This window comes from Oryzias latipes, chromosome 14 (assembly GCF_002234675.1).
Source record: "Oryzias latipes chromosome 14, ASM223467v1".
In the NCBI taxonomy this organism is placed as follows: Eukaryota; Metazoa; Chordata; class Actinopteri; order Beloniformes; family Adrianichthyidae; genus Oryzias; species Oryzias latipes.
In genome coordinates this window covers 15,831,185-15,963,181 of record NC_019872.2, presented here as the reverse complement: position 1 = coordinate 15,963,181, position 131,997 = coordinate 15,831,185, and the positions used below count along the sequence as shown (strand labels likewise).

The window sequence follows — 131,997 nt, the reverse complement described above, 5'->3', positions numbered from 1 at the left end:
CAAATGGACAACAAAACAAATAGTTAAATTCAATTAAAGTTTTACTTATGTTTTAAGCTGATGCTTTTTCACTTGAACTTTATTTTTAACCCTTGTGCTATCCTAGGCACTTTAACATTGGGAGTTGGGTCATCTAGACCCACTAGACAGTGCGCTGAACCTTTTTCTTCAATGATTTGTGATCTTCACTGATGTCCATGATTACATGAAATCTTTCCACCTTTATCCACCTTTGTCATGGTAGGGAGAACACGTCAATGTAAGGGTGGGGTCATAGGATAGCCCAAGGGTCAAGAGGCTTTCTGTAGTTGTGTTTGGTGAACAGCAGGGGGCAGTATACTTCAAAACGCCTCACACAAACCAACGGGGATTGGACAAACTCCTCTGACTTTACAAACATAGCAGCACTAATTTTAAAAAATACAGAAGATTTCAGACTGACAAGTTAAGATTGTACGGGTAATTTTGCTAAAAACAAAAACACATTAAACCAAGTCACTTTCCAGAAAAAACGGAAGCATCCAAGAAAGAAAACAAGTAGCAACATCTAATCTTTTTGTTAATGCACGCCTCAAAAATCAAGCTGAAAGGAAATGCAGCAACTAGGAAAATATAGGAAGCAATAAAAAGTTGCCTCATCGAACCTACACCCCTTGCTTCCTTTTATGCCCTGTGCAGTTATTTGGTTTCCTTTAAATACTGACTGCACTTCCTGTTACTGGCATTCTACAGGCCTTCTTGCATTCTGCTGCATTTCATCAAAATGTTATACTTCCTGGTTTATTGCAGGCTTAGAATCTATTTTAATGTGTTGCAGTAGTTTGCTCACATGCATTTACATCACAGATCACAATGCTCTGCATCTCTACGTGTCATTTATGTTTTTATTTGGTGCTCTACTCTGTTTTGTTACTCTAGCCTCCTGTTAACCAGCCCATTGTTTCGTGCCATCAGCAGTTGTGTCATTTCACTCATTTTAAGTACTCTACTGTTTTCCCCAAAGTGCTTAAAAGAAAACACCCTTTGTTGTTTTTTGGGAAAACAACAGGATGAGACCACAACTAAACAAATATGCCAAGAAAAAAGATATACTTTAAAATATTGTAGTATTGCAAATATTTATAAGGAATCGTTTTTTTTTTAACTAAGGAAGTCATTTAAGTTTAGTTAAACAGTATAACAGGAAATATGAAGGTTAATTTTTGAATGTCATCTGTAATGGACATATTCGAGCTACAGTAGATGACATGAAAGGGGTTAAATGAAAAATAGCCGGTTTTCCCTGTCTTTGCATGAATTTCCACTTTAAAAGTAAGAAGCACAGTGTATATTTTTCAAGTAAAAATGACTTGAGAAAATGAGAAATTGTATGTCAAATCATGTCTTCAAACGCAAAAACAGGGATCTTAAACTGCTTACTAGATTATTACAGTGTAGATTTGGAAAATCCAAATTGTTCTAATGTGTGGTAAATATTCAAATACTTAAGATAACCCTTGTGCTATCTTAAATGACCCCACCCTTACTTTGACGTGTTCTCCCTACCATGACAAAGGTGGATAAAGGTGGAAAGATTTCATGTAATCCATGGACACCAGTGAAGATCACAAATCATTGAAGAAAAAAGGTTCAGAGCACTGTCTAGTGGGTCTAGATGACCCAACTCCCAATGGTAAAGTGCCTAGGATAGCACAAAGGTTAAAACGTCCAGTTCAGTGATGAAAGTCTTTGCAGCTAAGGCATTTAGTATTTTATTTTTCTACAATCTACATGCAGTATTATGTTGACTGTTCCTTTTTTTGTTTTAAATGTTATCTTATTTTTTTGTATTAAGATCGTTCTGTTGTCCACTTTCGTGAACAAGCTGTACAATCAAAAGAAACATTTTTTCCAAGTTTAGAAACGGCAATTTATTGTTTTGACCTAAAAAAAAAAACAGGAAATCAGAAAAAAGGTAAATTTCACATATTTTCGTTGGTTCTCTGGCGGCTAGACAAGACAACACAGAGTCCACCCACCATCAGACTAATTTAATTGATGAGGTACTTAAGTTAATATGACAAGTTTAATGCAGTGTATGTTCTTTTGCAAGTTAAAGCACACTAAAATGATTTGACAGTCTATCATCATGTCTTTCCTCGCTGAACAGGTGGAGCACGTGTGCTCCATGCTGCAGTGGTTGGTCTCTCTGGAGATGCAAAGACTCGTCCATGAACGGGCAAGTACCCCTTTGCAGGATGAGGAATCCTGCAGGGGCTCAGAGACTGAGACCTCTGCAGCCCCTTCACTGCTGCCACTCGAACTGACCCAGCCCTGGAGGACTGCTTTAGGTTGTGAAAGTTTGCAGATGCTGGAGATAGGGATCGAAAACCACAGGCTGTTCTGGTGGATGACACATCTGGGAATGAGATTTTTATTGAAACTTTTGATCCATAAATGAAAGTTATTTTCTCTGTGAGGACGTAGGAACAGACCTGGCTGGGCGTTGGACCTTTGACCAGCGGTTTGATAGTCGTCCGTCTCCAGACTTCTGCTGTTCCTCACAGCCTGAAGGGAGCGGAGGCTTGTTCGCAGGGGTGACCTCGCTAAGCCAGTGGATGCTGCTGTAACCAGACGATAAAATATGATTTCTGAAGAGTTTTTGTAAATAAACTAATAAATTTAAAGAAATGAGGGAAAAACATTGTAATAATAATGTGTCCTTCTTTCTAGGTGTTTCCCCTCTTTTAGTCATGCAGATCAAAAAGCAGAAGTTAAATTGTAAAGTAATATTTGAAATCCTTATTGTGGTTGTGATCTGGATCAAATATAATATATAGAGAATAGAATAGAATAGAATCTTTATTTCTATAGCACTTTTCTCAGAGCAAGTCACAAAGTGCTTTACAAAGAGCATAAAAGCATATCAACACACAAAAAAGTAATAAAATACAATAATAATAATAGTAAAATAAAACACAGTAAAACGTGGTAAAACTAGGACTAAATCAACTAAAAGCTCTCCTAAATAAAAACGTCTTGACCTGAGATTTAAAACACTCAACGGAATCGATCTGACGCAACGACAATGGGAGGGAGTTCCAAAGACAAGGAGCAACAGCTTGAAATGACAGATCTCCTCTAGTCTTATAGCGGGTTTTTGGAACGCTTAAAAGATTCTGGTTGGAAGACCTCAATGATCGGGCCGAAGAGTATGGGGTTAAAAGGTCAGATAAGTATGTCGGAGCTTGACCATGCAAGGCTCTAAAAACTAAAAGTAGAATTTTAAAATCAATTTGAAATTTGACAGGTAACCAATGTAAAGCAGACAAGAGAGGAGTGATGTGTGTCCGTTTACTTGTTCCTGTTAAAAGCCTCGCTGCAGAGTTTTGGACAAGCTGAAGACGGTTTAGGGAACGTTTGTTAAAACAGGTAAAAAGAGAGTTGCAGTAATCTAAACGAGAGGAAATAAAAGCGTGGATAATTGTTTCCAGGTCTGATCGAGACAAAATACTTTTTAATTTTGCCACGTTCCTCAGATGATAAAAACAGTTTTTCACTATCTGTTTTGAGTGACTTTCCAGAGACATAGACCTGTCAAACAACACCCCAAGATTTATGAGGCTTGACTGGGCAGAAGAGCTCAGACACCCAAGGCGTTGACTGATGGACGGGATTTTATGTTCAGGGGCAAAAATAAGTGTCTCGGTTTTCTGAGTATTTAGGACTAAATAATTACTATACTTACGATATTTCATAGGACAATTACATGATGCTGTTCCTGCTGTGTCTACCTTGATTTTGAGCACGTTTAAGCAGCTTGAACTGGGTGACTTGTTCATGAAGCCGGCTCAGTTTGGGACTCTGACACATCTGCTTGGTTGCTGGTGCTGGTGACAGACAGCGAGAGGAGCCCACAGATGGCAGAGAAGACGGAAAGCAAGCTCTGACTTTATTTTCATGGACAGGTTCATCAGTGTTTTCTGTTGCAGTGTTGAAGCAGGAAGTGGGCTTTTGCTGGTTTCTACTGTATGCAGATGGCATGGAAACATAGTCGTGTCTTAAACCTGAATAACACAGAAAAAAGCCAGTACAGTCCTATTTTTATTAGTTTGCAATTATCCAAACTTTAACCAGAAATTCTCTCAATTGATTAAAGGTACTTCTCAACTTACTTGCTTCTTGTATTCGAGCCATAATGTGAACATCTGTGATGTCCTGCAGTTTGTAGCTTGCAGGACTAGAATCAAGGGGAAAATTCTCTTCACTGCAATCTGTGCAAATTAAGAAACAGAAAAAGACCCAAACAGGTATTTGATTTTGGGTATAAACATAAATGTCTCCAAGAACACTGCTAAATTTTTTTTATGGGCCCCAAGCAAAACATATTGAAGGGGGTTAGTTTAATAAGTGGCATTTTTAGATAAATAGTTTAGGATGCGTTTATAAAAATTGCTTACTTAATTTAAAATTGACCTGAGCATATTTTCAAAAATGAGTTAAAGTCTAAAACTTGCTTTTCAAAAACAGTTTTCTTGAGAATGATCAGCAGAACTTTGAAAAACCTCAAAACACACGATCTTCCAAAAGTATCTCTACTTTTAAACCTGAGACAGAGGTAAAAGGGTTAAATATTTACTAAACAATTACCAAATTTAAAGTACTCCGTAGGAATTGAAGGATGGTCAGCCTCTAAGGAAACCACATCCATAGCACACCAGTTATCTTCACTCTCTTGCTCAGGGAGTTTGAATCTAATTATCCTCCTCACCTCACTTCCAGGTCACCTCTTTAACCCCAAAGCTTAAGCAAGTCGGATTCTGCTGTGATTTAGTTTAAATGTAAACTAAAAGTGACAGTGACTAACTGATGAAGACTTCCATGGAAAAATTCATCGCTGTTATGTTTCAACTAGAGGAAGATCAAAAATAATGCTCTAATGTGGTTCTTCAGTGTTATAAACTTCTGGACATTTCATCAAGAATGTCAAAGCTATAACAACTTTACCTAAACTGTTGGAGTCACTGAATGATGACATGACAGAGCTTTTGTCCACAGAAGATCCATTCACACCATGATGGAAAGCTGAGGAACACCCAAAGACCTGATGCCTCGATCCTGAACACAGGGAACACAAAGTAACCCCACAGTCACGGTTAAACGAACCTTTTTGGAAGTGAGAATATTTGAAAAGACATTTTTGTCTTTACTTTGGTCCAGCTTGTTCATAAGCAGACGACATGCAATCTCCATCTCAGGGCTGCGGTTATCGAGCACCTGTCGACACCACCTGAGTGCAGAGCCCTTCTCAACAAGTGGCTGCTTCTTCTGAGGTTCATACAACCTGTGAGGAAAATAGCAAAACATCCCACTTACATGTCAAACCAAAAAACTCAACCTTTTACAATATTCCACTGTCAGAAAACATTTAGACATATCTGATGAAGACTACCAGCTCTGTTCATCCTGCTCATCATCCTCTATATTAAGGATCTCCACCAAGTCCAAAGCTGACTCTGTAGTCTCTTCACAATCAGAGAAGTCCTCTTCAGAGTTGGAGCTGTTCAGCGTGCTGTCCGTGACGCAGCAGGATGACAGATCGCAGCCTGACTTCAAAACTTCAAGTCTTAATCTAGCATCCTTGGCGAAGGATCGATCTGTACATCTTTGCACTTGTCCAGATTCGGTATCAGCCCAGATGTTGCCTTGTTGATTTTCATCCTGCAGCTCACAGCTGAAAGGATCGTGACTCGCTCTCGGCTCAAACTCCGCCTGGCTGCAGAAGTACTGGTACCAGCTGCTTTCAGAGTGGTCTTGGACATCCGTCTTCTGAGAAAGATCCTCAATCATGGCTGCAGGATTTTGTCCGGTTGTTCTAAAGAAATGTAAAACAGGGGTTGTGTTTGCCCAGCAGCTGCTGCTCCAGTCTACCTTCTAATGACCCAGATTTGTTGAGAAGGACTGTTAAGAACAGACTCACAACAGATTGGATGGATTTAAAGAAGCATCAAGAGCTTATGTGGATTAAAGAGTGCACAGGTTTCCACACACAGAGCCTCTCAACATCACACTGTCATCATGGCTCATGTTAAAAAAGTTGTTGATTATTAAACTTTTAGAAATTATGTTCATTTTACTGGTCAGTCTCTTCTCTGATTTCATTGATAGCACTTTCTTTCCGTCCCTCAAAAAACTGTGCTGCTTATCTTGAGATCAACAGCTATTGTTGTTGCCTGCTTGTGGTTGATCTTGTTCATCTCTAATGAGGAAGTTGTGCTGTGAAGTGTGGGTGTGTGCAGCATCTCTCTTGTCTCTCCTGCAGCCTGCAATCTAACAATTCTTTAATTCACACTGCATTGTCTTTTCTTGTGTTTGGATTCCAGCTTTCGGCTATGTTTGCTGTTTAAAATGTTGAGCATTTCATATAAAAATCAAAATTGTGTAAGGATTGTGCTGTTTGTTCTGATGCTTTAGTTGTTTACTTGGTTCTTGTCGTGTTCTGTATTCAGGCTTATTTTCCCCCATGTCACATTTAACCTGCTTTTATTTATTAAAATCTTGCCTAATTTAAATAATCATCCTCAGTGTGTAGAAGTGTCTGGTTTTTCAGTTTATTTTGTCTTGTCATTTGCTCTGTAATCGTTTGTTTGGTCATGGTAAGGGTTGTTTATACGTCTTTTAAGTTCCTGTCTCAAACCTGATCTCCTGCAGGTTTGGGTCCTACCCCAATTCTTCGTCACAGAAGGGCTCATGATGGTATTCAATGACAACACCACATAGACAAAAACAAATCATGGGAATCATTACTGCTCTGGAAATGACATGATTCATCAAAATAAACTTAAAGAAATAAAAAGATGACTTCTTTGACTGTAATCTTTATATCAGTAAAACTTCAAGTTACATTAAACTAACTATCTTCTCAAACATATCATTTGTGAAATATTTGTTCCTTAATGGCTTTTTGGATAAGTAGAGAACAAGTACTCCAGATTAGTTGTATGACAGTAAACTAGAAATGTAGACTGTTTTTTACTTTGACACAACTTTAACGTCTGTTTTTGACCAGGAGATTGTTTATTGTGTCAAAATTATAGACTTTTACAAAAATAAACTGTTGTATTTCCCCAAATGTGACAATGAAGTGCATTACTGTTCTTTATACTGTAGAACCTGACATACTGTAACACATTTTAAACAGTCGAGTGCCTATTTGGTACATTCTGTAATCTTTCAAAGTGAATTTTCAAAGTTTTTTTTTGCACGTTCTAAAGTAAACTTAATAAGGTAAAAATGATGATTTTTCATGTATGTTTTCATGCTTTTAAAAATATACCTAATTGGTCAGTATAAATTTATATTTAGGATCCTAATGATCTGAGCTGGTTTGCATGACCACCCAGTTCAGAAAGATAGTTCTCATATTCCTTCTCTAGAAATGTCATCAGTCCAAAAGGTTCTAAAATCAAAATCTTTGTAAAAACATTCCGAATCCTTGTTTGGGGCGGCCGTGGTGCAGCGGTAGGGCGGTCAACCCATGATCATAAGATTGCAGGTTCAATTCCCACCTTGCACGCCCATGTGTCGAAGTGACCTTGGGCAAGACACTGAACCCCACCTTGCCTCTGGTGGGAGGTTGGCGCCAGTGTTCGGCAGCGGAGCCGCCATCAGTGTGTGAATGTGTGTGTGCATGGGTAAATGGGACTGTGACTGTAAAGCGCTTTGGGCCTTCATAAGAAGGTAGGAAGCGCTATATAAGTATACGCCATTTACCATTTGTTTAAAAAAAAGTAAAAGCAAGCCTGTTTACTTGTACTTTGACGACCCCCGAACAGCTGAATCGAGACAAAGTGCAATGTGCCAAATTTAGCCAAAAACTAGGCAAAAAAACCCGAAGCTAACCTTGTTTTAATTTAAAAAAACAAGAATCAATCAGAATCAGCAGATGTTCACAAAGCTGATTGCTGTTAAACTGTCTTAACTTGGTTTTATAATAATAATAATGGATTGGATTTATCTGCGCTTTTCAAGACACCCAAAGCGCTTACATTGTGTCCATTATTCATTCACTCCTTATTCATACTTGGTGACGGTAAGCTATGGTTGTAGCCACAGCTGCCCTGCGCATTCACACACCAGTGGAGCCACACTGGAGGCAAGGAGGGTGAAGTGTCTTGCCCAAGGACACAATGACATTTTGGCTGGTGGAAGCGGGGATCGAACCGCCAACCCTTCGATCATTGGACAACTCGCTCAACCACCTGAGCCACTGTGCTGCGTTTTTGTCTTGGCTGTCCCTTAATGTGATTTTGCCAAGGAAAGGTGTTGCTCTCACAGCAGCAGAAAAATGTTAGCCTGATCACTCGAAGCACAGATGTGAGTTTTGGACCTTTTTACTTTAATCTTATCAAAACAGATTGAAGAGAACAATTTCTTTCTTTGTCTGTGAAAGATAGACTTCTCCCAGTGAAACATGGTAGTAGAAGCTTTAAAATGTGGGGCTGATTTGATGCTTTAGAGTCAGAGAATCTTAGTTAAATTGAATGACAATAAAAAAAAATCCCATATATCTTAGTGTCTTGAGACACCGAGAATCTGGCACTGGTTATCTTTTTCTGAGTCCAATTCTTCCTCATGATCAGTGAAGAAGCTCATGATCATCGTTCACTTTCAGACATAAAGGTTAAATGCATTTTAATTTCAAAAATGTTTAAATACATGTGGTTATGGAACTTATAGTATCAGCAAAATGTTGATTTGATAAAATGTACACAAAAATTCACTTGAGAAAAGAGGCAATAAAGAAAATGAAGACAAAAAAGTTTCCAGAAATGTAAACTTGGTTGGATACATTAGCTGCGACAAATTTCCCATCTGAACCCTTTCTTGTGTATGATCTGCTGAAGAAAAGAATGCTGCTCTGACATAAGGGCATCAAAACATGATGCCTTCATTGGGCCTTCGACTGCAGCTGGGTGTGGTTGGGGGTGAAAAGAACACGTCACCTCTGAAAACACGCCAAAAAAAAGTTTCTAAAAATACCTACAGTTGTGCTGCTCATTCTACATTTAAAGTTTTTCCCCAGGTTTAATGTTGCTAAAGTCAACAAATGTTGAGAAAAATGTTCATATGTGTGCACTGAGAAATTCTGGCCTCAGGCAGGGCTGGCTCAGCATGTTCCTTATGACGATTGTGATGACTGAGTAACACAATCCCAAACCCAAACTAAAGCTGTGACCCTTTAAACCCAAATGCCTACAACCATTCATACTAAACACAAATACATCCACAAGTTAACAATAACACAAGAATTATAACAATTGAATTAGGCCCAAATTAGCTAATGTGAAGAAACAAACTTCAGACCAAGACTTAACAACTTCCACTATATCAGTGGTTCCCAAACTATTTCTGCAGGGCCCCCCTTTCTGAAGATTAGAATGTTTTCGAGCCCCCCCCACTCTGACACAAAGATACAAATCCTTTGTTTCTAAACTCCACCGCGCCCCCCCTGCAATACCTTTTTTGCCCCCCTAGGGGGCGCCCCCCAGTTTGGGAACCACTGCATTAATGTCAAGAATGTGATTACCTATAACAGTGTCACCTGCATGACTCTACGTCTTTCCTTTTTACAACTATTTATCTGTTAACACTTAAAAAGCAGCCCATTTCCTAAACTTTATATTTAATTGTTTTTGACAACATGAAAAGAGTCAGTCAATCAGTGAACAGCCTTTTACAGGGACAAACAACAGCACTGTTGGCTCAGATTTGAATATAGAGCCTCATAAATTCCATTGACATTTGCAACCTCATTTGAAGATTGAGATAAAACTTAACTCGATTTAGATGAGACATGATTTGTTTGATTCTAAAGTTTATCCACATTTATTTTTAAACTAAGCTAAAAAACAATATCAATGTACTCCTTTCTTTGTGCTTAAAAGATCCAATAACGAAAATAGTGTTTTTGGTGTTTTCACATGTGGCATCTTTCTGATGATGGACGAAATATATAATGAAATTTAGGCCTAAAATTGCATATTTGATTATTTTTTATTCAAATAGTTGTGAATCAGGAGCAGACAAAAAAATGCTACTTCAAAAAGAGCGTAATTGTGACATAGAAAATACAGAGGACGGGCCACAGACCCCCTGCTCCATTCCAATGCGTCCACTCGCAGACAGATAGATCCGTGTACGTCTTCATTTGCCTCGTCTGAGCTGGAATCTGGCTCAAAACTTTACGGCTGGATAACTCCAACAGTGCTCAACATTTTGCTGCACCACTCATGTTTTGTTTTAGCAGGAACTTTATTAATCACAACGATTCAATACAATAGAGTGCAATACAATAACCAGAAAAGAACATGGCACAAAGTCTTTGAAACTGACACACAAATCGAGTGTTTTAATCGCTTTCTTATTGTTTGATTTTTAATTGTATTCTTTGACCTCATAAACAAAGATAGAAATATTAGGGTAAATTTGGATTTATGAATGTGACATTTGCATAGAAAATTATATGAGATTAATTATGTATAACTGTCCTTTTTATGATATGGACAGTGGCTGAGACCAAATGTTCTATCTAAGCAAAGGAGATGTAAGGGGCTGTGCGTTTTGAGAGAGTATAAAATAAAGGGATGATGGGATATCCGCGGGGGCTTACTTCCCGTCCTTGCTGAAACAAAACAAAAAACAAAAACAGTCCTTGCTGAAATAAGATCCCATGGTCATCTTGAAAAAGTGCAACATTTAGTACTTTCGGCTTGTATTCAAATTGGAAACATAAGGTGGGGGTTTGGGCATGCATAACGGAGTCATAACTGAAGGTATCATTTTCATGCATCAACCACAGTCATGTCAAAGATTGCTTGTGTCTCCTGTACAGATTCAGGCTGTCTCACGGCGCGGGGAGGAGTTTACCTCCTGCACCTGCACCTCCTCCGCCAGCCCGTTTCCGTGTCGTCACCTCTGGTGTTTGGCTGCCCCCTCCCTCCATCCGCCTGGCCGCTTCTTCATGAAGTGCTTTGTTAAACCAAACTCTCAGCATCTTCCACAAACACCGCCTCGAGTAAAATGCAGAGGAACGCGCGGCTGATGAAGGACTGAGGCGCCACTGGAGATGCGGAAGGAAGGAGGCAAGGCGACAGCCGGCAGCCCAGCAGGAGGAGACCGCGCAGCCGCGGCGCAGGTAAGAGCGGCGCGCGCCGCCGCTGGCTTCACATAACAACCTCCGCTCTGTTGTGGTTTTCCAACCGTGTGGGGTCGTGATTGTATCTAGGAAGAGATTTGAAACTTAACCTCGATAAAAGGAAGGAGCATGTAGGGTATTGTCCTGAACTGTGGCAGCAGTCAAACCTGTTCGGCCACTTTGCGCTCACAGGTAGGATCAGCGCAAATATATGGTCAGATTATGGAGACTCAGCTGGTTCAACAGATGTGTTTACACCAACTTTTCCCAGAACATTTTAGATCAGACTAAGATTAAAGATTAAAAATGAACTTTGATGGAATCCTCTGCTTTTATTTTGAAAAATACGATTTTTGTTGCATGTTTTTTTATTTAATCCATGAACTCAGTTTCAACTTCACAAAATAAAATAGTATCTAAAGTTTTGTGTGGCAGTGGAAGTTGTTTAAAAGGTGGATGTATTAAGTTCCCATTTTTTCCTCCATCTCATCATTTCTCAACTTCCACCTCCACAATATATTTTTTTACTTTTTAAAATTCCAGTAATCAGTCTTGTTAGTAAAGTATGTTACATATTCTAAAAGTTGTCTCTGACATATCATCTTTTAAGCATGAAGTTTTATGTCCCTAAACCTACTAGTAAAAATACAGAGCTGTATGTCACCTTTATGATATACATAATGTTGACAGTCATGTCAGATAAAGCAGAAGCAGTCAGAGTTCTTCCTGCGATTTGCCAAACGATGAATTGTTCCCCTCTTGTAAATACGTCAGCTTTAAACTTTTAGAATTCACATAATATATATATATATATATAATTTACACAAAGCCTGTTCATATCACAACAGTGAACTACAAAGGCTTTAATATAGAGCCTCTCATAAAACTAATATGCAGCCCCTAGCACTTTCTAAAAACTGAGTGTAGGACTTCTTATTTGTGATTGGTTAAATTATGCCATTGTAAACCGGTGGCAACACTGTTGCTGGACCTTTCTGTGATACTTTCTAGCTCATATCTAATATGTCACATGTAAACGAAATGAATACATTTGATTCTTTGATCAAAACCACAGTGTTGTGTACTTCTGAATAAGAAAACAATTTGTTTTATTTTCCTATTCACGTGATTTATATTTAACAATTTACAGTGAGCATTTGATAGTTTTTTTTTATAGTGAACGTATCCCATTGCAAAAAAGGTCATTAAATTGTTCATTTGGATTTAACCTATAAGGGGTGAATGGTTGGCCCTTACAAATTTTCATTTCACCAAAAGTGGCCCCCTTGAAAAAAGTTTAAATACCCCTGTAATAGATGATTTAATGTATATGAAATTTTTCATTTGTACTAGTTTAGTGTAATATGTCTTTGGACAAGACTGAACCTGTTTTTTATTTGTCATTTTAAAAAAAAGCCACTTTAATCCAAAAATTATCCTTATTTGTAATCCCTTTTGAGGTTTTTGGTTGCACAAGCTGCTGGACTAATGAAATTTGGGAAATGCAGGTTATTAATGGCTTCCACCTAAATACCCATTATAAATGATGTTAATGTCGTGGTTGACTCTTCAGTGGATTGGCGGAGGTCCGCTTCTGGTCAAGGTGAAATCACAGTGGGGGCAGGCTCCATCATGAATTTTAGATAGTCATAATTGAGGAAACTTAACTTCAGGGGTTCAGCAGCCTGTTTAGTTAGGATGTGTTCTGGATTAGTTGTTTTTACTTTATAATAAGAAAAAAAACAGAGTTTTATTATGAATTTTGTCAGGTAGGGAGGGCTGGTGAGCGTGAAGGACCCAAAATGCAGAGACGGAGGCACACGGTTCCAGGGGGATGGGGTTTATTTAACAAAAGGTGCTGCAGAGCAGGGTAACAAAACAAAACTCACTGTGGGCAAAACTTGAAAACATGGCAGAAGACAAACATGGACATGACAGCCAGGGAAGAGACGTTAATGGATCAGCACAAGAGGAAGGCAGAGACAAGACTTAAATACCAACAGCACTGACAAGACACAGGTGAACAAGATCAGGAGAGATTGGGACTAGGGAAGTGAAAGTCAAAAGCATGACAAAACAGGAAACCTTTCAAAATAAAACAGGAAACAGAACTCAAACATGACAGAAACAAGATGGAAAGCAAAAACCAATAGAAAGAAACCCAAACAATGACAGAATTTACTTTTATCTGATTCTGCTAACATATTTAACTTTTCCTTGTACAAAGGTCATTGACGTAAAATCTTTCTAAGTTAAAAGTCTTAAGAGCATCTGCGGGTTTTACCTGACTGCATCCGATTGAACCAGTTTTTTTTAAGAGGAAGCTGATCAGTTCTTTATTTTTACTGCATTTCCTCTATGATTTCTGTAAACTGTTGTTTTGTGTATTTCAGAAAGAACACGCTATCACCCAGAATGGCCACAACCCAGCGCATACGGCGTCCCACGATCAAGGGTTTGATTCCCCTGGACCGGGTCCCATTGTAGCTAACACTACCCCAAGGGAGCAGTGGGGCGGGAAGTATGAGTTCCTGCTGTCCTGTATTGGATACTGCGTGGGCCTGGGCAACGTTTGGAGGTTCCCTTACCTTTGCTACCGCAATGGAGGAGGTGAGCCGTCTGCTTGCAGGTTCACTTACTTCCAGGGTTTAAAAATCCCTAAATGTCTGGGTGTGTTTCTGTATTGGTTTTTTATAATCACCTGGTTAGGAGAGTGACTAACTGTTGGGTGTGTGCTGTCCTCTTGATCACAAAGACTGAATTTTGGTTTTATTTCATCATGTTTTGTGTTTATCCTTGTGTTTGATTGATTGCACACTCCACCTGTCTCCTGCAGTGTCATCCCAGCCTTATGGTTTATACGTTTTTCATTAAATCCAACAAGTTGGAGCTTGACTAAAATTCAGTGTGTATAATACCTGTCTGTGAGACTAATGTTTAAACATTGAAGTGTTATTTAACCTGTCTGTACATGTGAAGCATGAGCACAGAATATCTCAAATCTTTGTAGTACCACCCTTCCTCAACTTTTTTTTTTACAGGTGTGTTTCTCATCCCCTACTTCATCATGCTCTTTGTCGCGGGTGTTCCACTCTTCCTTATGGAGCTGAGTTTAGGCCAGTATGGTGCTGCTGGTCCAATCACTGTGTGGAAATGCTGCCCTCTGCTCAAAGGTAATCTCACCTGCAATTATGGCCTTTAGAGAGAAATAAGAATATGATGTACAGAAGTATATACGTAGAACTACAGACAGCTTGGAACCTGGAGACAAATACCAATAAGATTTCCCTGCTAACTGTACGAAGTATGAGTCGTTACCAACAATGCCACAGCAGTTTTTATTCTGGTTAAACAGGTAAAAGTGGTCTAAGGAGAAATCCCGATGCCTGTACTGAGTCTCATTGTTACTTACTGTTACGCTGTAGACACGCATGTGACGGACGTTCAAGAACTCTCATGTAGCCCATGGTGTTCACACTGAACTGTCGCTACCCGATACTAGCACCATTGAAAGAGGCTTGGTGCAAAATGTCGAGGCGGTGCAAATCTTGCAACTCTCGCTCCAGGCTTTTTCTTTCTCAGCTCTATTCTGATATATGAAAGACTTGGTGTCCTATAATATTAAGAACAATAATAATATAAACAGAAAATATGAATTTTTCCTCCATGATCTATTTGTGAATGGTTGGCATTTTCGTGAAATAAAATGAGCACCTGATTGGTCAAAGTTGACCTGGTTTAACTTGTAGGTAGTGCCAGAAAACAGTGGTAAACACTTGAGTAGCTATGGGTAGACAGGACAGTTTTGAACACGGAAGCCCGAAACGTAAATATATGTTCTGCATAGACTTTTCATCTGAAGTGGCCGCTTGAACGCGTGTTGCAGAGGCCGGTGTGAACATAGCATCAAAGTTCCATGGGTGAGAATAAATGACATTTCTTGCTCGTAAACCATATTTCAACCCACAAACAGCTTATTAAAAATACACCAGAAAATCTGCTGTGTTTTATTTCCTGTTTTAGGAGCTGGTCCAGTGTTCTTTGACTAGAATAGAAACTTTTTCCTCAGTCTAAAGTTTCATCATTAGATTTTATTCTTCCTTTAGTAAACCCCCACCTTCACATGCAAAACACAACTTTTACATATGTGTGCTTTCATTCAAATGTCTGAATCTATTTGATTCCTGTCTAAACATGCCATGTGAACAGATTTAAATTTTGACATTTCATACAAACTCCATTTCATCAAAAAGGAAACTAGTATAAACTATCCAACCTAAAACTCTGTCTTAAGTCTTAAAAACAGATTCACCTTGCCTAATCTTGGTCAGAATGCTGTGGCACCAGTTATTCTAGACCTGCATCACCTCACGAGGAAACAAGCTAATTGCTGATTCACCCAACAAAAAACCCGTCCCACTATTGAGCTCCATACTTGTGTTAAACAACATTCATTCATTCATTCATTCATTCATTCATTCATTCATTCATTCATTCATTCATTCATTCATTCATTCATTCATTCATTCATTTTATTTCTTTTGGGGAAATGAGACTGCTTTAGCCTATCCTGACCACTTGTAGGCGAAGGCAGGGACATCCTGGACAGGTCACCAGTCTGTCGCAGGGCCACAATCCCCCATACACACTCACATTCACACCTATGGACAATTTAGAGTAACCAATGAACCTATGAAGCATGATTTTGGATGGTGGGAGGAAGCCAGAGTCCCGGAGAGAACCCACGCATGCACGGGGAGAACATGCCAACTCCACGCAGAAAGGTCCCCCACTGATGTTCTGTTTCAGGTCCCCCAGCCGGGACTTGAGCCAGGGGCCTTCTTGGTGTGAGGCAAGAGCGCTAATTGTGCTGCCCCGTGTAAACAACAATTAATTAAAGTGTTAAACAACAATAAAATAGAAATTGATACCCTACCTTTTTAAATGTATAACTGACTTTAGACATCTGTGTGATTATTATTTATCTGAAATCATTAAAGCCTCTCTGTATTGCTGTAGGTATTGGAATTGGGATGCTGTGTGTGTCCACGCTGGTTTGTCTCTACTACAATGTCATCATAGCCTGGACGTTTTACTATCTGGGCAGCTCCTTCCAGAGCCCTCTGCCTTGGTCATGTGACGCCATCGCCAATGCAGCTGTCTGCAGCAACAACACTGCAGGCAACAGCTCCTCTGGTCGAGCTCGCACCCCCACAGAAATTTTCTGGAAGTAAGTAACCAGTGTGTTTGTGACGTAAAAGGATTTGTTCTGTTATGTTACTGAGGTAAACAAAAAGTTTATGGCAAGTGTTCCTGTGGCATAATGAGTTCAAATATTTAAGAAAGGACAAGTATGCAGGGACAAACCTTGTTCAAATATCTCTTAATCACCACAACTTAGAAATGAATAGTTGAACTTTTTTATTTAGTATGACTCATGGCTAAGATAAAGACACATAATATGAAAATAGAACTTATGTCTTTTGTTTAACCGCATCAGAAAAAAGTTTTAGAACAAAAAGAGTGACCTTAATACTTTAGATTATATTTATGTAAAACAAGTCATCAAAGTGAGAAAGTAATGTAAAATCAGAGTGTAATATTTTATGTGTTTTAAACCTATCACTCTGTAATAACAATCCTAGAAAATGTATGGCTTTTTTGAAAGAATCACCTTACAGATTGATGTAAAAGTTTCATTTTTAACATTGTGTATTGTTTGTTTTGCTTCTTCTACGGTCCTGCTGGGAATTTGTGGTTATAGTTGAATGTTTTTGTGTCACCATAGTGAAAATGTGCTGGGCTTGGTAAACAGTGAGGGCCTTCATGATCCGGGCCCCGTGCGTTGGCCCCTTGCCCTGTGCCTCCTAGCAGCGTGGATCATCATCTTCCTTTGTATGCTGAAGGGCATCCGCAGCTCTGGCAAGGTGAAATGAAAGACGGTTGTTTTAGTGAAATTAAAAAGTGTACAATTGCCTGCCAGGTCTTATAATATTTGGGCCGTCTGTGTTTTCAGGTGGTTTATGTTACAGCGACCTTCCCATACTTTGTCCTCATCGTGTTGATCATCAGAGGAGCCACACTGGAGGGCTCTCTACAGGGCATTGCTTTCTACCTCACTCCAGACTGGGCCCGTTTAGCTTCTGCACAGGTAGATGGGAGGCAGGATGTCAGCACTGTTCGTTTACCACAAATAGGTTCAAAAACCTGACAAACGGGATTGATTTTTCTTTCTGAACAGATTTATTTTATTTTTATTTTAAATCGTCATATTTTTGTGAAAATTTCCTATGAGTGTTTGGACAGCCGTAGTTAGTTTTAGAAAATGGGGTTACAGATTTCTACAATTACAGAATATCTGTTCACAGACAGATCTTAAATAATTTGATGAAAAATAAACTTAAAGAATTATGCTAGTTGGGAATTTTTCCTTTGAGACATTTTTAAATATTTTCTATGCATTTGGAATATTGAATACAAATAGTTTTTAGAGCCATCCATATTCCAAATTGGCTCAATCCCTTTTGATGTCACTGGGTTGCTGGAGCCTATCCCACTTACTTTTAGGCCAGGGGTGGGCAAACTACGGGCTGGATCCGGCCCGCCTCCATATTTGGTCTGGTCAACTGAACAGTATCAGAGACCTGTGTTTTTTATTTTTATCTGGCCACACGATTAAGACCTGCATAGAACGTGACATTTTCTTCCAACTTTCTGCAGTCTGTGCTCCAACCTGAAACCCTGTAAAATCCCTGTCAAATAGAACAGAAGACAGTTTTCCCTTTCTACGTCGCAGTTCATCTTTCCCGGTTTAGCTCATTCTTTTAGAGCGATTATGCTGCTTTTTTTAAACAGTGTTCTGTGTCCTGATTGGCTGGAGACCCTGTCAATCAATCTCCTCCGTGCAGTGTCTCCTGTACAGAAACGCGGAGCTCATCAGATCTACAGAAATCTTTGATCGATTAAATCTTTGTTTTTCATTCTAAGATCCTGGACCTACTTTCTATGAAGGTTTGGGAATTTAAACAAGAGAAAACGGTGAAAATGTTCATGTCTGTCTGAGAAAAGTGTAGAAAGTGGGCAGTGAGGAGTTTTACTGCCATAAACGTCTGTAATCATTCATTCTCCGTGGATTTCACCGATCACGGGTTATTTTTAGAACGTAACTCCTGCAATAAACGAGGGAACACTGTACTGGTGAAAAGGTAACGCAGATACACGTAGCTGCAGCAGAACACATAGAAATTTGCTTTTTTTCATTGTTACTGGATAAGAAACAGACGTGCAGGACACAGCTGCTCAGTTTGAGCGCAAACTGTGAGACGTGTGATGAGCTGCAGCCCTCAAAGTCTCAGCGGGATAAAGACAGGAGAAGATCCAGTATTTATTGTTTTTTCTTTTTAATATATTAGTATATTTTTTCCTGACTTTTGTCTTTGAAAATCACAGTTATTTAGTAATTTTTTCATTTCATAAATAGCGTTATTTATTTTATTAAAAGGATCATGAATTAACAAAATTTATTATATGGCTTTACAATAAAAGAAAGATAAAAGAATTTTAAAGTGGCCCTCACCAGAAAAAGTTTGGGGACTCCGCTCTAGCATCCATGTGGCTTTGGAAGATTAGTTGTTTTTCATTCTTCCTGTCATTCAAACACCACATGAATGCAGGATTTCTCTATGTTTTCACGAGGTCCATCAAGCCGTTGGTGCAATTGGCTCTTAAATGAGAACAAACGTTTTAACCTAAAAACTCTAAAATGATCTGTTTTAAAATATAATTTTCAATCCAAATGTTTTCATCCAGATTCCATGTAATTTATTTCTCACTCCACGCATCTCCTCCTGGTCTGGCCTTTCTATCCAATTTTAGAACCCTATGTGGCCCGCAAGTCAAAACAATTGCCCACCCCTGTGTTAGGCAAAGGCGGAGTACACCCTGGACCGTCGCCAATCCGTCGCTGGGCCTTTATATACACTAAAATTTTAACTGCTTATATTACAGTTTTTGCAATTTTAAAATAAGAATATTGCAAGTAAGACTAACATTTTTAACATTTGTAAATCGATTTTTAATACGACGAACAACGTTTTGACCAGGAGAAAGACTCTTTTGGAGGCTGTGATTTCATAAGCTTTTGCCCATTTGAGTGGCTGAATGCCATGTTTTCTGACCGATGTGAACTTAAACAAAAAGAATGTTGATCCATTAAAAACTTGAATTGTAAATGAATTGTAGACAAGCACATATATGCTTTCAAACACTATTTTTTATACTGCAGATGGATGAATTGTGTCAAACGTTCCTCTCTCCAACTCTGCAGGTGTGGAGCGATGCAGCGTCTCAGATCTTTTACTCGTTGGGTATAGGAGTTGGAGGGCTGCTGTCTATGGCCTCCTACAACAAATTTGACAATAATGTCATTAGGTGAGTCAGCTGCACCCCTATGTCCATGCTTAGGTTTTTGTAATAACAGGCACTTGTTCTGATTTTAGGGACACAATAATTATCACCACAGGAAACTGCTGCACCAGCTTCTTTGCAGGATTCGCTATATTCTCTATTCTGGGTCACATGGCCTGGAGGAAGGGAGTATCTGTCGGAGAGGTGGCTGATACAGGTAGCTGCTGTACTTAGTTTTGTCAACATATTTTTCGTTTTTCCTCACATGATTTATAAAAAAAAAACATTTGTCTCGCTTTCAGGTCCTGGCTTAGCTTTTGTTGCTTACCCAGAAGCCCTTGCACTGCTGCCAGGCTCTGTATTTTGGTCCATTATGTTCTTCCTCATGCTATTTATGTTGGGGGTCGACACACTGGTAGGGTCATATATAATTCAAGGCAAAGTTAAACTTCTCAAAGTTCCTGTCTAAATGCATAACAACCTGTGCTCTGCTGCATCACAGTTTGGCAACATGGAGGGCATCACCACTGCCGTGCTTGACGAGTTTCCACAGCTCAGACAGAACAACTTGCACAAGTCCCTGTTCTTGGGCACTTTGTGTTTTGGCTTTTATCTCATGGGCCTCCTGCTTGTGACTGAAGTGAGTGTGATTATATAAAATTGAAGCATGTCGCCTGCATTTGTTTGCTCACATTCAGGTTTCTTGTGTGGATCTCTTTGTAGGGAGGGATTTACTGGTTCACTCTCATTGACTCCTTCAGCACCAGTTTTGGCCTCATCATCATCACCCTATTCATGTGCATCGGCATCTCTTTCTTCTATGGTATCTCATATCGCTCCTTTAAGTCTCGCATTTCACTTTTCTTATCATGTCATTCCACCGTATGAGTTTTAGTTCATGAAACACCATAGCACCAGCATTCCTTAGCTTCTTGTTTTGACTAACTTGCCTCTTTAAATGTATTTTTTTGTTAGGAGTTAACCAGTTTTGTCAAGACATCCTCGATATGATCCGTCACTGCCCTCCTTGGTGCAGTAAAGTACTCATTTACTTTAAAGCCTGCTGGTGTTTCTTCACTCCGTTTTTACTTATGGTGAGTTTACATTCTAGTGTGAAAACTCCTCTGTGTTTGATGCAGCTTAGGTTGAATATTAATTGAGTCATTGGAAGTTTAGCTGGCACTCAACACATTTTCTTCATGTATTGTTGAAACAACTAATCTCAGTTTAGTTGTAACCAGCTGTAAAAAATGACTTAAATTTATTATTTAATGTTTACATTTTTTCCTACTCAGTGGCAAATACAAAAGAATCCCAAGCCAAAGGCTTGTAGCTCCATCTTTAGTAGCAATACCCTGACATGGAGTTGATGTTGTTTGCCTTCTTCAGTCGCAGTGAAATAACTTTTTGCCTTCTTGCACAATTGCTTTATTCTTGGACATTGGCGAGCTTTTTTTTTGCGTAGCTCTTTGTTGGAGATTCACAGTTGTGTTACTTTTATAGAACTACTTGAAGGACTGACTGTCTCAGTTTTAGGCAACCTTAAGCCTTAGTCACAACTGTTCCATAGGCATGCTGTGGGCGACAGGTCATAGCAAACACTTATACAACACACAAAGGTAAATTAATGGTGGAATAGATGAGATGCATGCATTATGTATGAATTTTTCATCTTTTTCCCTCCCCAAATGCTGTGCTGTGTTAGTGCTGTTCACGTGATAATTTTGCCCTTCTTGTTTTGTGTCAATGTTAGTATTATTGATAAAGATTAAGAAATCATCTATACAAGCTTTTTAAAGCATTACAAAAATTACAGTAATATATTTTATAGCACGTACCTCAACTAAAAGAACAGCTGTTTCAATATTGACAGCAATAGCAATAATAAAACAGTTTGATTTTTTTATTTTGTATCTTTTCCTTTGTAAAGGCATTCCACAGTGCTCTTCTCATTCTCTTGCAAAGTCTTCTGTCCCCCCCCATATAAAATGTTCCAGCTCCACCACTGCGTAGGGGTCAACCCCTTCGTACGCGTGCGTGATGTGACTAAGGCTTTAAGGTTGTGTCTTCATATAATTCTGAGACTTGTGTGAATGCTTGTTTTATATGTTCAAACAGAATATTCATGCAGGTGGAATACTGGAATTCACTGGAGTTCCCTCTGTACCATTGTTGTTGTTGTTTTTTTTTTGGTTCCTCGTTTTCTTTTCGCCATTGGTATCATTAACCTTCTCCTTGTTTTTCTCCTTGCAGTTCATCTTGGCCTTTATATTTCTTGAGATGTACAGCACATCCCTCAAATATGGCTCCTACGTGTTTCCACTATGGGGTAAAGCTTTAGGCGTGTGCATGGGCGCCACCTGCTGTCTGCAGATCCTCATCTGGGCCATTGTAGCCATCTGCAAGGAAACTGGAACCCTGAAACATGTTAGTATTACAACTGCATCCCTGTGAGGTCCAGTTACACCTGTGCTGCAGGCAGGAACTGCAACTGCCAGAACTTTAGTTTCTCATCATAAACCGACTCACTTTCTTCTTTTGCAGCGTTTCCAAAAAGCAATCCGACCCCTGAATTCCTGGAGGGTAAATAACCTGAACAGCACCATTACACCTGCAGAGTACATGGATTCTGAGAGAGTGGAAGGCCCTTTTACCGTCACCCTTACAGACTTGGATTTTCACGCTATGACTTGGGACACAGGAAGCCAAGCATAAGGAAACAGGGATGAACTTTCAACAATGGGGAGAAAGAATCAAAGGAACCTTTTGTTACTCGCCCCACCAAGGCTCTGGTGGCTGCATCCTTTTAGCTGTGGAGGAACCACTTAATTTATATATATTAAATTGTGTAAAGAGAATCATGTATTAAAAATGTTTTTCAATATGAATTATTAATTTACTGTTTAGTACCTTGATCATTTTCTGTCATAACTAGAGTGATAAAATACAATTAGACAGACATAATTAAAGACCCCCCCAACACAGCGATGATCATGCTGGAGTAATGACTGATGTTACTGATGTCACATGTAACCATGTAAAAATTTATATATATTTTTTTTTAAATGAAGACTCAAAATAGGACTTGTATTTTAAAAACTGAACTTATTCATTTCTTATTGGTTGACCCAGAGCTCACCATCAACAATGCTATGATTCTCTTAACAAATTCCAAATGAGACAAAGTTCAACTTTAACTGAACAAAAAAGAAGTGGCTATGCTGCAGTTTTTATTTTTTTATTTTCTTATCGTTAACTCAAAACTGTAAGTTAAAATGTTGCATTTCTACTTCAGTAAAAATAAAAACTATTTCAGAATAGTTTGGTGTTTAATTTCATTTTTTTACTTTTTCTTTATTTCTTTTCATTTCCACAACAAAGACATAAGATATTGCACAAGGTTTTTTCGAAGACAAATGAAGGAGGGGGCAGAAAGACGAAACCTTATTTTTCTGCCACTTTTACATTTTGACTCCTTGAAATACAGTACAGCACTTGTTTTCTTGTTTTGGTTCTGAATTTGCGCAAAGATAAAATCTCACATCCTTTTAAACGTACTCAGTCTTCTTTAAATCTTCTTTGTATATTTTCTGGAAGACAATTTTGTGCTTCATGCATGAATTTATAAATACTTTGAGCAATTAAATCCTAAAATTTCAGTTTATTTAATTTGCTGACTAATAGATTGGATGGATCTATGTAATTACTGCCAGAGATAATTCTTGCTGCCTTTTTTTGTAGAATAAAATTAAATTTAAGTATTTTTTTAGGTAAATATTTTGAGGGGCCCCGCTAGTAATAGCTTGTGCTTTCATACTTCAACGTTACTGTAGCCCACTCTTTCACCAATAGCCTACTTTAATAGTCAATTACAACTATTATTATACAATAATACACATATTAATATACTCTGACCATTATAATCATGTAATAACATCATTATAGTGTCTCATGAACACTAGTAAACCCATGTACAAATACAACTATAGTCTTACAAAAAGATTATTATAGCCAAGACAGTTCCTGTTGTTTTATATTTAACTTCTTATGTATAAGTGAACCTGTGAAAAAATATGGTAGTGTCTGTGTTAGAGTGTGGCACATAGTGGTCCTGTAAATGACTGTGGACCGCGCCTCTGGCTCGTCTCGCGCCCCCAGCCGTCCCCCAACTCCATCTGGATGAAGCCCATCTGCTGGACTACTTAAACATGTAGTTGTAGCGTTAGAAGCTTATATGTCACACAAAGATAAGGTCCCATGTGAATAAAAAAATACTTCATTATTCATTCATTCATTTTCTAAACTCTTCTAAACAAGAAAAACTTGCAAAGATTGACAACTTTTACAGAGGCAGGATCCTGCACATACAGTGTTTCACTGGACAAGATGAAAAGCTGCATGTAGTTGCAGGAGGTGATCAGCAGGTGTCGCCCTCTGATGGAAGTTTAAGATGTCTCCACCAAGGAAGACAGTTCTGACATTTTTCAGAAACAATAAATGCAAATAAAGAACAGTATTGTAAATAGGAAGTAAAAATAAATAAATAGCAAAGTACTTTTTTTCACATTGTCAACGAACAAGTTACACTCTCTGGTGGACAAGATTTTCCCAAACTTTATGTGCACATATGTGTAACCTAATGCAAAAATGCCTTTGGATTAAACATTCTAAACATTAAATATTGAAGAAATGAACTGAACATTTATTTCAAGCTTTTAACTATATAAAAAAGTGCAGAGGAGCATTAAGAAAGACTAACTCAGGTGGATATTAATGTTGAGTCACTTTAATTATTTCAGAGACTTACATTGTCCAGAAGTATTTAAGAAATTCAAATAAAATACAACAGCAGAAGTAAAAGCAATGAAGCCAATCCAACAAAGTTGAAAATAGACCTTAAATGTTTCATTAGATTGCTTCATATAAAATAAATTAATATTATTTATCATATTCTGTTCTCTTTGGAAGATATTAATTTCACCAACTTCAGTCACTGAAAAAAATGTACATTAAAGTATTTCGCAGCACTAAGAGTTAAAAACAAAAATACAGTACTTTTTATGACTGAATAATGTGCAAGAGAGGAGGTCAACTCAGCTTCTGTTTGCTTGGAATATGTGTGCAGCTCATGAAGCCAGTGCAGAGAACATGCATAGTAAGCCACATGGGGTCCATAAAGCCAAACCAAAAAGATAAAGATATTCTCTGCATGGTTATGTGGATGTGTGTGGATGTGAACTGCACAGGGGGATGAGCTGAGCTGCCAAACAAAATCATATGTATTGGTCCCAAAGATGCTGAATGGCTTCACCATTGCTTCAAGTCCCTAAAACAGACATGTCAGTGATAATAAAAGTGGGATTCTTCTAAACAGCAACTGCATCTTGTCACTGTGGTTAATGCGTAAACAATCTAAACAAACCATAGATCTGTTTGATTATCAGTAAAATTTGCATAAAGCTTCAAAAAGGCCAGAGGGTATATGTATATATTAAACACATCTCATATTTGATTTCCTTTATTAGATATACATTAATTCTGGCCTTAGCACACACAAAGTGTGTACTCAAGACCACATTTTAATCGCAACAAAGATTAGAATGAAACTCAAAAGGTACAAAAAGCCCTGAAAACCAAGGAAAACGACCCAACAGACACAGGAGATTCAACCAAAAGGATCCCCCACCACCACGGCTTGAAAAAAAACCCCATAGAGTTGGAGTATTAATAATAATAATAGTTTCATTAATAGTATTGTGTAGCAATCATAGTAGTAATCAAAGTCAAAACATTAATACATTTTTATTACTACTACTATTAGTCAGGACCTCAGTTGGGTCCTCTCCCTCTAGATGCAGCTCTAGATGGGGACCTGCATCCCCACTTAGCTGTGGTGGAGCGGTCCCCGCCTGTGATGCTGCATTTTGGCTGGCTATGCAGCTATTCAGAGAGAGGGAGGTTCAAACGATTCAAACATCTTGTTTTCGTGCTCAGCCTATTTCTCATTATTGTCTTTCCCCATCAGTTTAGGGGGTGGGAGGTGTGAAAGGAGTGGGGGGCTGTGTGTAGGTACAGGAAGGGGGCCCTATTTTTTAATTTTTGTGTTTATTTATTTTAATTTTCATGCTTGTTTTTGTACTATTTATTTTGTTTTAATTTAAAGAACTGTATGTTATTCTTTTAAAATTAAAAAGTGGTTTATAAATAAAGTTTGATTTGATTTAATTAATCTTGTTTTTTATTATGACCCGAGCTCAAACTAAGTGAACCACAGATTAGATTGTAGGTACGCTAACCACCAGGAATGGAAAAAAGGTTCAAACGTAAATTATTATTATTTTCGATGTAAGGAAAATATGTTTTTGTTATACAATCAACGTCATTGCCATTGACAGACGTGCTAACTTTGTTTCGATTGTGGTGCATGCGCAAACAAGCGGAAATTGCGTCTGTATTTTCCCGCGCTTTTGTACTGTCAGTTTGTTTTATTTAACTCAAGTGCTGTCATGTGATCTGTGTGAACTAAAAAAATGGTGTCTGATATGATTTAGAGTACAGTTTAATAGTAAAATTAGCTTTGACTTCTTTAGAAATAATATTCTTAAATCTAAATTCAAAATAGGGTATTTTATTCAGATATATTATCACAGTGTAAAGAACGTTTGCAAACGCTACGACATAACCTCCCTGCGGGGCAATTCCTTTGAATAAAACGAGCATACACTGAAGCACGGCTCCAGGAAGTATGTCAGATTTTGTTGTATTGTTGCCATTGAATTTACTGAGTGGGCTTTAAACTCTAAATACATTAGCTGCCGATTTAAACAAAAGTACAAAAAGGTGTACACATTTTTCTGAAAAGTAACCACTCCAATATGCCGCCTAAAAAACGCAACTCGGGAGCGGCACAGAGCAAGGAGCCGAAGCCGAGTTCTGACAAAAGCTTTGCAGACAAGAAGGGGAGTCCAGAGTTTTCTTTGAACAAGTAAGATAAGTTAACAGTCGCCATTCGGAAGGGGACAACAGATTCCCAGTATACACATTAAAACGCTCTTTACTCACTGACACAAAAAACGGGCTTTGAAGGAGTATTTTCATGAGTAGCTTGTGTACGAACCGTTAGAGTTAGCCACCGCGAGGCTAACAACATTGTACCCCTACAGTAGTACTGACAATGAATGTCGCAATCCACACAACCAGCAGCATAGTTTTACAGTGATGAAAGTCTTCCGGGAATTCCCGGAAATCCGGGTTTTTGAGCAAACCGAACGTACTTTCCGGGAAATAAAGACCTGATCTCTACGGACAAATCGCTTTCCGGATTAAAAAATGGTCTGAAATCAGCTAATTTTAGCTTTATTTTCTATATTTCTCCGCAGATCGCTTCCTCTATGGTCGTGGCCATCTCTCGTCTTCCCGGCCTAATTGACCAATGACGGGCCGTTTTAGTTGCTTTCGGATGCGTCGACGGGTCTGATTGGCTCTGTCTGCACCACGTGGTCAGCGTGACTCGCTTCCCTAGAGACCAAAACTGGCGGACCCACGCTAAACTTTCACAAACACATCTGAAGAGTTTGCGATAAAATTTGTGTTAAAATAATGGCAGGCATCGTCATTATTGAGCGTGGTCACGACCTCAGTTGTGAGAAGACGATAAAAAACAAATTGAAGTGGTCTTGGCTGGAAAAAAAAGATTTTTAAGGTAGTGTAGGTCAAATACTTTTTTGTGTAAAATAATCTCAAAACCACATTTTGAAATAATTTCAATTTTAGTTTTGAGTTTCAGTTTTTATTTTGAATACATTTCTTTATCTAATTTATTTGTATTTCCTAATTACCATGATTTAGTTCAGTATAGTTGACATTAATTACAAGTATTTGATGGTTTGGACCCGCACTCCCTTAAAAAATAATGTTTACAATGTTTAGCTTAGTTTGTATGTTTGTTTTGATATTTCCCAGATTACTTAGTATTGGTGTTAAAGAATTGATGTATTATGTTATAGAATTATAGTTAAAGCAGATCCCATATTTTGATGTAATTATAGTTTGAGAAAACAGTGCAAGTGGATGTTGTACATCAGTCATTTCTAAAGCAGAAATAATGTATAAATAACTGAGGTATTTTCATAGAATATCATAGTTACTGGTGTTCTTTTTGCCATTTGGGGCTTTGATGTTACTATATTTTAGCAATTGTATGTTTTGCAGCTTTAAGGAAAAGCGTAGATTGTAGGATTGTGTTACTTTGAGCAATTTTCCAAATTCTTTTTTGGGACCAGCAAGTCCTTAATGGAGAGTCAAACTAGGGGTTTGAATGACAAATCATGATGCTCCAATTAGTCTTAGTTTCTTGATAAAGAAGTGAATAACTAGTTGCCAGAATGCACCAGAATGCATCTAAGACCACGTATTTTTCCAAAATTTTGCTCTGTGCCCGCCATATCGCTCAAAGAAAAGTTCAGGGATTTTTTCCTTACCTGACTTTCATCACTGGTTTTAACAAGTTTCATCTACAAATAACAGGAAATCATGTGGTTTAGAAAATAGTCTAGAAGGTTTCACTGCTATATAATCTGATTTTCTGACGTTTGTTTTCCTTTCTGAAGACACACAGAGAAGGATGTGGAGTTTGTGACCCTGTGTAAGAGCCTCCACGCCACGGATTCCGTGTGTGAGCGCGCGTGGACTTTGTGGAAAACTGTACAGGATGTGATGGAAGATGTTGATGTATGTATAACCAACTGTCCGAGTTGTCACTTTGTAATGTTGGGGCCCTGATGGTAAAAGCAAAGATACATTTATAGATCAAAATAAAAGGGATGGCAGGTTGATGCAGTCTGAAACCAAATGCCAACCAAGCAATTATACTTATTTTTTCCTCTTTACGTGACAACAAAGTGCCCCAGCTAAATGTACTTGCTTTTATATTTCATTTAAACTTAGATGCATTTTAATCAACCATCTGAAGGATTTAAATGAGTCTGATGACAGCGCAAACACATAACTTTCTTTAATAAAGAAGTTCCTAAACCAGTGAAATAAAGAGATGACAGAAAAATAATGAAGACTGACAATTAAACAAGCAAACACTGAAATCTCTGCTATGGGAAAGAAAATTATCGGCAAGTTTTTTCTTAAGATATTTGCACAAACAAGGAGATTGTAACACCATGACTCCAGGGTGTCATGGAATCACCCAGGTAGAATTTATTAGTAGCTTTGACAAAAATAACATATAAAATCTGCCAAAACAAGACCTTATTGTGGAAAGTCTAATAACAATCAGTAATTATGCAGTCTGACATCAAAAAGCAGAACATTTCTTTCTGGATTAAAGAAATAATGATTCATAAAATTAAATATTTTGTTTTTGTACCAGTTGTCATCTGAGCTTGATTTGACGCAAACTGGATCAGAATTGGGATTTTCAGAAACCTTTTGAATATAATAAAGACTTGTTTACTTTAACACTGTGCATTTTTTTTTACTATTATGGCTCAATTTTACCTAAGCACAAAAGAACTAGAGTTTATTTAAGTGTTGCTCGATGCCAAAGTTATGTCATCCAGAGTATTACATTTTTTGGCAGTAAATTCCTGAGGCACTTGGATTCCAAAAACATCCACCACAGTCTTATATGAAAATAGGCAGTGTTAAGTCATCCAAGACATTTTCAATTTCTTAGTCTTACTAGGCATTATAAAAAAGGTAACAAACTGATAGCAGCAAAAAGTGGATATTTATTCAGCTCTCCCTCACTGAGTAAATATAGATACATGAAAGTAAAGACAATTATAATAAATGTTTAGAAACCCTCTAATCACTGATCTAAAAGCAGACAGCAGTTGTTGAAACATTGAATTAAGTAATTTACCTTCTTTTAATTTTTTTAGGCCAATCAGAAAAGACTGTGGGGTTCTTGTCTATTTGTGACTGCAACAGACATGGATGCCGCCTGTTTTACCCTGACTGAAGTTCTAAAAGCTGTCAATATCAAGTAAGTAGCAGGAGTAGTATTTTATAAAATAAAGTAAAAAAAAAAATCATGTTTCAGACCTTGTTTGAGCTTTAAATGGCTTAAGCTACAAATTCACTGTTAAGCTTTGAAGACACAGAGTAAAGCAAGGCCTCTCACCCAGACATTTTTTGTGTTATAGTGTGAAACAGTTTGTCGGCCTGGTGAGAAAGTTGGATGTAAACTTGGATACGATAAGCACTAAAGTGAATTCAGCACTGATGCGAGTGGAGAAGAAGTACGATGTGATGCTGGCTCTTTACCAGAGGTTTGAGAAGTAAGTGAAAACACCCGCAGAAGAAATTCTGGCAACAATTGCAACCAAACATACACTTGATTTATTTCAGAACGTGCAAGAAAATCTTTGCTTCGACCCCTGATAAAAAGTAAGTTAGTTCAACTTGGATGTTTGTCCATTTATTTTATTTTTTAACCCTTTTGTAATTTGTTGATGTAATATCCATTTTATTTCAAGGGAGAGGGCAACCATGCGTACTTGCTGGACAATGTTTCTTTTGGCAAAAGGTCAGTGGGGCCTTTTAACATGTTAACAAGTAAAATAAGCAGGCGTGAGCAGTTATCCTTGTTTTTCCATGTCACACTTCCTTTCTCTTCAGTGCTGATCAGATTTGGTAGAACATGTTTATTATGGTTGCTATTCTGTTATTTGGAGTCTGAAGCCTTATTGGTGCTTCTCGTGTGTGGCGCATGTGATTTCTGCAGGAAGAGCCTTGCAGATGGAGGATGACCTGGTCATATCGTTCCAGTTGTTGCTTTGCACGCTGGAATTGTTCATCAAGCGCAGCTCTCCAGAGCTTTTGCTGCCTCTGTACAGTAAGTGTGTTAATTATGATTAAGCAGTTTTTAGCCAACATCCAAAAAGCTGTCATTTTTTTAAGACAGAGTTTTTGCGGAGCGCCAGTTGTTCATCAGAAATTCGCCTCTGAATTGTGAGCGGGACAGTTGGTGCGGAAGTAACCTCTGCTGATATCCCATCATGCCTTTGTTTACACTCTCCAGCTAGCTTACAGCCCCTCACAACCCCAAGCCAACATTAGTGGGGCAACGAAAAATGGTGAGCAATATCAGAGCTATCCAGCTGAACAGTTTTGAGCCAGATGGCAGCTCAGGCGAGGAAAACAAAGACGAACATGGATCTATTTGTCAACAAGTGGATGCATAGGAATGGAGCGGAGCAGGGAGACTTTGGCCCGCCCATTTCAGTTGCTGCATCACAATTTTGAGCTTTTTCAAGCAGCAGGTTTTCCTCTGCTCCTGGTCAATCCCGATTGGAATAAAGAAATACTCAGAAATGCCATTTTTTTTATAAATTCTTTATATATGTCCTCCATCATAAAAGAAATACTGCAAGAACATGTTAAAAACACCAAAAACTGGATTTTCATTGGAGTGGGTCTTAAAGGCATGGAGAGGCATGTATAACAGCAACACTTTAAGTTGGACTAACTTTTTTCTTACTTTTTAAAACTTTTTTACAACAGCAATTATATTCATCGAGGTTTTGTAGTATTAATTTTCTCCATAAGTGTATTTCAGTGGAATTGTGGTCTGGTCTTTTCTTAGAGGCTTTTACTTTTCTTTTCAGGATAATATTTTGTTCACATTGAAACAAGAACTTTGTTTTATTTGTAGGAGTCCTTTCTAGCCAAGAAGCTGGTCTGGTCTATGTTTTATCTTCATCTTGATAAATAAATAACGGCACATCTAAAACAATCAATTCTGTTGAATATTTAAGATTTATTAACCTGCTGCTACTACTAAATTGCTTTTTTAAAAATTGTTCTTTCATAAGATAAATGAACGTTGAGGAGAGCGGTCAGACCTATTGACACATTTTTTGTTGTTGCTTGGTGTTATTAATATTCATCAACCAATATTTCTTGCATTCTCCCTCAGAGTCAGTCGTCAGCAAAGCTCAGAGTCCGCTAACAAGAACATCTCGCCGCAACCAGAGCAAAGCCAAATCCCGCGTTGTGGAATCTGAGGTTAATGTGGAGCTTCTGGAAACTTTGTGCAAAGACAACGAATGCAACGCTGAGGAGGTCTGTCACTTTTTTCTTCTCTGTAGACACCACTTTTATTCACCTTGAGAGTGTGGCCATTTTCCTTTGTGTGATCTGCATTTGCAGGTGAAGAACGTTTACCAGACCAGCTTCTCAGCTTTTCTCGACCTGATGGATCTTTCCAGATTCCCAGATTTTCCTTTGGTAAGGGCCCATTCTGTTCTTAGGTCTCCTCGGCAGGTACCGTGTTTGTTAATTATCTGTTTCTCTGTGCGTGTCTTCTGTTGTCAAGCATTTGAGTGCCTGACAGATGTTGGCTTTTTCTTTGTTTGTTCACACAAAGACAATGTCGGAAAATTGTGTACGTAAGCAGGGGATCCCTCCTGTATGTCCCAGCGGCATATTGCAGAGACAGATATGAAAGCAGATGCTACTGTTTGCTTAAATGGACATATTTCTTGAAACAAGGATACTGGCCATAATTAGTCTATGGGTGCATTGTCCTAGTCATTCTTTTTTATGTGTAAATATTTAGATTTGCCAACAAAGGCCTTACTGAAAACCCCCTCTTTTATTTTGAACCGAGTCATACTGCAGAGCACCATCTTTTCTCTGAGGCTTTAAGCAAATGTTATCCAGACTGCACTCATTCTATATGATCTGCAGGTGTATAAGAACTACAGTTAATTTACTTTAATAATGATGATAATAAAATGATGGTACCTCCAAAAAAGACTGAGAACTAATAGCCCAGGGGGTCACAATGAACACAGGTATGTCCTTTAATTGACATCACAGTTGTTTTCAAACCCATAATCAGTCAGTCTGGCTATTTAAAGGGAGACAAATAGTCATGTTGCTGTTTGGTGAAAAGGTCTGTACCACAATGAACATGGACAACAGAATGCGAAGGGGAGAATTGTCCCAGGACATTAGAAACAAAATTATAGACAAACATGGTAAAGGTAAAGGCTATAAAACCATCTCTAAGCAGCTGGAAGTTCCTGTGACGAAAGTGGCACATATTATTCAGAAGTTTAAGACCCATCAACCTTTTGCATCAAAAGGTTGTGCAAAAAAATATTAAGTTATGGGTACCATCAATTTTTTTCCAGCCCCATTTCATTAGTTTGTTTTTTTAAATAATTCCGTTAATCAACAACTCAAAAGTAATGGCTGATTTTGCTTATTTAATTTTTAATACATTTTAATTTATTGTTACTTTTAAACATTTCAAGTCATTTCAGTGAGCATTGTGGACTTTATTTAACTGAGGGGAACCAACAATATTGTCCACCACTGTAAGACGTCTTCGATTTCACGAAGTTAAAATCGAATTAATATGAGCGTTTTGTGACGAATATGTACTAGTCCACTGTCTTCTGAAGATAAATACGTTGATGGTTTATTAGAAAATACATTTAAATACATATTTTTGTAAAAATTGTTACGATGCAATGTATTGTGGTCTATAATCGCCGATCTAGTGAGCAGCGAAGCACACTGGTTTTTCGCAGAGACTTCTGTGAAATTTCTAGGGCACTTAGTTTTGGAATTTTAGATTCGGACAGCACTTCAAAATGGCAAAACACTATATGGTGAGTAGGGAAGGAATTAGGTCACAACATCCGAACATTCCCTTTGTCCGCACATTTTCTAATTTGGACGTTTTCTACACCAAAATCTATGCATTTTTATAAACTAAGCCCCAGGTCCAATTAAAGTCAAAGTTATTTCTGTGTTTATATTTGTTAAATGGCACAATACTGTGCTGTAAACCCCATATACTGTAATCTTCTCCTCAGGTGACTGATGTCAGCGAGCAGTATCAAGAGCACTACCTGAAGAGTGGAGACATTGATGGTCGACTGTTTTTCGATGGAGATGAAACCGTCCTTGCACCAAAAGTTGACATGTAATTTCTTTTTTCCCTCTCATCTTGGTTTCTGAGCTTTGTTGAAGAGTCTTGTTTGAGAGTCTGGTTCTGCCTTCAGTTCCCAGGTAGAGAGAACTCCCAAGAAGACCTCACCGGATGATGACGGGCCATTAATCCCTCCACAGACACCAATTAGGTTGACCAAACACATACACACACACACACACACACACACACCATCAAGTGGTAATTTATATATATCTATAAATGTTTTTCTTTTTCTTTACTAAAACTGACAATTTGTCTACTTAAGGGGAAGGGAAATGTCCAAAACCTAAATATTAATACAAAAATGTGTGAATAATTTTATATTATGAAAATATTTATAACATTTTTACATTTTTTAAATTTGGCCTGTAAAATTATTGACATACCAGATGCCATAAACTGGCTGTTTGAAAAGAAGGTATTCAAATTTACAAAACAAATACACATGTGAAAATAGGTGGAAACTTAACATTCGTTTTTATATCTGTAAGGGAAAATGTTTACATTGACATTACGAGACCTTTGTGGGTAATTATGGTACTTAACCTGGTATTAAATGTTTTTTTTAAGTCTCTGCATTTGTCCTTATTTTGAAACTTTCCTTCGCAGAGCTGCAATGAATTCTATCAAGATGCTGAGGGGTGACCTTCCCTCCAGTGGAGACCAGCCATCCTCTAATCTTGCGATATATTTTAAAGTGGGTCTGTTCAAAACACTGAAATGATGCTTTCTGTCAAATTGCAGATTTATACTTGCTTTTTTTGCTACTAATCTTTAGAACTGCACTGTGGACCCAACCCAGGGTATACAGAAGCGTTTGGAGATGCTTGGACAGGTGTTTAGCCAGAAGTTTGGTGAGGCCGTTGGACCGCATTGCATTGTGTATGGCAGAGAGGTATGAAATACCGCTATTATGTTCACTTTTATTAGATTTTCAGTTGCTAGATTTATTTCTCCAAATTTAAAAAAAATTAAGCAAGACTTAAAATGACAAAACATTGGATCAGAAAACAATCAAATCTATTTGTATGAATGAAAAGATTCTTCAGAATGGATCCAATTTATCAAGTTTGAGCACCAAAACTAGCTTCTTTCTATTTTCTTTTAACCACATCTTCCACTTTGCAGAAGATTTGACCTTTCAGAACATTTTGAGAGAGACAAAACACAAACCAGGGATCAGTTTAATGTGAAACCTACACCAGTGTTACTTACCTGTTGCTGCTCTTAACCTAATATTTCTCAATGTTGGCAAAACCCTTTAAAACGTATCATAATTTTAAATAATATTACCTATTTTCTTTTACTTTTCAGAGATTTACTCTTGGAGTTAGGCTGTATTACAAGGTCATGGAGGCAATGCTAGAATCGGTAAAGTTTTTTATTGTTGTTTTGTTTCAACAGATGTATTTAACTAAATGTATCTTTTTTGTCAAATAAACTTTAGAGTGCATACAGTGCTTGCCTTTAGAAAACCGTAGCAGACATATTTGAACAGTTTTATTGCTTTTATTTCAAAGGAGGAGAAGCGACTGTCTGTGCAAAATTTCAGGTAAATTTTGCATCTTTGTCGTGTTTGTGTGTAGTCAGGGACTCTTTACGCATTTAATTTTTTATTTTCTTTTGACACTGATCCTGCAGTTTTCTTTGCCTCACAAATCACTTGCTATAATTTTCAGCAAACTTCTCAATGACTCCACGTTTCACATGTCCCTTTTGGCTTGTGCTTTGGAAGTCGTCATGGCAACATACGAAGGTACATTCACCCATTAGCTTATGAAAAATAAATAAAGTTAAAGCTAGTTTATTAAAAAAAAGGTTATTTAATTTAATTTTTCTATAGGATTTCTGTTGGCATGGCTTTTCTGTTAAACATTTGCAAAAATGTTTGTGCTTCATGAATAGAGAGCAGTTTCAAAAACAGAGGATGCAGTCATGGAGAAGGCGACCAAGCAGTGAGAGACCTGTGTTTCCCGTGGATACTCGATGTGTTCGATCTCTCCGCCTTTGACTTCTACAAAGTCATCGAAAGCTTCATCAAGGCTGAACCAACTCTGAGCAAAGATATTATCAAACATCTGGAGACGTGTGAGAACCTCATCATGGAGAAGATCGCATGGAGGACGGTCAGTTACACTACTCACCTTTCTTTAAACCAGTGCATCCTGCAAGCATGCAGAGTATTAAAGACATCATTGACTCAAATATGAAATAAATTATTTTAATTACAGAAAAGGAAACACGTTTTAGCAAATAGGTACAGGCTGTAACACAGTGGCAGGTTTTCATCAGGGTTCAGAACAGAAAGGAGATGCTTTACATAAGGCTGTGCCACTTCCCTGCTTTTGCACGACTCACTACTTTGGTCAACACACAAAAACACTTCAGATAATTGTAGAAAAAAAACACTTTACTTTGCTAAAACCACAAACTCTAAATCAGCATTTTGAGCTAAAGCAAAAAAAATAAAAAGGTATTTGACACAAAAAAAATTCAGACTGAAGACACAGCATGAAAGACTTGTTGCGTTGTTTTTAGAGCCTCTGTGCATTCAGTTATTTAGAGATAGATTAAAATGTTTTTCTTTAGCAGCTTTGGTTACACTTTTTGCAGTCATGCTTGTGCTAATTTTGTTTCTGAATATTACCACAGTGAATTTTAAACAAAACAACTCAGATGCCATTGAAGTGCAGACTTTCAGCTTTTATTCCATGGGTTGAACAAAAAGATTGCACAAAAATTTGAAAAACTACAGCATTTTTTAAACACAATCCCTTCATTTCATGGGCTCATAAGTAATTGGACAATTGACTTCCATGCTATTGCATGGGCAGGTGTGGGCAATTCCCTTGTTATGTCATTATGAGTGAAGCAGATAAGAGGCCTGGAGTTGATTAGAGGACTCCTGCTTGTATTTTGAAGATTTTGCTGTGAACAGACAACATGCGGTCAAAGGAGCTCTCCATGCAGTTGAAAGGAGCCATCATTAAGCTGAGAAAACGGAAAAAAAACATGCCAGAAATTGCTACAATATTAGGAGTTGCAAAATCAACAGTGTGGTACATCCTGAGAAAGAAAGAAAGCACTGGTGAACCCAGCAACGCAAAAAGACCTGGAAGTCCACGGAAGACAACAGTGGTGGATGATGGCAGAATCATTTCCATGGTGAAGAGGAACCCGTTAACAACAACCAACCAAGTGAACAACACTCTCCAGGAGGTGGGCGTATCAATATCCAAGTCTACCATCAAAAGAAGACTGCATGAAAGTAGATACAGAGGGTACACTGCAAGATGCAAGCCACTCATAAGCCTCAAGAATAGGAAGGTTAGTTTGGACTTTGCTAAAAAGCATCTAAAAAAGTTCTGGAAAAACATTCTTTGGACAGATGAAACCAAAATCAACCTCTACCAGAATGATGGGAAGAGAAAAGTATGGAGAAGGCGTGGAGAAGCTCATAATCCAAAGCACACTACATCATCAGTGAAACACAGTGGAGGCAGTGTGATGGTCTGGGCGTGCATGGCTGCTAGTGGCACTGGGACACTAGTGTTTATTGATGACGTGACACAAGACAGAAGCAGCCCAATGAATTCTGAGGTCTTCAGAGACATACTGTCTGCGCAGATCCAGGTGAATGCAGCCAAACTGATTGGGCAGCGTTTCATAATACAGATGGACAACGACCCAAAACATACAGCCAAAGCAACTCAGGAGTTTATTCAAGCAAAGAAGTGGAATATTCTTGAATGGCCAAGTCAGTCACCTGATCTTAAACCAGTTGAGCATTTCACTTGTTGAAGACTAAACTTCAGACAGAAAAGCCCACAAACAAACAGCATCTGAAAGCCGCTGCAGTAAAGGCCTGGCAGAGCATTCAGAAGGAGAAAAACCAGCATCTGCTGATGTCCATGAGTTCAAGACTTCAGGCTGTCATTGCCAATAAAGGGTTTTCGACCAAATATTAGTAATGACCATTTTGTTTTCAGGTATGTCATTTGTCCAATTACTTACGAGCCCATGAAATGAAGGGATTGGGTTTAAAATATGCTTTAGTTTTTCACATTTTTATGCAATCTTTTTGTTCAACCCATGGAATAAAAGCTGAAAATCTGCACTTCAATGGCATCTGAGTTGTTTTATTTAAAATTCCCTGTGGTAATGTACAGAAACTAAATTAGAAAAAATGTGTCTCCAAATATTTATGGTCCTGACTGTAGCTATGTGTTTTTGGTGCAAGTCTAAAGAGCATATTTCCAATTAACAAATTCAATTTGGTCCAATTTTCCATGTCGTGAGGCTACAAGTTCTGCAGTGTCATCCCCATAAGCATCAGACACTAAACTAAACTAAACTACATGTTGCACTAATTAGGGAGTTTTTGAGAAGTTGCTTGAAAGGATCTACGACAATGGCTGCCACTTCCCCATCCACGGGGCCCCTCCCTGTTCACCAAGCTACTGGAGAAGTAATAGATGAGTGGGTTTAGGCAGCAGTTCGCACTGGCGAGGGTGAGCACCACTGGATGCACAGCCTCAGTCACCTTAGCGAGGCCACAGTGGGGCAGCAGCTTTACCTGTGTGAGGGTAAATCCCAGCAGGTTGATGTGATATGGCAGGAAACACATTAGGTAGACTCCTAACACCCAGTAGATTATTCTGAGGGTGTGGCGACGATTGTGGCGTTGACTGCGGCAGCGATGTCTTGGGTGGCGGAGCACCATCAGCACCCTGCAGTAACTGTAGAGGAGGATCAGAGTAGGCAGCAGAAACGACCCCAGCACTATGCCAAAGACTACCAGAATGAGGGTCTTGTGGCGGAGGGAGGACGGATCGAACAGACAGGGCCGGTCGTGATGAGACGCTGCCGATCGCAGTAAAGGCAAACTTATGCTGAGCCCCAACACCAGGCACCAGATCCCCCCACTCACCACACGTGCAGTACGTAACCGGCGGACTGAAGACATCAAAGGGTGCACCACAGCCCAGTATCGATCCACAGCAATACACACCAGGAAGAAGATGCCTCCGTACAAGCTGATGTACGTGAGGACAAAGGTGATCTGGCAGTACGTTATCCCATGAGTCCAGCTGGTGGAGTTCTCGGTCTTAGAGAATAAGCTCTGAGCCTTTTGGTGGTAATAGTAAATCCTCATGGGTAAAGAGATGACAAAGAATAAATCTGCAGTAGACAGACTGACCAAATAGATGGCTGTGGAGTTTATGGTGCAGGTTGATGAGCACAGCCTACGCAAAGCCAGGCTGTTGCTGACCAGCCCCAGCAGAAAGATGATGCTGTAGGACACTTGGTAGAAAACAAAGCGGTAACTTGTATCCACTGTACAGTTAGACAAGGCTGAAAACGGCTCCAAACTCTGATGCGTCAGATTCAGCTCCATAGCTCAAAGGATTAAGGCCTCCACCACTCGAAGTGACGGCATTGAGCTCATGTCTGGAGGAGACAGGGTTGGTTTAAAATGAGTACATGATAGATGAAAACTTGTATACTTTTGTTGAAGCAATTAGACCTGCGGAAGGTAAAGATTTTAAATGTGTGACGCTTTATGGAAGGTAAATTTGCAAAGGTGACTACTGTGCCTGATATAATCAGGTGGATTCTACTAATAAAGCTTTTAGAGCGCTCTCATAAAGTAAGCAAACAGGATTTCATTACATTCAGAGTGTGAGAAAAATCCATGAATCATTTTTATATTCTTTACAGATCACAAACATGTTTAATGAAATTCATAAAGTGGTATTCAAGAGAGCAGGAGCTTTAGTTTGAGTTTAACTTGCGAAAGCAGAACAGTTGGATCCTGTCAGTATTGGAAAAGGTGTCTTGATTTTTGGAAGGTGAAGTAAACTGCAAATATAATTAAAAAATTTTGGCTCAGTAGTTTAAGACACTACAAAAATGATGGCTTGGCCAATGATCGGTTAAAGAATTCTATGTGAAATGTTATCTTGTACTTTCAACAGTAAAAACTTTCTTAATTAAAAAAATAATTCCAATAAAACCTTTTTAATTAAGTGGTGAAATAAAAGTGTAAATGGCCTAAATTTTCATCTTGTTTATGTGCAAGTTTGTGTTTAAGAATGATTCAACAAACTAAAGAGATCAGAAATCTTGATCAAATTCAAATGTACAGAACAGAGTAGTAGAGTAGAGAGTAGAGATTTATTGTCATAAACACAGCTTACACATACAGAAAGTGGTACAGAAAACCCACCCGAAACAAATGAAAATGCCACTCACCAGTAACTGGATTGTTCCATTTGCAGTTCATCTATTGTAAATGCAGTAGATTTTCAGCACCTGATGCTGCAGAGTGGACATGTTACTGATTGCAGCAGAAGCTCACAGCAGCCCAGTCTCTCACACCACTCCCTCCACTCAATCCTAGTTTAGTGCTTCCTGGAGTTAAAGGAATCTGGCAATTCACTTGCTTGGTTCTTCATACACTGAGTAGTTTTCCAGAAGATGAACTACGCATTTTGAGGTCATTTTATAATATTCATTAGACACGTTGATTTTTATAAATCCTAGTTTAGAATAAAACAAATGATTATTCTAAATGATAGAAGGTCCCTGTTTTATTTTGTCTTCATATTTCGATTTGTGATGCAAGAGAAACTGTAAAAATTCTTATTATCATTTTTAATAAAGGCGAAACTTAATTTTAGGACACCTTAATTACGTCTAAGTTAGCTTTAGCTCTTTGAAGCACAATTAGATGATTTAACTGCTAATAAATGATCAGATATTATTGTTTACTCGTCTGTAATTTAGGACTTAGTTAAACAAATATAGCCGTAAGTACATTGCTATTTAATCAGCTGCACTTTTGGATCATTTATAGACATCCAAATCTTTTTGGTTAAAAAAAAAAAACTTCTACTTAGGATCAGCAGTCTACTGGCTGGTTAGCTTCAAAGTCACACAAGAACAGCTCAGAGAGTTGAGCAGACGTAGGAGAGTATCAGCTGATGGTCTTCATGTGCGGACAAGCTCTGGTTTGAACTATAGCATGGGATCGTAGCTGACTGTTATTCTCAAAGGCCACAAAATCCCTCTTTCTTCTTCTGTTTTTGCGTGCATTGTAGCTGGCAATAATTTCATGACATTTTTTTAACTAGTAATCCCCTTTTTTCATTTTTTCATTGCTGATTCTTTTGACACAAGATACCCACATCAGCTCGGAAACTTCCATTGAAGTTTCGTGCCGTTTCTTGTCTGGTTTTGTTTTCTAATCACTTGTAGTGTTTTGTCGCTCCGCGGAAGAGCCAAGCCTGCAGGCTAAACTCTGAACAGGAATGCAGTGGTGCTTGTGGTGCATGGCTTGTCTTTTAAAGTTTAAGAAAGATGTCACATCTGTTCAGAGACCACCACAATTGGCGTTTCATGTGGTCTATCTGAATCGTATGTGGTTGAAGCTTTGCAGCAGTGTTTAGTATGTTAATTTGGTAGATTGTGAACACTCTGGAAGGGAATGGTGGTCTATTAGCTTCTTTCAACAGAGCCCCCGTCAGAGAGGGGGGCACAGAGAAGCCAGTTCCTGGCAAACTTTAATGTTGTAGAGTTTTTGTTTGGTTTTGGCTTATGCACGCACACAGCAACCATCTGTTAGAATGCAGTTTCAAACAGAAAAATTACTTATTGAAAGGAAATTACTTCACTAATATGTGTGTTTCAAAATAAAGTACCCAAGACTTTGGTTAGTACATTGTCCGTTTTAAAACCAGCCTTACTGCAAAAGTGCATCTACCTATTATATTGCCGAGTCATTTTGGTAGCCGTCTGTTTTGTGGGTGCTTGCGTGCTCTGTAGCCGTTGTTTGCAGAACACACCTGAACTGTACACTTTTGACCAACCACATGTGTGTGGATGGACCTTGGTTCAAGCAATGGCAAAGGCTCAAGAACAGGAGTTTCTTACATCATCAAATGAAATTACACAAGGAATGCATGAAGTTCCAAAGCTTTAAAAAGCTAAAAATTTATTCAGTATTTATATAAAAAAAGATTGTATAAAACATGCTTCATTAGAAAAGTATATACAGAACTTACCAAAACACTGCATGGTTTTGTTTCATTAAAAGAAATATTCTGCTGTCTATAAATAGTCTAAAGAAGGCCTGCTGTGGTGAATAATGCACGTGCAAAGCTGGAGCCAAAGCTAAGATATATACAGCATCAAGTTTCCTCTTTGCTTGTGCAGACAGTTTTTTTTCAGTATAGAGTTTATTACCCATGTTGTAAATTGTTCACCTGGTGAAAATTTGCATGTTGCAACAGTTGGGTAAGACTTATTTCCCTGCCAGAGCGCAGTTAGAAGTCCAAAGTCTCTGTGGGGAATGGAAACATCTCCTTGTCTGGGATTCAAATTCGCTCAGATGTTGTCATTTAATTCCAAGCAGGATGCTACAACACAGGATGGAGTTAATTATTGTCAGGTGCTTTAAATTGGAGACTATTCCCTGTAAGGCTCTTTGGTGTCAAGTTAGGGCTGCTCTGAGAGCTCTCCGTCTGCAGCCTATTAAATGCTCCACTGTATGATACTGTCGCTTTTTGTTTGATGGAGGTCTGAATTGCATCTGAGGTAAAGTAATAAATAACTGGGTCAAAGCAGCAGTTGGTCACTGCCAGGCAAAGAGCGATGGGATAAATAGTCCTGACCACGTCTTCTGCCGTGCATCCCTTGAGGACCTTGGAGCGGACCAGGGCATAGAAGATGAGGTTCACATTGTACGGGATGAAACAGAAGCAGAAGACTAACAGATGCACGATGATCATCCGCAAGATTTTGGCCTTTTTGATGCTTCCTCCTCGGCTGATGGTTTGGGGTCTGTTCAGGGTCCATAGCACCATGGTGGAACAAAAAACATTGATCATCAGTGGGAGAACGAAGCCCATTGTCTCTATAAACACCACCACTTTAAACAGTTCGCTTTTCCACTGATCTTTGGAGTAGTTCTCAAAGCAAAAGTTTGTCTCGGATTTGCTGTTATTTACAGAGGTGGTGTCCAGGTTGATGCCTGTGGGTATGCTTGCAGAGAGAATCATCACCCACACCAGAATGCAGGTCAATTTTGCATTCCTCTTGGTCCGAATTGCCCGGGACCGGAACGGGTGCACAATGGCCAGAAAGCGGTCAACACTGATGCAAGTGAGGAAGAGGATGCTGCCGTACATGTTTGTGTAGAAGAGAGCTGTAGAGATCTTGCAAAACACAGGTCCAAATATCCAGTTACGTTTAGTAAAGTACACGACCCGAAAAGGCAACGTGAAAACGAAGAGGGAGTCTGAGACCGCCAGGTTGATCATGTAGGTCGTGGTCTCGTTCCTCAGCTTCAATCTACATCCGAAGATGTACATCGCTGTCATGTTGAAGAGAAATCCCAGCAAAAAGACGACGCTGAAATAGACGCTGTACATCGGATACTTGAACTCATCGTTTCTTTCACAGCTCCTGGTGCTGTTGTTCATACTCATCTTCAAATTAGCTTCTAAAAGGCAAAAATACGGAAAAGTTGTTGTCCTTTAATTTTTTCGATTAAACAATAGATGGAAAATGTTGACTAATAAAATTCTTAGAGGGAAAAGTATGTAGGTAGTTTTGCAAAATACCTTTTTAGGTCCTTTTGTTGGATTGTTCTTGCATTAAAGTTGCCCAGCACATCCAGTGGTCAAGATTAAGTGTCTTTACAGTTTCCTCCCACAGCAGAATAAAAATCCACATAGATTTTGTTTTCTCTTGACTCCAAACAGAAAAATAGCTGATCTTGTTGTTTGCGTATCAGTTCAACAGCTCTGTGGATACGTCGCAGGTGTCGGTCTGTTCCTGTTATAGAGTATTAGCTGCCTCGCAGCTGCATGGAAGTCAAAGGTAGAGACACAAAGGGCTCAGTGGACTGTTGAAATATGGGGAGGAGTCTGCCTGTGGACTTAAGTTCTCCCCCTACTGTTCACTTTTACTTTCACATGAGATAAAAGTTATACATCTCTATCCAAATCAAAATAATTAATAAAAATGTCAATATCTGTCAGTTTTAACCTTTAGATTTAAACGTAAAGTTGTCTTACTATGACTTTCAATTCTATACGCGAATGTTTCATGAGACATTCAAGATTTGTATCTCATTTGACTGTCAAACAATAAAGGAACTGCTGCAGGACATTGATAGATATTATATCTTTACAGTGCAAGTAATGTCCTAAGTTGTTGCCAAACATTTGAAAAAGTAAATTTGTAACTTTTGAAATGTTTCTGGCGTCAGCAGGGTGTAGCTTGTCATTAGGAATGCACTGTACTCATACTGCTTGTACTCAATCGTGTCTGTACCTGCAGCTGCTGAGGTCATAATATGTAATAAAACACCAGCCCTACCCCCATCTGTGAGCTCAGGCTTTTGTCAGTTTACAGATTTCATAACTAAGTTAATACAAACTTTTTAAATCAATTGCTTGATTTTTTTTGTCATAAAAAACAGCAAACAACAGTTGTAAACAAACCACATTTTGGGAGTGTCCAACATGTGGTTTTATCTACTGTACTTTGTGTTTTATCTGGCCTGTTTTGCTAGTGAAATGAGATGTTCACATGTTGTACTTTCTGTGTGTCACTGTTTGTTCTTCTTTTTGAGGTACAACAAAGAACACCATTCAAGATTTACCTCAAAATCAGAATTTCTTTAATTCAAAGTTAAAGTCTCTTCTTATTTTTTGCAGCACAGCGATTTCTTTGTGCAAATATACATTTTTTAGAGAAAATTTGAATGCAATTATTTTACTAGGGCACATTTATTTTTATTTTTGTTATTAGCATTTAATATCGTTTCAGAAACCAAAATAAACTTTGAGTTTGAAACAGACTGGTAGTTATTACAGGTGTGTATCTCTGATCGCATTTTTCTTGTTTGTCAGTTTGTAGTTATTTCATAACTCCCCTGCCTGATGCCGATCCTTTAAATCTTGATACGTGTTTATGAAAGGAGACTTTACTTCATCTGTTTTGGGTTCTCAGCAAATAAAAAAAAATGTTATACTTCTTTTAAGAGTGCGTTTCATACTATTTTAAAAAATAACTTGTTCTAAAGTTTATATACATCTGCACATCAATCTATCAGTATAAAACACAAATCAAATCAGATAACAAGAATGATCAAAAGAACATTTACAAAATAGAGCCAGAAAGAACCTGATAATCTATTTCAGTAAAGATCACTTTTATCATAGAACTATGTATTTTTGAATCTATTCTTACAGCCTTGAATATTACTGATAGCCATAAGTTATGTGAGTGACCATGACTTGAACATGAATGATGACCAAAAAAACTATAATTCCTTTTTTAGCTGATTAAATGTATCGTTTTAACCTGTATTTTAATGTCTTTGTGTGCATTTCATAACACTGTGCGGTATTTTCATTCTGGTTGAGGTGAAGTTTATGATAAAGACTTAAATGATTCTGTTTTTGTAGGGCTCCCCTTTGTTTGAGCTGCTGAAGCGGGAAAATGAAGCTGGAGCCACAGAACAGGCCGAGCCCCCGGCGAGTTTCAGCTTACCTCTGCAACACAACCACACGGCAGCTGACCTGTGAGCCAATCTTTCCCTCAGCTCACACGGAACTGTTCTAAACCTGAAATATATGTTACTGTTATGAATGAGGACAAATCGTCAGTTCATTTGTCTTGGTTTAAATGCATGACTCAACACGGGGCCTCCTTACTTGTGGTGGAAATGACGCATGCTTCTTTGGCTTCTTCTCCATCTACAGATATCTATCCCCAATTCGCCCAGGTCTCCGTGTCTTGCCTCCTGAATCACCAGCCACGCCCAGCTCTCAGGCTTCCTCTCAGCCGACACCTCAGGCAGCAGGCCAAGCTCCACGGCAACCAAAGTCTAACTCTCTGAGCCTCTTCTATAAAAAATGTAAGATGTTTCTGTGATTATTTCCTTGATGTCAGTTTAACAAGAGCTATTGGTGCTGGTGGATATTGGTGACAACAAGTGAGACTTGGCTTGGCTGTAGTAAGGCTTCATCGTCCATCAGAAGAACAGCTCATGTGAGATGTTTTAAAAAAATAAAAGGTTTTGGACACATTGAGAGTAGGGACAGTGGTTATGCTGGTAAAAGGCTGCTTAACACCAACAAAGAGACCTAGAGGAAGACCAAATAGGAGTTTCATGGTTTTAATAAGGAAGTTTATGTGAACGAGGAAGAAACAAAGAAGAGGGTTAGATGGAGGTGAATGATTCACTGTGTAACTCCTAAAGGGAACAGCTAAAAAAAACAAAGAACGTGTCTGTAAGGAGTCATTGAATGAATGAGTTAAGCTTTATTTATATATCTCTTCACAACGCCTTCAGGGTATGAAAGTGTTTTACAATAAGAGACCACAGAACATTTGAAATTAACTTAACTCTTAGTACAACAGATTTATTGTCCAATCAGAGACAGACATCCATCTACATAATCTAAGAAGATGTTAAAGTTCCACTTTGATCGTATTTTTATCTAATGTAAAAACCTATCCTGTGTGTCCAGCCGTAGTTCTGAGCCACATACCAGCTCAGACAAGGAAAAGGAAGATGTTTTTGGATCTCTTTGTCTATAAGTGGATGAATCAGAATAGAACAGAGCAGGGAGCTTGTGTCCGCCCAGTGTATTTTCTATGTAACAAATACGATCTTTTTCAAACAGCATTTTTTTCATCTGCTCCTGATTCACAACAGCTTGAATAGAGATATACTCAGAAAATGAATTTTAAGCTAAATTTTCTTCACATGTCCTCCATCATCAGAATTATGTCACAAGATCATGTTAAAAACACCCAAAACACCATTTTCATCAGTGTGGGTTCTTGTTGAGTCCCTAACATCCTTTAAGCTACAGTTCTATATTACCTATTTTGTTTTAGCTTACTCACTTTTTGTAGTTCAAGGCTTTTATTAGTTTACCTGGAATTGGATGAATCATACATCTAACTTCCTGTTAGAATTTTGTTTTTTGTTTCATTTACAAATAACTTTTTATTTTCCTTATTTTTAAACTAGTTTGAATTGGGTCGTCCACTGGTAAAACGGAAAGTTCCTCTTTTTCTATTTCTATAGTGTATCGACTGGCATATACGAGGCTGAAGACTCTTTGTTCCTGCCTGCTTTCCAACCACCCGGACCTGGAGCACGTTATATGGACTCTGTTCCAGCACACGCTGCAATATGAGTATGATCTAATGAGGGACCGTCACCTTGACCAGGTGTGCTCGCCTTATCGTGCTCTAATGATTGTTTTTTTCTAGTTATGTAAAGCTAGAATTTCTTTATGTTTCTATTTTCCTACCAATTTCTTTCCTTTTTATTATCATGCTTTTTAAGAGATTATTAAGAATCTGTGACGTTAAAGGTATCCCTTATAACAATGGCGCCTTCTCTCAACATTTGTCACGATGAATAATCACAGCGAGGGAAAAGTAGAACTCGGTGTACGAGCTTTACCAGTCCAGGACAACAGAGAACAAGAAGAAGGAAGTTCTACATTTCTCTGTCAGACAAAAAGACCATCCATATAAATAAAATGCATGAACTTGAAACACTCTGGACTGACAGAATACAGATCACACAAACACAAAAAATAAACTCTCCATCAAAGAAAAATAAAAAAAGCACCTCCCACCCTTCTCTGCTGCTCCATCTTCACTCAAAATAAACTACAAATGTGTATTATTTTAGAATATTAAACTACAGTGATACAAATAATCCTCAAGGGATCCATAAATGTTACATCTAGTTTAATGATATAGTCTTTACTAGTGATGTGTAGATGAGGCCACGTGAAGCGTTTCAACACATTGCCCAAACTGTAATGATACTGTGTCGATACTGTGTCACTTAATACTGACTGGACCAAAAACGTTATTGCAGGGAACCAAGTTAAGAAACTCAGCTGATATACTTTTTAAATTGAAGCTAAACACAATATTTGTCATAGTAGTTCCTTATTCCCATGTCTCGCTCTATAATGCCCCAGCATTAGGAAAGTGCTTTTAAGTTTGACGGTTCTGCAGAACAAATGCCACATTTAACCTCTGAAACATAAAATGACTGATTAGAGTTCGTTGGAAATAGAATTATATTCTGCTAGATCAAGCGGAAACCGAGAGGAAGAGGAGAAACAAAAAGCCAGAAACACTATTAAAACTATTAAATAATTCCGCGAACCTCATTAAAACACCACATTTAACACCTTAAGTAAAGATTCAGTAAAATAAAACCTCAAACACAGGTGGGCGGGGAAAACGGCGGCACACGAGCGCGAGAATCATTCAACAGCTGGAAGCAGGGCGCGCATCTGAGGCATCAAAAACTGTTCTTCAGTCCAACTCACCGCTGGACTTATTTAGCACCCAAGTGACAGTAATGTAACCAAGAAGATCTGGTAATTTTTCAAAATATAATAACTTTCAAAATAAAAGACTGCTTAGAGACTCATTATAAAACTAACTAAAACCTGCAAAGTTGACGCGAAAACCACACAAATCAAATTTTCTCAGCAAAATCAAACCCACCCAATTGGGTGGAAAACCGCATGATCTGGCAACACTGCTGGTAGACGCGCTTCCTTGTTTGGCTCACAGTGGCTGTATCGGTCACGTGACTTCTCCTAAAGGGATACGCGCAGCGACACAGGGTTTCACTCTATGAGCTTTACACGTGAGCCGATGCGTCTGTGTTGCCAGACCCATCAATAGTCTTCACACTTTATATATTTACCATCATTTGACTCTAACTCAAGTACCGGTAGTTGATGGAGTCCACCCTTCTTCCATAATGAGAAACTGGAATTCCCTATTCCTAGGATCACATATGGAAATGTGATTATCTATTTATTGTGAAATATCTCCAATAAAAAGAGCAGTGAAGGAGGATGGAGGCTCCTCAGGGAATTCCTGTTTTAATGTCTTCTTAACACCGATCACCAGGTTAAAGATTTATCACAGATTCACCTAGGCTGGCAGCTGCGCTTCTGAGCTTGGTTGTCCATTTTGGTCACCATAGCAGTGGCAGCTGTGGTGCAGAGGAAGAGCGGTCGACCTCTGATTGGAAGATCGCAGGTCCGGTTCCCGCTGCGCTGAATGTGTTGAACCTCACATTTCTCCTCATGGTTATAGAATGACCCCAGTGTTTGGCAGTGGAGCCGTCATCAGTGTGTGAATGTGTGTGCATGAGTGAATGTTAGAAGTTTTTATGAACTTTTCTGGCAGTAGTGAAGAAGAATCTGACTAAAGTTCAATCATCTCTGCAGTTGATGATGTCTGCCATGTATGCAATTTGCAAAGTAAAAAGCGTCGACCTGCGCTTCAAGTTAATCGTCTCTGCCTACAAGAACATGCCCAACACCAGCCAAGAGGTGATGCAACTTTCAAAAAACTCTAATATAAACTCTTCTTTTTGAACAGTGACTTATGAGAATGTTGTTTTTTCAGACCTTTAAGCACGTGTTGATCACAGAAGGCCAGTACGACTCCATCATCGTCTTCTACAATCAAGTGTTTATGCAGAAGTTAAAAACCAACATCCTGCAGTATGCATCCACCCGGGTGAGAGACTTCAGACCTGTTTAACAGTGTGCTTTTATTGCAAATGTACTCGTCTCAGTGCATCTGCTGTCCTTTCTCTCCAGCCACCTACTCTTTCTCCGATCCCTCAAATCCCATGCAGTCCCTACAAGTTCCCAAACTCCCCTCTGCGTGTGCCGGGAAGCAACAATGTGTACATTTCTCCTCTAAAAAACTCACGCCTGTCTCCGGGTATGATGACTCCTCGCTCCAGGTCAGTCCCAAGAGCTTAGAATATGTCAATACTTTAGAAATATTTCCTTACAATATATTAATTTTTTTCCTTTGTGCAGAATGCTGGTTTCCATTGGTGAATCTTTTGGGGTTTGTGATTTTTTAAAATAAAAATTATTATTTTACTCATGGCTGGAGAAGCTGCTACATTTTCTTTTCTTTCCTTTTTTTGGTCTACAGTTTGCCAACCGCTTCCAGAAAATCAACCAGATGGTGAACAGCGGTGACCGCGCTCACAAGAGGACTCTGGATGGTGGCTCTGCTCTAAAGCCTCTGAAGAGGCTACGCTTTGATGTGGACGGGCAGGATGAAGCTGATGGCAGGTTTGTGACAATTCGACTTCAAAATTCAAGCTTGAGAGTACCGCCACAAATCAGGCTTATTTGACTTAACATCTGGATCATTTTTTCATTTCAATTTACAGCAAATCTGGAGGAGAGTCTGCACTGATACAGAAGCTTGCAGAGATGAGTAAGAAAAACACCTGTGCCTTTGCATGTCCCGCTGAACTCCTGCGGTTGTTTTCTCACACATCTTCATGCTGCTTTTCTTGCAGGCTCCACTCGCAGTCGAATGCAAGAGCAGAAGATGAAGGAGGATGCAGAATCCAGGAAAAAAACAACCTAAGATCTGCTGGACTGACCTGCACTGTTTGAACACTACTGTTTGTCCGCACACAAAGTGAAACCCAAGTTGCTTTTGGATTTTTTTGTGCACCTTTAGCTGCTTTTAGTTTATAGTTTGATTGAAAGAGTAGTTTGATGACATCGATTCTCTCCCCTTTTTTTGTCTTTGTCATGCTTTGAGTTTTTTAACTAAATAATGACTTTTATAGAATTGTGGTTGTTCCTGATGTGGGTTTGGTTTATTATAGTTGCTCCTTTTAAGGAGGAATCATTTGTTTCAAACGTCATTGGTTTTACTTCTGTCTTGGAAAACTGTCTATTCTTACATGTTTGGATCATGATGATCCAGCATTTTAAATGTTGATTCGTGGTTACTGTCAACACAAAGGAATCTGTCTCAGATGCAGATTGCTGTCTGGAAGTTTAGGGTCATGTCCTTAAGGGAGAAAATCGCATGTTCGACCAAAAAGGTCAACATATTGAAGGATCTGGTGACTAGTGTTGGTTTTTCTTGGACTAAACCTAAAAATGTTTATATTTTAGGTTTGTTTTAACTTTTGGTGAAAAAGGAAAATGGAAAAAAAAAAATTTCATAGTGTTTAAGTACTGAAAGAATATTTTTACGTATTCACTTCTGTGGTGAACTGAAGGTTGTTTTTGTGAGGACAAGGCAAATTCTAAAATAGGGAAACTAATTTAATTTACTGAATAATAAAGTACACGTGTAGCCTATATGTGGGGTTCATTCTAGAAAAATCCCCAGTGTAAAATATTGTTATTTCAGTGAACAGAGTTTAAGATGAATGCTTTAATAATGTGATATGCTCAACAAGTTCCTGGAAATAAAGATAATGAAACACAGTTAAATAGTTTCTTGTCTTTCATCTTTACACTGTTTCTCTTTTGTTTTTGTTCTAAACTTATAAAAAAGCTATGAGCTCATCTTTTAGAGGAAGATTTTCCACCGCCTGCTTTGCTACCTGACATTTACGAGAGGCTACAGCCAGCCGGGCTTCAAATCTAAGTAAAACTGATTAAAGAAAGTGAACATTCCACATAAAATGCAATTAACTGACCTTTTGTTGTAATGTCAATTTAGCTGCTAACATTGACCATTCATCAGATATGCACAGGATAGGACACTTGCTGTGGAGACTACCGAACAGAAATTTGCAGCAAAGCAGGTAAGTTGAAAAAGAAATTAAACTGAAATCTTAATACTTCATTATTTTGAAGTTATGTGGCTTTTGCAATAACACAATTTAAAGAAAGTTGTTTAAAAAAAGGGGGGGGGGAAACTTAAGTATGTTACTTGCAGCTGCTTGTTTTTCCTGTTCCCCTTCTGTGAGCGTCCTCCATATCCTCTGGGAGGAAAGATGACAGCAGTTGGGTGCCCCTTAACAACTAGCTTAATTGTGCTGAGGCACTGGGTACAGAGCGGAGACCAGAGATAATTCCTGTTTGAATGCAGAAACTGTTTACTTTAAGCCCAGCTGAGCATGAAACACTTTGAACAGGTTACATTTTAATTGGCCATTCCCCTTGGGGAACTTTGGTGTGTTACAGAGTTTATTGGAAGCTGATGAATCCATCCAGTCAGGCGGCAGCACATGATCAGCAATGTTATCACTTTTCTTCTTCTTGAAGCTGAATGTACAATCTTCTGCTTTAATCTCCAAGTCTCCAAAAATAGTTGGCAAAAACTCGACTTTGTGTCTCCAGAGCCTGTGATTGTATTCTTACGTTGGGAAATCCACATAGAGGACTTTAGTTTTGTCTCCAGGAATGGAAAATCTCACGGTAAGAAGAGTTTTATTTGCATTACAGGATATGAAAAAGTGTTACGATATACATTTAAAAAAATTACGTATTTTTTTAAATCAAAATGTAAATTTTAGTTGGCTTCTGTTTTGACATTCTGTTTTTCTATACTCCTCACCTTATTTCTATCAAATGTTAGTCTTAATCACATTCTATTGTCTTCCTTTTTTAAATGCATATTAATTAATTAAAAAAAGGTGTTTATGCATAGATGCACTGTACTTGTGTAAGGGTTGAGGTTAACGCTATTGATGTGTTCCTCAGCCGGAACAATGGCGCGAGATCATGAACAAAAAGATGCGTTTCCCTCCCGGGCTCATCAACGCCATCCAAGAAGGGAAAATAGGGCTGCTGAGTGGGTTGCTTAAGACGGGGGATGGCATCATCCGTCAGCTGGACGAGTCTGAAGATCGCCAGTGGAGAGAGGCTCTAAACCTCTCCATCCGCTTGGGGAATGAGGACGCTATGGATGCGCTCCTTCATGGGGTCAAGTTTGACTTCCGGCAGATTCATGAAGCTCTGCTGGTTGCTGTTGACACCAACCAGCCCCTGGTGGTGAAGCGCTTGCTGGACCGTCTGGACCAGGAGAAGGGCAACAAGATGGATGTGCGATCCTTCTCTCAAGCCATTTTCGACCGCTCTATTGACAACTCACAGTTTGCTCCTGGTGTAACTCCTTTGACGTTGGCCTGTCAGAAAGACCTGTATGACATCGTTACCATGCTCACCCAAAAAGGCCACGTCATTCCATATCCTCACAAGATGTCCTGCGCTTGTTTGGAGTGCCGCAATGGCCGACAGTATGACCTGTTGAAGTTCTCCTTGTCTCGTATCAACACCTATCGTGGCATCGCCAGCCGTGCATACCTGTCCATAACCTCTGAGGATGCGATGCTCAGTGCATTTAGTCTCAGCAAAGAGCTCCGGAAACTGTCCCAGAAAGAGCCTGAATTTAAGGTGTGAAGGAAGCCCCCCCACTTTGCATGCCTACTCATTCTGTATCTTTCTATTTACTCCTTGACCCAGTTGTGGCTCATTTCTCCTGCAGCCACAGTACCTCAGCCTGGAGCAACTGTGTCAAGAGTTTGCGTTTGAATTGCTTGGCATGTGTCGTAATCAGAGTGAGGTCACCACCATCTTGAACAGTTGTGGAGACGAGACCCAGGAAGCTTTACATGAGCAGGCCTTTGAGGAGGGAATACCAAACCTGTCCCGCCTGCGGCTTGCTGTCAATTATAACCAGAAGCAGGTAGTTGAATCCCAACACTTCACACTGCTCTAGAATGCAGGAAAGGCATAACCTGGACAAAACAAGTCTTTCTTTGCACTGTTGCAGTTTGTGGCACACCCAATCTGCCAGCAGGTTCTGTCATCTATCTGGTGCGGAAACCTGGCTGGATGGAGAGGCAGCAGGACAGCTTGGAAGCTCCTAGTCTCCGTGGGAATTTTTTTCACCATGCCTCTTCTTTGTCTTGTTTACTGGATAGCACCAAAGTCCAAGGTCTGAGGAAATTTGTCCTATTGTCTACAAGCTGATAACTAACCAATGCCTTGAGGTGTCAGACTCAGGAAACATTCAGATTAGCAACAAGACAGTATCATAAGTCCCATGTGGTTTGGCCCCAACAGATCTTTGGTTTGTTTGCAGGTAGGAAAGATCCTAAAGATCCCAGTGATCAAATTCCTTCTTCATGCTGCATCATATCTGTGGTTCCTCATCACATTACTTGGAGAGTCAATAACCATGGAGATGTATCGAGATAAATTTGCCTCTAGACACCAGGACATTCTGCACAGCTCATTCCACATGGTGTGGGTGGTCGGTAAGATCATTTTTCTCTGCTTTTAAAATAGCTTCCATGATTCCAGTAAGTTCTCATTGCTGCTTGTGTCTCCGCAAGGATTCTTCTGGTATGAGTGTAAAGAAGTGTGGATTGAAGGGTTGCGGAGCTATTTTCTTGACTGGTGGAACTGCCTGGACATGGTGGTGCTCAGCATGTACCTGGCATCCTTTACGCTGCGTGTGGTCATCATGCTCAAAGGCTACTTCCTCTGCCACGATGACAGCAACAGCGAGCAGTGCATCTACTTCACTCAGACAGGTGAGGACAGGATGGCGTCACAGAGAGTGCTAATTCTTTTTTAAGTTCACAAATCTTAATTGCCCTCCTGTGTCAAAGTACGAGACGACTGGCATCAGGAAGACCCCCAGCTGATTTCAGAGGTGCTGTTCGCCGTGACGAGCATGCTGAGCTTTACCCGTTTGGCGTACATCCTGCCAGCCCATGAGTCCCTGGGAACGCTTCAGATCTCCATTGGAAAGATGATTGATGACATGATGAGGTAACAGCATCACCTCATGTCATCATTGTCATAAGTGGAGTTTGAAAATAAGTAAAGATATTCTGCTTTTGTCTCATAGATTCATGTTTATACTCATGATTATTGGAACAGCATTCCTCTGTGGCATCAACAACGTCTATGTTCCTTATGTCATCTCTCCCCATCTCGGCAGGTAACATCAGAGGAGACAGCTCAGTTCAGCTGGCACTTACTCTTTGGTTAACTATTTATTGATCGAATAATAGTTATCTGGTATTACTGCATAAATTAAGTCCTGTAAAACAAGTTTAAATGTGAGATTGACCTATCAACCCACAAATAGAAAAAGTCTAGGCTTCTTTCATCTCCAAGCTGCCTCAGTAACTTATTTTCTACTTTTCCAGGTTTAATGAAACTTTCAACTTCTTATTCTGGACCATGTTTGGTGTTGCCAACCAGGACTTTGTGGACATGCCACAGTTTGTGTTGGCAGAGTTTGTGGGGAGGATTTTGTACGGTATCTTCACTCTTGTCATCGTCATTGTCCTCCTCAACATGCTCATTGCTATGATTACAAACTCATTTCAGAAAATTGAGGTAAAGACTGGGTTGACTGGTGCTGCAGGTCCAGTAACATCTGATGAAGATAAGTCTTTGTGATAGCTGTTGACATCTTTTTGTTTCAGGATGATGCGGACGTCGAGTGGAAGTTTGCCAGATCAAAGCTGTACCTCAGTTACTTCAGAGAGGGCCTGACCATGCCTGTGCCCTTCAACATCATTCCTTCACCTAAAGCTGTGTTTTACATACTGAGGTAACTAAAAGTGTCCAAATGTGGACACCAAGAAGAGTAGTTTCCAAAAAAGGACCCACTAACTTAAGGTTGTCTGGTCTCAGACAAAAGGCTCAAACAATGTCTCCACCTGTTCAGAATTAACTGAAGTAACTCTTTGTGATTTTATGATGGGTTCTTTAAATGTTACATGATGTTATATAGCTTTTAAGTAGCCAGGAGTTTTTCAAATCAAACTTTATTTGTATAGCACGTTTCCCAGTACATGATGTGGCTCAAAAGAATCCATGGACTTCATATTTGGCCTTCGTAGAACATAAACTCAAAGTTTGGAAACTTCCTAAACTCAAGTTTCCCTGCATGTCACTGTGATGACAAAGATGTTTGTTTTGTTTGATTTGCTGGAATAACTTTTGATCAAGTTGATGATGTAAACATGTAAATCAAATTCTATTTAAGGCTTTTCTTGAATTTAAAATGGGTTGTTCTTCAATTCTGAACATGCTCTTATTTTTTTTCTACATCTCAGATATGACATGTGTTTTTTTTTAAACAAAGAAACTCTGAGGAGGTCAAAACAGTAATCTAAAATATTGTTTTAGGCTGTTCTCCTTATTCATTAACTAAATTCTCATACTGAAGTGCTTTGATTTTTCATTTCCTTCTAGCTTAGGTGGAGTTGAGATAAGCAGTTTAGTTTTTTTCCTTTGTCTAGCTTGGTACCACATTTGGGCTTTTTAAAAAAAAATTTAACAGTTAAAGAATCAAACTTGTTTTCTTTTCCTCGTGGGATCTAATCAGAAAAAATAAAAATGAAAAAAGTTCTTCTAAATATGTTTTTCTCCTATCTTTTTGCCTTATCCTCAGCTTAGTGAACAGAATCTGTGACATTTGGGTTATTTCATGGTGTGAATTGACATTTAGAAGTTCTGACTAGAAATGATAAAAAAGTAAAAGCAACTTGTTTAACTGTACATTTAATTTATTTTTTGCACAATATTGTTTAGCTGTAATATTTTGTGTTTTACGTTCTGCTTCAGGGGTATCTTCAGACGAATCTGCTGCTGCTGCACTTATTCTTCAGAGCAAAAATATCCTCCTATAGACTCCATGGTAAACACATATTTGAGGAAAATATATAAATGGTTCATGTCATTTGCAAATTATTTTTTCCCACTCTGAATGAAACAACATTAACATGGTTTCTGTGCTTTTGTGGTGTAAAAAGCCCAGTGACAGGATGTCTGAGGAGAGCCAGATACCGTACCGCCAGCAGGTGATTAGGGCATTGGTGCAGCGCTACATTGAGTCTGCTCGCAGAGAGTTTGAGGAGACCAAGAGGAAAGGTAAACAGGATTTTGTCAACCTCACACAGATGTGTACTTAAAAGATTTATGGCATTATAAGATCTTTAGTGGTCTATTATTTGCTTATTTAATATTCTGTCACATGAAAGTCCTGGCCGTCCACTTCATCACACCGTTATACAAAGAACTCAAATGAAGGTAGACTCAACAAACGCAGTCGGAGTACAGTTTCTAAGAAGCCGGTATTTTCTTCAGCTCTGCAGGATTACCGTATTCATTGTTAAAGGAAACTCAAAATATAGAAGTGTGGGAAAGTTGCTGCAACATATTTTAATTTATTCTGTGCTGTGTGTTCAGTAATTGATGCAGTGAAAAAAGAATATTTTGAATGCAGGACTCCATCAAAAAATTGTCATTTTTTGAGCCAGTCAGACAGTCACAACACTTTGAAACCTCAACTTTTTGTGCATAAACACAATTGAAAGTTTCATTGTTTTTTAATTCACTTCAAAAATCTTTTTCAAAAAACCGAAAACATTTAGTTTATTTCCACTAGTTTCCTTTGCCCATCTTCTGTTATCTTAAATTGTACTCATATCAAGATTAAATTAAAATTCTCATTTAACTAACTGCAATATTATTTGTCCCAAGAATACCAGGTTGCTGTGGTGTAATGAGAGTAATTTTCTTTCTCAGATATCGGTAATCGGATTACTGAACTCAGCAAAGCTGTGACCAGGATGCACAGTGATATGAAAGTTTTTCAGCAGCTCCTGATGGCTGATCGTCCTGCTGCCATTGATGCCCTGACTAACGATGGATCCTCCGTGCTCGGAAAATACATAACTGGTGCCAAGAATAATTTTAGAGGTTTTAACAGCAGACAAGACGACAAAAATACATCACTTAAATTGGCAGTGAATCATGGAGAGGAAGGGGAAGGTCAAGAAAAAGCTGATTTAGAGACTCAGGAGTCCGATTCACAGCAGGTGGATGAATGTAGAGAAGTGGGAGCTATGCAGGAGAAAGACTGTGAGGTGGTGAAAATGGAGGAAGGACGAGCTAAAGAGGAGAGCAGTTTGACAGGGGAGCAGGCAGAAACGGGCAAGAATGAAAATGGCAAAGACATAGAAGAGATTGCAGAAAGGGTAAGTTTTGCCACCCTTGAAGAAGAGGTTAACAGTGGAGCAAAGGTGCCAGGAAAACCCTCAGAGATTATCCCAGAGCACACCGAGAGCACCACAGTCAGCTGTGAAACAAATGACACCAAAGAGATACTGAGGAAGTTCAAAGACCTGGAGCTGAGAGATAAACAAGCTAAAGCAGAATTAATTAAAGGTAAAAAAGTTGAGAATGGAGTAGCAGAAAAGCTGCATGGTAGGGGCAGTGGAGAAAAACCTGGAGATATCAAAATAACACCATCTCCAACAGGAAGCAGCAGCTCACAGGACACGGGCTTTGGTTCACGGGAGGCTGTAGGGTCGATTGATGGCTTAACTGTGAAAACTTAGATCATCTGATTCTTTTAGGCTGTCACAATCAGATGAGTTTCCTCTTAATCTGATTTGAATAAACGTTTTCAAGTGCAAAGAAAAGTCAAAATGAAACCAGCAAATTAAATGCAAAGGTAAATCTGAAAGACACTCCAAATTACTGTCTGTCAAGTTAATACATTCTGCCTTCCCCCAAAGGTGACTGGAACTGCTGCCCTTCAGGTTTAAGACAGACAACAAATATTTTGGCTCCATATCTCAGTGATCATTGGATTCAAATCAGAAAAAATGCTAAATTTAATAAAAGTAGCAGTAAAATGTAGTTACAGTTTGCACAATGTCACTTTTAAGTTTTATATTTAACATTTTCGGTAGGCCATTCTAGTTTTGAAATAACTGAAGTAGGAGAAAACAAACGGGCTGTTTTGTACTTACTGTTTTTACTCTATAAAGCCATTAAATGGTTTGGAATCACATTTGCTTCTGTCTCAGTTGTGAATTCGCCTGATTTTATGCATTTAAAAAAGGAATTTGGTCAGTCATTTGCAATGCTGCAGTGCAACAGCGCAGGTCTCAGCTTGTTTAACACATTCTGCTCTCCTGAGAGTTTATAAACCAGCACAGTCATTAATTCTTAACCTGAAGCATTAAGTGTCCCATGGCACACTACTATGTATTAGTGGCCTGGACAAACACTGGCATGTTGTCCTGTCAGGATTGCTGCCAGTTCTGACTGCTGAGATGTAACTATTTCAGTTCACTTGCATTTTCCCCCCATAAAATGGAGAAGTAGCTGTCAGAACATGTATATATATATTAAAGCAAGTTTTAATATAATTTAGGTGTGTATATATGCACACACACACATTATATATATATATATGTCTGTGTGTGTCTGTATTTATTAATTTTCTTTTTGAAATACAAAATAAAGACTTTTTTTTAAACTTTATTCCTCTAAATAATAGTTGAGAGCAAGACAATTGAAGAAAAACTTTTATTTTCCACACATTTTAAAACACTAAGTATGAAATTCATCATTAGCATGTGACAGAACTGTGGCTAAAGACAGTTCATTCATTTTTAAAAATGCTATACAAAACATTATTGCAACAAAAGAAATCCATTAATCCATTAAAATTAAATAACATGGCAAAAATCTATAAGTTGAGGTAAGTGGGCATTTTCATCGTCATCCACCTTCAGTGGTTGAGTCGCTAGGGTGTTGTGGAGTAAAAAGCCTCAGGAGCCGCACATCAGGCATTCGTCTTTGTTTGCTAGGGAGCAGACCATTGCTGCGTTGTTAAGCTCTCGGAGCTCCTCCTCTGCACTTCTGGTTGTCTGGGCCTCCTTTAATTTCTCCTTGTTCAGCGTGAACTGGATGGGGTTGGCAGCTGGTTTTGTGCGCAGGTAGTACATACCAGTTTTAAGGCCCTGCGGCACACAAAAAAAGCTAAATAAAAAAAATACATTCTGAATTTAAAGCATAGTCGAACGCAGCTTGAGTGCCTTACCAGCTTCCATCCGTAGAAGTGCATGCTGGTGAGTTTACCATAGTTTGGCTCAGCAATATGAATGTTAAGAGACTGGCTCTGGTCGATGTAAGCACCACGATCTGCTGCCATCTTCAGGACAGTCTTTTGAGAGATCTCCCAGACAGTTTTATAAAGCTGCTTCAGATCTGCAGGGATTCCTTCAATTTCCTGAGGACATATTGGGCGCGTGTTCACCAAAGCAGCATTGGGAACAGATACACCTGGGTTGACAGCTTAACATTTACCTGGATGGAGCCGTTTTGAGCAATCAGCTGGTTCTTCATGTCTTCGTTCCACAATCCTCTTTCTGTGAGATCCTTCAGCAGGTGAGGGTTCACGATCTGCAAAACAGGAAAAGTGAACCGCTGCAAAACTTCAGGCAGACACCAAATGTGACCTGCACTGACCTGAAACTCTCCTGAGAGCACCCTGCGTGTGTAGATGTTGCTTGTATACGCTTCAATGGACTCATTGTTGCCCAGGATCTGGGCGGTGGACGCTGTGGGCATGGGGGCCAAAAGCAGGCTGTTCCTTACACCGTGTCTGAAGATGATCAGAAGGAGTTAAAAAATCAATATGTCTGGATATAAACGAAATATTAACAGGATAACTTACAGAGCAATTTTGGCTTTAAGTGCTTCCCAGTCCCAGAGATCTGTTGGGGTTTTGCCCCACATGTCGTACTGCAGGATCTGGAGAGAAAAAATGTTTTTTTTAGTCCATCAAGCTGCTAGTCCTTGAGCCGAGACAGCTTTAAATATTTCTGATATCGACTCACTCCCTTGCTGACAGGAGAACCGGCGTAGGTTTCGTAAGTGCCGTAATGTGCTGCTAGCTCACAGCTGGCCTCCAGGGCGGCGTAGTAGATGGTTTCAAAGATCTGAATGTTGAGCAGCTGGGCCTCTGGACTTTCAAATGCGTAGCGCATGAGGATAAATGCATCAGCCAGACCCTGCACGCCAATTCCAATTGGCCTGTGACGCCTGTTTGATCTTTCAGCCTGTAGGGGGGAAAGGAGGAAATACTGAAGGCTTGTTGGACTAAACTGAGGGGTTTGTTGGGAAACAACACTTGATGTGAAACATTACCTCAGCTACTGGGTAGTAGTTGATGTCGATGATCTTATTCAGGTTTTTGACAATGACTTTAGTCACGGATGCCAGCTTTTTGAAGTCAAAGGTCTTTTCTGGGGTGACATACATGTTTAGGGCAATAGATGCCAGGTTACAAACTGCAACCTGTGGACAGCAGAATGAAGCTGAATGAGAACATGCGTACACAAAAGTGCCGTTTTAGTACAGTTGTGCACTCCTCACCTCGTCTTTGCTTGTGTACTCTACAATCTCTGTGCACAGATTACTGGATTTAATGGTGCCTAGATTTTGCTGGTTGCTCTTGCCATTGCAGGCGTCCTTGTAGAGCATATATGGCGTCCCGGTTTCCGTCTGCGACTCGATGATGGCGTACCACACCTGCTGAGCCTTCACCACACGTTTAGCCCTGCCCTCCTTCTCATACCTTAAACGTTGCAGGAACAACAGAAATTTAAGTCAGTAAGCCAACTCAAAATATATATAAAAAAAAAAAAAATAAACAGTGACTATGTGAGCTTATCTTACCGAATGTAGAGCTGCTCAAACTCCTCCCCCCAGCACTCCTCCAAACCTGGACATTCGCTGGGGCACATGAGCGACCAGTCCTACAAGAACACCAAAAGATTAATAAAAATCGTTTTATTTCAATTTAAGATCTTTTTTTAACAGTTACAAAAGAGTGTTGTTTTTTTTAAGTTTACCTGATTGTTTTCCACTCGTTTCATGAAAAGGTCCGGGATCCACAAGGCGAAGAACAGGTCTCTGGCTCTCTGTTCTTCTTTACCAGTGTTCTTTTTTAGGTCCAAAAACTCAAACACATCTGCATGCCACGGCTCCAGGTACACAGCAAAGGCTCCGGGTCTCTAAACGGACAGGACATTCATTCATGTAGAAAAATGTGCAATGATAAAGAAAGTGACAGGAATGGTCATAAATATATCTCTCACCTTGTTGCCACCCTGGTCCACGTAACGGGCTGTATTGTTGTACACTCGCAGCATAGGAACAAGCCCGTTGGAGGTGCCGTTAGTCTGAATCAGATTGAAAAAATACACAAAAGAAGGAAACAAATTTGGTTAAAACATTCTTATCCTAGCTGGACTTTCTATATTATGAGCTGAGCTCACCCCTGCAATATAGCTGCCAGTTGCTCTGATGCAGCTCACTGCCAGTCCAATGCCTCCAGCCGATTTGGAGACGAGGGCACACTGCTTCAGCGTGTCGTAGATGCCATCGATGCTATCATCCTTCATGGCAAGCAGGAAACAACTGAAGATAGAAATATTTACATTAGAAGACCAGATTGAAGTGAAAGTTTGCCCTGGGGTTTGCCTTTGTTTTACCTGGACAGCTGTGGTCTGTTGGTGCCTGCGTTGAATAGAGTTGGGGAGGCATGGGTGAACCACTTCTCTGACAGCAAATTGTATGTCTCAATGGCCTCATCAATGTCGGTCTTGTGAATGCCGACAGCCACCCTCATTAGCATGTGCTGGGGTCTCTCAGCAGCTGCAGGGGAGATGTTAATCAGAGGTTTAGCAATTTAGATCATGACTTGACCATTTGCATCCTCATGTGTATCAAATTACAGGAAACGCACCTTTTCCATTGATCTTCAGCAGATATGACCGCTCTAATGTCTGAGAAAAATAAAACAATATATATCTGTCAATTAATATATATTATTTTATTCATATGTAAAACATTTAAATACAAAGTCTGATTTAAATTTCAACCGTGTAAATATCACAAAATAAAAAGAGATAAATATAAAGAAGATCAATCTTATTTTTTTCTGGGATATATAGAAAAAAGGGAATGTGTTTATTTATATTTTATAGACTTAATGTTATTTCTAATATTTTAATCATTTTTACCTCAGCAACATCCTAATAATTCCACCATAACATTGAATCTGTTTCTGTTCCATGCTTTCTTAGGATTATGGCTTTTTTGAAGACAATATTTTAGGACAATCATTTTTTTGCCATTTTGATAAAAACTGACTCTTTTATTTAAACAATTTATTTACTTCCCTTCTGAATTAAGTGTTTCGAAAGGTTGTTCCATTAAAATATCAGCAATCCTAATTTTTGTTTCACTCTGAAATGCTGACCTTTGCTTGTACTTTAGTTGAATAGTTCTATAGTTTACAAAGTCATGTAAGTAAATAACCAAATTATGGATTTTTAAGTTTTTTCATCTCAAAAGTTATGTTTCTCAGGATTTTTTTGCAAGAAAGAAAGTTTTTATGTAGACATAATGAACTTAAATACTTAACAAAACAAAAATAAAATCATAGTTGACAAATATGACAAATTCCTAATTTATGGACTATTAAAAAAAAACAATTAATTTCCACAAAATCTTGAGCAGCAAATAAAAGTTTACCTTAAAGCCAAAGAAGTTGTAGGAGAAGTCTCTGTCATAAATGATGGCTGAGTTCAGGCGCTGTAAAAAAAGAAAAAGTAGAATATTTGCATCAACACAAAATTGTTTACTAAACTTTCAAAACTATGAGAAAAGTGACTTACATCCTTGTTTTCAAGGACAATTTCGAGTGTCTCCTTGGAGATCATGGGGGAATGACGTTTATTTAAGGGGTTGACATAATTGTACAAATCCTCCATCACATCTGCATTCAAAATATATATTTATTGCAGAAGCTTAAACCCATTGGTTTTGTTTTGATTCAGTTGTTACCTACCGCTAAATACTTTTTTAGTTTCTTTGTGCAGGTTAGACACAGCAATTCTAGCAGCCAGGATTGCATAGTCGGGGTGTTTAGTAGTGAGGGTTGCAGCGGTCTCTGCAGCCAAAGTGTCCAGCTCCACAGTGGTGACTCCACTGTAAAGACCCTGGATCACCTTCATGGTAATCTGAGCCTGCAGAGACAGAACACACAAAATCAGACCACACGTGGAAAATGATGCGTTTTTTTCTCCTTTTTGTTTGGAACTTACAGGATCCACAAAGTCACTGTTCAGCCCATAACAAAGCTTCTGGATGCGGGAGGTAATTTTGTCAAAACTAACTGCTTCACGGCGCCCATCTGAAAAAGAAAGACAAGGGAATAGCTTTGGTTTTATTTTAATGGAGCATTTTCCAGTCTTGTCCCAGTTACTTTTATTTGTAATGCAAAGAAAAGCCGCAATAAACACACCAGTGAGTCACTTATCCCAACAAAGGAGCGCGCCAAAACATCACTATAAACCAAACCCATCTGAAATCCTACAGACATATACATGTTATGTGCAAAAAATGTGTGTAATCCACAAGGTAACTTTATTAAAATACAACATAGAAACGGAAAAAATTAGAGAACAAAAAGTTTGCCGATCCGTTTAACGACTCGACTTCTAATAAATAAATAAATTAAAAATCGTTCCAAAGCAAAACTTATTGATCTAAATATAATATAAATAATACAATAAACATTATACAATAATACATTCTAAAATAGTACACAGTCTAATTAAGACATAGTTACTAAGTCTTTTCTGTTCACGAATCCTCCTATTGTCATATTTGTCCATTGCTGAAGGAAACTCCACACAACAAAAGCCGGAAACACGCATTAAAAGTTTAACTATTATTAGTTATTGCATAGTTATTGCATATCATTCCAAATAATAACAACGTTTTAAGCACTATACATACTAGCAGCCAAGAAGAACATACACATTACCCGATATCATAGCAAAAACAGAAAATCAAGCAGAAATACCTCGTTTAATGACATGCATGTTGACTGTAAAGACGCTGGCAATTTCACAAAGCAAATACTGAAGTCTTCCTTTTAACGGAGTCCAAATACAAATCAAACAATTACGTTATAAAGGAGTTATCTCAGGAATAACCCGGCACCTCGAATCTACTATAATCTTGAATCTTAAACTGAGAGCGCCAACAGAACACTGGCCAGTTAGGTGCAGTTGTGTCAGTTTTCCAACCAATCAGAGAAGACCTGGGCGGGCATCTTAACCAATCACAGTCAGGATGGGGGTCCTTCTACAACTTCCGGTTTGCTTTTGTGAGGTAAATTCTGGCGGGATTGTAAACAATAAACACAGCAATTACTAGACCTAAATATGACAATACCACTTCAAAAGCCGCATTAGAATGTCACTTATCACTTAAAAAGCATTGTTACGATAAAAAATGAACCAGTGAGTATGCAGGAATTACACATTCATGCTATTTAAAAGAATAACAATAGTTTAAAGTAAAGTATTTGTTTATTATTTAAAAAATTAATCAAACTAGTATAGATAATTTGAAAAAATGTTAAACTCAAACAAACAAGAACATTTTTGCAAAATAAATAAATGAATAAAAATTCCGGAGTGATATCCCTAATTCCTTCGTCATTAACCTAGCAATAGTGAAACAACCCAGACATTTAAAGTGTATTCTTTCCATTTGACACCTGCCTGTAGGAGTGACAGCGCACTGAACAAGAAACCGTGCTAAACAGTATTTCCCTCGTTTACATTACTTTGGCGATTTATTTTGAAACCGGAAGTGAACCTCTCCAACTTTTCCACTTATGCCCATGGCCCCGGAAAGATAAGTGAGCACTCCGAAGATGGCCGGGGTGTTTGAGGTGGAGGTTGACGGTGTAGAGCACGACCATGGACTGGAGCACCACAACGACGCAAATCAGGTTATTTTTATGAACAACGTTGAGTGTGACGGATAGAAAAAGGAAGGCGTGATTTAGCTGTCAACCGAGGTGCTGCTAGCACGATTTAGCCATTTAAAGTAGCTAGCCACCGGTTAACTTAGCATACGTGTGTCCAGATAAAGTATATTTTAGCTAAATGAAAACGGCTAACTTGGCGTTTCAAGGAAAAAGCAGAATTTATTTTGTTAGATGATCTAATTATTCCAGTAGCAGTCATTTCTCATTTAATTGTGATTTTAAAATGAGAAAGCAATAAAAAAAATCTTGTGTTGTTTCTGCGCCTGTGCTGTGGGTTGGTTGCCACGTTGATAAATGGGTAATGTTTTCCTGTCAGTTTAAGACGATGTGGCTGAGGAGCTCAAAGGTTCAGCAAGAGGGAAGTCAGACTGAAGAAACGAAAACAGTCTCCAGTTGAATTTGAAAGTCTTATTCTCTTTAGTTTACCCGAGATCTTCAGCGTAACAGATCATGCTGCATTGGAGTTGTACATTAATTATGTCTGTGGAGTGTAATGTTTGCACGCTGAACGTGCAAACCTGTTCAGCAGCCTGTTTAGATTCCCTATGATGAGCTTCAGAAAGTTCAACTGTTTGTGTAGATGCTCTGGATTACCTTTAATCTGTTTGTCACTCATATTGCTGTGTCAAAATAAAATATGGAAAAGGTCACCTTCCAAACAGACTACAACATAACAATCTAAAAAGAGTCCCTTTAATTAGGAGTTTAAGTATTAATTTGAACAATAATTCGATTTATAGCATAATTTGTGGTTGCTGATAGGATTTATAGTCAATATTGGTGCTTTTTAACGATCCGATTAACTAAATCGATTCAGGACAACTTTAGCCAAATATTCAGCTAGTGTGACTCAGAGATAAACACCTGGGTACTGAACAGTGCAGGTGACGTTTTCCAGATTCCTTGTATTTCTTTCAAAATAATCAAATGTAAATTAAATATGTGTACAAACAAACAAAGTAAACAAAAATTAATGTCAAATCCATTCACGTTTTAGTTTCATATAGTTCAGCCCACTGTTGTTTTTCCACATCAAAATATTCCTAACAGAACATTATTAGAACATTCCGTGTGGTATGACCATACCATACAGTGTGGTATGACCATACCTTATAGGGTGGTATGGTATTCCACACGCTTTAGCTAAGCGTGTGGAAACGCTTTGCTAAATTCAGTGTTTCTGCACATTGGACTCTAATGAAGCTTGATCATGTTTTGCTGACATCACATGTGTGTTGTCCGCTGTGATGCATTTGGCTGTTTTTACGTTACAGTAAAATAAACCGGCCATGCCTCAATGCAAATCCAATATTGATTGGATCTGTATATTTCATTATGAAACAATTTTATAATGGTCTAGTTCGTTTTGATTAACAAATTGCCTCAGACAAACGGATCTGGTTGGTTCGTAGGACTATAAAACGATCCATCGATTAATCGTTAAAGCCCTACCTTTAAGACATTTAAATAAGAAGTGTATCATTTTGAGTATGTCTTAAGGGATCACAGATGGGTAGATTACTCATTACTGTAGTGCAGGGGTCGGGAACCTTTTTGGCCAAGAGAGCCATAAATGCCACATATTTTGAAATGTAATTTCGAAAGAGCCATACAATAATGTAGTGTCCCTTCCCCACACTGAGGCACGGAGACTTAACCTCTTTTAAAGTTCTTTATTCTGGTTACTGCAGACCGCAACAAACGCCGTTCAATTAATTCAGCAACTCCTGAATCTCTCCCGCCGACACGAGAGCGCTTCTCCCAACTTTATATTCCCCTGCTCCCGCTGCAGCCCTCCCATTTCCTTATTCGGCCTATAGCTGAACCCCATTGGTCCAAACTACCTAACAACAGGCTGAGCGACAGAACTGAGAGCCAATCAGATCTCTGCTTGACGCGTTCAATGAACTCCAGAACTTTTAACGCGACCCAACAGCCATCCAACTCAGTCCGCGACAATTTGTTTAAAACTAAATACACAAATGAATGTGTGCATTTGATTTAATTTCAACATTTTTAAAGTACAATAAGTCTGTGGATTCTTTTTAATAACATTGTTATTCTGTTGCTAATAAATGATGAGTATTTCTCGTGGTAGTTTTGCTGATGGTCTAGTCTGGTTGATACGTGGTGAGTTTCTGCTTCGTTCAGGCGTTGAGACTTTAAACGTGATCGTAGGTCTGAATGTTCTGTAGATGTGAGACATTCTTATCACATGCAGACGCGGAGCCAAACACACACTCACACGCTGCAGTGAGTGACGGGAAGCGGGTTTTACGTTTTTACAATCCCTGCGCGATTCACCTGCTGCCTGTCCCCACAACACCTCAGCCCCCCCCTCTGCTTTCTTCCTCACACATCCCGTCCCCGCATCTGCGCGCTCTTTCTCAGAGACGGGAGCGCGTAGTTTTAGGCACGTCAATTCACAGGTTTCCAGCTGGTACAAACTCTGTGAAATAATAGATAATAGTAACTGATAGCGCTGGCGCAGATTTCTCTCTCCAAGCACCGCTACTACTGCGCGCCTCTTGCATCGCATCGCGCCCGAGAAGGACTGGTCTAATGAAAAAAAAAAAAAACTATAATTAAAGATTTGTCTGCGAGCCACATGTGACCATCAAAAGAGCCATATATGGCTCGCGAGCCATAGGTTCCCGACCCCTGCTGTAGTGGTTCAAGCAGTAAACACAAGCTTTTTGAAGTTCACTATTGAGCTTACACTTCAATGTATTATCATTAACAAAAAGAAAAACTGTTTATTTCTGATGAAGTTGTTTTTGGAATTGCAACCATGATTTAGTAGTTGATCAAATTAAATGGTGAGGTTGAGCATAATATTTTACTGTCAAAAAATTGCTAAACTGATAAATGTTCACATGAAAAGAAGTTTGTGCTGGCAATAAATAAAATTTTTATGTTTTCAGAAGTTCAGCAGTATATTGAGTAGTTGTCCTCTTTGTTTTTAAAGTTCCTATTTTTGTATATATAGGTTCATATAGTTTTCCTGATGTGCAACTGTTCATTAAAGCAGGAAGAGTTGAACAAACTTATCGAGTATAAGGCTGCAAAACACTGTATAAACAATGGAATTGATTTTATTTTTTTAATTACTAATTTGATTTTACTGAGTACAAAAACTATTTGTATATACTTGTTTTTTCCTCCAATTTTTTATTTAATTAATACTTTATTAAGCAAGTATAATTGCCGGAGAATAATCCTCATAACTTTCTTTTAATTCCCTTTAGTTCGATGTGTCCAAGCTTTCACCAGAGGAGAAATGGAGGTAAGTGTTTGTGCCACTGTAGAGTACATTGGTGATAGAATTTTTTAAAATTCTTCAATAAAGTGTCATTTTATCTTAAAACATAGCTAATACATGTTTAGTCTTTGAAATGATGATTTAGCAAAAGATAATGCAACAACATCTACATTTTAATTTTCCTCACGTGTTTTGCTCTGTAGAAGGGAAAATCAAGAGTAGTAAAGCTGATCATAAAAACAGTATGTCTGTGTGAGAAAAGTGACCTCTCTCCAAATGCTTTAGTTCCTGGAAAAGATTCTTTTGATCAAAACACAGCAGTAGTGTTTAAAACTTGATCCTGGAAATTCAAGGACAGTCCTTTGCTGCTTTGGGATAAATAGACATAAAAGGCTCTAACCTTAATCAAATCTGAACATGTCTTTCCACAGGATGGAGCATGCAAAAATGCATGCTAAACACAAAGGCCATGAGGCCATGCATGCAGAGATGGTGCTGATCCTCATCGTCACCCTGGTTGTTGCACAGCTCGTCCTCGTTCAGTGGAAACAGAGACATCCAAAGTCATACAACGTGAGCCGCACAAAACATTGCTTCCTTGATAATCCAGAATTAATGCTGCAGCCCTTTTAAAAAAAAATGCTTGAACTGTTATTATTAAAAACTTGCTTTCGTTGTGAGAATTTTGTTTTCTGGAACTCTTGACATTCATGTGTTTTCTGACCTGCACGCTCTGCTGTCTTCTAGCTGGTGACTCTGTTCCAGATGTGGGTAGTCCCTCTCTACTTTACTACCAAACTTCACTGGTGGAGGTTCCTGACCACCTGGTTTGTCTTCTCTGTCATCACAGCATACATATCCTTCCGGGCCACTCGCAAGCCCCTGGCCTGCACTACACCCAGGTGAGGCCACGCCTCTCTACACCTGTCTGACACACATTTCTCATAACTTTAATGCCTACTGATACGGTCCTTTGTGCAACTAATCAGTCCTTGACAACTTTATTTCAGCTGGATTTTTCCATTACTGTATGAATAACAAGTGTATTGTTCAGCTTTAGATCAAATAATCAAACCATTTCTGTGTCTTTTAGGTTGGTGTACAAGTGGTTCCTCCTTCTGTACAAGATCAGCTATGCCATCGGCATTGCTGGCTATAGCATCGTCATGTTTACACTTTTTGGTATTAACCTTATATTCAGGTATGTACAACATTTCTTCTGTCATTTTGTTACATGATCTGCCTCAGTAATTGTTTGTTGATTCTCCAGACAAATGTTGTGATGCCAGGGAAAAATCTGTGAGATTATAGGACTGTAGAAGGCAAACTTTTTTACTTTTGTTCCACAAAGGGTTGTACAATTTGACAAAAGTGCCAGACCATTTTGAAGTACTCAGAAAAAAAAGCAAATGATAGAAATGCTGCGTTTATGTGATGTTGGAATGATTGGAAAAATGACTGTCCAAGTCAGAAAACACAAAAACGTCTGAAAAACAGCAAATATTCCCTCAGCACACACCTGCAGATGAACTTTCTGCTCCTAAACAAAGGTCACTTTCTTTTGTAGTGGACCAGACACCAGAATTACAGAGAAAAGAAAACATTAATAAGAGTGATCAACATAATTTATTCCAGTTTGGCACGCTAGAATAAATAGTTTAACTGGATGCATATGGCCCCCCCGAACCGTAATTTGACGACCCCTGATATAGAATTTGCGTTATTTGCTGCCTCTATTGTGTCTGTTGCCTTTAATATTTGATGACTAATGCATTTCTGTGACTGTGCTGTCCTGTTCTTGATGGAAGCTTGATGTGAGCTCCACCAACACATCATAGTATCATAGTAGTGCACATGTGTGAACTTGGGTTCAATTCAATAGACTTTAACTGTACTGCATCCCGAGTTCAAAAAGAGCAAAGCAAGAAAAAATAGAGTAGAGAACATATTTAAATGATCATTATATTAAAATTACATAAATAGTTTTAAATGCTATTTTGTGAAGAGACTTAAAATTGTTAAAAATATTTAGCTATGTTCTTATTGTTAAAATGCAAGTGAATATGACCCCATTGCTAAAATGGGTGATCTCTAAATAGAACCGTATAAATAACATGCTACCTGTTTTCCATCACGTTTGTTGCACCTGGCTGCCTGCAGATGTTGCTGTGGCGGCTTTTTACAGTTAAACTCAGTAACCACACACCCGTCACACAAACATCACTTTCTTTTGCCGTCTCCCTTTCGATTCCCATCTCTGATTTGCTGCTCCTATTACCTGTTAAAAGAATGGGACCAATTGGAACTTTGCTAACCAGCTAGAATTCCTCCTTGTTAGCACATTAGCTCTGCGGCTCCGCTTCGTCATTCTCAGGCTACACTCACACAAACAGGTATACTTTGAACTGGGCGAGGTTCAGCTGCCTGTTTGAGTTCGGGTTGTGCTGCATTTTTTTCTGAGTATTTTGTGGTGGAGGTTGAGAATTCGTGTATTTTACAAAGCAGCAGTGGAGTTATTATTAGGTGTCTGACCTTGTGACCGACTTTTGCTGCTTTTTGAAATATTAGATTGATCTTCTCATCATGTCTATGTCTGTCAACCTGACAATTCACAGCATTTACTGAAGCTCATTCATCCACAAAAATGAACCGGTTTGCTCTCCGTGCAAAAGACAGACACTTATTTGTACTTTTAAAGGAGAAAAAATGTTTTTTACATTTTTACTTTTATTTTGCCACCCAATACAGGCAATTAACATCTTAAGAGCTCAAACGTTCCCCAAACTCATTTATTTCAAAATGAATTCCAGCCAAATAACAATAAAATTAGAATAAAGTTCAGATTTAAATAAAACTTTATTGATCCTTTGCAGGAAAATATAACTCTCCAACAGCTTACAACAGTAAGAACTAAATAAAATAGTTAATAAAAATGTACAATTAAAACAGAAATTTTTTCTTTACTCAAATGTGGCTTTTTATTTATCCTTCCTCGTCAAAAGAAAAAAGAGAAACAATTTTTTTGGGTTTAAAAGTGGGAAATTCACGACAACAGAGCTTCTCATCAGTTTCACATCCTCTGTTTTCTCACGGCAGGTTTTTCTGATATTAGTGACATGCCATTATTACAATACAATTTGTTGTGTCTACTGTATGTAAATGGTGCAGTCATGCTGCTAGCCATTTATCCCCTTTCTAATATTGTGCTTCTAAAAGACAAAAGAAACCAACATGATTTTTAACATAAAGAGAGGTTGATTTAGTAGCTTTTAGACTAAACCCAGGGTCTGCAACCTGAAGCTCTTCAGCCACACCATGTACTATCTCTGGCTGAAGAGACATAAAATACCAGTAATCTTTTAAAGTACAGCTTACTTAATTAGCAATGATTTAATTTATATTAGTTAGCTGATCTTTTGAGATTGCTCAGTTCATTTAAAGCACTTTTTGTCCAATGCTGCACAACAATGCTGTCCAGAGGGGGGTGCTAAATATATATATATATATATTTGCATGTTCTTTATATACCTTTTCTACTGAATCGTAAACCAATGAATACATGTTTATGTTCAGGTTTCTTGGTGGTGCATTAGCTGCGCTGGGATGATCCTGCGTGGCACAGGAAGTCTTTTATTTTGAAGCTTTGTAAAAGGAAAAAAATTTGTTTTGACAAAATGCTAGTTTTGATTTATATTCCTTTTTTATTTGTGCCAAAAAATAAATACAATTCATAGTTATTATGAAAGTAACAATGCAATGAATGCAAAGTAGTATCAAACTTTCCTAAAGAGTAAAATAAGATTCATCAGCTCCTACTAGGTTTTGATCAGCAAGAAACAGGCCCATATGACTCCTTTACTGTTAAAGGAGTCCATTTTTTGTTTGTCAGAAATAACAGACACCCATCAGAGCTTAGAATGAGACCACACCCTCTGATGTTTCCTTTAGGATAAAACCAGAGGATGCAATGGACTTTGGGGTTTCGTTACTGTTCTACGGGCTGTACTATGGTGTTCTTGGAAGGGACTTTGCAGAGATGTGTGCAGACTTCATGGCTTCAACTGTTGGGGTAGGACAAACCACCTTTACATATGAATTCGTTGATCTTTATTTTCTATAACATTGAAACCTTTACATTGACTCAAATTTCTTTTGTCTCAGTATTACAGTGCATCGGGGATGCCAACCAAGCACCTCTCTGACAACATCTGCGCTGTGTGTGGTCAGCCGATACTGGTGGATGTCAGTGAGGAAGGGATTATTGAGAACACGTACAGATTATCCTGCAACCATGTGTATCCTTCCTGACACCAAGACAAAAGCAAAAATACCATGTGAGGTTACATTTCTGTAAAAGATAATTGTAATTAGGAACTGACAAACATTAATTAACTCAAAGAGGAATTGGTAGTTGACCTGACCTTTCTGTTTATAATCTAAAACCACACAACTTCCCCTCCATGATGATGGTTTACTTTTTATAGCTCAGTGGATGTCACCATCACTAATTTTTGTTTTCCAATCCTGAATTTTTTTTAATGTTATACTTTTGTGTTTTCTTTAATTTTTGGTTACATTTTTTTTATTTTACAGCAAAGCCATTACTCAATCTTCTGGAAAATAGTCTGGGAAAATATTAAAAATGAACAAAAAATATTTTCATTTTCTCCCTTCAGTGAATATATTAAGACTATTCCGGTTCCAATCTTCATTGTCATTACAAATGATCTGCTTGGTGCTTTATTAAATTAAACTGCTATTGTTGCATTAAGCTGCTTATTTTTCACTGTACTTTTAGTCTGATGTCACTCAGAGCCTTAACTCCATGCCCAGTTTCCATGAGTTCTGCATACGAGGGTGGTGCATCGTGGGAAAGAAGCAGATGTGTCCGTACTGCAAAGAGAAGGTGGACCTTAAGCGGATGTTTAGTAACCCGTATCCTTGGATGCTTTGTTATTTTTTAACTTTTCTTTGTTTTTTAAACGCGATTATCCTGATTAAAAAATTACCGGTAATCGTACTTTACTGAAGACTTGGCCTATTATGACTTGATGTTAAAAATAATTACAATCCCCTTTTAATTACAAGTTTTACAGTCAGATTAATATAGTTTCAGATCAGTGTTGCTAAGCACAGCAGCAAACCTGCACTTTATGTGGACATGCGGCTGCTGAACTGAATTATTTGTGCGTGGTCAGTAAGGAGCCAGTGCACGTACCTGACTAATGACTGGAGTGCTGTGTACGACAGCATCCCTCATATGTCATAAGTGTCACAATACACTTACCACACACACACACGACAATGGTATGTTCCATGTTCACGACGTCAAAGACACATCTGTGCTCCCTTTAAGGGAAAGTTCCTCCTACGGCCTTCCCAAAACCCACAGCACTCATACGGGTGCCTGTGACTGAGGCACAACTTGTATGTTTAGGCAACACTAGATAAGTAAACCTCTGTAATTAAAAGGGCTTGTTTTTTTCCCAAAACTTATAGAAACACAGCTGACAAAGATGGACTGAAATCCAGCCAGAAAATGTGTTTGCTTGAGAATCATTGATTGTTTAAGAGAACTGGACCAAGTGAGTGAGACATCGCCCACAGAAAATAACTTTTTTTCCAGCTCCAACCCAATGAAGAAAATTCAGTCGCTGTTTTTCCATTGTCCGACTCATTTTAAGGCAATGTTTCTATGGCAACCACTCTTGCCAATCAGGAGCAAGTTTGATGGGAATTCTACACTCTTACCACCTGAAAGCAGGGAATCTGCCAAACCTCTAGAATATGGGACATGGGGACCATTGGGTACCACATACTTCTATTGAGGCATCTAAATGGCCAGTTTATAGCTTGAATAACTTGCAATAAAGAAAAAATATCATGGAAAAAGATCAGGATTATCAAGAATGTGTTGAAGAAAATGTAGTAGATCAAGAATGGCTACTGTGACAAACCTGACTGAATAATAAGTGTTTTTCTATAGAAGTCGATGAGATTTTGGCTTCTTGGAACCAGTGGGTACTTCCTGTTTGGAATGTAAGGGGTGGGGCCACTCAGTCCAGTTCTCAAATACAGTAATTGCTATAGGATTTTTTTTTTTTTTACAGTAAAGTAATTTGACATTTTGGGGATTTTACATACGTAAACAACTTTATAAGTTCCTGTTCCTTTTTGTGGTTTAGAAAAATTTGTTGACACAACTTTTAGTAAACACCTTTTAATTGTATGTAAATTGCATCTATTTACGAAAGCGGTGGAGGAATTTGTTAGCAAAACTTTAATTTAGGTTGTTGTTGTAATAATTTAAAACTTCCTTAACTAGTTTCTTTAGCTGGGAAAGGCCACATGTGATGTATGGACAGCTTTTAGACTGGCTTCGATACTTGGTGGCCTGGCAACCTGTGATCATTGGGTTTGTCCAGGGAATCAACTACGTGCTGGGTCTGGAGTGACCGGTGATGGACCGGCACAGACCGACGCCTCACTGAGAAGATATGCACTGGCTCAAAAGACTGTGGGCCTACATGGAACTGAAAACCACCAATGAAAGTGTCTATACTGTTTTGTAAATATTTATAGGCACATCTGTATCTACAGTTATTTGAATTTTATTCATAACTCGTCAAGTCCGTCTTAATTTTTCCGGGGTTTGCATCAGTGTCACATCCCAGTGATTGGTTTGGAGTAAAGCAGTTTTGAAAACTATTAGAAAGGTGCTGTTTTTTTTCTAATGTATGAGTTTTCCTCATATCGGATACATCCCACGATTGGGTTCCAGAGTAAAAGTGTTGCCTCTGTATCCACAAATATCATCTGGAATCAGTTTGTACTTTCTTCCTTTTTATGTAATTACTCACTTTTGAGCTTTGGTGAGATATTTGGGGTCTGAGTGACTTGTTTTGTCATCACACAAATGCCATTGTCTCTCCGGAAAAGACCAAATTCTTCCGCCCAGAGTACAAATCCTTGTGGACTCTACTTTTGGTCAAATATTTCATGTTACTGGATTCTTTACTGAAAAATCTGATAAAACCTAATCTAGTGTTTCCTTTACTGTAGTGGAATTCCAGCACAACTTTAAAAACAATAAAATATAAGGAATAATTAAGATGTGCAGTTAAAAAAAATATTAAACTGTCATAAAAGGTATAAGTACATTAAATCTACCAGGTCTTCCTCTCATTCACTTTTGTTGACGCTCAATTTCTAAAGTTGCTTTGGAGTAAAAGTGTAAGCTGTAGTTCATGTGGTTTTTTTTGTTTTTTAATCCATTCAAACCCATCTGGAACATGTGATGATTTTGTTCTGTTGTGGTCGGTTAATAAACGTCACATGGTTTTGATCATAAGGAAGTGTTCCAGTCATTTCGAGCTGAACTCCAGGAATACTGCTGACTCAAGGGAATTCAAGAAATAATTTAGAATCCATTATAAAACAGTTTTGGTGACCTACAAGGAACATCCCTAGAGGAAATCTCCATGAAGGGGAAGTAAACAGACTATATAAGTGGTAGTAATCCACAAAAAGCTACACTGTCTTCTGCAAGTGGAATCAAAATGAAGCTGTCATTTACCACCAAAGGTAATCAAATACAATGATGGTAGTGTACTGGTTGATGTTATACTTTTGGTGATCGTCTTGTTTCTGCAGCTGCTGCAGGTTGCCTGTGTCTGCTGCTTGCAAATGGATTTCTAGGTAAATATATTTTGTTGGAAATCTATTAATCTTTGATCAAACTACTTTGTTTTTTTTTGCTGTGTGGCTTACATAAATTCTCCAGTTTCAGAGGATGAATCTCTGATCATCATTGGGCCTGAGCATGGCCAAATAGAAGCGTATCCAGGTAACGGACAGATTTCTTTACCTGCATTAACAGCAAAACCCATTAAGAAGAAAGAACCTGTAAATATGAAACTTTTTTCCCCTTCCCTTTTCAGACGAGCCTCTGGTTCTCCATTGTGATGTTTTTACAAAAACCAACATGGATGAGACTCTTATCTACTGGCTTGTCAATGGCTCTTTCCCTGAGGACACACTCAGCCATGACAGGATCGTTGAATCTAATGAGTAAGTGTTGCAGCTTCACTGATCTGAATCACTTTTACTTTTTACTTGCTCAACTATCTGCCAAAAAAAAAAACTCCCATGATGATGATTTTGCTTTAGGTCAAGTTCAGAGAATGGCTTCATCTTACACAAGAGTTTGCTGTTGAAGAACGTCACACCTGAAGATCTCAAGTCCACTTTTAGCTGTGTTGTAACCAGTGCAGAGGAGATGGTGCAAAAGTCCATGACGATCAAATCTCATAGATGTAGTGGGAATGAGAGAAAAAGAAACTAAATATTAAAAGCGGCTTTTAATGCGTGTAGAAGCAAAATAGTGATGTAAAAATAAAAACTGAGTTATAGGAGAGTTAATGTAAGATAAGTGCGCTACAAAATGTGTTTTTATACTTGCATGCTTTTCATTGTTTATAAAAAAATAAATTACAAACTACTTTTTAAAATCATTTATAATTTAGCTATTAAATAAAATTGTGTAAAAATACAGAAAACTTTCTCATGACTATCAAGACTTTTATACATTAATTTACCTTATTTAAAAGCAGCTTTGATATGAAGGCTTAACTCTTTTTGATGTCAAGCTTTATGGACGGTAGAAAACAATATTTCAAAATTAAACTTGTCTTTTTAAAGTGACATGTTTGTGTTCTGATTGACCCTATCACAATAAAACATGCATTTGTTTCACATTCATGAGATGCTGATTTTGCACGATTCAATCCAAAATCATATTTTTTCTAAAACAAGGAACATTTTCTAATCTGGGTGTGTGAATAATCTGAAATAGTGGTATACTGGTGAGAAAGAAAGCATTATTTTCATGGTGCTTCAATGTTTTTCATTTACATGACTTCTTTTCACTAAAAATGACTTTATACACACTTAGTTTGATTTCAATGAATGAAAGAAACAATTCTTAGTCAAATATGTTTATAAAATTCATCTTTTTCAAACTGAGATTTATTCACCTTCACGCTTTAGTGTACATATACACATGATGTAACTGCATAAAGTAAGAAAGCAAAAAATAGCAAACATTGAAATTGAGGTTCAGGTTTACAGGTTCGTTCCTTACATCCCATTTCTTGCTTTAAACTAATTAAGCATGCAAGTCATCTGGAAGAAAACAAAACTTTAGTATCTGCTCTGGCATTTTCTGTTGTAGTCAATATTTCCAGTAAACCTGTAACGTTAGTATTCTAGCAATAACATCTTCCACCCCAGGACACCTGTGCTTTAAAATGAGCATGCGTCTGTTTTTACCAAACTGGCAGCCCTTTGACTCTCTGGACGATGCATTCATCATCAATTCTAAGATCCCAGGTTCAGTAAAGTGACTGGATTTTATTTTTGAGGGCTTAGTGCTGTTAACATTTTGTTTGTGTGCATGTGAAGACTGCAAAATCTGAAGGACTACATTAAGTAATTGCACATGTAAACGTTGTTGCCACATAGCAGCTAAAAAGTCCTTATGCTGAGCTCTTAAAGAGCCCGTAGACGGAGAAGATGCAAACAAACTGAACATTACTTTAGTCTGATTTCTGTGGACTTAGTTTTGATTGGAGTCAATTTAAGTGAACTGATTTTTATGGTCAAGTTATATTAAGGTAAAAGTTTCCTGCATTCTATTCTTCGTTTAAAGAAAATAAATCTCAAGCACACAGTAAATAAAATAAAAATTCCATAAAGACAACCTACAGTACCTTAAAAGTATATTGCTGAAATCTCGTCGTAAACCAGGTTTTGATGGGGACACTTTCATTTTTGCATCAGCCCTAAACATCTTCAGTAAGGATTTGTTTTAAGTTCAGTCTTTACTTCTCAATGTCAGGGGAGTTGTTTTGGTTTTCCAAATCAGATTTATCGATACTAAATTGACACACCCATTTCCTCCAAGCATTGTTTGAAGTTGTTGATTCTGTTAGGATGCCGATTCTCTTTGATCTTTTTCCTGATGAAATCCGCTGTACTTTGGATGTGGTTTTCAGACCTGCAGAAGCTTTGGAGAAGATCTTGGTTTGCTTTAAGCTCCATTCCACACAGGAAACGCAGAAACATGTCAAACCTGCCGTCCTCAAACTCCAGGCTTTTCTCCACGGCCCACACGAACAGATCCGCCTTTTGCTGCTTAAGGAAGCCCTTAATCTTTCCGTGAAAAGATTTAGACTCAAAAATGTCTTTATCGTGTTGATGAGACAGATATGCATAAAGAGCTGCGAGGTACTCCTGCACGGTTGGGTGGAGAAAGCTGAAGGCTTGCTCATTTAACAACACAGCTGGCGTCACCGTGTATTCTATGACCAGGCCACTGTAGGTCACCGATTCGATATTAAAGATCTTCTCACTTGAAAAGTAAGGTTTGACTCTCTTAAAGGAAAATTCCTCTAACATGTTCCATGCCACCTTTCCATGTGTCATGAGAAACTCCCTCTCCTGTTCCGGACTGCGGTCCGGTGCTCTAGATTTCCGGCGCTCGCGGATGAGACTTAGGAGCAGTTTTGTGTACATGTAGGTGATGCTTCTGCGCAGCTCTGCCTGGGTTCCCCTCTCCCTGAATACGTGCTGGCACTCATCGGCCACTAAAGAACAAAACAAGGGCAGGTGACACATGGCGTACAGGGTTTTGGAAGACTTGACATACTCGATAACACGCTCAGCCCGAGTGGCGTCTTTAAACCTCTTCCTGAAGAACTCGTCCCTGTGGTCGCCAGTGAACCCCAGCATTTCTATCTTGTGATGATGGCAATCCCAAGGTGTGGTAGAAGTCATCATTGGCCTCGTCGTCACCAAAGCAACGCCGCCTTCTAACACCTTACCTCGGAGAACGTTGACCACAATGCCGTGCAAACTGACCTTGTGGGTGCTGCTAAACACGAGCTCGGTGCTGTTGAAGTTGAATGCCTTACACCCCTCATGCTCATCTAAGCCATCGAAGAGGAAAAGCGTTTTGCAGTCCGTGCAACCCAAGTCCTTCTCAGTGATCCTTTGTGTTGGAGGGTAGAGAGTGTGCAGTACTTCCAGGAAAGACATTCTAGAGCCCTCAAACTGCTTCAGTTCTGTGAAAGCTATGGGAATCAGAAGGTTCAAACTAGTGTCTGACTGGTCTTCAACCCAATCATGGATTAGCTTCTTGATGGCCATGGATTTTCCAGAACCTGCCGCTCCATGGAGCATAATTACATTTGATCTGATTTCATACAGCTTGCCAGGGTTCAACAGGTCTTTAAGAGAAATGGGAGTGCCTGGTTCATCATTGGTGTTCAGCTTCGGAATGGTAAGAACCTCGTGTTCGATGTTCGGACCGTTGTGGCTGTTGGATGATATGTAAAGATCTGTGAAGACATCGCTAAAAGATGGCTTCTCGCCATCATCGGATGTCCCGTCTTTAAAGAGATCAGAGTATTTTTCCTTCAGAAACTTCTTTAACTCGTAGCGGACTTCATCTGAAAGATTAAGAAAAAAAATTTTTATGAATGATGTCGATTTGCTGCTCTTCGTTAAAAGTCAGGAAATACAGCAGGGCAGCTCTACTCACTTCTTGTACATCTAGCCTGGAGATACTGGACCAACTTGTTCCTCTCAATTTTTATAAGAATGGCTTTAACAATCCGCAGAGACTTTTCAAGGCTGAAGGACTCAAGCAGCTTGTCCACAACGCTCACCACATCCATGTCCATGTTGAACTTTTGTGGGAAGTGAAGCCACAGTTCCCTCTTGAAAAAATATTCCAAGTCTGACAGCTTCCTAAGGGTGTCAGATATAGCCTGAATCCAAAAAGAAAACAAACAAGATGGGTTTAATTTCACCGTCTAGTGTTTGTAATCCTACAGGATGATCAGTCCTGGATTATAGGTGATGGGTCAGGCGAGGATCACCTCTTTATAAAGTCTGAGTTTTGGGCTCAGGAATACCAATTACCCCAAAGGTAAAAGAATTTCTAAATGGTTTATGAATTCATCAACCATGAAAAAAGGATTTAGAACAGCTTTCTCTTTCCAGAAGTGAATGTTTCTGTGGGTGCAATACTCTAAGGATAAAAAAGAAGCAGAAAACTCCACGTCATGCTACAGGCCTCACTGACGACAATGATACAAACCACAGGTACTGCAAGGCAAAAGTAAAGAACAGTTCTGATTTAGATTTTTGGGTGAACACTGAGGTAACATCTTCTTTTCAAAGATTCCACCATAATGGAATAAATCAACTCTGCATATTCTAATTCCCAACATTCAGAGAACCTGTTAAGGCCCACTCAGACTCACATTTTTTTTTGCTTCTGTTATTATAAATAAACTACAATTCAAAAGCATAGAGTGTAAAAAAACAGTGTCAGGATGCAGTGGTGAGGGATTTGGCCTCATTTGGCGCGAGCCGGAGGTAAGGCATTTTCAATGGGTGACATCACACCTCGATTTGTCCATCGTTTTTACAGTCTATGTTCAAAGGCCAAAGTCAAGAATCAACAGACTTTTGACCCGCCCGATCTGGCCCCCCGGTGAGGAAGCTTTCCTGTTTAATGAGAACTATTTAAAGCTGACAAAGCTCATCGGCTAAAAGCCAAAAAAAAAAGTTTTAATTACAAATTGCAAAAGGAACATCTACTAAATACTAAAGTAACTAGTCCCATTGTTCGATTATGTTTGTGGTAAATAATTTGTAAATTAAAGGTATTAATTCACTTGATGCATGTCTGCGTATACTCCCAACTGTAAAGGCACGGCAGGGGAAGTGTAATAATTTGGGTTTGGTTTGGATTTACTAAGGATCTGTTTATGCAGCAAGATTTTTCTCACTGTAGCAAATAAATATACATTTGATAATGAAGAAAATAAACAAAAAAGAAATTGATACAGTCAGTACCATAAATAGTTGGACAGAGACACATTCTTTCTAATTTTGTTTCTGTACATTCCCACAGTGACTTTTAAATAAAACAACTCAGATGCCATTGAAGTGCAGACTTTCAGCTTTTATTCCATGGATTGAACAAAAAGATTGCATAAAAATGTAAAACCTGGTAAAAGGTTGATTTTGGTTTCATCTGTCCAAAGAATGTTTTTCCAGAACTTTTTTAGATGCTTTTTAGCCAAGTCCAATCTAGCCTTCCTATTCTTGAGGCTTATGAGTGACTTGCATCTTGCAGTGTACCCTCTGTATCTACTTTCATGCAGTCTTCTTTTGATGGTAGACTTGGATATTGATACGCCCACCTCTTGGAGAGTGTTGTTCACTTGGTTGGCTGTTGTGAACGGGTTCCTCTTCACCATGGAAATGATTCTGCCATCATCCACCACTGTTGTCTTCCGTGGACGTCTAGGTCTTTTTGCGTTGCTGAGTTCACCAGTGCTTTCTTTCTTTCTCAGGATGTACCACACTGTTGATTTTGCAACTCCTAATATTGTAGCAATTTCTGGCATGGTTTTTTTTCTGTTTTCTCAGCTTAATGATGGCTCCTTTCAACTGCATGGAGAGCTCCTTTGACCACATGTTGTCTGTTCACAGCAAAATCTTCAAAATACAAGCAGGAGTCCTCTAATCAACTCCAGGCCTTTTATCTGCTTCACTCATAATGACATAACAAGGGCATTGCCCACACAATAGCATGGAAGTCAATTGTCCAATTACTTATGAGCCCATGAAATGAAGGGATTGTGTTTAAAAAATGCTATTTGTAAAAGCTGAAAGTCTGCACTTCAATGGCATCTGAGTTTATTTAAAATTCACTGTGGTAATGTACAGAAACAAAATCAGAAAAAAAGGGGTCTCTGTCCAAATATTTATGGTCCCGACTGTAGGTACTTTGTGAAGGAGGAAGGGGTTCAAAACAGCTCTGCTTCATGTTGTTGCTGCAAAAGCTTGATCTCCAAGTCACTGGATTACAGAGGTATTTAAAAACATACTTCTCTACTTTACCCCAAAACACAGGCCCATAAAAGGACCCACATTTTGGCCAAAACAGTCAATAAAATGTCCAAACATTGAGCTTACACTCACCGTGAAAGTGAAAGCCACTGTTAAAGACGGATGCTTGAACTCGTTCTCGTCCAGGGTTAACTCATTTGTTTTAGGGCTCTCTGAGGAGTCATCTGAACTTCTAGACCTGGTGAGACCACGATGAAGACTTTATAAAACAGCAGCTCAAGACTCAAGAAAAAGATTACCGCTAAAGATCTAAGGTCAGAGTGCATGAGTATAATTCTTACTTGCTTGTTTTCTTCTCACAGTCATCGCTGTCATAAGAGTAGCAGCTGGAGAACGAACCGGTTCTGTCCAGCTTCACCCTAAAACAAGAGATGAGGAACTGTCAACACCAGTATAACCAATAAAGAAACTTCCAATTTTACATTTTATGCACAAACATCAATAACATTCTTGAATGCTGCTCTTGGTTTTACCCTGTAATGGATTCACTGTCTCCATCCACATCAGATTCCCCTTGACTAGACATCGATGTGTAGCTCTGAGCTGGAGCCAACGCCTGGTCCACATGATACCTGGACAGAAAGAGATGGAATTACTTTTAGTGTCCATGCTCTTTTCATAGAACAAGACAGACAAAAGGTTCACTTTCAGCTCACTCAGATCAGATTTGTTTCAAATCTCTTTTAGCAACCTAATCTCAGAATTTTCTAATACATTTCTGCAACTATTTATAATTATTTGGTGGCTTAAGTATTTTCTAGTAAACATGGAATAAATGAACTGTTCGATTAGACTGAAGCTTCAATAAAACCACATTTTTAAACCTGTTTGTTGGGGTTTCTGGGTTTGAAGGAGGCTTCACAGTATCTGAGCAGGTGACCCAGGTAAGAGTCTTGTTCTTAAACGGTGAGGTCACCGAGCCACCACAAGTGTCTAGTTGCTCCAACAGTGGTAATACATTTCACAAAAGCTTAAATTAGATCATTTGCGAGAGCTTTGTCCACTTTTCCTGTTGACGATTTTTGATCTCTCTCTTTTTTTTTTATTCTAAACAATTCTTAAATTATAGCAGTCTTCTAAGCCATTTATGGAAATAAACTTGACAAAGGTCCTGGCTGAAATTCCACCCATATTGGTCTCCTTTTTAAGCTTACATCTTTTCATTTTTTTCAAAAAAACAGAAAAAAAAACGATTATACTGCATTTCATAAAAAATGTCTAGCTAGAAACATTTTTTGTGCTATAAAGTGAAACTTGACTCCGTACCAAACCAGGGTGTCCATAGGGGTCTCTCCCAGATCGGGAGATGGTCGATGAGAGTCGTGAATTTCTTCATCCTCGTCGAACTCCCCCGGGTCTCTGGAAGACACTGCGTCCCCAGGGGAGGAATCTGTAGCAGTTTCTTCATCCATTTGGACGGAAAGAGCTTCTTGAGGGATAAGTATCAGAGGTGAAGAAGTTCTTGTTGCCTCAAGGTGGCAGAAAGGTCACCTCTCTGAACCTGCAATGTAACAAAAGAAAAGAGTTTACACAGCAGCTGAGATTTGGCTAGAAACATGTCTACTTCTGAGAAACAAATGTAAAAGAAATAGTTACATTCTGTTATTCACTAATGGTCAAATGTTTTTGACCAAATATCCAGGTTCTTAGTTCTACTTAAAATTGAAAAAATTTACAAAAATCACTTGTTAAAGAACAGAAGTACTGAAAAAAGGTAGATTTACTTAAAACTCTGTTTTCTGTGAAAGCATGAAAATGATACTTTAACACATTGTGGTGCCATACCCTGAAAAGCTTTATTCCAATACTATATAATACAAATAAAAGTGATGTGCCATTTCAAAAATGACAAGAAAATTATCAATGGAAGTGAAGCATGCCATCATAAAATTGAAAATTAAGTCTTTGCTACAGGAAAATAGCAAAAAAGTCAAGGTGCAGGTTTTATTTTTGAGTAAAACAATGATCAGAAAATGTGGTGAAACTGACAGGAAGAGAGAGTTCTGACAGACCCAAAGTTACAGCTAAATCAGATAAGAAGACTGTACCAGAGAGTTAACATCTGATGACAGACCGCTTTCAGGACAAGAGTTCAACCCTGCAGCTTGAAGTCTTTGCAGTCTGCAAAGCAGACAGAACAAGATGTAGCAAATATGATAGAATGAGACAAAAAGACTGACCTGGGTCAGGACCCATGCGTACTAGACTAAAGACTGAATGAGGTGTTATGGATCCAATTTTTAAATCTTTAGCTCATCATCCAGAAAAACCCTGTACACCACTAAAAACGTAAAAGGATTGGCTCCATAGTGCGTGACACTAAATGACAAACATGGAGGAGGAAGAATGATGGTATGGGGCTGTTTAGCCTTATTCAGGGTTAGTGATTTTAACACGGTGAAGGAAACCTTGAAGAAACAGAGCTACTGTGACATTCTGCAGTTCCTCTCTGGTGTGGCTCGAGTTGGTCAGAGGTTCATCTCACAACAAGATAATGATCTAAACAATAATTAAAGCTCAGCTAAAACTACATAAAATTAAAAGAACAGAAAGTCAGCCCAAAAACACGAAGGGCGGCAGTGGCGAAGTCGTAGGGCGGTGTGCCGCTGATTTGATTCCTGCCTTTCACGCCCATGTGTTGAAGTGTCCTTGGGCAAGACACTGAACCCCACCTTGCCTCTGGTGGAAGGTTGGCGCCAGTGTTTGGCAGCGGAGCCGCCACCAGTGTGTGAATGTGTGAACGGGACTGTAAAGCTTTGGGCCTTCGAGCAAGCCAGAGGGGGCGCTATACAAGTATACGCCTTTTACCATTAATTGTTCAGCAAATGAAATGGACAGTGGAAAGGCAAACTACAAATAACACATTTATGGGAACTTCTGGAGGAGAACTTTCTAAAAGACAAATGTCAACTGCATTTAGCTCCTGTTTCTGTAGAGTCCATTTGGACGCATTAAAGGCATAGAGTAAATTTTGGTCTAAAAACCAATTCCAAGAGTTCTTTTCGTAACTCCGCCCACTCATTTCAGAAGGCATCAAAACATTAAATATTGAATACTTTTCAATAAAAAAAGGACATTTTGGATTGTATTTAAAAAAAACGTTTGACAAGTTCAAAACGAGTGTTTCCCTTACCAACATAATAACTGTAAACATAATATTTAAACAAGTTCCACTTAATCAACATTTAGCCATGATTGTTTATCAGAAACAAGTAAAAACAAAAAGTTAAGTTTGCATGATATAATCTACCCTATTTTATTAAAAATACCATTATTTCACACGATATACTCTTTAAAAAAATAAAATTGCTTAATTAATTTCACATAACAGCCACATTTCTATTTAAATAAATAACAACCTAAACTTTTAAAAGGCTTTGATGCTTTTCAATAAAATAAAATAAAAATGGTTTTCTATGGGGGATTTCTAAACTTGAGCAATTTTTTGAAGAACAAGTCAAAATTGTGAAATAATGCCAACTATCAACTGAGACAAAAAAGAAAAAAGAATAGTTGCTCGGCCACTAGGAAGTGGGATTGCAGTCAGTCTTCCGGGTTAAAAAGGCCTGCGTTCCACCTGGAGGACACGTTTCCCACACAGTGCGGGAATACAGGAATATACCACTTTCTCTGATCCACAACTACGACTGCTATAACACGTCTGCTTTGTTTGTATTAAGGCACAAAAACGATTAAACTTTGTACGTTTGAACTTTAAAAAAAATTGGGGCAAATCCTCTTGGAGGATCGTTACGTAGTAAACATAACTGGAGATAAAGTTAAACAGCATAAACTTTAGCTAGAATCCAACAACAAAACAAGACAAAAAAACCCGTTTTATAATATTTCCAAAGAAAGATTTCTAATAAAATAAAACTATCCTGAATATCTAACCAAGACAATGAAATACAAAGAATTGTTTCGTTTGCTCCTATTTATGCTGCAATCCAGCAAGAAAACCACCGGAATTTTCTTCACCTTTTGAATAAATCAGTCTAGGTCAGGCGGTACACCTGGACTGGGCGGTACTTAACTAGCTTTGTAGCGCTTTCATGCGAAACCACTCACACTTTAAAGTTCAAATACGTTTTTCCTGAACGAATATTGGTTTGTTACATGTTAAAGTATAAACTATCTGAAACTGTGTTATGTTATTTTTAATAAAAGGGAAAGAAAAGAGGATTCTCACCGCTGCCATCACGGGTATTCTAAAGTGAAAATGTTTCTTCTTCGTCGTTGAGGTCTATGCCGGCTGTGAAACTTGACCGCCCCCTGCAGGCTCAAGGTGGAACTTTCCCCCAAAGTGCGTGTGTAGAAATACTTGCCAAATTATTATTTTTAAAACAGCAATTGTAAAAATTTGCAACTTCAAGCTATATAAGCAAAGGAAAACATACTCAGGACTAGAGCTGTGGTAAAAAAAAAATATATACATAAAAGCAGAAAGGATTTAGTGTTTGTCTGCAGTCGGCCAAGGGTCATTCCTGAATTGGAGGACATGTGAGCTTCAAAATTCATGAAAATTAAACCTGCACTTTTCTGATTTCCTGCTACATGTTCATCAATAATTTGTAATAAACTACCAAAGGCTTTATTATTTGAGATTGCAGATCACATGTGAAGATTTTATTACATTGATGTTTACAGAACTTGATGCAACGCTGTTACTAATTTTTGCAGGTTACAGGGTTGCAAATCTATTAGCTTTCCCATCAAGAGTAAAAGCTACTGTTGAAGTTACTGATGAACAAGAGGACACATTTACTTATGTGAATACATAGAAATTATTATTCTGATTATATACATAACAAGGTTGCATGGGGTAGAGCTGGACATCAAAACAAGAAGTAAGGAGATTCATTTGATCTACCCATTCTTTTGGGAAACTGCTTGATGATGCCAAGTCCACCGTATCATTGATTCTTTGCTATATTCTTCCTCTACCATTCTACCATGCTCCATGGTTTAGTTTCTCTGGGAGAATGAGGAATGTATATTCTGCATATACAACCTGTTTTATTATTATTATGTTGTTTTCTTCATTCTCCTTGCACCAATGTGGGACAGTTCGCAATTTCGTTGTACTGTTGTACAAGTGTGACTGTACAATGACAATAAAGCTTTATCTTATCTTAAAAAGGTTATGGTAACAGGGTTGCGTGCCTGTTGTTGGACACAAGTTTGAACGATAATTAAAAAAAAAAAATTGTTTATAAAAACAAATGTTCCCACAATTACAAGAGACACAATTGAAACAAAAATTACGAAATAAAAAAATGTTATGTTTCATTTTAACAGTTTAATTTATGATGGCTGCATGGTGGTGCGGTGGTTAGTGCTCTTGCCTCACAGCAAGAAGGCCCCTGGTTCAAGTCCCAGCTGAAACAGAACAACTATGGGGGATCTCTCTGTGTGGAGTTTGCATGTTCTCACCGTGCATGCATGGGTTCTCTCTGGGGACTCCAGCTTCCTCCCACCTTCCAAAAGCATGCTGCCTTAATTGGTCACTCCAAAATGTCCATAGGTGTGAACGTGAGTGTGTGATATGTGTGACCCTGCAACAGACTGGTGACCTATTCAGGGTGTCCCCTGCCTTCACCCATAAGTGGCTGGAATAGGCTCTGGCAGATACATGACCCCGAAAGGGACAAACGGAAGAAAATGAATGAATTTAAGATATTATTTGGACATGGGGGAAGGAGGGAAAATGGTATTTTAGGGGGTACTTAAACACTGTTATCAAGCATTCTTTTGTTTTAGTTCTCGTCTTAAAAAGAGTAAATTCCATCAGATACAACATGTTTTAGCAGTTTGTAGATTATTTGACATATGATGGATGGAACTTGAATGTCCTCCTATTCTGGAATGACCCATAAAATGACCAATATGTTGTTAAATTGATGCCATTACACAGTTAATTACAAGATAAAACCAAATCATTAAAAAAAAACATTTCTGTTAGGGGCTATTATTCAAATAATTGTTTGTTTATGCCTTTTAAATATGTTTACCATCCATGTTTTCATGGTGGTGAAATTGATTGCAGATTAACTGCAGACTATTACAAGATGTTGTCATTGTTACATCTTAGCATTTATGTTATATAAGAGATGCTGAATGTCACTGCATGCTTGAGAGAACTGCTGGAATTGCCCTCTGGCTGTGCAATGTGAATCATACAGCAAAATAATTGTTCAGAAATCACCAAAGCTGTATTCAGTCCCTTAATCATTTTTAGATACTTTCTCTTATTGCATTTATTTATGATTATTGATCCTGGTGAATGTCAGGACTCACGCTGGTGTAGCTGAAAATGTTGCAACAAACATCTCATTATCAAGTTTGTTGGAGTCTAACATTGTTTTTAAATTTTGATGTTTATATTTCTGTGTTGTTATTCCTTTTTTGAAAATATTTCTGTTGACACATTCAAATCTATAAACATGTACATGGGATTTCTGTAGCTAAAAATAACATTCATAGTTTTTCCTAGATAAACCCTGAAAATTGACATTTAAAATGTCTTTCTACAAGTTGATGAAGGATGCTTTTCTTATAGTTAATAATTTTTTTAGATGGTTAGGGTTCAGATTCCTTGGGACATATCCTCTTGTTACAAACAATGCGGAAAAATGATCACTGTCTGCCTGTATTGCAAAAAGCCACAAGTGGACATTTTTTGCTGCCTTGACTTTGTTTTTTGTGCATTGACTGTAAAAAAACAATGGACCCTTCTCGTGTTCCCAAACAGGAAGTACCATTGCTTTCTGGTACGGGCACCGCCATGTTGGAACCAGTAGACCAGGAAGCGCCCGTACCAGGAAGCAATAGCGAAGGATTTTGCCTCATTTCGTGAGAGCCAGAGGTTAGGCATTTTCTATGGGTGACGTCACACCTCAACTTATCCATTGTTTTTACAGTCTATGATTCAAATGAACCCCAAATTCTTTAACATATTTGAAATACTTTTTTCTCAACCCTTGTGCTATCCTAGGCACTTTAACATTGGGAGTTGGGTCATCTAGACCCACTAGACAGTGCACTGAACCTTTTTCTTCAATGATTTGTGATCTTCACTGGTGTCCATGGATTACATGAAATCTTTCCCCCTTTATCCACCTTTGTCATGGTAGTGAGAACACGTCAAAGTAAGGGTGGATCATCTAAGATAGCACAAGGGTTAAAGACATTGACTTTGCATTCCAGGACCACAACACCTCTTCAAAAAAAGGTCAAAGAAGGTTTTGTTGAATAGCAATACATGAAGAAAAGGGGCCCATAATTTATTAAAATATGTTACTTTGTTGAGTAAAAACAAGCAACTCTCAGAAAAAATGGATCATCTGTGTTTCAGAACAAGGAAATGCCACTCTTCGATGAACAAAGATTTTCTAATACTTTAAAAAAAGATGCTGAGGTCCTTCTAGGGTTCAACAATGATTAATTAATGCAAATTTTCTTAATTTCTCAGAAAACAATACTTAAATAAAATACTGTCCTAATGCTTTAGCCGTATTTAAAAAAAAATCTTTTAGTCAATATTAAGAATGAGTTATTTTGTATGACGTATTTTTCAGCGTAAAATACTACAAACAGAATAAAACACATAATTGGGCAGGTAAATGGTTCATAAAGCAAATGAAACAAAAGAATGATAGTTTAATAAATAAAATTCCAAAACTGAATAACATTTTTTTTTGCAGAAACTGAAAGGGAGCTCTTATTTATGGGTAAATCCCATAGACTGTAAAAACAATTTTTACATGGTAAATCCATGTTTCAGACTTTCTTTTTTTTCAAAATCAGCAGACGTGTCGTTATATGAAATACTAATGTACAGCCAGAAACAGTTTTCTTTGGCAAAACAAGAGAAAGGCACATGATTGCATCCTTGTTCCGTCGGTGACCGTGGTTCCACTACACTGCGCTTTGTGTGACGGAGGCGTGAGCAGCGACAAAGAAAGATGGGAAAACAGTGGTGGTATGGGGGGTGAAAAGTGACCTCTGCTTTGGGAGTAGATGTTTTCCAATCATTGTCAAAACTAGCATTGTTCTGACTGTTTTTGTCAAAAGAAATAATACTGGGAGTGTTTTCCTATAAGGTCTGCACCTTTGACTTTGTCTGGATGAGAATAAAAATGGAAAGCTGGCCAAGGTAGGGAATAAAATATTTAAGTAGAATAATTGAATAATCCCAAGAGGGAAATGGCTTTTTGTGGCAGATGCTCCTTGCAAGGATAAAAATCAGCACTTGAACAAGGAAACAAAGGAAATTAGTTGGTAAGAGCAGGAACATAAAAAAAAAAAAGAAACTGAACTTTAATAAATCATGTTTAGTGCACACAAGACAGTCATCTTCAATCAAGTCATGAATTCAGACATAAATAATTCAGACATAAATAAAATATGAGTAAAGAAAAAAAAGCATTAACAAAGAAACATATATTATGAATAAAACCCTCCCTCTCCCGGCCCAAGTGTTGGTTCTGTAAAGACCTGCAGTTCCTACAACTGCCCGTAGAAAGCATTTAGAGATAGATTACAAGCTGTGTCTTAAAATTAAGATTTGAATGTTGCATGATTCACTGCAGTTCTAATAACGTTAAAAATATGTCGATGTTTTTAAAACTTTACCTATTAATTCAATCACTTCAGTCACTGTAGCACTGAAAAAGAGATTTTTCAAACAATATATTTTGCAAAGAAATATTTGAATTCTACGACAGGGTTTTAAGGCCACAAAAAAGGTAGTGATATTACGTAATATTATGAGAAAAAACTGTTCAATTATTGAAATTTAAGTTGTAAATTTACAGCTATTTTTCTAGTAAATTCATGACTTTAAAGTTGAAATGAGCAGTCCAGCAAGTGAACGCAACACAGCAGAGCAGACCAACTAAACTCAATTGAACAGGTAAGCTGAATGTTTTTTTGATCATGTTCCAAATGTTTAAAAGCTCATTTGCTTGATTTACGATTTATTAATGTTTTATTCATTGATAGGTGGCTGGAAGGATCACTGCAGCCCGTTCATGAAGCCATTGGTTTCCTTGCAGCTGTCCACTTCAATGCTTTCTTCCTCCACGAAAGGCAGGATCTCCTCCAAGACTGTGTAATGCTTTTGCCTGAAAGGGCCCAGTTTTAGGCAGTTTCAATGTTCTTATCCTAACTTAACAGACTATTTTCATTCCAATTTGTTGTTTTGTATTGAAACAAGACGTTTCCTTTGGAGAAGGGGATGTAACACTGTTTTTATGCCCCTTTAGTGTTTTCTTCTGCGCATGACATGATGTAAGGTGATAAATGAACTTCTGGGTATGTGAATGAAATGGGACAATAAAGTAGCGGTCCTCTACACCCAAACTTGTCTCTGAGCTCCTTATTTTACATATAAAATCTTCATTCCTGACACCAAACCCTGGAAAAGCCAGTTAAATTAACAGTAATTTGATTTTGAGTCTGCAAAAGGTTCAGAATTTCTTTGTTTTTGAAAACTATCCGGAAATAAAGCTTCACAAAACGCTCCACCTCTTTTATCTTTGAGCACGGCTCCAACAAATTGACAACTTTGCTGTTTTTTCTTGTTAATTCATGACCAATTTGTGACTTTTTTTCTTGGATATTTGTGCCTTTTTTCTTGTAAATTTACGACTTTTTTCTTGTAACTTCACGTGTTTGAAAGTCTTGAATTTATGCCTTTATTTTCGTAATTTAACAGTTACGACTTTTTTCTCTTAAATTTAAGACTTTGAAGTCGTAATAAAAAAAAATTTGTTTGTAAACTGGCCCTAAAACTCCATTGTGGAATTATACACTTGAATTATATTTGTTTTCATTTATGGAAATAAAGGTTTCCAGAACCCCAGTTAGAATTAAAGAAATATCTAAATACAAGGAACAATTATTTCAATGGTACGACTGAGTTTTAGGGCCAGTTTGCAAACAAAATTCTTTTTAAAATTACGACTTTTATGTCGTAAAAAAAAGGCATAACTGTTAAACCATGAGATCTTAAGTCGTAAATTCATGGGAAGAAATCTGGTAAACTTACGACTTTACGACTGCAAATGAACGAGAAAAAAGTCCTAGATTAGTGAGAAAAAAACACCAAAGTTCTCTGTTTATCGGAGCCTACCTTGAATTTGAAAGATCTGGAGCATTTTGTGAAGCTTAATTTCCAAATAGGTTTCAAAAACAAAGAATTTCGGAACTTTTTGACGACTCAAAATCAGATTGTGGTCAGTATAGCTGGCTTTCTGGTCTCAGTAAAGCTGAGTTTCATGTGTAAAATAAGGAGCTCAGAGACACGTTTCGGTGTAGGGGACCGCTACTTTATTTTCCTTTTCATTCACGCAACCTGAACACCATTTGTCTCATTACGTCATGAAGCAGAACACCAATGTTTATACAGTTACATACGCCCCCTTCTCCAGAGGAAACGTCCTGTTTCAACACAAAACAAAGATGAATGAAAATAGTCTGTTATAATAGCATTAGAACGTTGAAAATGCCAAAAAGTGCTCCTCCACAGACGGAAGCGTCACACAGACTTAGAGATCTTGGTTTCATGGAGCAAGAAAGCATTGAAGTGGACATCTGCAGGGATACCGATGTCTTCATCAACGGGCTGCAGTGATCCTGCAAACCACCCATCAATAAATAAAACATTAATAAATCGTAAATCAAACAAATGAGCTTCGAAACATTTGTAACGTTATAAATAAATGTCCAGCTCACCTATTCAATTAAGTTTAGTCTGTCTGCTTTGCTACTGCGTGGCGATCACTTGCTGCTGCACTGTATGCTCACTTTGACTTAAATCTCATAAATTCACAACTTTAAATCTCGTAATTTTACCTTTTTTTTTGGTGGCCCTAAAACTCTATCGTACAATGGTTTTGTGAATTTCTTTTTTTTTTTTGATAAAGAGAAAGAGGAATGCTGCTGTTCTGAAAGATTCCAGTTCATGTAAAACAAAATGATCAGTTTTACTTTTTTGTTTGGTGGCACTATTGTTAATTTTTTTTCCAGTAATTGTTCTTTTTCAATGCTATTTTCAAATGTTATTTTTTAAATACTTGATACAATCAAAATAACACCCTCAATTTTGAAATAGCATTGTATTTGTACCGATGCAATGGATGTCTGACTCCAGCCAAGAAATTAATGATAAATTAGTACAATTACACAACAACAATCATATCTCTGAAACTACAAGGCAACATAAATAGGTATTCAGAAAGATAAATGGAACAACAACAACAATAACAAAATTCACCATTGACTTAATATATTTTTCAAAAGAAGCAAGACTGAGGCTGGATTTGGCTTGTGTGACACTAATCACCCCTCATACACGAAGACTTTGTATGAACGGCTGCGACTCCATGTCTGGGGAGGGGGGTAGGGAGGATGCTCAGAGCGATGCAACCTCTCAGGACAGCAGTATGATGAGAGTAGCAGTCTGCGTGTTGTTTGCTGCTCTGGATGGGGCTGGGATGCAGCTATTTTGGAAGAGGAGCAGGGCAGCAGGGACCGCCAGCATCAACGCCGCAGAGCCTGACATGAATGATAAGTGAACGGGCTTTTTCAAGACACTGAGGAGCTCCGGAATGTGCTCAAGTCTGCTGGGCTTTACTCAAGCTGCTTCCAACGACATTTTGGACATCTTGAACCTGAATCCACACAAAAAAACCTGCAAGATTTATGATTAATTTGAATTATTTATTGCTTTTTTATCTTTGACCATTAAATATTTTTTACATATTTGATTAAGGAGTTTTTTTTTTTAACATTTTTTTTCCTGGGCGTGTTTTCCTTTTGTGAATCTTGGAAGACAAACTTCTAACCATGGCATTAATTATGGAGCCAGTGAGCAAGTGGAGCCCCAGTCAAGTGGTTGACTGGATGAAAGGTACAGTGAATGATCTGTAATTGCTCTTTGGATGCAAAGTTGAAAATTTAAACACAAGTTATTTAAAGATGAAAACAAAACACCTGCTGAGTCCCCACATATCCCTGAAGGCTTTTTGTCACAACCCAATTCAGGTTTTTCCTCTTCAGCAACAGCAAGAATTTTCTCCAGACATTTACATGTCAGAGTGGCTTCAAAAGAGCAGAAAGCAGTGAACACAGCAGCTTGCAAAGAAACAACAGAGATCCAGCAATTACACACAAGTGATTGCAGCTCTCATTAGCTTTGGGTCTGATCTGAAAGTTATGGAGCAATGATGGCAAAGAAGGCAGGAGGAATGAGATCATTATCAGAGCTTCTAACCTCAAATGTTGAGCTGGCTGTGTTCTAAAGTCTGAGAATTGACACCTAGGCACCATTAACAAGTTTGATCATTAAAGACCTCATGTTCTGTGATTCAAATCTCCAGAGTTAGACACGTTAATCACTCAGATGTAGGAGCCTCGTGGTCCAAATGGGGACATCATTTTAGAAAACCATTAACAGAGTGATATGAGTTGCAAAAAAGAAACAAAGAGGTAATGATTATATTGACCTGACATGTCACTACTGAAAATAGGGGATTGGCTGAGCTGTTACAGTAAAGTTGTCTGGTTAAACAAGGTTATATCCTAAAATGTTTAAAAGCTTTAAAATGTCTGCAGAAGATCTCAGCTGTGCTTTAGGTGGTGCTTGCATTACCAAGGTATTGCCTTACAAAAATGCAGAAACAGGTGTGTCTCTCTTGTGTCGATTTGCTTTGATAGAAACTGGCACATGCATGCAAGCTTGCATGAAAACTCTCAGCTTTCTCTTGCAGATCAACCCTGATTTGTCTCAAGCTTTACCTACTGCAGTCTTTAAACCACTTTCAGCAGCTCAGCAGGTCGATTTACTGAGAATGAATGTAGATGCCCAAACACAATAATCAAAAGGAGATGCAATGGTTTAAAATGATATGTAAGGACAAGTGAAAGGAGCACAGAGCAGGAAGTGGAGCTCGGACAGAAGAGAGGATTCTTCAGTGGCAAATAGAGCAGAGAGGATTCTTGTGCCAAGTCATGATAATTTGAAGTGAGTAAAGTGGTACAAAGAGTCACAGAGGGAGGGGGTCATCTCAGTGTCACTTCAGTCCTGAAGCCATGAGGACTGACTGCATTATTTGGTCTTTAGTATTCAGATGTTATACCATAGGGTTCTGCACCATGACATCACTGGGGGCCAAAGGGGTGCACCAGTGACCTTCCCACAGTCCTAACCGCCTTTCTTTGTTTGAAGTTTTATGGGAGCTCAACGGTTTATCTGTTCCCAGCTGTGACAAAGCTGTTTAAACAGGAGTTTGATCTCCAAAGAGGAAAGAGTTCCAACTTTGAGGGGAACATTTGTTTCAGGAATACCCTCTAAATGGCATCTGGGCAGACACGGCATATTTGCATTTCATTGTTGTATGACGTGTTTAATTATTCGGATATACTGCGCTGCGGGCCAAATGCAGGCTTTTTTCATTTTTCTCCTTTTCTGTGTTTGACAGTTTGTGTCAAAACAATTTACATTTCATAAAGCAGATCAGTTTTATCATTGTTCTTAAGAAGTGCTCACTCTCTTCGTGTCTGACACAAACACTGACAATGATGAATGACTGTACCACTTGACACAAAGCCTTCATAAGGATACCATCACAGATTTATGGCTCTTTTTTCTTTAAATTACAAGTGGATTATCAGTAGTAGAAATCATTTGGGGTTTATAAACAGTAGGAATTTTAATTTTTTCCCCTGCATGCCTGATAATCTGACCAGAACATGAAAACTGATGCAACAGAAATGATTAAGTACGGTCAGTGAATGACGCTGTCTATAGATGGGGATTTACGTAACAAGCTTTTCCTTTGCATTGAAAATATACATATGCCAAGAATGCATTGCCAACAAGGGAGTGGTTTTTTTTGGGCAAAATTTCAAAAGTTGTGCTTTAATAGATAATTATTACTGAAAGCATTTATATATTCTCAATGATGTCATCACTTAACCTTTCAGAAATGTCATGACCTTCCTTCACTTGTTTTCTTGATTTTACCCAGCAGAGACTACCTCCCTTGTGGTTTCTATGGCAACAAGGGGGTATACTTAATAGACCTAGAGAGTCTCCATTAACTTGGTAAAGAGGTTGATTCGTTAAGCCTTTAAGTAATGGGGAAACCACCAAGCTCCCTCTTCTCCATTTAGCTGCCAGTTAAACTCGACGTGAATGCGTAATCGAGTTTCCTCAGTGAGGTCTGAATCTACGTGTGCTTCAGAGCAACAGTAAGGCAAGCTGGGGAAATAGTTGTCAGGTTATGTTTGCATGTGGGTGGTGCATAGAGAAGAATCAAGACAGTGGGAAAAAGGACAGACAGTGATTGGAAATTGATGGAAATCCAGTAAGCATGTTGTAGTTTGTTTTCAGCTTGTTGGTTAGAAAGGGAATCAAACCGTCAGATAGCTATGCCTATACGGCAGATCCCATTGGCGTCTTAAACGTTATGGGAACTGCCAGTGCTTTGCATGTTGTCTCTGTGCCTGCATGGATTGTCTCTGGGTTCTCTGGCTTCCTCCCACAGTTAAAGCTGGGATTGGCTCCAGCCCCCCCCATGTGACCCTGAACTGAATGGAGTGTATATAGACTAAGACAGAAAGACAAAGAACAAGGATTGAGATGTAGATGTTTTTAACAAGGCCTAGCTGCATCTTGAGAGAATCCCCTGAAAGGGTTAACATTCTTTTCTCTGGGGTCTTGAACAAAGTTAAACCAAAAGTGTTGAAAATGTTTCCTTGTGTTTTTCCCTACTAGAAACAAAAACCTTTCATTTCTATTAATTAGCATTTATCCGACATCACTTGTTCATTCGGAGCAAAAATACAGAAATCTTATTAGATTCAAACACATTTTTCTCTTTATGCATTATGGCTAATAATGTGCTTAATTGTCTGTGGAGGAACCCCAATCGAGAAAACATCTCAACATCGTGTACATCTGTGAGCTTTAAAGTAGGATTTTTGAGAAACCTGACATGTAAATTTGTAACAAAATAAAAAAAATTGACACTGCCAGAAGGGATTTGATCAAATAATTATAATTTTTAACTTTCCGACTGCTTAGATTTTTAAAAAACATTGTCTTGTTTGCAAGCAATAACAGGAAAGCATGAAGATAAAGCATGTTTTTCTGGAAATAAAAGAGAATGAAAACGGGCTTTGTATACATTTATCAGAACAGAGAAAACAATAAAATCAGCACACAATAATTGCTAACTTTTGTGGCAGAAGCAGTTGCATCATATTAACACACAAAAAAGGAAAGATCTTTTTCAAGCTGTCTTCCTTAGACTTTGCTTATTTATGAAGGCAGGCCAATGTTGTAGAATCAGCAGCTGCAGCAGAGTTCCTGGTATCTATAGTTGTTTTTGTCTCGCCTGGGTGGTAGTTCAGCGCTGTGATTACCTGCTTCTTTGCCTCAGAGGTGCATGAGTAACATATCAACTTACAGCATCCATTTAACATCTGCACTCACAAACTGACCCCTGACAAAAGCACACCAGTCCCTCATGAAGAGCCTGTGCAAAAACAGGTGTATGCCGTTTTTGATTAAATATATTTATCTAAAATTCCTCTGTGGTCTAAATGGTCTATACAAGGGGTTTGCAATCTTTAACAATAAAAGAGTCATTTGGGCCTTTTTCTTGCTGATCCAAACCAAGTAGGAGCCACAAAGTCTTTTTTACCCCTTTAAGAAAATTATTTGACAACTCTTTGAATCCATAACATTGTTACTTTTGTAATAAATATGAATTATATTTCTTTTTTGGCAAAAGTAAACTCAGAAATGTGAAGAGTAACTACTATTTTCTCATGATGTGACTTTTTTTTTTTTACAGAAGCTCGTATGACTTCCTTTCAAAATAAAAGACTTCCTCTGCCAAATAGGATCATCCCAGTGGAGCTAACACCCTCCTATGAGAGGTTTTGAACAACACGGGACAAAAATGGCATTGTACTTTGTTATACCTACTTTGGTCTACTGTAATGATCCATAAAACTTTTCCTATTCACCATAAACATAACTTTATTGGTTTATGATTCAGTAAAAAAGATTTATAAAGAATATAAAAGTTTTTATTTTCAACAACTCTCAATGCAGCATAATACAACATGTTTTTTAAACTCATTAAACAGTTGAGTAATAAGAAAAGATCAGACTTTTAATCAAAGTTTTACTTAGTATTTGAAACCTGTGCATTCTAGAGGAACTACAAAGCAAACACGGCCTCTTGATGTCAGCAGGGATGTAAAAACCTTTACATGGTTTATCTTACTTCTAGCTGCACCTCAGCCGTAAATTTATAGACTTTATTATTCTAAATTAAATCAATGCTAATTTAGTAACTCTTACTGTTAAAAACTGACCACTATTTTATTTTTCATTAGCAATAGGTCTATAATTGAGGGGTAAAAAAGTGCCATTGGACTCCAGAGCCTCAGGTTTCAGATGCCTGGTCTATACCATTTGCTCACTGTCCACTGATTTATGTATCACGTCTATTGTTTTAGTAGTTTTCATCATTTTGCTGTTCTAATAGGGATAGTACACTATACTTCTGTGGAAACCTTCTAAGAAATGTTTAAACCATGCTGAGCCAATTCTAAAATAAAATCTCACACAAGAAAGTCACATGTAGAATTCATATTTTAATATTTAACAGTGACAGTTTGCAGCCCCTTTCATGTTGTACAGTGGACTTATTATGCAAAACTGCTGCTAGCGATCTAACATTCGCTACCTCTTTATAAGTCCTTTTCCATTTAAGTGTAACAAAACTCATAGAGTGAGGAGCAAGTATACATTTGCCTTAATGTCTTTGTGTGTTCATTATGGCAGTCAAGCATTGCAGCTGAGCTATGCTACTTTAAAGCAGAAAATGCAGCTTTTTAGCAAGGCAAATTTTGTGAATTTGATTATTTGACTCAAGCAGTTTTGAACCAAGTGCATTTGGAATGTCTGAGGACTCATAACACATCCAGACAAAGACAGAAACACAAAGTTGCATTAGATCACACAGCGCAAATAACAAGAAGTCAGAAAATCCTAAAGGTTTCTGAAACAAATTTAGAAACTTGCTATGTTGAACATTTTCCTGTGTGGCTCCCTCAGGTCTCGATGATTGCCTGCAGCAGTATATCAAGACCTTTGAGAAGGAGAAAGTAGGGGGAGACCAACTGCTGCGAATCACCCACCAAGAGCTGGAGGATTTAGGAGTATCCAGAATTGGTCATCAGGAGCTCATTCTGGAGGCTGTGGACTTGCTTTGTGCTCTGGTAAGTCCTAACGTCCTACTCCATCTTTCCTCTGCCTGTTGTTATCCCAAAGTCACTGCTGAAGGTTTTCACTGTATTGCATACTTTTTAAAATGTTTTAAATTGTGTTTTTAAGGACGTGTGTCCATATTTGTGCTTCAGGACAGAGGAAAAAGGTCATTTCAGGCTCCAATTTGAAAACATCACATCAGATCTCTTTATGTTGGGAAAATAGCCAAAAAAATCCTTTTTCAGGCAAATCTTACAGCTGTCATAAGTGCTGACATGGATTATAGCCTATAAAAGCAACCTCTGCTTCTCATTTGAGATACAGGTTTTTTTGTGTGTCAGCATGATAGACTCTGTCTGACTAAGCTGATGGGCTGATGAGGTGGACTGAATAATATTTTTGTCAGCTCGAAGCACAAACTTTTTGTTAAGGCAGAGTCCTGCTGAACCAACATCATCAAATCTCTGTTCAGGAGCAGCACAGGCACCATATAAACTATAGATTTGGATTCTTTCATCCAACTTGAAAGGAGGTTGCACCTCTAAAAAGGTTTAAAATATAGATTTTGTTTTGATTTATAAATTAGATGGGTATATAGAATATAAAAGGGGGAGGATAGATGGATGTGAAGCTAGACTGCAACAGAGAGGAAGATATATGGAGATGGGCATGTTTAAACCCAAAAGACCTTGAGAGAACTTGGAGGGAGATTTACTGGACTGATAGCGCAGATGCGATCTGAATGTAAACTGTGCTCATCTCTCATGTCGGCATGGGGGGCCCTGCTTCAGCCTTAAAGCTTCTTACGTAACTAGGATTTGGTTTAAAGTCTGTCAGGCACTCCTGTATTAAATATGATTAGTGCCCCTCCTGCTGCTCCCTCTCCTCCCAAGAAACTCCACGCGTGCAGTTTGGAGGAAAATGTGTGTTCATCTATCCATGGGCATTCAAACTGACAGCTGTTTTGTCACGTGCTGGGTGGCATCCACAGCTTTTCTGTTGTGAGGGGGTTGGTCTTCCTATGGTCGCCATGGAGAAGTGTCAGGACAAAAATAGGCTTTGGTCTCTACAATGGAGAAATTCTTCAGATGGCTCACAGCGTAAATGAATGTTGATGAAATGGGGAAACTGATCCGCTTCCTCTTCTCATCCAGAATTATGGGCTGGAAACTGAGAATCTGAAGACGCTCTCTCATAAGCTCAGTGCATCTGCAAAGAACCTGCAGAACTTCATTACAGGTCGGCGGCGCAGCGGCCATTATGATGGCCGAACCACTCACAAGCTACCCAATGACTTCCTTACCTCAGTGGTGGACCTGATTGCTGCGGCCAAGAGTCTGCTTGCATGGCTGGACAGGTTAGATTTGCAAAATGACGAGCCTCCTGGCGTTCAAACATGCTGCGGAACTCATATAATGCATACTTAAATACACTTTGTTTTTTACTGGAGCCGGTTATTAGAATAATTATGCATTTTGTGGTACAAATAACTACAGAATACTATATATATATATATATATATATATATATATATATATAAAATACACATATAATAGTATTCTGTAGTTACCCCTCAAGTTTAAAGACTACATTTGGTGCATTAACAGCCCATGTTGTTGAGACTGGGACAAATAGACATTGAATATTTTTGTGACAAATGAGTGGTCACCATCTTTATAAATGGTTGACAATTACAGTGTAACAGATTGATCCCAAAAAATGTAAACATTTTGTATGTTATTTTGTATTTACTGTGAAGCTCTATGCGTTTTTTCAAGACAGAATCCTCTATTTTTGCTGCTTTTAAGAAATTAAAGCAAACATAATTTGCAGATTGCATGTAATTTGAATTCCTATTAATTTAAAATTCTATACAGAAAAAAATAGATATAAAAATTGTGGGAGATGAAATAAAATTAAGATTGGTGGCTTGTGGTTACATTTAAATGCAGATTTTTTTAAATTCCAAAATGCAGAGCATTTGAACATTTAGCCATTAGCCAAATGATTAAATCTGAGTTTATACTGTTTTAAGTGAATCATTTGCTAAAAAAATGTTTCCACAAATTTATCAGTCCTTTAATCTCAAAGATGTTCGGTCTAATGGTTCACTCTAGGTGTTCCTTCTTTTTCAGGTCTCCGTTTGCCGCGGTGGCAGATTACTCAGTGACCCGAAACAATGTGATCCAGCTGTGTCTTGAGCTCACTACCATTGTGCAGCAGGTGAATCAACCTTTAAGGTTAACAGAAGGATGTGCAGCTCAAAATGTGGGGTTAATTCTCCTACATTCCTAACCGCACATAAACAGCAGCACAATCCAAAGGATTTTATACAAATCCACAAAAATTATTTTGTGCCTCTTCAGATTTTTACTGAATCTCCTTGTTTAAATCTTGCATTTATAACACTTTCACATCAACATATGTTTGGATGCATTTCATTTTCCTTCCCACATAAAAAATAGACATTAGCAAAATAAAAAGACAAGACATTTTTAAGGTCAGATATTTATGCACACTGACTTTTACTTTTAGTGACTGACACATTTCTTAATGATTACTGTGTCTTCTTGACTTCAAACACATGAGGCAGTTGCAGCTACATTTGTCATGGATCTAATAATATCTCATCAGGTGAAATCACATGTTTTCAGAGATCAGTGTTTGCGGTTTTGAAGTTGATATTTTTCAAAAATCTGACTCAGGAAAAAGGAAGGAAGTGATTCTTAATCATTTTTAGTTGGATCTCTGAGGAGGTTTTAAATATATTTATAGATTTTAAATGAAAAGATTTAAAAATAAAATTAAATGTGGGAGTGAAAGTGGGACAAAAAGAGAGGGGCTGCAGAATGAAAAAGCAAAGGAGAAAGAGAGAGAGAGAGAGCCATACCTCCGCATTGGTGACTCACTTGTTTTGTGTTTGTGTGTGTGCCTGTGTGGGATTGTTGGTGGCTATGAGTGCCAAGTTGCTCAATTTCTGCTTATGTCCACCTACAGCACAAGTGCCAGTAATAACTCTATTAAAGAAAATTCTCTTGAGGTAACGGTGTTCTCTGAATGTTGCCCAGGACTGCTCGGTGTACGAAACAGAAAATAAGATCCTGAATGTGGTGAGTTCCTGGCTTCAGTCAACAGGACTTTAAGAATATTGGTCTCATGTGTGCACACTTTAACCTCTGATGTCTCCTCCTCAGTGTAAGACACTGTCCGAGGTGTGCGACCAAATCATCTCACTGTCTTCGGATCCCATGGTGTCCCAGTCTGCACATTTGGAGGTTGTGCAGCTAGCCAACATAAAATCCACTGAAGGCTTGGTAAGAACTTTTCCTGATCTTGATTACTGTGAAATTCATAGAGACACTGCCTGGTTTTAAACAAGCAAAGAAACTCTGTAGGTCATATTTCCACATACAAAAAACACAGAGAAGCTAAGATTGCTTTGCTTAAATAAACAAAAAAGATTTTTTTTTTTATGTAGATTGATCAAGATGTAGCGGAAATTATTAATCACAAAATATGAAAATCTATAAAAAAATGTGACCAGAAGTGTATACAGTTTAGAAAAGGACAAATGGATTTTAAATCCTTTCTGACAGTAAAGTTTAAAAAAATATACTTTTTTAGAAATGCAGTTGTCTAAAACATTGTTACTGTTTTCCTGGGCTTTTTTGTCCCCATTTTGCTAAAACAATTCAAAGCTTGATCATCTTTAAGATCCACTCTGGTGAAAATCATGCGTTTGGTGTTTTCAGCATGTTCTTGTAGCATTTGTCTCTTGATGGAGGTCATATGTAAAGATAATTAAGCTTAAATTTGCATTTTGAGTAGTTCTTTTTTCAAGTCGTTGTGAATCAGGAGCAGACAAACTTATTAATCTTGTATGTGTGATACATAAGCTACTGTAGGAAGACCACATGCTCTCTGCTCTGCTCCATTCTGATGCAACCACTTGCAGACAAATAGATCCACATCTTTGTTTTCCTCATTTGAGCTGACATTTGGCTCCAAATTGTACATTTGGAAAGCTCCGATGTTGCTAACCATTTTTGTTACACTGCTAATGGTTGGTGTTGTGAGCGGCTGTAGCTAGGGGGAGAGTGTGTAAACAGACTAGGGATGATGAGAACGGCACTGGCTTACTTCACGCCAACGGTCCCGCCCACAACTCAGGGGTGGATTCGTGATGAACTCCTGCCGCTCTGCAGAAGCTATTCCTAGAAAACAGCACAGTTTTTTTTTATTCTTCAAAGCTCAAGCAAAAATAATAACTAATTCGAATATTTGGCACAATGTTCTTTCTCCAGCTGATAAGCCTTTGCAGCACTGTAAGATTATTATTATTATTATTATTATTAAAAGGGGTTACACCCTGGACAGCTTGGCAGTTCATCCCAGGACCTCATTTTCTTGTTATATCTTTAAAAAATGGAAAAAAACTTTCCTTTTCAGGAGCTTTTTTAAAGTGTCATAGTAACTGTGGATTGGACGGTCTCTTTTCCCACATGGCACACATTTAAACTCATCATGTGCAGATTTTTCTCCAGCATTTCACTGTTAAACTGCAGCCTTTTTACAATAGTCCAACTGAATTGAATTATTACAACCATAAATAAATTAGCCCGATGTAAGGCTGCTTGTCTTCTGTGTAGCACTTTCAGACAGCTTGGGTTTTGAACCATTTCTCTCTAAAAAGCTTTTTTGCTTTAAATGCGCAATTGTACACAGTGTTTACGTTGGTTGGTTGTTTCTAAGAAAAGTGCAGATTGACACATACCCCTTTGATATTAATATTGGTATTCATGATCCTTTTGAGTTCATGTTTTACTTCGAAGCCCATCGAGACGACTGTTGTTGTGATTTTGGGCTATACAAATAAAATTGAATTGAATTGAATTGATAATAGTTTAAACTTTAATACAGAAACTTTAATGACACATGCGTTCGTCTGCAGTCCAGATTCTTTTCTGTGCTGTTTCTGACAGTAGAAATACCAAGGTCAGTGTTATGCAGCCTGTGCTGCTGTGCTGTCCAGTATCAAATTCAGCTCAGTTGTTGTAAAACTGGGTTTGCCTAGCTCCTGGCCATGTGAGTCACTTCCCGCACTAGAAACACAACGTATTGTGCTGAGCTAGAATGAGTAAAATTAAGATCTACAGCAACCATCACGCACTTATTATAAAGTTATTTGGTTGCACAGTGGATTTGCTCTTCTACTGTTTAACCAGCAGCTCTTTGTTGGACTCCATCTCTGCACTGACCTACACTCAGGCACAAGCTTTCTGCTCGCGGCCACAAAAAGAGCTGCCCCCACCCCCCACACAAATGCTCGAATTGGCCTTGGAAGTTCATTGAACCTTGAGTACAACAGTGGGCCAAGTGGCCTAAAATTAATGTCTTCCACTCATCCTGAAGTCTGGCATGCTGCTTCTGTTTATTTTCATGCTGCGTTCGCACACTTCTACATGTGTGATTTGTTTTTTGTACCACTTATGTGGCTTTCAGCGGGACGTTTTTGGTTTATGCCATTGAAAAACTCAACAGAAAGCATTTGTTTCAACGTGCTTGGAGTCTGACTTAATTTTAAATGAAGAAATTCAGACTCTTGCAGATGAGATTTTATGAGTTATGTTGTAAACCTCTTTTTTTACTGCTTAAGAATTTGTGAGACAAATCCAGGCTTTTTGAGATAAATCCTGATTTCCGTGCATTTCACACAGTAAGCAGATTAATGAAGATTTGCCAACACAAACTGAACACAGCCTGCTTTGTAAGTGTGGAAAGGCAGACATACAGTGAGTTTGTGCGTGTAATGTTTGAGCATTCCTGAAAAAACAAAGAATTACAATATTTATTAACTTCCTGCAGGGCATGTACATCAAATCAACCTATGATGGCTTGCATGTAATCACTGGGACCACAGAAGGAGTGAGTATAGGCCTCTTCACGCATGCCTTTGCCATTTACTTTAGCCGCATTTAACTTGCTGGAGCCACTCGTGCATCTACAAGACTCATCAGAAAACTAAAAGAAATTGATGTTTTAAGGCAGGTAATTCAGAAATGATTAAAACTCCTTGTAACTAACAATTCTAAATAGTTTAAAAAAAGTTTGAAGTTATGTGTAAATTTCAGTCCTTAACAAATTATTAAATCAGGCTGATTAAAAGGAAAACCTAGGTTTCTTTTAATCAGAAAATGTTCAAGTTGTATTTGGAAAAAAGAGAAACGTTTTTCTAGAGACTGATTCGGAATTAATACAGTTAATAGGAAAACCCATTAAGGAAGAAATTAAGACTAGAATAACAATTGATGAGAAGCAGGAGCAAGAGAACAAAACAAAATCCACTTTTCTCTTGTAACAGAAGCCTAAACAGTTAGAAGTTATTCAAGGTGAAAAGTTTCTGTCAGGCAAAGGAGCATTGGAAATGGGAGTCACTATCTTTATGGTAAACACACAAATTACCATTTTATTAATGAGACTTTTTACACTTTATCAGTGAAATGTTGATGCTGTAGACTCATTAATGCAGATCTTATAAACAAGATTAAAAAAATCCATAAATACACTAATCTTGTGGCCAAAAAAACATCTTAATTCCAGGAAAAATAAAAGCAAAGTTAAAAAAAGACTAAAGAAGAAAATTGTTTTAGTTGGAGAAGTTCTTAATTAACTTAATACAGAACGTTTACTCATTAACTAAGGATTGGAGTTGGTCTTAAAAATAAATTGATTAAACTTAGGCAATGTAATGTAATTTAATCACATCAATGAAGCATCTTTCTATTAAAGGGATCTTTTGTGGGGTTTTTATTGTGTAAATAGATTGTGTAAACTGATGCGGCAAAGAAGAAGCTAACATTTACAAAATTTCCCAGCAGCGACAAAACAACCAATCTGAATTTGAATCTGATATAAATTTAAACTCATAATAGAAGTGACACATTTGTTCAGTTTTATTCACAAGTCAAATGAAAACTGTTTCATAAATGACAAAAGATAAAATTTGTCAATGACTGTGTTGAATTGGAAATCTATTGGAATGTTAAATCCAAAAGATTTGTAGTCGTTTTGCAATAAGACCCAGCCATGTTTAAGATAATAAAGTAGCGTTATGGATGAACTGGTAGACCTCCATTTGGGAGTCTTTGCATCAGTACATATAATCTTACATCCTTTGGTTTGGTGGTATTAAGGAGAAGGTATCTGATTCTGAATTTTCTAGCGCTGAGTCACTGCAGTGCTCATGCAGCAGAAGTGATACATGTTCATCCATCACTAAGTTACTCTTAGGGTAATTACTTAGTAGAAATATGGACAAAATTTATTGGTAACTTCTTTTCCTCCATTAGTCTCTGGCTGACCGCTGTAAGAAAATCCATGCTGGAGATGAAGTCATTCAGGTCAATCATCAGACTGTGGTAAGACTATTAATTTATGGTTGAGCTTTTCATGTTTGATGCTGGAATTTGCATATTCTTGAGCATTATGCATGCTTTTTTTTCATTTACAATTGCAGATTGTTTATGCAAATGTGAGTTTAAAGTCTGCAATATTCTTTTGAACATGATGGAAGTCTAAGCTGTGTGAAATGTGTCCTATAGAAAATAGATTTCGATTTTACATGCCGCTTGTAGCACTCAGTGATATGCTGGTGATATTGTCTCCCGCAGTTAGTGTTAAAGGAAGACCTGCGCTTGTTGCTGTTTAGTTCATTTTATGTGGCTTGGAACATCTAGAGTTACATGGTAAAAGGAAAAAGGAAAAAGTTTTTTTTTAAATGTTGTTACAACACATTAATTTGCAAACCATGTTTTCTAGAGAAGTTAGGAGGATATCTCCATAACATAAAATTGAGATCTGTATTCTGCTGATTTTTGTAAAACTTTTTCAATTGTCACAAAAAATCATTCAGTGCTGTGTTTCGAAAAACTAAAGAAATTTATGTCAGAGCGAAGCAGCAAAATACAGCAAGTTTTGGGGGAGTAAAGGTTTAAGACTGAAAAGATCATTGTTTTCAAAATTCAAGAGCATTGGCTAACTAATTCAGGCATAGATTTGATATTTTGCTGCTTGTTCTTGTCTGTTTTGCAAGGACAAAACATGTTTACAGTATTTTGTGTTATAAAAGTTAGAGATAATCTTTAATTTTACACAGCCGCCTTCTTATCACATAAACCACCTTAAATCACCTAAAGCATGACAGAAATTAAGATTTTCTCTGGTTTGTAGGTTAATGGTTTTATTTTTCGGAAAATTGAATGTTGCTTGTCCCTATTATAAAATAAGACATAAATAAATATAAAAAAGACAATAAATGATAAATTACTTTAAAAAGTCAGTTTTATCCGCTCGCCTATGGCATTGAAGACAAGCAGAGGGCTTTTTAATGCCAATGAGTTTGAGGAAATTCAGTTGATTAAAATAATTTGGCCTCCAATCTGGCCAGGTTGTCAAGAACTAATAGGCAGGAGACCAGGCTTGTGACAGAAATGTCAAGGTTTAAAAAACAAACATAAACATGACAAAACTAGAGAGAAACATAAGGCACATGACCTGATCATGAGAAACTAAAAACCTGATATATGCTGGAGGTAACTGCTACACTGACATGACGACAGCTGTGTATGAGAGCCAATCTGAAAGATTATGTGACTGATTGAGTTCTCCAAACAGAACATGACAAAACCAAGCCCAAAGGCGCAATCCTCACTCAAATCCTCCCTGTTATGACCACAGAGTTTTAGAAGCTGAAAGCTGGAAGGCCTCAAATATGGATCTAGATTTTCTGAAGAATTTTAACAATTTGATTCACAAACTAATCAAAAAAGTCTAAATCCACTTAAGAGTGATTTAACATTTAAAACCCCAGTTTTTTTCATTTAAACTTTTTAGAAGAATCACATTCTGAATCCTTATTTTCTAAGCTAAGTTACTCAGAGATGGCGGAAAAAAGTATTTTCTGCTTTTTTTTCTTTTTGAAAATGTACCTCAAATTATAAGGATAAAACAAATGTCAACATCATTTAAATACGTCATTAGTAATTAGTTCATTTATTTTCGAAGTTTATTTATTTATGCAAAAACTGGAAAAGCAAACACTTTTTTACAACAAAATATTTATGCATGTTAAAAAAGCAAGTAGTGTTTTTCTTTTTGTAACCCCAAACAACTTATAAGCACAACTTGAATGCATATTATTGTTAGATAACCTAAGCATTTAAAATCTAAATTAGAAATTTCAGATGAGAATACTGTGCTGTTTAAACCAAAAACATTAGGCTGGTTATTTCTGTGCTATTGTTACCTTATTCAAACTGGCAGCTGGTAAAGCATGCCTCTTGGTACAGCTACATAAAAAGCCATTATTTAATTTAAGCTAAAAAAATACTCTGACTTTTGTGTTTCAACTGCAATAACACACAAGTTAAAATAAAAATGCACTTAATTACAGCAGTTTCACTTTTTGAGACAGAGACGCCAAAGGCTACTTCCAAAGGGTTCAGGAGCAGAACTGAATTTAATTGAAGTTTTCGTTTGTTTTGAGGAATTCTGAAGGGGCTGAATTCGTTATGGGTTTGACTTTTTCTTGGGTTTTATTTGTGGTAGCCAGAGTGAAATCCTATGAAAAACATCTTAGTATGATATAAAGTTTCTATCCTGAGCTCAAACTGTTGGTGTTGCTGCTCATTCATCTTATTTTACCTTGGGAGTTTGGTGATGTCTCATTAATCTTAGGCTTCCACAGTTTCAACCAGAGTGCAAACCAGCCCAAATAACAGACTGCTTTCACAGCAGACATTTTGGCATTAAAGCAGGAGAGGCGCAGGTCTGACTCATGATGTGAAAAACAACTCCATTCCGCTTATTTTAGGACTTTTCTATTTTGGTCACTCTTGACAAGAACATTTAATTGGACTGAGATATTAAATTATGTGTGCTCTGCTGCTATGAAAAGTCACATTTTTGGTCTGGACAGAGTTTAGTGGTCCTTTCTTGATTTTTGCCAGTTTGATTTAGCTGGAAAATTCTCTGCAGTCAGAATGCACTAACTTTAATTCAATATTTATGACATGGCACACTTTAACGCATACATTCTTTTACATTTCTCAGTTGAAGCATTTTTGTTTTTTGACACCCTGATATTGAGGTTAAGTCAAGGTAAAAAAAAGTGAAATGGTTTACTGGTGTTTTAGCCAATGCTATGGCAGGGGGAAACGTTCTCAGAGAGATGTTGGATCACGAAAGATGACCTGCTCCGGTTCATGCCGAGCGAGTGAAAGCTGAAGGAGTTTGGCAGTTAAAGTAGGCAATGCTGGATGTGAGCACACTGATGCATTTGATGATCCAAAACTGCACTGCCATGAATAACAACTATAATCTGCTTAGAATCCGTCAATTTGATTGTGTCTGACTCTCAGGTGAGGAAATACTTCCCATGTGTTTGAATTTCTTTAAGGAAACCAAATAACTCATTGAAGCAGCAATTAAATATTTGTTTAGGTCGCTGCACAAAAAAGGAACAAAAAAAAGTTGCCAAGACTGAGAAGCTGAAGAATAAACTTTAAAAAAAAGGTCACTAAGGAACTAAAAAAAGAGAAAAGAAGGAATGTTTTTAGTAGTTTAGGGATTTCTAATGAAGGCAGCTGGAAGTAGTCCAGCTTTAAAACAAAGACCAAAGCTCTCTGGATTTCACCATTAGAAGTTGACACAAGCATGACTGCTGACAGGTTAAACCAACCAAACACAAAAAAGCATATAATCTATATGACCTGTTACTTTTGACTGTGTGTCAGGAATGAATCACTTCAGGGAGACTGATCAGCTCTCAGATTTGAGGCCAATAGAACACGTTTAAAACAGCAACAAAAACACTAAATGCAAATCAACACTTTCTTAAACGTGAATTTAAAGAGAGCCCTGAAGGGACACGAATAAAAAAGAAACACTGAAAAACTTAAAGTAGAGAAAAATATGTTTTAGCATGATTTTATGAAACAAATTACACCTTATTACATAAAAAAAATGAACAAACATTATAAAAGTTAGTTGTAATTTATTTTAATTTTTTATATTTTTCCTCATACATTTCAAAATACAAAAAACCCTTTTCTGTGCAGCTATTCAGCAGCTTTGAACAGAAGCATGAGTTGCACTCAAATTCCCAGCCTTTAACAAAGTAGGAGACAAGATTTCTTTCTCCCCAAACCTGGCACATTTAGTTCAGCAGCAGATGGGAAGCTTTTTTTTTTTTGCCAAATACTGCATTATTAAAACTGGGCTAAAGATGACTTACTACTAGGCAGTCTGCTGCTAGAAACATGCAGTCTTTACCACAACAAGACATGAGCTTTGATTCGAATCTTCTGACCTCAGTTGACGTCTTAACCTAAAAGATGAGGAATTGGCTGGACTTTGCTGGTCATAATGAGTTGAATCATATTTTTTCATACAAATAAGTCTCTTCACAAACTACTCATTAGCGCTGAAATATCAGAATATTCATTTCTGCAGTGTGGAGGTGTGAGAAGAAATTTTTGACACTGTCTTTTCTTTGTCAGGTGGGCTGGCAGCTGAAGAACCTGGTGAATCTGCTGCGAGGGGACCCTGCTGGTGTCACCTTAACACTCAAAAAACGCCCACAGAGCACGCTCACATCCACCCCAGCTCTGCTCAAAAACATGAGATGGAAACCATTAGCTCTGCAGGTCTGCCCAGTACTTTAGGATTGCTTGTTTTCCTGTTGTTATTTATGTTGTTTATGTGCGTTTCTTCTTGTGTCCCTGTTTATATTCAAAATTTACTATTGCATGAAATCAGGCACCAAGAAAACCAATACTAGATCTTCAGCTTAACTGGAACATAAATCAGAAGGCAAACTTTTCAAAATTTCTAACTAAATCTATTTTTTCAAATTACAAGTAGTTAAAATTTACACTTATTTAACACTATTTTTACCCCCTTCTGTTTTGCTAAATGCTTCAGCCTTGTTCATTCCAATGTCAGCATGTCATCCTTTAATGGCATCTGTTGTCCTACTTCAGCCAAACCAGTTTACGCCGTTACAGAAGCCCGTGCTAAATCCGTCCACAATGGGTGGACCAGTTTTAAAGTTGTAATGGGTAATTTGAGTCCCCTTCCAGGGAAGATGTTTTGCCCCCCCCTGAGGCTCTGAAGCTCAGCCTTGCTCCCCCCCTTTCACTGCCTTACATTTCTACTCACCTAAATGAGTTTTCACTGCTGGCAGTTTTTAGGGCAAATCAACAGGGGAAAAAGACATAAATCTGTTCTGTTTTTGGAACCTAGAAGTAGATGAAGTTCTACATGAGTCCTGAAGGATGCAGCATACAATATATGCTATATATATATATATATATATATATATATATATATATATATATATATATATATATATATATATATATATATATATATATATATATTGCAAAGTAGCTGCATAGAAATTTTAGAATTAACATTCACCTTAGTTTAATTGTTCCGTATTTTTATAAGGGGCCAGTTGGGTTGTGGTGGTAAAAACCAAGAGATATAAGTCAAAAATTACCATTTATGCTCTGGATCTCTCCAAGTGCACGAGTTAGAAGTGCAGCATTGCAAACACTCCCTGCTCATTTCACAGTATGACCAGAACCAACGATTACCAACTGAGTCATCTGTTGTGAAGTCCAATTTTTCCTCATGTCAGTCCTTGTAACTGTTTCTCTGCCTTTTCTCTCTGTCTGCCTGTCTCTCTGTCTGTCACACATGCCCTCGCATGCGCTCACACGCAGCCCATCTTCCCTCAGAGTCCCAGCAGCAGTGTTGCGACGCCCACCAGTACTTTAAGCACTCCATCTAGGAGAAGTAGTTGTGCCCTGCAGGACCTCTACATCCCTCCTCCTCCAGCTGACCCCTACACTCCCAGGTGAACTCAATCTCACATAAACACAAATTCACATTAACTAAACAGTTCAGCTCATCTGGAAGTACATTACCTTTTTTTTATTTGCATCCTTATGAATGAGGATACATCCGCATCAAGCAGAATGTCCTTTTTAAAACATAGTGTTGACTAGTTTAATAGGAAAGTAAGAAAACATTGAAAAGTAATTTAAAATTGTATCTACAGTTGCTCCCTGTTTGATGGTGCACTCTAATGGTGCGGTGAGTTATAGGTGACTGGTGAGACACTGACAACTTGTAAATGAAGTTAAAAGCCTCACCTTTTGGACAAAAATCTTCGTCACTTTCATGTAACTTCCTCCTTCTTTTAGTTTTAGAAGCATTTTGACATTTTTGCTTGACGCTTTGAAGCACCAGCTTTGGTCTTCATGTGTTGACAGAAAAACCAATTCTAAAACACCTTTGGAGCTGAGACTACATTCGCCATTTTGTTGTCTTTTTCTTAAATCTTTATTGACCATTGTATGTTCAGACAAAATACAAACCCTTTTGAGTGCAAAATACAAAAACAGTTTGTGATAAGAACGTGTTTCTGCCGTGAGTCAAAGCAAAATAAATAAATAAATAACGGACTCCTTATAGAACTTTATTAGCAACCATGGAGGAACAAACATTAGCTCAGGAGCGCCCTCCATAACCTCCTACCTTACCTAATTTATTTATTCGTTTATTTAACAGGGACAGCGCACATTAAAAGCATGGCTGCAATGCGCCAGAATTAGCCCAAAGGCTATTTTTCATCTGTAGTCCCCGGACAGGTGTTAAAATCAACCTAAAAAGTGTGAAGCATGAATTAAATACATTAATAGAAAATATACATGTACAATAGACAGTCATTTAAAATACATGAAATATGCTCACAGTGAGAAACATAAAAAGCAAATATGAGACACAAAGGCGACAGATCGGACAAGGACAATATTTTTTCAGTGCGGCTTTAACAACAGACAAACGAGAAATATATTGCATGTTAAAGAGAAAGTGAGAACATGTAATTAACAAAATGTAAAAACATTTCTGGTTTTATAGACTGAGTAGCTGAAAGCACATGCTCAACCCAGTTTGCATGGGGTTCTGCCATGAGGCAGAGCTTGGTGCTGCCTCACCTCGCAGCCAATAATTAAACAGGAAATCCACAAATACTGACATTTTGAGTATAAAAAATATCAAAAATAATTAGAATCATCAAAATAATTGCATTTATATCACCTGACCACACGTTCCTAGTGTTGATATTCTAACTGGAGCACAGATTCGGGACACGATTCTCAATCCCATCAAAAAAATGTGAACCTGTGCACTGAGCCAAGCCTTTTCCTTAAAAAAATAAAATAAAAAGAAGAAATTTCTGATCTTCATTATTTAGAGTTTGTTAAAGAAGACCATTTCTGAAATTGACATGTTTTGGAAATTTTACCTCAACTAGATTGGTATACTTGTGGTTAGAAAATAAATGCACTCAGGACCGAAAACTGATACCACAAAGTTAGAAACATGCAATCACCCAAAGATTTAAAAGCATTCTAAGTTCTTTTCACTGAAACTCAGCAGCAGAAAAACAACTCCACACCATGACCTCCTTTCCATCAAACTTCACACTTTGCAAAATGCAGTCAGGCAGTTACAGTCGTCCTGGCAACTGGAAAACCCAGTCTGTCCATCCCACTGCCAGATCTGTGAGTCATCTATCAGTTCCAGAGTCCAGTAGCAGTGTGTTTTCACCACTGCATCCTTTGTCCTGCAATTGGGGATTTATGTATTGGATGCAGTCATTCAGTCCTAGAAACCTGTTTTATGAATATCTCCACCACAGACATATAATGAACTAATTATCTCACTTCACCTATAAGAGTCTAAATAGCAACAATGAGGCCTGCAGAGGTTAATAGCACAATGACCAAAGTTTAACTGAACTTGTTCCAAAAATGGCTGATTGGGCGGGACAATGAAATGGAAAGTTTTGCTAAGTCACTCATCGTTTCAAACACTTGTTAATTAAAAAAAAGATGCTCCTTATAGCGCAAAAATGAAAGCTTTAATTAAACCAGCAAGACATATAACTCCCCCAACAGCTGTCAGGAATACAAAATAAAGCAATAAGCATTGAATTAATATTTGAAACCAGACCTTAATTGCTCTTATTTTGGACATGAAAGTTAACTTTTAACATGCAAATCAATGTGAAGTTGCTCCCTTTTGGCAGCCAGAATCTAGTGGTTGTTTGAGGAACTGCAACATTCGGTATCTCTGAGTTGGCATCAAGTTTTACAAAAGAAGCAGGAGTCCTTGAGCTCATGTAAAAGCCAAACGAGGGTGCTTTGGGATTGACAGCAGAAAGTTAGCCACACTTGCACTCTACAATCCTCATTATCTGCATACCCTGCTTTGGTATTTAATGGCTGTGTTACTGTTGTTCCCAATCCTCCACTTTGATAAACAAATGACTGTAGACTGTAGAATAATTTGAAGCAACATCTATAAGTACAAGGAACTTTTTATGAGCATCAGCAGAACCTAGTTTATTTCTTTAGTTTTGGAATCCCTGCCATAAAGCTTTACGAAATATTTATTCTTTGAAAGTAGAATTTAGTGAAATTCACAACTACCATTTTAGTCAAACAGCATTAAGATATGGAAAGCATTTCTTATAATTTGTGAGTTATTTTTTTTTTCTTGCTTCTTCACATTGGCCCAATTCCGTTGGCTATCTTTGCATTTTTCTGATTGATGTCCTGTTTTTTTTTTTTATCACCAAAGAGATGACAAGGGAAATCTTCCAGATGAAGATCCTGGATCGGATGTCCGTGCTGCAGAGGGTTCTGAGTCACCAAACTCCTACCTGGATCAGGAGTGTCGGCGACAATTTCCCCTGGTGGAGGAGGATGCTATACTTTACTGCTATGAGTACGACCAAAACCAAGAAGCATCATCAGTCCAAAGGGGGAGCACTCCCACTTATGGTAAAGCCTCTGCCCTAGCCAAAAACGCATGGCTGCAGTCATGAAACCAAAGCATTTCTTGCGAGTTTATTTTCAGCTGTTTTTGAGACGTCTGATGCCGTTTGATGTTTGTGCCTGCATTTTTGAGCACACGTGGGCAGCGCTGAAGTATTGACGTACCCTGTGCCTCCTTGCTTCAGGCAGGCTAAGGCCCATCTCAATGCCATTGGAATACAACTGGGTGGGAGACAACGAAGACCTGGCGAAGCTGAGGAGAGAGAGCAGGAGGGGTGAGTGGGAGTTAGTGGGAGACAAGAAGATGGATAAGGAGCCAGGGAAGGACGGAAGGAGCTGGGGTGAGGGGGTGGATATCTCATAATATCCTCACCTTCTCAGAACTTCGAGCCAAGATGCAGAAGCATGAGCTGGCCTGTCAAAACTAATAACATGCTGGATATCATCTCCTGCTTCTATCTCCTCCATACTTTCATAATCTATCGCTGCCTCCTTTCCCCTTCATCTTTCTCTCCTTGTGCTTTCAGCTTTCTTTGTGGGGATATAAAAAGTACACTGTTGCTTTGGCAACTGTATCAATATATTTTCCTGAGATCCTCACATTTCATTGGTGACTGTTGAGCTTGGTGGTGAATGCAGAGGGAGGAGACGTCGTGGCTGTAAATTCAGTTTGGAGAAAGACTCGAGTGATGTGTTTGTTTCCTCTAGGGATGATGGTTGCTCCTTGAGCTTTTCAGAATAACTGACATTGCTATATTTATCTACAAGAGGCAGCACACGTAGAAACCACTTTCTATTTTGTAGGTTTTACATTTTTCCCTGAGTGCCTTTAAAAACACCAGAATCCACAGATTTTTCAGATTAAATTCAGGTTATGGCATACTTTACAGACCTACTCTGATCATATTTTGATCCAAAAGCATTTCCAGTGGACTTTTTCATTGTAATTACACTTTTTTTTTGCCAAAATATTAAAAAAACAGTGTTGTTTTTTAGGACACAGCTTCTGCAGAGCGGCAGGAGTTAATTAGAAATTCATCTCTGAGTTGTGGGCGGGACCATTGGCACAGAACAATCCTGTTCCCCCTTCCCATCACCCACAGTTGAGCTATCTACTTACATGCTCTCACGTTAGCTTACAGCCCACTCAATCCCAACCTAACATTACCAGTGCAACAAAAATAAGGAGCAATATTGGATCTACCCAGCTGTACAGTTTTGAGCCACAGCTCAGACGATGAAAACAAAGACGTACATGGATCTGATCATCTACAAATGGATGCATCGAAATGGAGCTTGTGGCCTGCCCAGCATATTTTTAGATCACAAATCCAATATTTTTCCAATTGCATTTTTTTGCATCTGCATGAAAGCTTCATGTTAAACTTCATGTTAAACTTTAATGTAGGACATGTATTTAGTAATAATGAGAATTGTATTTACTTGTTTTCTTACTGTATCCACACAAAGTTCTTCTGCCCTGTTTTATTTTATGTTTTCCTAGCGGAGCAATAACAGTTTTTCAAATGTTATTCTGAACATGTGCATCTTGTTTTATTGCTCTGCTGATGAACTCCTATCACATTGGCAGTGGGCACTGCACTACTGGTTAGTTTTTGGTTATGGTGATGATATGTACTCTGAATCAATACCAACAGAATTCTCCTCTTAAAGGGGCATTTCAAATGTCCACACCCATTTTGAAAACTGAATCATGATTGTCATTGAAAGAAAGAGTAGAAGAACATAGCAGTAAACATATAACACATATTTTGTTTTTCTAACAATATATTAATTGAGAAAGGACTGACTGTTAGAAACTTGACTTTTTTCCAACAGACTTGTTGATTTGAGCCATATATGAACCTGTTACAAAATGAACTAAAAGGTACTAAATATGGTAGACTAGAAATTTACAGATAAAAAATATATTTGTTTCTCTTTTCTTTTGTAAACAAAGAAAAGCAGGGGAAAATTGCTGCTTTATTAAAGGGCAAACATAGCAGCTTCTTTTTTTGAATTAGTGGATGAACTGATCTTTACAAGTATCGATTAATTTTTATATCAAAGCATTAATTATTGTGAAAAAATAATCAATTGCTAACTGTTCCTTAATGCAAGGTCAGTATAATTAGTGCTAAATTTAGCCCTTTGTGTTAATGCAGAGAATTTCCTGCTGCGCTTTGCCAGTGAAGACAAACCATCCGGAGAAAACTTTCTGCTGAGCCGCAGCCTGAGTCAGAACAGGAGGAAGAGTGAGCGAAGAAGCAGCCCGACCCATTACACACTTGTTCCTGCCCTTCAGATGGAAGTCGCCCTATCCACGTCCAGCTCTGAATCTGCATCTCTATATCACGTTAGTCACTTAAATGTGAGAAAACATAGAAGTGCATTTCTCAGAAGCTGCTGTAATTGCTCACTCTGTTTGCAGGTGTTTGAACGTTCCTCGTTGCTTTCGAGGTCTAAGAAAAAAAACAAAGGTACAAAAAATGGTTTCGGTACATTTCACTTTAGTATGTACCGTACTTAAAATACTTTCTAGCACATGGAGCGTTTACTGACCCACTGCTTTGCTTCAGCCCCTACAGCTGGAAGTCCCATGTCCTTAATTAGCAAAAGGCGGATTTCATGCAGGGACCTGGGTCAGGGTGACTGTCAGGGCTGGCTGTGGAAAAAGAAAGATGCTAAAACCTATTTTTCACAGAAGTGGAAAAAGTACTGGTTCATCCTAAAAGACACGTGCCTGTACTGGTACATGAACGAGGAGGTGAATACAAAGATTTCCTTAAAAGAAAAGGTAAAGTCTTCACTCAAGTCTGATCTGATTTCACCTTTTCTTGTTTTAGGATGAGAAGGCAGAGGGCTTTGTCAGCCTCCCAGAATTTAAGATTGATCGTGCGACTGAATGCAGACGGAAATAGTGAGCAATGTTTTTTTTACTTATTTTGCTTCATTTATATGAAACTATGTACTGGTGTGTTTTTCCTTAAAGCAAAGCAAAAAAAACGAATCTTGTGCCAAACATTTTACCAAATATCATTTTAGAAGCTACAGTACTTGTTTTAAAGATTTCAACGGGCAATATTTTATTACAAATATATGAACTTCATCTGTCTATGTTCCCATTCTCACATAAGATAACACCCTTTCTCTAACACCCCTTCTCTTTCAGTGCTTTCAAGGCTTGCCACCCGAAGATAAAGACCTTCTACTTTGCTGCAGAAAATGTGGATGACATGTCTCGGTGAGTTTACCAGGCTTTCACAGCCAAACTGTCCTGCTTTCCCCCCACTCCTGTTCACAGCCTGACTGCCCCTGCTACACCACCCACTCTATAAAACAGAGAACTAAAGGGGATTGGTCAGCCCAAGAAATGCACACAGATGCAAGCACAACTCATTGGATTGGCTGCTTTGCTGCTGTGCGTCACAAGTTTTTGTTCTCCCCCACAGGTGGCTGAGTCGCCTCAGTATGGCAGTGGCTAACTACTCTGAACAGGAGAACATGAGCCAAGAGCAGGGTGAGATTAACTCCTCTAGTGACGAAGCTGCAAAAATATCTTCTTGTTATGGGTCAACAACTGCTGAAATTCATCAGCAGAACAGGCTGAGAAGGTGTTACATAAGAAACACTGGAAGAAAAAAAGAGTTTTCTTTCCCTGAATTTTCACATGCTTTTATACCAATGTCAAGACTCTACAACAGTAATTCTGTACCATGAAGCGATATTAGCTCTCTCACGTAGATAATACCTACAAGTGAGAGAGCTGCAGGTGTCCTCACTTCTCATGCACTTAAAAACTGTTATTCAGAAATAAGAAAAAAGGAAAGAAAGAAAGAAACGCTTAGATGTAACAGATCACCCACACAATAAAAGTCACACAAAAAAATACATCAAAATACACAAAAAAAACAACCTGCATTTATCGAAAGATAAATTGTGAGGATATACAAACACATTTTACAGGATTTAAACAGGATAGCCACTTAACATAAAGTGTCTGTTCATCTTAGGAGCACAGTGGTCATAAGAGTCTTTTTTAACCTTCAAAATAATCAATAAAAAGAAATAGAAAAAGGCATAATCACGAAAAACAGGTCTTTTTTATGGAAGACTGCAAGAAACAATTTGAAACAAATATATGCGCAATTGAATTGAATTATGATTGCGGCTGATGGGGACTTTTTTGGTTGGTTTTTTTGCAACATAGAGAGAACTTGAAAGCATGATACTTCGTTTTTAAAGGTTTTGTCTGGCACCTCACACACAAACACGCTGTAAATAGTGTTTTTATAAAGCATAAAACTTTTGTGAGGGTCACTCAGTCGATGGCTTTTTTAATATTTCAATGTCACAAATATTAAAACATTAACATTCATCAAAATTAAATCCCCATGATTGTATTTCTGTTGGGAAAAATACAAGGCATTACGTTTGATTAATAACTTTTTATTGTTGAAAAGTGACTTGGCCCAAAGTTTGTGCTAAAGCTCACATTTATAAAAACAGATTTAACGTTGCTGGCTTACTGACTTTTAACGTCAGTCACATCACAAGACTTCAGACTTTGCATCAGATAGTATTGTTGTTGACAGGAAAATTTCAGAAGACTGATGAACTTTTAACCTTTTAACCAAAGGTTTACTGGTTAATGTATGTCAGCATCTGGCCTCGGTCTTCCTTCAAGAAGTATTTCTATAAACTATTTTTTTTCAACCTGAATAAATAAAAAAAAGAAAATAGAAATGGAAAATTATTTTAAAAAAGGGGGTAAATAATTAAAAAACAAATTTAAATAATTTTGGAAAATTACACCAATTCAATTTTTATTTATGCAATGATTTGGAAATTGTCAAGAAATCACTCAATTTTTATTTAAGTAAAATGTCTGTTTATTTCATGTCACTCATTCATGGGATTTATTTCAGCTGCCAAAATATGTTCTTTTTTTTCCCTTTGCTTTGGCATATTCCAAACAGTATGAATAAATAAACCACAACACCTCCAGATAATTTAGTTGCATTTAATAGCATCTTCAAATGCCTCACACCTATCCTCAAGAGGAACATTTTGACATCTACATACATACTGTACATATTGCAGTCTTTAGTTTAATGAGTCTACAATTTAAAAGGATTTGTTTTTGCCTGAAGAGATGATACACTAATCTTCTTTTTTATGTTAGATTACTGGAGCGAGAGTGATCATGAAGACATCGAGATGCCCCAAAGATCCAAACAGGACAGCCCGCCACCACCATATGACACCTTTCCCAGAGCTTCCTCAGTCAGTTTTATTTTTGGCTCATGTAAAAAATACAGCAGATGATACCTGTGTTATCAAACTATTTCCCTTTTACATTCAGCAATCTTTCTTTTGACTTAGGTGAGTCCCTATTTGGAGCCAAAACGTGGCCATCTCTCCTCCTCTGACACTTTTCAGTCCTCTCATGAAGAGTTCCACCCTGAGCCTCCGGAAAGCAGCAGCAGCAACAATGGTGCTTCCCCCGGCCAGAAGACTAGCAGCCACCGAAATTCATGGCAGGAACAGATGGAGAGCAACTCGAGGATGCACTACCTCCAAGCATTTCCTGTGGAAGAGTCCCTTCGATCTGAGGACAGAGACCAGCTGGAGATGGAGTACCGTAGGCAGTCTACTTTGCCTGCTCAGCGTAGCCTGTTGCAGGAGCAATACCGAGCCCTACCGCTGCCTTTCAGGGACAGCATTGATTCAGATGCGGGAGGGAAACCTCGCAGCTTCACACTTCCGAGAGACAGTGGACTTCATGCTATTCTGGCTGCTACTGCTGCGTCAGACCAGAGAGAACCCAGGCAATACCCACTGGACCCAGACAGAAACACAGGTCAGACTCTCTGGACCATCACATTCTGTTTTACATGAATTCTATTATATGGAGCCTCAACAGTAAAATGACAGCATATCTAAAACACTAGAATTTATAAATAATATTTTAGTAGAAACATAGAATTTGTAAACAATATTTTAGCAGAAATACATGCCATTTTTTCATTGCAAAATACATGTTTATTATCAGAGGGAAAACTGCTGGTTCTAAAATAGCTCCTCAGAATTATTGACTGATCCATCACTACCCTGACCCGAGGTGACTGCTATAACTAGATCCATGGGTACAATTCCCCCAAACTCTCATTATCCTTTTAATATAGCCGTCCCTTTGACATGGATTGTATGAGCATAAATAATCCATTACCTACCCATTATTAATTATTTACTTCAGCCCATTCAGGGGGCTATTGCAGCTGTTACAGGGCAGAGGCAGGGTGCAGAATCATCCTAGGTCCACAGAGAATTGAGTCTCCAGATCAAATGTCCCATAAAGAAAATAGAGTACGATTTTGAGAGCTTGATTTTGTTTCTACAAAATAAAATATAGGTTTTTGTCGGGATTTATTTAGAAAAATTGCTAAATAAAACGTGAAAACAAAACCACATAGTCAATCTTTTTATTTTATTTCTTTTTTATATCTTTATGATCTGTATCTCTAAAAATAAACAAGCAAAGGGGACTTTTTTAGTGTCCAGTGTCTAGCATGAACTAAAGAGACAAAGTAAAGGATTAGAAACTGATGCTTCTCATCACTTATTTGCTATATACTATATATACTATATGCTTATACTTTAACTACAGATAGCAAAGTCAGAAAAAACAGTTGAATATCTTATAAAGCTTTTATTATATGTGAAAAAGTTTAAACGCTTCAAGAAATGAATTGGTGGAGTTGGTAATCAGACTACAAAACTATCAAATGTACATGAAATGTCTGCATGTGTGTCGGTAAGATGCAAATCACACAGTAAAGAAAGCTTCGTCTGAACAGACAAGCAACACAAAAATGTAATAGCACTCATATCATTCTAATCAGAGTGAATGTAGCAGCCCTGAGTTGAGAATCAATCCAAACTAATGAAACTCTACTCAAGTCGGAGCACATGAAAGCCCTCAAATCTAATCTCAGAGTGTTCTGATAGATTTTTATTGCAGGTCAATAATCTACCCTCCAAATGTTAAACATTAAATCTTGTTTAACAGATGTCGAATTATCCTCCCAAAGTGCAATGCGTAAGGAAAATAAAAATTGGGTTTTTATCAACAACTGTAAAAGGGAGATGCAGGCAAAAGAAAAACAATCAAAAGTTGAATATTTTCAAGTGTTATTAAATAAAGCAGGTCAATTGCCTTTGATCAGATTTAATGTCTAGGTTCTCTCACTCCCACACAGGCATGAACGCTTAGTCTTTCTTTTTTTGGCTCAGTGTTTTCCTCAGCTGAGATGCCATGGTGCTGTTTAGGTGGAGAAATCCTTTCAGCTTATGTTAATGTTAAAGGATTTTTTTTTTTGCCCTGCCTGAGGGTTTCTCTCTTCTTGTCCTCCTTTTTAAGAGGCTGCTTCACTATTTTCAGTCTGACACTTCCTGTAAGAATCACAATCTCCAAACAGGAGACACACAAAGCATGACAAACAACCAAAGGGTCTGGGATTAACATTCCTTCTACCAAAATACTAAAACTGACAACCTCATCCGGGCCATTGTGTATGCATAGCCAGCAGAGGGCAGTACAAGCATTTATTTGAGAATGGAAACAGGGGATGGGAGTCATGTGACATGAAGGTTAGAGGCCACAGAAGAGTTACCTAATGTAGCACATGAAGACAACTCAAAGGAAGAAGAAGATTTAATGATAATAAAGAGAAAAGAAGACTGCAGGTTGGATTCCTGGCTTGCCTGCCCATATGTCAAAAGTGTCCTTGGGCAAGAACCCACTTTGCCTCTGGTGGAAGGTTGGCACCAGTGTTCGGCAGTGGAGCCGCCATCAGTGTCTGAATCTGTGTGAATGAGTGAATGGTACTGTGACTGAAAAGCCCTTTGGTCCTTCCAGGAAGCTAGACAAAAGTATACACCATTGTTTACCATTCTAAGAATTAAAAAAAGTTTGTAAAACCTTTTCTGAAACCTTTAGAATTGGAATTTCGTGTTATTGGAGATACCGTATAAACCAGAATTCCTGATTGAAAATGCAATTTTTTTGGTACTTATCTAACTTACCGACATTAGATGCATTAGAATGCTAATTTGCCACACTTTGCACATGGCTTTCACCCACACCCTGCAGATTTTCAGCCAATTCTGCACTGTCAACTACATGTGCATTTAAATTATATGCAGCACAAACCACGTGACATTATTCAAAAGACATTTGACGATTGAAAATGTCAACACTTACATCACAAATATAGATGGAAAAACTGCTACAGATCTAAGAACAATGTAAAGTCGGAGTTCATTTCAGGTCCCTTTATTTATAACACTTGAGAGTGTTAAATTTGTTTTCTGTGGTGACCCGCATGAAGGGGAGGATAATACGGCTTTGTGTGGTTCTTCCACATGAAACTAAAAGCTTCTGTTCATTCAAATCAATAAATTACTAAATTGCAAACATACCGGTATCTTGTTTTCTGAAATTTTTATCCCTCCAAACACCAAATAAGAGTTAAACCCAGGATAAGCTGTTTAGCATTTCTAGAACAGATTAGATTAGTTTTTCATTGCTGAACTCAGCTCTTCTGTTTATCCTGCAAAGGCATGTTTCTTACAAATGTAGCATGTCTTAGGGTGAATATAAATGGGGTTTTGTGATGATGTATATCTAAGAATTGTTACAACATAGAAATAATCCTTATGACCCAAATTTAATTAATAATTGTTTTCAGATCAAAACAGGCTCCACACTACCAGCAACATTAAATCTAGGAAAGACAGTAAAAAGTGAATGCATTCATCGTTTAACAAAGAAAATGTACGTTCTGTCTGATCAGCTCTTAGCTGAAGGAATGATCTTCCATGACAATTGGTCTTCCCCCACGGTTCCAGATAGAATCTCCTCGATAGTAACATGAGACCTCACCCTTTAGGACATGATCATGACTCATAATCACTTGGCTTTTTGCAGAAATAGTTTCTCCTCAGTCTGACTATCAATCCTTAAGATTCTTTTTGTATCATTTTTCTGCTATTCCCAAGAATGTAAAGCCTTCTGTGGTTGCTTTGTGCAAAAAATTGCATGTGCACTTACTTTGTTATTTTCTTACAAATTACATCAAACTACATTTAGCAACTGCATGTAAATTACTTGTTTTGTCTATGAGCTCTTGCTCACATAACAGTGGGTCAAACGGATCAAAATGTTCTATTTGGATTTTTAATAATAATCTTTTTGGATTCTCTTGAAATGTACCAATTACACAGATTTCAGCTGTCACACTTCAGCCCCTCGCTGCTACGTTAACATTCCTAATCTTATCTTTTACCATAATTCTGACCTGAACCTTTTAGCAAGTCAACTTTCAGGGTAAAACTTTTTATTTGTGAATAACAGACAATATGTGACAACTCTAAAGTACCGGTAGTCGTTTTTTCCCCCCTCTTTTTTTGAGTGACATTAAAAGTAATCCACACACAAATGTCTTAATGTTTTTTTAATTATTTTACCTTATTTAACATGCAATAGTTCTGTAAATGATTGCATGCTCTGTCTTCCAGGTCATAGCCGCAGCTGCAGGATACAGACGGACTCCATGCTGGATTTGTACCGGGCTCTGGAGCAGACCAGTTTGTCCTCCTCTGCTGACCACCGGTCAGGCAACCGTCTGGAATACAAGCGCTCCTTTGTCCGCAGAGTTAATGACCCTCTGCTAAATGACAAGCTTCACCGCTTGCGAGTCCTCCAAAGTTCACTGAAGGTACAATAGCCTTTCTCGTTATAGATTTTTTTAATGCTTGCAGTATTTCTCTCATAATCACTAGTATTCTGTGCCCACAGAATGTTCCTCTTCAAGATACAAATCGGTCGCTGGGCTTTTTGGGTTAGCCTTCTGAGAATCCCCTCTACAGTATTGCCTCCTCCTGTGCCCTAGGTAGCCAGATACCTTCTGCTGGAAGCAGAAGGCACCAAATTCTCATTTCCCTTTATCAGCTTTCCATCTTTTCTCTCTTTTCCTGCTGTTTCCGCTTCTCTCGGTGTGCAGAAGCCCCAAGACTTGACGCCCCTCTTTACCTCACGCCTCTCTTCTTTAGATGAGGGCTCAGACACAGGAAAACATAAGATGTCTGGCTCGATGGAGCAACTTGAAAAAGCACTTTGTGTCCATGTAAAATGCACGGTTACCTCCCCCCCACCTTTTTTCATTTGTGTTCGATTTCATGCTGGAGTTGTGTACTGTTGCTCATTCAAATTATTTGAAGTTGTGCACAGCATTTCATTATGCATGTGTGTGTATGAATCATGTGAGTTTGTTTTATGGGTGTACAGGGTGTTAAACATATTTACATATTTAATATTACATTCCAACTTCAGTGAATTCAAAATGTTCAAAATTAAATTAAAATTGTACATCAAGTGCTGTGCCTAAGTGATATTGAATGTACATCGTACCTTTGTGAGACAGGTGGGAGAAGATTTAGAAGCAAGTTATTCCTTAAAGCAAAGGCACAAAAAAATACACTGCTTGGCAATAATGAAGAAATCTAGGAACGATCAGAAAAGTTGTCTATTTTTGTATGCATGCTGTCAACCTTAGTGTTTGTATAACAGTTTTGTAATTTAAAGTGGTTCATAGGAATTGGTGAACACCCTTCCAGCTCCACCCTTCTATGAATAAACAAGCACTCCAACCTCTTTGTGTACTTTTTTTTAATGTCACTAAAGTATTTTTTGTATATGTGTATGTTCACCATCAAAATATGTTTAATTGTATTTTAAAGTAATTCAAATAATTAACAATATTGAAAAGCATGCTTTGTAAGATTCCGATATGTTACCATGGCATTGGAAATAAAGTCATTGGTGCCATAAATTCATTACTTTTGTATTAAATAAAGTGTTGTTCTGGCATACATAAGACGTGCTGTTTATTTTTATTTTTTTATCTTTTAATGCATAAGGATTTATTGATTCTGACCTTTTTGAGGGATTAACCCTTTTCGTTGCATTTTGGTCTGATGATGGAGGAGTCGTCTTTAGCGATCCTAAAACATTTTAATGAGGCCTTTGTTCTAGGGGAGTAACTTTTTAAAAAGATGACTCGTGTTTTCTAAGTTGTTGTTTCTACTTTTAAGTCAGTGACTCTTTGCTTTGCTATCTTGCAATACCACCCATCTCTGCAGAAGTATCTGTTGATGGAAAAACATGCTTACTTTTGTCCTTTGCTGCTCTCATTGATGAGGCAGATAATGCCACCAATGCTGGGCTTGATTAGTTGGAGCAGGCTCAGATGATCACATGGTTCACACAAGTTCTGCCTTTTTCAGGCCGACTTGCATCAGTCAGCGGTTTGTCCTGAAGGTTATGACTTTGTCAAATTCTTCCATGGTTTTCCTCACAACTGTGCCTTGTTGTAGAGCCTCATTCCAGTTACTAACAAGGTCAGTCTGTGGAATGTCCAGCTGTTCCTTAGCTTTGAAAATTGAGATTAAAGCAAATCAAGGATGTCTTGGCATCAGGAGTCTTTGAATAAATTCCAGTTTTATTTTCCAAGAGACCTGAACATATAGACCCTGTTTTGTCCAATGATTCTGACCAATGTGTTCATTATGACTTTCAAATTGCTGTAAAGATTGCATTGAAAAATTGCACTAAAGAAGGTATGGGAGAAGGAACAGTACATTCAGAGTAACTGTAAAGGGGGTAAGATGAAGGCATGGATCAAGATAGATGTTGCATTTATTTTGCCATGTAATTTGTGGGTATTAAGTAAAACAATAGCATTTCACAAGAGTACGACATGGAGCATGGAGTTTTGGGTAAACTAAGCATGTCATTTCATGCAAAACTTGCCAACAAATTTTTTGCGACACTAAGTTTTGTTTGTGCAACAAAATACATTTTGGGGGACCACAGGTTTGGTCCCTGCCTTCCACGCCCATTTGTCAACGTGTTTTTGGGCAATACACTAAACCCCACATTGCTCCTGGTGGTTACAGGTTGGCACATAGCATCTTTGTGCGAATGTGTCTAAACATAGGTGAATGGGACTGTGACTATAGAGTGCTTTGGACCTTAAAAGCAAGGTAGAAAAGCACTAGAAGTATATGGCATTGACATTTACTCTGTGGGCTGACTTTCTTCATTGCCTTTGTGACCAACAATCTTGTCACAGTGGAGATTGTGACAATGGATCAAGGCATCCACCATCACCCTGCCTCAAGTCCTTCAGTCCATATTTGATATGTTACAATCAAAAAGTATCAATTTGGGGAGATGGTTAGGGTTTTTAATGCTTATTTCTTAACAAAGTTGCATGTGTAATCTTCAGTCATATTTTTCACACAGCACACTGTTTTTTTATTGCAAAAAATTGAAATGGATCGGTTTTGCAATGCTATACCAGGAAGAACATTTCTTTTTAAGTTGCAGGTCTAAGGTAGGATCAAAAGTGAAAGACTCTGAATGCAAAGGTAGGAAATGTTTCCCTTTTGCAGAGTTTTAGTGCTTCTGAAATAAGTGGAAGGTTATTGGATCAATACCGTATTTTCCGGACTATAAGTCGCACCGGAGTATAAGTCGCACCAGCCCAAAAATGCATTATAAAGTAGAAAAAAACACAGATAAGTCGCACTGGACTATAAGTCGCATTTTAACTTTCACAACCTTATGACACAATCATAGCAGACTGTTTATCTAATAATTTCACAGTAATTTTTTCTCAAACTTATTTATTTATTCTTTTCATGAAGCATCATTGGCCAACTAATACTCTGTTTTCATCCTGTATTTGTAGAAACAGTTTTCACTTTTATTGCATTTCTGAATCTGTGAAATCATTGGAAAATAGAATATTGTGTTGTTAGCCTTCAAGATCTTACTGTAAAAAAAGGTTTGTTGATTCTCTGAGTCACTTAACATACTCTTAACTCTTAACATACCTCATACATCAAATTGACCCAGGAACATCATCTCTGTTCCTCACAAATGAACATAACAGGAGGGTTAACAATGAATTTATTTCAATTTATTTCTAATATAAGTCGCTGCGGAGTATAAGTCGCACCCCTTGCCAAACTATGAAAAAAAGGGCGACTTATAGTCCGGAAAATACGGTAAATACATAGATTGTAGGTAAAAATGTGAACTGCCGGTACCAGCAGCTTTAGTTTATGTTTGCAAGCTAGCTAAGATGAAACCTGCTTTGTCTTATGTCTATCACTGAAACCTAAAATAATTTTCCAAGCATGCATTCGGCCCTTTCATGCGGTAGGTTCTCATGCACTAAAAGCAAAACCGGTAACTCCAGGATCTCTGGTGAATGTAAACAATATGAAAACCTGGTGCTCCCGTTCTAAAGGGAGCCAGAGGGAGCTGTCTATGGAAAGAAACAGGCATTTGTTCAAAACACCCTTGGTAAGTTTTCATTACTTGTCTCATGACAAAACTTGGTTATAAGTTTGGTGGAGCTGGGAACAGTTTTCCTAAATGCAATCAAGAAAGGAACGCTCTTATTCTCTAATTTAAACCTGGTGACCAGTGTGCTGCTTCAAATCAACCTCTCTCCTCCCTTCTTAACAAAACCCTGGCAGACCAAGCCTTAATCCGAATTTTGGAGAGCAACTTTGTCAGACACCACAATGTTTTCCATTCGTATGATTGTTGTGTTGATTTTTGTCGCCTTTCTGATAAATGGTGAGTTCTAATATAAAATCTATGCATGTTTCTGTGCTTCAGATGCTTTCATTTCTATGACATCGATGACATTTTTATGTGAAAAACGGTCCGTGCTTTCTGTTTCATGCAACAGCGGAGAATGAGGCTGCATCTTTTCCCTGGTCCTGTTCCAGTCTCAATGGACAGTGTAGAAATGTTTGCCTCCCGCACGAAATGTTCTTTGGACCTCTTGGGTGTGGAAAAGGATTCATGTAAGTGTCAATCTTCTGATGCGGATTGTTATTAAATTACCTAAGATAAAATACAACAGATTTTGTTTTTTCTTCTGTGTTTAGGTGCTGTGTGTCTCATTTTCTATGAAGAAAACAGGTTTGATTGATACCTGCAGGAATTTATTTGTGCTAAAAGACCAAAGTACAGAAGATGAAATGCAAAAATACCTGCAGCAAATGAATGTTTTTGCCTCTTAACATTGATGCATGTTAAAATTTGCTGTTTTCTATTAACTACATGTTTTTTTTCATTACTTTGGTCTGTTGCTAAAACTATGGAATAAGAATAATTTCTTAGGAAACATTTTTGTGTGATTGTTTTTCAAAAATCTTTCTTTAAACATCTTTAAAGATGACAACACTCTATCAAACAAATGAAAATGAAACCTATGTTCACCGTGTCGCATAATGGGTCAATCTGACCAGGTGGCTTTGCAGAGAGTTTATTCACCAGATGCCCTCTCTGAGACAACCCTGTATTTTCAAGGCACAGAGAGACTCAGAAAGGCAGCAGCCTAAGGACCCACACTGGATTAAGCTCATTGGGAAGTGAACCCAGGTTACCTTCATGCCATTCCTACAACCAGCCAACTCAGCCTTCCGGCCACTGTGGAAATGAAAACTATGTAACAGATAAATTAACTGTTGCCTTTTTTTGAATCAAATTTGTGTCTTCAAAGGGTCTTCTAAAAAAAACAAGAAGTAAGAGAAACCTTACTCCACACACACCTGAACAGGTTAATTCATTTTTTTATTTTTAATATTCCCTATTTTGGGTTTTGGGAGGTTACAAACTAGTTTGTATGTTTTCCTTATGCATGTTTGGATTTTCTTCAGGCACTTTGGCTTAATTTAAATAAAGCATTTCTGCTGAGAGTACTTGTTTTCAGATGGTTCCCATTGGTATAAATAATTAAGGTTATGTTGTTTAATCTCACTGATATTCAACAAGTAAGCCAAGAGAAATAACAGTTTCTGTTCCCATCAATAAAATAAATGATTTGTTGTGTTTCATTTCAGAATATCTGTTGAGAAGTTGAAGTGTACTTTGCAGTCTTAAGTTAAAGCTAACATGTTGAAAAGCAATCATTTCGGAAGAAATACATACCAAAGACAAACGCATGTGTGAGCTTCACATCTTGGCTCATGTCATGAAATGACTCATTTAGAAAAAGACAGAACTGTTTATTGTGTTAGAATTTGAGTTGCGTTTTTTTGGTAATGAATGGATGCATTCATAAGGATCCTTATGTTAGGCTACTTTAAACTTTATGAGTTATCCTGTTGGCAAAGCAGGGTTTTACTTAAAAACACAAATTCAGCCGGAGTTAAATTTGAGAGTTTCAGTAATTTGCAGACTGTTAGTGGACCGTCTCTTGGATTATTTTACTTTAAGGTAAGCAGGTTTTTTTCTTAGATTTTCAGAAATGCTGCGTGTGTAGCAGTTGTTCTTATCATATTGACCTTCAGACTCAATTGGTCACACACATACTTTGCACTCACAAAGACAAGATACTTGTGACATTTAGATATAGGGTCTTTTGATAAAAGACCAGAAGTAAAAGAAACTTTACTCCATACACACCTGAACAGGTTAATTCAGTTGTTTATTTTATATAATATTCCCGATTTGGGGTCTTGGGAGGTTACAAACTAGTTCACATGTTTTCCCTGAGCATGTTTGGATTTTCTCTAGGCACTTCCACTAACTTCCACTGTCCAAAAACATGGATGGATGGATGGATGGATGGATGGATGGATGGATGGATGGATGGATGGATGGATGGATGGATGTTACAAACTTGTATTACATATCAAGCAAAGACTAACAAAAACAGGCTGAGCCCTAAAGCCTGTAATTAAAGACTCATGATTCTGGAACCTTCACTGGGTTAATTTTCCATTGATCTGCTAGGGCTAGCATGAAAAACATACTGATTTTATTCACACTTGAGGACAAATCAAGGTGTTTTACATATATTTTTTGAATCTCTTGATGAGTATGGAGTTTAAGCGCTACTTTATTTTGTTATTCTGGCAGTATCTCATAGTAAAAAAGAGCATGCATAAGAATTTTGGTGATTCTAAACTTCCAGGAGTGAGGTGTTTTGGCACTCTGAGCCCACCTAAGTATTAACATTAGTTCAATGGTGCCTTATCTTATCAATTATATTATTATTAGCTTAAGATTGAAATCTTAGTTTTATTAAATTGTTCTAAATATAATTTCCATTAAACAAATTAATTAATAAATAAATTAGATTAAAAAAATTATGCAATACAACGAACATTACATTCAATGATACCCATTTCTGTTGAAGTGTACCAGACCTGGTTTCTTTGTCACTTTTCTCCAGTTCTTAACGGTTGTGTGTGAAGTGTTGGAGCTGTCACTGCCACCAACAAAGACAAAACTATTTTATTTCAGACACGTGGGCAGCTGTGATGCAGAGATTGAGCTGTACCTCTGATTGT

At 38.1% G+C, this 131,997-nt stretch overlaps 10 protein-coding genes across 13 annotated transcripts; 5 read left to right on the top strand and 5 right to left on the bottom strand.

Moving 5' to 3' along the window:
* Positions 1-1,814: 1,814 nt before the first annotated feature.
* Positions 1,815-5,899, bottom strand: LOC101168480 (SLAIN motif-containing protein-like). The gene is made up of 7 exons (XM_011483682.3): positions 5,432-5,899; positions 5,190-5,323; positions 4,987-5,097; positions 4,155-4,253; positions 3,774-4,046; positions 2,475-2,603; positions 1,815-2,398 (listed from the first exon to the last, which is right to left on the bottom strand). The coding sequence occupies exons 1-7, from the start codon at positions 5,827-5,829 to the stop codon at positions 2,127-2,129; spliced, it is 1,416 nt and encodes a 471-aa protein (XP_011481984.1). The 5' UTR covers positions 5,830-5,899; the 3' UTR covers positions 1,815-2,126.
* Positions 5,900-10,376: 4,477 nt separating this feature from the next.
* LOC101168229 (sodium-dependent proline transporter) lies at positions 10,377-22,902 on the top strand. The gene is made up of 14 exons (XM_004076528.4): positions 10,377-11,176; positions 13,570-13,786; positions 14,218-14,349; positions 16,196-16,406; positions 16,965-17,103; positions 17,193-17,327; positions 19,503-19,606; positions 19,675-19,799; positions 19,885-19,997; positions 20,085-20,222; positions 20,306-20,405; positions 20,558-20,676; positions 21,836-22,009; positions 22,127-22,902. Exons 1-14 carry the CDS (start codon positions 11,108-11,110, stop codon positions 22,295-22,297), a joined length of 1,947 nt encoding a protein of 648 aa, XP_004076576.1. The 5' UTR covers positions 10,377-11,107; the 3' UTR covers positions 22,298-22,902.
* Positions 22,903-26,294: 3,392 nt separating this feature from the next.
* On the top strand, positions 26,295-50,889 carry rb1 (RB transcriptional corepressor 1). Its single transcript, XM_004076477.4, has 27 exons — positions 26,295-26,567; positions 28,192-28,312; positions 29,479-29,582; positions 29,743-29,877; positions 29,948-29,986; positions 30,076-30,125; positions 30,324-30,434; positions 31,518-31,663; positions 31,751-31,828; positions 33,430-33,539; positions 33,619-33,696; positions 34,158-34,245; positions 34,327-34,443; positions 34,863-34,919; positions 35,069-35,100; positions 35,228-35,304; positions 35,454-35,674; positions 45,029-45,144; positions 45,326-45,480; positions 46,663-46,808; positions 48,854-48,958; positions 49,035-49,148; positions 49,232-49,380; positions 49,460-49,490; positions 49,581-49,723; positions 49,825-49,871; positions 49,957-50,889. The coding sequence occupies exons 1-27, from the start codon at positions 26,458-26,460 to the stop codon at positions 50,025-50,027; spliced, it is 2,751 nt and encodes a 916-aa protein (XP_004076525.1). The 5' UTR covers positions 26,295-26,457; the 3' UTR covers positions 50,028-50,889.
* Positions 37,715-41,394, bottom strand: LOC110016390 (lysophosphatidic acid receptor 6-like). Its single transcript, XM_020708940.2, has one exon. It carries the CDS (start codon positions 38,944-38,946, stop codon positions 37,915-37,917), a length of 1,032 nt encoding a protein of 343 aa, XP_020564599.1. The 5' UTR covers positions 38,947-41,394; the 3' UTR covers positions 37,715-37,914.
* LOC105355627 (lysophosphatidic acid receptor 6-like) lies at positions 41,780-43,407 on the bottom strand. Its single transcript, XM_023962478.1, has 2 exons — positions 43,175-43,407; positions 41,780-43,053 (listed from the first exon to the last, which is right to left on the bottom strand). Exon 2 carries the CDS (start codon positions 43,037-43,039, stop codon positions 41,987-41,989), a length of 1,053 nt encoding a protein of 350 aa, XP_023818246.1. The 5' UTR covers positions 43,040-43,053; positions 43,175-43,407; the 3' UTR covers positions 41,780-41,986.
* A 1,216-nt stretch (positions 50,890-52,105) lies between the features above and the next one.
* Positions 52,106-58,238, top strand: LOC101167976 (short transient receptor potential channel 2-like). The gene is made up of 12 exons (XM_023962824.1): positions 52,106-52,804; positions 52,896-53,096; positions 53,184-53,348; positions 53,496-53,670; positions 53,749-53,949; positions 54,028-54,190; positions 54,270-54,362; positions 54,574-54,766; positions 54,856-54,983; positions 56,003-56,075; positions 56,191-56,308; positions 56,966-58,238. The coding sequence occupies exons 1-12, from the start codon at positions 52,133-52,135 to the stop codon at positions 57,778-57,780; spliced, it is 2,997 nt and encodes a 998-aa protein (XP_023818592.1). The 5' UTR covers positions 52,106-52,132; the 3' UTR covers positions 57,781-58,238.
* A 503-nt stretch (positions 58,239-58,741) lies between these two features.
* On the bottom strand, positions 58,742-64,294 carry LOC101156188 (ribonucleoside-diphosphate reductase large subunit). Its single transcript, XM_004076476.3, has 19 exons — positions 64,116-64,294; positions 63,352-63,440; positions 63,096-63,273; positions 62,923-63,023; positions 62,780-62,839; positions 61,989-62,028; positions 61,735-61,897; positions 61,519-61,660; positions 61,339-61,422; positions 61,093-61,254; positions 60,917-60,996; positions 60,614-60,815; positions 60,386-60,535; positions 60,076-60,297; positions 59,913-59,989; positions 59,705-59,840; positions 59,543-59,638; positions 59,277-59,465; positions 58,742-59,196 (listed from the first exon to the last, which is right to left on the bottom strand). The coding sequence occupies exons 1-19, from the start codon at positions 64,132-64,134 to the stop codon at positions 59,005-59,007; spliced, it is 2,382 nt and encodes a 793-aa protein (XP_004076524.1). The 5' UTR covers positions 64,135-64,294; the 3' UTR covers positions 58,742-59,004.
* A 631-nt stretch (positions 64,295-64,925) lies between these two features.
* Positions 64,926-77,061, top strand: LOC101155951 (RING finger protein 121). Its single transcript, XM_004076475.4, has 13 exons — positions 64,926-65,054; positions 68,342-68,379; positions 68,787-68,928; positions 69,103-69,257; positions 69,449-69,556; positions 72,304-72,424; positions 72,517-72,650; positions 73,189-73,290; positions 74,690-75,939; positions 76,009-76,053; positions 76,139-76,201; positions 76,296-76,425; positions 76,525-77,061. Exons 1-9 carry the CDS (start codon positions 64,977-64,979, stop codon positions 74,808-74,810), a joined length of 999 nt encoding a protein of 332 aa, XP_004076523.1. The 5' UTR covers positions 64,926-64,976; the 3' UTR covers positions 74,811-75,939; positions 76,009-76,053; positions 76,139-76,201; positions 76,296-76,425; positions 76,525-77,061.
* Positions 77,062-77,347: 286 nt separating this feature from the next.
* Positions 77,348-86,612, bottom strand: LOC101167725 (protein NLRC3). Of its 2 annotated transcripts, XM_020708938.2 has the most exons (8): positions 86,534-86,556; positions 84,393-84,465; positions 83,611-83,845; positions 82,818-82,916; positions 82,626-82,703; positions 82,417-82,522; positions 79,958-80,186; positions 77,348-79,865 (listed from the first exon to the last, which is right to left on the bottom strand). In XM_020708938.2, exons 3-8 carry the CDS (start codon positions 83,754-83,756, stop codon positions 78,292-78,294), a joined length of 2,232 nt encoding a protein of 743 aa, XP_020564597.1. In that variant the 5' UTR covers positions 83,757-83,845; positions 84,393-84,465; positions 86,534-86,556; the 3' UTR covers positions 77,348-78,291. The 2 variants fall into 2 exon arrangements, with proteins under 2 accessions (XP_020564597.1, XP_004076574.1); XM_004076526.4 differs by lacking the exon at positions 84,393-84,465 and having other exon boundaries at positions 86,534-86,612.
* Positions 86,613-93,747: 7,135 nt separating this feature from the next.
* Positions 93,748-126,491, top strand: LOC101167472 (connector enhancer of kinase suppressor of ras 2). 3 transcript variants are annotated; one of them, XM_011483601.2, is made up of 22 exons: positions 93,748-94,258; positions 99,485-99,648; positions 100,792-100,994; positions 101,773-101,860; positions 102,706-102,747; positions 102,832-102,951; positions 105,503-105,562; positions 106,987-107,055; positions 111,196-111,342; positions 112,426-112,559; positions 115,355-115,557; positions 115,737-115,826; positions 117,717-117,907; positions 117,983-118,031; positions 118,131-118,318; positions 118,398-118,471; positions 118,724-118,795; positions 119,004-119,071; positions 120,737-120,837; positions 120,937-121,414; positions 125,134-125,333; positions 125,414-126,491. In XM_011483601.2, exons 1-22 carry the CDS (start codon positions 94,195-94,197, stop codon positions 125,459-125,461), a joined length of 2,853 nt encoding a protein of 950 aa, XP_011481903.1. In that variant the 5' UTR covers positions 93,748-94,194; the 3' UTR covers positions 125,462-126,491. The 3 variants fall into 3 exon arrangements, with proteins under 3 accessions (XP_011481903.1, XP_011481902.1, XP_011481901.1); XM_011483600.2 differs by having other exon boundaries at positions 101,755-101,860; positions 112,441-112,559; XM_011483599.2 differs by having other exon boundaries at positions 101,755-101,860.
* The last annotated feature ends 5,506 nt before the right edge of the window (positions 126,492-131,997 follow it).

What these genes read in the sequence shown, in the direction of transcription:
- LOC101168480 (XM_011483682.3), bottom strand. Translation starts at nt 5,829, where the DNA reads ATGATTGAGGATCTTTCTCAGAAGACGGATGTCCAAGACCACTCTGAA. An exon ending in CAGTGACTCCAACAGTTTAG is followed by an intron (nt 4,254 to 4,986) that starts GTAAAGTTGTTA and finishes TAATTTGCACAG; the next exon opens with ATTGCAGTGAAGAGAATTTT. An exon ending in GGCTCGAATACAAGAAGCAA is followed by an intron (nt 4,047 to 4,154) that starts GTAAGTTGAGAA and finishes TGTGTTATTCAG; the next exon opens with GTTTAAGACACGACTATGTT.
- LOC101168229 (XM_004076528.4), top strand. Translation starts at nt 11,108, where the DNA reads ATGCGGAAGGAAGGAGGCAAGGCGACAGCCGGCAGCCCAGCAGGAGGA. An exon ending in TTGCTACCGCAATGGAGGAG is followed by an intron (nt 13,787 to 14,217) that starts GTGAGCCGTCTG and finishes TTTTTTTTACAG; the next exon opens with GTGTGTTTCTCATCCCCTAC. An exon ending in AAACTGGAACCCTGAAACAT is followed by an intron (nt 22,010 to 22,126) that starts GTTAGTATTACA and finishes CTTCTTTTGCAG; the next exon opens with CGTTTCCAAAAAGCAATCCG.
- rb1 (XM_004076477.4), top strand. Translation starts at nt 26,458, where the DNA reads ATGCCGCCTAAAAAACGCAACTCGGGAGCGGCACAGAGCAAGGAGCCG. An exon ending in ATCTTGCGATATATTTTAAA is followed by an intron (nt 34,246 to 34,326) that starts GTGGGTCTGTTC and finishes ACTAATCTTTAG; the next exon opens with AACTGCACTGTGGACCCAAC. An exon ending in GAGCCTCTTCTATAAAAAAT is followed by an intron (nt 45,481 to 46,662) that starts GTAAGATGTTTC and finishes CTATTTCTATAG; the next exon opens with TGTATCGACTGGCATATACG.
- LOC110016390 (XM_020708940.2), bottom strand. Translation starts at nt 38,946, where the DNA reads ATGGAGCTGAATCTGACGCATCAGAGTTTGGAGCCGTTTTCAGCCTTG.
- LOC105355627 (XM_023962478.1), bottom strand. Translation starts at nt 43,039, where the DNA reads ATGAGTATGAACAACAGCACCAGGAGCTGTGAAAGAAACGATGAGTTC.
- LOC101167976 (XM_023962824.1), top strand. Translation starts at nt 52,133, where the DNA reads ATGAACAAAAAGATGCGTTTCCCTCCCGGGCTCATCAACGCCATCCAA. An exon ending in TCAATTATAACCAGAAGCAG is followed by an intron (nt 53,097 to 53,183) that starts GTAGTTGAATCC and finishes GCACTGTTGCAG; the next exon opens with TTTGTGGCACACCCAATCTG. An exon ending in GCTGTGTTTTACATACTGAG is followed by an intron (nt 54,984 to 56,002) that starts GTAACTAAAAGT and finishes GTTCTGCTTCAG; the next exon opens with GGGTATCTTCAGACGAATCT.
- LOC101156188 (XM_004076476.3), bottom strand. An exon ending in AACAGACCACAGCTGTCCAG is followed by an intron (nt 61,661 to 61,734) that starts GTAAAACAAAGG and finishes TTCTATCTTCAG; the next exon opens with TTGTTTCCTGCTTGCCATGA. An exon ending in ACTACTACCCAGTAGCTGAG is followed by an intron (nt 60,298 to 60,385) that starts GTAATGTTTCAC and finishes TCCCCCCTACAG; the next exon opens with GCTGAAAGATCAAACAGGCG.
- LOC101155951 (XM_004076475.4), top strand. Translation starts at nt 64,977, where the DNA reads ATGGCCGGGGTGTTTGAGGTGGAGGTTGACGGTGTAGAGCACGACCAT. An exon ending in CTGGCCTGCACTACACCCAG is followed by an intron (nt 69,258 to 69,448) that starts GTGAGGCCACGC and finishes TGTGTCTTTTAG; the next exon opens with GTTGGTGTACAAGTGGTTCC. An exon ending in AGATTATCCTGCAACCATGT is followed by an intron (nt 72,651 to 73,188) that starts GTATCCTTCCTG and finishes CTCCATGCCCAG; the next exon opens with TTTCCATGAGTTCTGCATAC.
- LOC101167725 (XM_004076526.4), bottom strand. Translation starts at nt 83,756, where the DNA reads ATGGATGAAGAAACTGCTACAGATTCCTCCCCTGGGGACGCAGTGTCT. An exon ending in GACAGTGAATCCATTACAGG is followed by an intron (nt 82,704 to 82,817) that starts GTAAAACCAAGA and finishes CTCTTGTTTTAG; the next exon opens with GGTGAAGCTGGACAGAACCG. An exon ending in CCAGGCTAGATGTACAAGAA is followed by an intron (nt 79,866 to 79,957) that starts GTGAGTAGAGCT and finishes TTAATCTTTCAG; the next exon opens with ATGAAGTCCGCTACGAGTTA.
- LOC101167472 (XM_011483599.2), top strand. Translation starts at nt 94,195, where the DNA reads ATGGCATTAATTATGGAGCCAGTGAGCAAGTGGAGCCCCAGTCAAGTG. An exon ending in CTGCTTGCATGGCTGGACAG is followed by an intron (nt 100,995 to 101,754) that starts GTTAGATTTGCA and finishes GGTTCACTCTAG; the next exon opens with GTGTTCCTTCTTTTTCAGGT. An exon ending in GAACATGAGCCAAGAGCAGG is followed by an intron (nt 119,072 to 120,736) that starts GTGAGATTAACT and finishes TTTTTATGTTAG; the next exon opens with ATTACTGGAGCGAGAGTGAT.